The sequence below is a fragment of the Drosophila virilis genome, chromosome 6 (genome assembly GCF_030788295.1).
Source record: "Drosophila virilis strain 15010-1051.87 chromosome 6, Dvir_AGI_RSII-ME, whole genome shotgun sequence".
NCBI lineage: Eukaryota > Metazoa > Arthropoda > Insecta > Diptera > Drosophilidae > Drosophila > Drosophila virilis.
In genome coordinates, this window is record NC_091548.1 from 791377 (window position 1) to 904186 (window position 112810).

Sequence of the window (112810 nt, forward strand, 5' to 3'; positions counted from 1 at the left end):
CGGTTTTTTGGTCTTGGGCGTATTTACCTAAGCTAAATTTTACACCCCAGCTTTTTCTTCTTTTTGTAGCCCCTCTCGCAGGCTCGGTCTATTGCATTTTCTTTTCTTTCTATTTGTATTTTTTTTTTGTATTTTTAATAAGCCTGTGACTGACGTTGACTGCAACTGCGGCAAAGTCTGCGGCTTATTACTCAGCCTGGGCCAGCAGAGACTTCTGTATCTATCTGTGTTGCGAACTGTTGGAGAGTAAAAAAGCTAGTTTTAGATGATTTTCAATTCTAGAGGGTCATTTTAGGGGCAGCCAACTGTTTATTAATAAGCATAACTATCTTCCTAGCTTGCAATTCTCAACAAATCAAGTCTATGAAAAGGAGACAAGACAAGACAAGACAAAGTCTGCTAACCTGCTAATTGTTTTCTATGTTGATAACTTGTTTTTCGTTAAGTAATATAATTTTATATAAAAGAAGCAACTCCGAATCGAGTATAAGAGTATGTGTCACGTTGTGTGCCAACATTTTACCGAAATTTAATTATTGCCCCAAAAGGGGGGCAAATTTTAAACACAAATAACAATGTTAATAAAAAATAAAATTCAATGATTTTTTATACCCTTACATGACTAGATCGACTCGGCTATTGATGCTGTTCAGGAATATATATACTTTATAGGGTCGGAAATGCATCCTTCGCCTGTTACATACATTTGGATTTCGCACAAATACAATATACCCTTATACCCATTTTTAATGGGTTCAGGGTATAAACTTTTATTAGTTTATATGAAAACAAAAACGCATTAAACATAACTGGTTACGTTTTAATTTATTTTTCGAATTAAAATCGAGTTTAAAAACCCGCCAGATTCGACGGGTAAACAGCCAAATGTTCAACACTGGCATCAGGATCGGGATGGTTTGGTTTGATTTTGGCCAATGTTACGCATATTACCTTTTGTTTGTTCCCTTCCGAGGCACAATGAAAAGAAAAGAGCGCGGTGTTGTTTAAGACATCAACCTATCTGTCCGTCCGCACCTCTGGATCGTCAGGGATTTGTTGACAGAAGCAATCAATAGGCCAGCCCTCAAAACTCAAGCCTCAGCCAATGCCCTTGCCCTTGCTCGTGCCGCGGCGCACGCCCACTGGCCTGCCTTTTCTTTTGATTGTGTTTAAAATATGTATAGACTAGCATATTCAAAAATTTTTTAAATATGCATACACTCAAACATGTCTTCAATAAAAATAAATAAATATTTTTAAGCTAGAATAAACTGGCACATGTCTTCATAAAGAAAATAATATAATAAATTGAATAAATCAGCCATAAAATGAAAAAATAAAACAAGTAAGAGGTTCTAGTCGGGAGCTCCCGAATAGGGGATACCCTGAACCCTCTTCTTCCAACATCAAATGCATATATATATTCTATTTTAGAAGCTATATGTCAAGTTTGGTGACTCCAGCTCTTATTACTTACCAAAATTGCCCAAAAACAGGATATCGATATCGATTTTTATCGATTGCTAGGAAACGGAGTAATTTATCGATTATCGGAAACAAACTCGATCTGTGCGGGAACTAGGAGCATCTACATCTAAAATTTTTCTGAGATCCTTGCGTTCATACATACGGACGGACGGACAAACAGACGGACATGGCTAGATCGACTCGGCTATTGATGCTGATCAAGAATATATATACTTTATGGGGTCGAAGATGCTTACTTCTGCCTGTTACATACATTTGAATTTGCACAGATACAATATACCCATATACCCATTCTTAATGGGTTCAGGGTATTGAACAAAATCTATGTAACAGGCGACGGACACATTTACGTCGTAACGTAACTACAAGGACGATTTGGATGTCCTTTGGTCAAATTGTTGTCTAAGTCAAGACAATTTGTTTGACTCAGGATTCGCCAGGATACGCTAAGATATGGCCGAGCTATTTGCTTATTTATGTGTAAAGCAGGACCTCAGCTCCTTTCTCAACTGTTTTGATTGCTTTTATCCTTCCTATATTTTATTTTCAATTTGGACTATGAGCACTATCAGTTCACCAAAGGACATCGGAATCAACTTTCTAGTTGCCGAGATATGCTTATTTTTCGCAACAGGAATTATATTTACGGCTATTGCTTGGCTGTATCCCCCCGAAGGATATCTGAAAATTAAACCCTTTTTGATACAACTTCTTGAATGGGCTACACTCTTCAAGGATATTTGACTTTTCGAACACAAAAATAAAAATTCACATCTTATGAAGTTTCAAAGCCATTTCCCCTAAGGGGAAAAGTGAGGCAGCAGCTTTCTAGAGTATATCTATAAATATTTCAAAATATATGTTTGTTCCGGATTGTAGTACATTTTATTACCAAATTGGTCCGCCTCGATTAGATCTCTTTCTCTCCCTCTCTCTCTCTCTCTCTCTCTCTCTCTCTCTCTCACACACTCTCTCTCTCTCTCTCTCTCTCTCTCTCTCTCACTCAATATTGCAAATATGTTGCCCCATAAAGAAACTAAACAAAACAATCTTTTAAGTTCTAAGGGCAAGCCATTGAATAAATACCATATAATATTTGTAAGTATATAGTAATATAGAAAATCAGCCTTTACATTGTCTGATCTTATTCATTCATACACCCGCTGTACGTTGCCTCAAGAATGTAATATAAAACAAATTAACATTTTTCACACATTTCAGGAAAAAATCTGATTCGTCACCTTCACAATGTTCCATGAAATTTCTACGAACATTTAAAGGGCTCAGCCAGGAATTTCGCTTTGAAGAAATGCTTTTTTGTCGGCCGAGGGTGAGGGTGTACGCCCGTTGATGCGTGTGACTTCAAAAATCCCAAAAACGTGTCGGGCAGCATGTTGAAATTGACGTACTCTTCTCCCGTGCAGACTCTGCCTAAAGAGAATGGGTATTGCCAATGCTTCACAAACTAAGATGGGCACAGAGTTGGGGTGTTGCGGGCTGCGGATTGTGCGAGTTGTGCGGTGTGCATGCTTGCGCAATCATCATTTCGGGGTGGAAACCGTGGACTGTGATAGGCACAATTTTAAGTTCTTTGCCCGTTTGATTGTTTGTAGTGTTCTGCAAATGATGTCTTCATTTTGCTTGAATTTAGCAACCATTCGAAAATGTTTTACAATATTTTTTTCAGTTTCAATTTTTGTTTATATTCCATCTTGCGATAATAAGTAAATTAAATGGTTTACATTTTTGGCCTGTTTGATTCTTTACATGAAAATATCAACCATTCGAAAATGTTATATGTATAATTTTAACATTTTTTCCAGTCTTAATTTTTCTTTACAATCTATCTAGGATAATTAGTAAATTATCTCTACATATAAAACTGTTTGTCCTGACTGACTGACTGACTGATTGATGATCAACGCACAGCCCAAACCGTAAGAGCTAGAAAGCTGAAATTTTCACTGTAGTAACCTTATGTGATAAACGTGAACTTTAAGATGGGGTTTCGGAAAATTCCACCCGCAAGTATGGAAAGACCGCGAAAAACGTTTGTATGAACCTTTTTTTTTTCTTCGGTGGAAAGTGCATTTTAAAGTAATGTTTTGAGAATTTTAAGCTGTGTCCGATTTGTATCAAACTTATTTTCAAAGCTGTATATAAGAATATAATAAATACGTGTTTCAGGTATTAGGGAAATTCCACTCGAAACAGTGGTAAAATGACGAAAAACGTTTGTATGAGAGTAGTATGTTTACTGTCCGCTCAGTTTCAAAATCATTTTCCAAGCTATTCGAGAACATTGATTTTATAACATAAGTGCCACGGGCAAGACCGGGCTATACCCGATAGTATGTTATAAATATAAATATTTGGCCCGTTCATTTATTTGCAGTCTTCTGCAACTGATGTCTTTATGATTCCTAAAAAAATATCAACCATTCGGAATTTTTTTATAATTGACTATATTATATATTGTCCATATAGTCTATGTTCTGGCTTTTCTATGTACTTGTTTATCTGGCTACTAAATATACAAATGTAATTTGACCAAGTTTTCACGAGATATCTATAGAAATATATCATATTATGATGATCCTAAAGATTTAAACGTAATATTATACGAAAATACATTCAAATCAAATCGTCTAGCCTTTGTTAACTTTGTTTCGATTACTTTATATGCAATTATTTTTGTTTATTTATCAGGAAGTAAATCTGCTGATATGTTATACACTTAATTAATTAATTTAGTTATTTAATTAATGCTATTTAGATAGACATAGATCGAATGAAAGATAGAAAGATAGAATGTTTAATTGTTTCAGATGCACCTTTGTAATTTATTCATCAAGTACCTTCTTATTTTCAAAGAAATTATGTAAGTATATTTATTTATATATTTAATATATTTTAGGGTAATGTACCTAACATTTTTGATATCTTTCTCCTCCGGTTTCTACCCGTGAAACATTTAAATTTTCCCGCACCATCAAAACTACGCTTCATACAAAATAAAGATATCTTAGTTGGATCTAATGGATTGAAGCTTTGTTTTAAAGCTTTTACCTGCTTTTTCCATCCAAGAGAATTGGATATTGCGATAGCGTACTATATACATTTTTACAAATAAATGTAACAAATATCTAAAACATTAAGTTCTTAAGAAGGAGTTTGCAAACGCAGGAATTGAAAAAAAAAATTGAGCTTAGTCGGACAGAACTTTAAACATCGCCCAAAAAAATCGATGGTTCGCATTCCCGCCGAAGAGTTTGGATTCTGCAAAATGAGTGAAACACGTCTCAAATGATTTGTCGTGAAGATTGGGAATTTAGGAATTAGGAATAAATACAAAGGCGAAACTTCGCCCAACCAAAACTTCGGGCTCCATTTCCATTGAGGAGGGATAGATTTTTCAAATGAATTAAAAAAAAAAGATCTTAGATATCTGTCACATAAGGTATATACGTTCCGGCTTTCTAGCTCTTACGGTCCAATCAGTCAGTCATGATTCATTGGTGAAAGAGCGGAAAATATTTTCTTAAACTTATTTTCGAATGCCAACACAAGAACTTGACGAATACGTATTTTCGCGATTTGGAAAATTCCACCTGTAACTGTGGTTAAGAGCTATCTGAAAGATTCCTTTCTTTAATTCGCTGTAAAAAACTTATCTGATAATGCGGATCAAATGTTAAATGGACGAAGTTCTGTTGCATGCTTATTCGCAAAGATTTCGCATTTTTCGGACAATCCTCGGTGGAAAATCCCGGTCAAACATTTATTGGGCAATGTTTCAACCCAATCAGCCTCCAACTTTTATTCAAAATCAATTTATTGAACATGTTTTTCATCAATTTTGAATTCTACTCGCATCAGTGGAAAATTGCGAATTAAAATGAAGTGAAAAGGTGAATAAACGAAAGTTTATTTTATTACTACAATATTTTCAGCACAAGAGAACACATAAAGTTATAACTTAAATTTTAAGAACAAAATTTGCTACGGGCAAGGCCGGGTAATGCCCGTTATTGTATATATATATATGTATAACAGACTGTATGTACAAACATACATACATATAATGAATCCCTTATACGCATACAAATATAACCGTACCAGAGGAACCCTCCACCGTGCAGAATTTGCATTCGCTGCCTATACTTGTGTGTGTGTGTGTGTGTGTGTGTATGTTTTGTACATGTGTGTGTGTACACATGTATGCTTTCTATTTTCCAACAGTCTTATAAAACGTTGCTCGCGGTTTTTATTTTGTAAATGGTTGCAAGACCTGGGATGATTCCGCATCCTGTTATACCAAAGCAGCGCACGCAAAACACTAGTGCCATCCCGCTCTCGCCCCATTCGCGACACTATCGACATTTCGTGCGACGACAGCAGCAGCGAGTGGGCAACCATCCCGCTCGCACTTGTGCAGAGACTTACGCAAAATGGCCGCGATACGTCATTCGCTGTTGCCTTTTAATATGCTAGCTAGCCTGTCTGGGCAGGTCTGGTCTTTCGCTTGAGAGCTCATTATCGTTTCGCTTGGCTAACCAGTTAGTCATACACAACTTTGTTCAGGGCACACACCAACACCGCCGCCGCAGTTTGATTATTTTGCTATTTGAAGCAAACAAATTGTTAGAGAAGTGACGGGCTCGCAATCCGTGGCGTTGCCGCCGGGTCGCTGGTCGCTGGTCGCTGGCTGCCTATGGCAGATCGGCACCGATGTGTTATACTCCTTGAATGTAGGAGCTGTCTACCACACATATGATAAACGAAATCGCAGCCAAAAACCGCAATCGCAATCGAAATCAAAGTTAAAGTTCATTCAAAAAAAAAAAAAAAGAGCGTATACGAATTGGAGACAATAAGTACAAAAAATTGGAATTAATAATAATCTACGATAATAGCATAACGAAATTCCATAACAACCCCGCCGAAATCTGATGATGCCTCCAACTCGGAAACACAATTGTAACGTAGTGTAATCTAGATTTAAAGTGGAACAAGAAAATCAATATGCACAAGTACAAAAAATCCAACAACGAAATAAATAACAAACCATAGATAATACACAAGTTTATGACAGTAAATAAATAACATAATAATACTAATTTTTCAGTGCTTTCTCGGTTTTATTTATCCAATGAGAATACGGTATATGAGCGCTATAATCGGAGCAGCCAAAATCTGAATACGCTTTGCCAATAATCATTACGATAATTATACAAAATGATGCTAACAACGGAACACATTATGCATGGACATCCCCATTCGTCCGTCGGCGTGGGGGTGGGCCAAAGTGCACTGTTCGGCTGCTCGACAGCGGGACACAGCGGAATTAACCAGCTGGGAGGCGTCTATGTGAACGGCAGACCCCTGCCCGATTCCACACGCCAGAAGATTGTCGAGCTGGCACATTCCGGCGCTCGGCCATGTGATATTTCTCGAATACTTCAAGTTTCCAATGGCTGCGTAAGCAAAATCTTGGGCAGGTGAGACAAATGCCAATTGACAAAGACAGAGAGAGAGAGAGAGAGAGAGAGAGAGAGAGAGAGAGTGAGAGGGAGAGAGAGAGAGAGAGATGCTAGAGAATAGCTGCTGTATTTAATATTTTAAATTAACTTTGTAAATTATTGTAATTAAACTCTCAACTCTCAAACTCAAAAACCTTTCCGTCGGGCCAAGCAATCGTTCTACACTATTTCGTCGGAGAGGGACTCACAAAACCTAATTTTGCTCTCTAAAATAGATATAAAACAGACAGATATATTTGTATATATATATTTTTACATAACAGTAAAATGTGTATATACTCATATACATTGTCTACACAGTAGCATTTTTAACAAAAGCAAATTTCAATTTGTAGACAAGGTATAAAACAGAAAGATATAAGTATATACAATCTTTTGATATCTTGTGAAAATTGGTTTTGTGAGTCTACTTCTATTTATATATATATATACTGCCGCTATATACCTCTATATATACTATATACTATCAGAAAAAGAACTTTGAAACTGTTATTTCCCAGGCGGCAGCTTTGCACTCTCAATAGCGTTTTCTTATACATTTTTTATACACTGAAGCCATTAAAAATGGGTTTTGCTGAAAGCACATGAACATCATTTTGGATTCTTTAAATTATTTGATTTAAACATTTAATTTTTAATCTAGCGGTGATGTACACTTAATCGTAGACATAGTCTGTCTGTCCGCTTGAATAAATGACCGGATATTCGCTTGATACAAAGCTTGGTTTTTTATACCCTGAAAAGGGTATATTGCATATGTGCAAAATCCAAATGTATGTAACAGGCAGAAGGAAGCATCTCCGACCCCATAAAGTATATATATTCTTGATCAGCCCCAATAGCCGAGTCGATGTAGCCATGTCCGTCTGCCTGTACGACCGTCCGTCCGTCCGTCCGTATGAATGAACGCAAGGACCTCAGAACCTTTAAGAGCTAAAGAAATTTTAGATGTAGGTGCTCCTAGTTCCTGCGCAGATCGAGTTTGTTTCCGATAATCGATAAGTTACTCCGTTTCCAAGCAATCGATAAAAATCGATAGCAATACCCTGCTTTTTGGGCAATTTTGGTAAATAATAAGAGCTAGAGTCACCAAACTTGACATATAGCTTCTAAAATAGAATATATATATATATGCATTTGATGTTAGAAGAAGAGGGTTCAGGGTATCCCCTAGTCGGGATCTCCCGACATGAACGTCTTACTTGTTTTATTTTTGGTTTTAATCAACGATAACTCTATTTCTACGATATCAATAGGGCTTTTGATCATATTTAACAGCTTTTCAGAGCAACAAACACCTTATTTTGGATGTATGTTCTCGGAGGTATCAAGGCTATACCACAAATATTATAAGAACTATTTTTATTTATATTGTATTTGCTTGGGCTATTATAAATAATAATTGACAATTGCATTCAGTTGGGACATTAAACAGCCCAGTTAATCAAGAATGTATTGCCTATTTGTAAGGCAAGGTCCAGAAGAAAGAACGAAAGGAATGCATAGCCGTAGGAGCATTGTTACATGTTTGGGTTTTAATATGTTTATCGTGAAACCGATGCATGATTCGATACGTACTTCATTTAGCCTCAAAAATTTAAATTATTCAACGCTATTGGTCGAAAATATTGCGATGTATATTTACTATCTCCAATGCAATCACACACAAAGACCTAGGAATTCCTTATGTAAAATAAGTAAGAAAAATTAAATTATTGCAAAATATATGGATAGTCCTCACAACCACCAAAATATCCCAGCCCTAAATCTATCAGATAACAGACTAGCAGTACGACGACTTAAAAGAATGCATATTCTCGATCTCCCAGATAAATAAAATAAATATGGCTTCACTTGAAACTTTCTGTTCCTGTTAAAGTTAATTGATAAATAAATGAAAATTAAAAAAAAAAGTACATTTATCTTGTTTGATGCTCTATTTAATTAAGATCATACTGGGTATTAAATAATACAATAATAACCCATTTTGTTACAACAATTTGATAATTCCTGAGTTATTTTATCGGAAAATCCCAAGCACAGTATTGTCAAACAAAAGTCGAGAGCTCCCGCCTAAGAAATACCCTGAACCCTCTTATTCCAACACCAAATAAATTAATAAAACAAGTAAGAGGTTCTAGTCGGGAGCTCCCGACTAGGGGATAGCCTGAACCCTCTTCTTCCAACATAAAATGCATGTATATATTCTATTTTAGAAGCTATAGGTCCAGTTTGGTGACTCTAGCTCTTATTATTTACCAAAATTGCCCAAAAAACTGGGTATCGATATCGATTTTCATCGATTGCTTGGAAACGGAGTAAGTTATCGATTATCGGAAACAAACTCGATCTGCGAAGGCACTAGGATCACCTACATCCAAAATTTCCAGTCTCTAGCTCTTATAGGTTCTGAGATCCTTGCGTTCATACATCTGGACGGACAGAAGGACGGACCGACAGACAAACGGACATGGCTAGATCGACTCGGCTGTTGATGCAGATCAAGAATACATATACTTTATGGGGTCGGAGATGCTTCCTTCTGCCTGTTACATACAATTGGATTTTGCACAAATACAATATATCCTTATACCCATTTTTTGTTTCCGATAATCGATAACTTACTCCGTTTCCAAGCAATCAATCGATAAGAATCGATATCGATATACTGTTTTTTGGGCAATTTTGATAAATAAAAAGAGCTAGAGTCACCAAACTTGACATATAGCTTCTAAAATATAATATATATATGCATTTGATGTTGGAAGAAGAGGGTTCAGGGTGTCCCCTAGTCGGGAGGTCCCGGCTGGAACCTCTTACTTGTTTTCTTATTAAAAAAGGCAAGACTAGGCATTGGTTCGTAATCTAAACGGAAAGACCAACAATTATATTGAACGGAGTTTTCAATGATAATGTCAATTCTGAAATGATCGCAAATGTCCTATTATTAATGGATATGTGTGGAAATATGTCAAAAGACAGCTATACTTTCCAAGGACAACGAACTGAGTCTGTCTACAAAAAATGAGACAATAATATTAGCATACCATACCACATATAGATCAAGTTTATATGACTTCCATTCCACAAATTCTTTCAGGGTTTTAAGAATAAACACACTTGTTATTCATTAAGGAATTTATGAATGTTTTCGTAAAATGTATTCCATTAGTTTAGCACGACAAAATACTACTTTGTAGCACTTTGTAGCACTTTCACGTTTTTCTACGCATATTATTTCTTCCAATCTATGATTTTTATTTCTACTTTTAGATATTATGAAACTGGATCTATCAAACCCCGAGCGATAGGTGGTTCAAAGCCGCGAGTGGCTACGACGCCCGTCGTTCAAAAAATTGCCGATTACAAAAGAGAATGTCCGAGCATATTTGCGTGGGAAATTCGTGATCGGCTGCTATCGGAGCAAGTATGCAATAGTGATAATATTCCAAGCGTAAGTGTTATATAAGTGTTATATACTAAAATCCACCCATACCACATTGAACTTACATTTATACCCGGGCTTAAAGGGTATAAGCCTTTTGTACAGGCAGTCCTTGTCCGTCTGGCCGTCTGTTGAGAACTTTGATCTCGGAAACTTTAAGAACTAGAGACTTGAAAGACTATAAATTTAAGACTATAAATTTTACTACTGCTTCTATACTCCTATACAAAACGTGTATACACTCTTTTTATACCCTGAACCCATTAAAAATGGGTATAAGGGTATATTGTATTTGTGCAAAATCCAAATGTATGTAACTGGCAGAAGGAAGCATCTCCGACCCCATAAAGTGTATATATTCTTGATCAGCCCCAATAGCCGAGTCGATGTAGCCATGTCCGTCTGTCTGTCTGTCCGTCTGTCCGTCCTTCCGTCTGTCCGTCTTCCCGTCTGTCCGTATGTATGAAGGGAAGGATCTCAGAACCTATAAGAGCTAGAGACTTGAAATTTTAAGTGTAGGTGCTCCTAGTGCCTGCGCAAATCGAGTTTGTTTCCGATAATATATATCTGAATTTGATGTTGGAAGACGAGGGTTCAGGGTATCCCTTAGTCGGGAGTTCCCGACTAAAACCTCTTATTTGTTTATAGATATCTCTCGCAATTTCCAAAATATCGATAAAACTGCATTTACAATAATTATCTTATGGTTTACTCGAAAATTGTATATAATTATACTATAACTGTTTAGATTAGAAATATTGTTCCCCACAAAATGAAGCAAATGAGGCTTTGAGGCTACAGAGTATTTTTTAGTGGAGTACTTAGTATGTAAGCTTCTTGTGCTTCGGACCGCCATTTAGTCAGGACGAAATGTTTTCTTAGCGAGCGAAGTATAAATATGGATACTATTAAAATTGGAGTGAACACCAAGAATTTCGTTAACCTTAAAGATGTATTCAAAACAGAGCACCGAATCGAGCAGTTCGAATCTTAATCTTGCGTGACCAACATGTTCAAACTTTTGGAACGCATTTCAAAGCGAATCAAAAATTGTTTAAGAATGGAATTCTACTTCAAGCACAAGCTAATGCATATAACCACTATTGAGTTAGTATTAAGATAAACTACGATTTTGCCTTCCTTTTCTGCACTCCCTTATTAACCTTTTGATGCGTACAGGATGCAAAGTAACAGTTGAAAATCTTTTGAGGAACGCACTGATTTCATGAAGTACGGAGGGTTGATGTTGTGTGCTGCATACACATACAAAAAGAGGGAAGAGAGCCGGGCTCGAGACCACAACATTGTTGCAAAATAGAGCCGAGCGCAAGGCGGCTGTAGAGGCTGAGCCATTCAGAATGGATTAAGTAATTTCAAAACAATGCCTTCGCAACGTTTTTCAAATGGATTAAGATTTAGATATTGCTCATCCGAAAAAAGATACTCTCATTATTCGACCAGGTAAACAAATTGATCTAGTTCACCTAATTCCATTTGTTGTACTCAATGGAAATTCGGCGGTTGGCGGTTCTCTCTGAGCATAAAAAATGTGAAGCCGCAGATTAAAGTCCAAGCAATGGTATTCAATATGTACATATATATACATAGAATCTATCTATTGAAGCTTCCATATTAGTTGGGAAACTGGAAAATTTGCAAAGAATTCATTTAACAGAGCCCCAAGTTGAAGGATGCACGTTCGATTTTTTCGAAAGTACCCAAAAACAAATGAAGTTTAAAGAATAAATAGGATAAGAAATAATTATTAACCTATCAACCTATAAGAACTTTCCTCTGGATCATATACAGTAAAACACCCATTTATAATATATATTTGTGTATATTACGTTTTTGTTAGCTTTTGTTGACAATATTGAGCCTTGAATTTTTACGCATCGACAATTTCATTTTCAATTTCAAACTTCTCCTACATAGATCTATTTTTTAACTAAGCAAAAAACTTATTTTCTATCATATAGCTTCAATTGAAACAATCTCTCGTAAATTAAACTTTTGCATTAAAGAGATATTAAAATATGAATAATTATTAGTTGGTTATTTGTCTTTGAAAATAATTATGGGACCTTTAGTATAGTGGGTTCAACTAAAACAAGTAAGAGTTTCTAGTCGGGAGCTCCCGACTAGGGGATACCCTGAACCCTCTTCTTCTAACATCAAATGTATATATATATATATATTTTATTTAAGAAACTATATATCAAGTTTGGTGACTCTAGCTCTTATTTACCAAAATTGCGCAAAAAACGGGATATCGATATCGATAGATTTATCGATTGCTTGGAAACGGAGTAACTTATCGATTATCGGATATATAAACTCGATCTGCGCGGGAACTAGGAGCACCTACATCTAAAATTTCAAGTCTCTAGCTCTTATAGGTTTTGAGATCCTTGCGTTCATACATACGGACGGATGGACGGACGGACAGACAGACGGACATGGCTAGATCGACTCGGCTATTGATGCTCATCAAGAATATATATACTTTATGGGGTCGGAGATGCTTCCTTCTGCCTGTTACATACATTTGGATATCGCACAAATACAATATAGCCCTGTATCCATTTTTAATGGGATTGGGGTATAAAAAAAGGTAAAAATATACTTTGGATTATAGCAGCACGCTGTGAATTCTTCAAATCATAAAATGCAGCCCAACTATTTGGATGTTTTTTATATATTTTTTGGCAATGTAACGAATTATCGACAAAAATAATAAACTCATTTTGATAGTGCAGGTTGTCAATAAAAATAGATAGTTATAATGGCCCTCACCAAATGTATGTAAGAGGCAGAAGGAAGCATCTCACAGGTCCTCCTCGAGTACTCGAGTAGTATCGATAATAATCGATACCGAAATCCTGTTTTTTCATTGTATCTCTTAGAAGTTAGAATCACCAAATTTGACACGTAGCTTCTTGTAAATTATATGCAGATCACGAATATATCTTTGCTTCAGATTTAGTAGAAGAAGGTTCAGAATATTTCCGGGTCGGGCACTCCCGAATAGAACACTCTTGATTGTTTTTATACACTCACCCATTTAAAATGGGTATATATCAGCCTGCACTCCCGGCCGTCTGTCCCCATGTATATCAGAACAAATAAGAGTTTAAGTACGAGCTTATTTGCGACGGTCGATAACTGGCTGCGTTTTCAAGCAATCGGTAAGAATCGATATCGAAATCGTATGCTTGAGCAAATCTTATTAAATTATTAGAAGTCATTAAAGAAGAACTGTGCTTATATTGGTAGGCCACGTGTCTGCAAGCGCAAAGCCCAAGGATTTCTGTATACATGTGCCCACATACATTCATATGCGAGCCTATTTTGAAGTCTATAAAGAAAATTGCAATTGTGATTGTATTATATTCGGTGTTGTTTAGTTTTCTTTTTCTTTGAAACTAAATACATGGTACGGGTGTGAAGTATGTTATGAGGCGATGGCAAGTAGTTCGGTCTGTTGAAGGATGTTTCGAGTTCCACTGTGGCAGAGGCAATTTCATTTTTCTCAAGTCAGAACCATAAAGTAAGGAAGTGCGAACTTGATAAGATTTCGCTTACACAAAAGCCACATAAGTAAGCAAATAAATGCCGGGCTTGGGCAATATACCTCTAAAAACCCAAGAACTTAATTTTCGAACGATCATTCCTAAATGAGCAAGGAGTAAGGAATATAATGCCGATCTTGATTCACATGTCTTGACAAAAAATGGCTTATGCTTATGCAGCAGAAAGACGCGCCTTAGTAAAGTTTCAAGACGATTTCAAACTGAAAGACTAGTTTCAATAGAAACAGACAGAAAATGGGTAAAAAGGGTATATTGTATTTGTGCAAAATCCAAATGAATGTACCAGGCAGAAGAAAGCATCTCCGACCCTATAAAGTGTATATATTCTTGATCAGCATCAATAGCCGAGTCGATCTAGCCATGTCCGTCCGTATGTATGAACGCAAGGATCTCAGAACCTATAAGAGCTAGAGAAATTTTGGATGTACGTGATCTTAGTGCCTGCGCAGATCGAGTTTGTTTCCGATAATCGATAACTTACTCCGTTTCCAAGCAATCGATATCGATATCCAGTTTTTTGGGCAATTTCGGTAAATAATAAGAGCTAGAGTCACCAAACTTGACATATAGCTTCTAAAATAGAATATATATATGTGTATTTGATGTTGGAAAAAGACCAGCTTTGCTGAAGGCAGGCTGGCGACTAACTTCGTAGCTCGTGTCAGCATCAGCAAGCCGCGACTTCGGCATTCGTTCGTCTGGTCTTTGGAGAACGAACTAACAGTCGGCAGGCATGTGGTACGAAGCCTCAAAGGCCAGATGAAAGGCCAGGCCAGACATTTTGCGTTGCATTCAAATGTATGGACGTTACTCATTTTAGTGTTTATATTGTCTTTGGTTTAGGGTATCCCCAAGTCGGGAGCTCCCGAATAGAGCCTCTTACTTATTTTTTCTTAGCCGTTTTAAACTTTACCGGAGCAAGTTTGATTTCAAGGCAATTAATGAAATGAAGCAATCACTAATACCTATATATATATATGCATATAATATATAAACTGGTTTGTCCTGACTGACTGACTGAGTAGTTGATTAATTGACGGACTGACTGACTGACGGACTTGCTGAACAGCCGTCGGAGCTGGGAAGTTGATATTTTTACTTTGGGTCGAAAGTGAGCACCAAGATATGGCTTTCGAAAACAAATACTGAAACCCATGAAAAACAATGGAAACCCAAAGTTGAGCTTTGTAAACGTAACGTAATGATATTACGACAAGCGAAAGTTCGCTATTTAACATTGTAATCAATATGTGTTTATTTTATTTATTATTAATAACAAGGAAAAAAGCAATCGACGCTTAGAAAGAGACTTTATATCTGTCTGAAGCAAACTATTTTTGGCATAGTTGGATACTCACAATTATTTATTTGATACAGTAATATAATCTAGTTGTTCTTAAAATATATAATATGCACAGCTTAGACAGAAACTGCGTCGGACAATGCCCAAGAACAATATACTAACTTTCAATTTATGAGCAGACAGCTTAAACTTTCTCTTTTTATTCCCTTGCTGAAAGATATTCAAATTTTGTAGTGAAATGTGTTACGCATAGAAGAAGACATTTTCGAACTCTGCAAACTATTCTCTCAGTTTTAAAGCTATCTTAATGAAGCTTTGCAGTTTCTGTTACACACAGTACATATGTCAGCCATAGGAACGATAGATCGAAAATTAAGTTTTTGTATGACAAACTTTTTTGTTTATTAAGATATATTGACAAAACTCGGCATTTATTGCTTTGTTACTATGCTCCTCATATATATGAAAAATCCCAACAACATCGGACCACTATGTCATATAGTTGCCATAGGAACGATTGGTCCAAAATTAAGTTGTATAAAAAGCATTTTTGTTTATCAAGATATCTTGACCAAACTCGGCATTTATGAAGCATATATATTCTTGATAAGTATAAAGTATATATATATTATTGATCAGTATCAACAGCCGAGTCGATTTAGCCATGTCCGTCTGTTCATCTTTCTGCTTCTATGCGAACTAGTCTCTCAGTTTGAAAGCAATCTTTATGAAACTTTGCAGAAGTCCCTCTTTCTGTTGCAGTACTTGTAATTTGTCACAGCATTGAAATCATCTGTATTTATTTTCGGAGTCTTGTAAATATGTATAATTGGATATGCAAATATGTATTCTAGTATTCATGGGTAAATTGAGGGTGGCGAAATTGAATTTATCCCATCCCCTTGCCACTCTTAGTCAAAGGGTAGATTTTCTATACAAAATTTGGTATGTGCGTGTCTTACATATGTATGTACAAATGTAATCGCCTACTATTTTACATAGACACAATTATTTGTTTACATTTGCATAACGAGAAAGAATGGCTATTTAATACCCTTGCAGACCTAACCTTATCAGAATGCGCGTTGTCCTTTGCCCGTATCTAAGAAGCACAGGGAAACTGGTTAATGCCAAGTATGTTTAACCTGAAGATCGGACAACAAACACCGAAGAAATCATATTCAATTGAATTAATTGAATTACATGATTTATAAATGATATACATACATTTATAAGCATTTGGGAGTTCATTTTGAGCTATATTTAATAATTTAAAGAATTGAAGAAGGCACAAAAAAGTAGTTAGAGGCACGATAAAATCACGGTTTGCACCCAGCTCCAGTCTTTGCGTGGAGGAGGTCTTGCGTTATTGAAGGACGTGCATTTGAAAATGTCCTTTGACGCTGTTTTGCAGCCATTAATACGAACATGAAAAACAGCACTTTGGGCCTTAAGTGTTGGCACGTGTCCAGCGCATTGGAGTTGACATTTCTTTGCATTCGCGTGCTCGTGCTTGTTCTTGTGCCCGTGCTCGTGTCCGTTTTTGTCGTTGACGTTGGTTCTACTGTTGCGATTATAATGAATTGCGGGCCGTTTTGTATTGCCACATAATGACATCAAAGGACATCAAAGGTTTTCAGTGCCAATCCTAGATGCGAGTCTCATATGGGGTCAATGCATGGAATATGTATTAGGAATAATATAAGGAACATGCTTCTTATTATGCACGATAGAATTTATTTTTAAAATATTCACTGACTTTTTGACCTTTATATATGATGATGGAATGTAAGAACCTCTCTTATAATTCATCATCATTTAATTATTATATACATTGCATTTGCGTTAATTGGAGTATTTAACAAGCAAGCCACGTGATCACTCTAGAGTCAGCGAATAGGAGATACAATGTAAATATATGGATAAATACATATTAAGGACAAATAGGTACACAAAAACAATCCTAGTCAGGGATTGGTCCGTCGGGAAATGCCCTGCAATGGGTTTTCTATGTCGGGTTGACATTGGACGCTGCCAATCAAGATGCACTATTTCCACAATTTTAATCGATATCATTGACATTTTGAGGTGCATGAAAGATGCTTTTTATATTCAGTTGGAATTAAGGAAAGAAGGTCTGCCTTGTGGCTACCTCCAGGCATTGTAGCTGGTATCCATTTGTTATCTGCACCCGGCAAGTGACATTAAATTCTCCAATGCCTTTCCTTTCGCTGTCTTACTGCGTCTGCATCTGAGCTTCGAGCGATGCCCAGCTTTTGGGCCAATATCTTCTTTAATATCTTTAGTACCCTTTTGACTAGCATCTCTTTTTTCTGCATTAAGAGGCAGGCAGTTGTCGTGTTTGGCCATTTTTGATTTTGGTAAGCGGTTCGCTATTCCGGTTTGTTGAATCTGATTCCTCCCGGCTTTTCCATTACCTTTGATATCTTCGATGTGAAGAGCGCCTTTTTGAGTGCATCCCAAACCCCACTCGACAGTCCATGTAGAAGGAAGCCTCACGAGTATTGACTAACATATTCCTCTTCAATGCCTCCCTAGACAGAACATGGGATTGGTATATTTCCATTCGGATCACAGATCTAGGCTCTTGTTGTCTGTCTGTTTTTGTTTTTTTCTATCTTATTGTTGGGCTGTAAAGATATTTAATTGCCTATTTGCTTCCAGACGCAGCCGGCTCTTTATCTAAGGTCGATCGGGTGTAAGAACAGAAGTCTGTTTAAAGCTAATCTCAGAACATGATCCCAGTACACCTGAAGTAACTTTTTGTTCGGTTCTTCCTATAGAGCTATATTATATATTAATCTGGCAAGTATAAAGGAAAAGCAATGGCGAATATCTTGATAGGTCGAGACATTCATTTGTTCCATGGTGATTCTTCGATCCGATTTCAGGCTTCATCTCTTGCTTTTGGTGGAGCAATAAGATGAGTCGAATCGAGTTTTCTTAGCTGTTAAGCTGTTGATAAGATGATAAGCAGAGTATGAGAGCAGTTGTGAAATGTCTTGATTTGTATGTATTTACATAGTTCGATTCAAATGCATGTTTAGACTAAAGATTGGCGTGGCAAAGAATTTTCGCTTCAATCTCGCACAACCCGAAATCGACTTTATCTCAGTCGGACGTTTTTCAAAATATATCACGAACCCACCGAAAATACAGAAATATGTGGGAGGACAACAATTAGTATATATGGGACTAACAGGAATCCCAGAGGATTCGCGGTCCGATGCAATCTCTAACTAGACATGGTAACTGCTAGTCAGGAACTCCTGATTGGACCACTCCTGTTAAAAGCAATCCCTTTAATGCAAATACACTCACAGGCATATATTTATCTAAGAGTGTTCTTAATTATGTTTATGTATATATGCAGACTTAAATATATATATATATGCATATGTACATGTATATGTAGGTACATTTGTACCATGCAAGCTATTATGGCCAAGTTGACAAATGTGTGTAAGGATGTAAGCCTTATTTGTAAAAGTGCTTTAACATGCGTGTGTACGCTAAAATGAAATGCTCGACAGAGTCGTGTATTGCTGTCCTGCTCGTGGGCAGCAGCTCATGATTGGCTGTAACGCATAGCCAATGGCACTGCATTAGTATTTGGGGGTAGAAATAGCGACATGCCTCTGCAAACACACACACACCCATACAAACACTCGACTCGCACACACATGCTCGCGCACTGCTTTATTCAGCATACTTGAATTTATAATGTGAGGAAATATGCACTGCTTTATGCTTTCGCTTTAATTGCAGGTTTCATCTATTAATCGGGTGCTGCGCAATTTAGCGTCACAGAAGGAGCAGCAGGCGCAGCAGCAGAACGAGTCCGTGTATGAGAAGTTGCGAATGTTTAATGGACAATCCGGCGGATGGGCCTGGTACCCGGGCAATACGACGACGGCGCACTTGGCACTGCCACCCACGCCAACGGCAGTGCCAACGAATTTATCTGGCCAGATAAATCGAGATGAGGTGCAAAAGCGTGGTAAGTTAACCAAAATTTAAATACTCATTTCTTTTTGCCTTTGTTTCAATATGTACAAAAGGAAAAGCTCCAATGAACTGTTAACAGAAACAAATAACTGATTAAGAAGAATAATTACTTAAATATTTGAACAGACAAATATTAAATAGGATCATTTTTTGTATCGTGAACCCATCGAAATTGGGTAAAAATTATATAAAAGTTGCCTAACAGGCACATGGAGAGGACGTATATGATCGACATCAAAGCTGTGGGAATTTGGAGTGGGAATTTCTTGTTCAATTTCTGGTCATAGTTCACTCGTTCAGTTATGCAGTCGGTCATAAAATATTCGTTTAGCTCAGATATGCACTTATTATTGAACGATTCGATTTGGTCAGCTATCAAGTAGCACGCGGACTACATTTTCTCTTCATATTTTTTTTTTCATGTTTTCCAGTTTCCAAACAATTTTCAATTTTATACATCTTATACTGTACCATTGATTTCAGATACTTACGACGCAACATATCAAAAGTGAACTTAAAATCCCACTATTTGTGTTGTTCATGAACAAATAAATATCTCTACCGACTTACCGAATTAGTTCACTAATCCCAGAATAAGTTCAGTAGTTTATTTTAATGAACCGTTCGTATGAACTTGGTCCGAACTGAACGTCATAAATCTAGTGAACAGGTTTTATATACTTTCGTCTTACCTAAATAGGGAATTTCAGCAGATAAGAGCTTCGTTCTGAGTGTAATTCGACTTATATTATCTTATAATATCCGAAGCATATTTTGGTTAAACTGCGTAATTAAACCTATGGCCATAAATTGTTAAGTCTGGTCGTTATTTCAATTGAGACCAACATCTAGTTAACTTATCTAAAGCAAAACGAGTGAAGATTTTAATCAAGCATCCCAAAATCATTTCGATACAGTTTTGGAGCTACTTTAAATGACGTACTATGTGTTGAAGGGGGAGTTACTTGTCATCAGAGGAGAGAAAGAAAGAAAAACAACCCCTAGGGAAAACATTTGGTCACAGATGATCAAACATCAGGGCAACAACAAACAGTTAATTTGTTGGTCATTTGTTATTTGCCATTAAATCTAATTGAGAAGCGTAATTTCGCCCATGTATTTGGTTTGCCTGTCCTTCAATTGTTTATGTTTATTCTGCGATCAATAAATAAGGCTGACATATGTCCCATTGCCAATAAGTAGCAGCCCATCCCCTCCCCACCCCTGGCCAGCCCGTCTGTTACGGTTACAAAAATATGCTTCCATGTGAGAGGGAAATGTTTTGTACTTGCGCGGCAATGTTCCGTTCAAAGATAAGGAAAGGCAATCAGGGAATTAATTTTACAAATGCCACTGCACTAGGCATGGCTTAATCAGAGCCAAGACAAATTACTGGGAACGGTTTGAATAAAGAATTCGATTTGGTGTTGGGTCTTTATAGCAGGCATACAGCAGGCTTACAACTGGTTTAACGTACCCTAGCTCTATACATAAAACTGTACTGACTGACTGACTGACTGACTGACTGACTGATTGACTAACTGTGTGACTGATTGACAGACTACTAAGTATCTTATTTAATATCTGTGTCGCACTTTTCGCAAACTACACCTCTCTTGAAGGTAGGTTTGGGTTCAAGTTTATTCAAAATATCCTTTAATATTCCTTTGAGAGGTGTTTCACAATTGCCAGCTGCAGGCTCCTCCGTGAAGATGCTGGATCAAAGATTTTAAGTTTAATAAAAACTTAACTTACCCAATATTTCACGCAACTGTGAAAATTTACCGAAGTATTGGCCAAGTTAGTTTCACACTATTGTCTGACAATTTTCCACAATTCTTACACAACACCGACTAAGCCTGCACTTACCTCACCCAAAAAGGGGCAGATTATCGGACGAACTTGAATAGTTTTCCTCGCATTTATAGTTCTGAGTGTTCTAGTGTCACCAAACTTGACATATAGCTTCTAAAATAAAATATATATATGCATTTGATGTTGGTAGAACAGGGTTCAGAGTATCCCCTAGTCGGGAGCTCCCGACTAGAAACTTTTACTTGTTACACCCTGAACCCATTAAAACTGCGTATAAGGGTATATTGTATTTGTGCAAAATCCAAAGTATATATATTCTTGATCAGCACCAATAGCCGAGTCGATCTAGCTAAGTTATCGATCATCGGAAACAAACTCGATCTGCGCGGGAACTAGGAGCATCTACATCTAAAATTTCAAGTCTCTAGCTCTTATAGGTTCTGAGATCCTTGCGTTTGTATGCGTGTGAATATACATACGTAACAGCATATTTGAATGTGTTGGGCTGGCAAGGAAACAATTTTCTTAGTTTTTTATCGCAGATCACGACCTACCCAAAATTTCTGTTGTTATATGAATGCATTTTGTGTACTGAGGTCGGCTGCGTACAAAAAAAATTGTATTTTTAGGTCGATGCAAATATTTATGTAATTTTTTATATTTGAAATTATTAATTAAATCACTATTTTTTCAAAGATACATTTAATTAATTTTTTTTTTTATTTTATTATTTTTGTTGTTCGAATTATAAAGAACAAAGTACGCAAGGAACACCGCGAGGAGGCCATTATAATTATAATGGGGTCATAACTAAATATGACCTTCGGGTATTTTCTGCGGAGCCAACCTCAGTACACAAAATGCATTCATACATCAACATTAATTTGGGATAGGTCATGATCTGCGCTAGAAAACTAACAAAATTAATTTCTTGCCAGCTAAAGCCAGAGCAGTGAATAACAACACATCCATACATACTTTAAAGTTCTTATGCATGTGTAATTCACGCATACAACGCTATTGGCTGAGACGAGAACTTGTCTCGAGCATACACTGTCCAAAAAGAAAAGTGAAATCAATCTATGTGTGCTATTTTCTTAACATAGTTATTGCGCAAGAAGCGCCTTGTGTAAAAATTATATAAGCTCTTAAATTTTCCTGTAAAATTAATCGTTAATATCAAGGGTAATATATGCATGCATTTCATGGATAAAGCACAAGCACACACTTTCGTCGATCGTAAGTGCTAAACTTTTTCGCTCAATGTACTTCGAAAACGAAGCAACGCAAAGTAGCATCGACCAGCTTTGCTGAAGGCAGGCTGGCGACTAACTTCGTAGCTCGTGTCAGCATCAGCAAGCCGCGACTTCGGCATTCGTTCGTCTGGTCTTTGGAGAACGAACTAACAGTCGGCAAATGTATGGGCGTTACTCATCTTAGTGTTTATATTGTCTTTGGTTCAGGGTATAAGAATGCATGTCATAAAATGTTGCATACTTTTGAGCACATTCTTAGATGGTGAAAAAGTCGTGTCAAGGGGCAAAAGCACGCACGGCTAATGCCCATTTCTAGCTGCAAGCTTATGTTCATTGAGATCACAATTGACAGAAATTACAATTTTTCAATTATTTTTAAAGCAGATGTTATATGTATATGTCACAATAAATGCAAATATTATTACAATAAACGTGGCTAAAATATTCACTATATTCACGTGGTCAAATCTAATCCCTTGTTTCCTTTCAGACCTCTATCCAGGTGATCTGTCGCATCCCAATTCGCATGAGAGCACATCGGATGGCAATTCGGATCACAATTCTTCCGGGGACGAGGACTCGCAGATGCGGCTGAGACTGAAGCGGAAACTGCAGCGAAATCGGACTTCATTCACAAACGAGCAAATCGACAGCTTGGAAAAAGGTTAATAATACAATACTAAATAGCATAACTCTCTTTAACTTATAGACACACATTTAACTTTTACACCTGGCATATTTACGTTAGAATTCGAACGGACGCATTACCCGGATGTTTTCGCACGGGAGAGGCTTGCAGAAAAAATTGGTTTGCCAGAGGCACGTATTCAGGTTTGTCTTTCCGTTTTGTTTAATTATTTTCCGTTTTAAATCTATTTTCTATTATTTTCACTTTTATTTTTCTATTTTCTATTGCCCCACGTGCCTTAGTCTCATATTTTTTTCATTCTTTTTCGAGGCCACGCGAACTTTGAGTAGTGCTGGGCATCTAGAGTAATAATATAGACTTCTTCACTAAGCGGTTAAAAAAATCATTTTAAATAAATTTCACATATTTATTTATCATTCATGTTTGGTATCTAGAGAAATAATATTGAATTCTTCACTGGAGATTACAGAGCACTTTAAATAGTGCTGGGCATCTAGAGAAATAATGCTATATTGAATTCTTTCCCGGGGGGTGGGGTTTCAGAAATCAATTTAACTCTCGCATCCTTTGGGGTTGATGAATTTTGTAACCGATTGTTCAAAGTGATTGCCATGCCTTTTAGGCACGCGAGTCAGAATCGGCGGAAGCCAAATGTCAACCCTCAACATGCAACGTGCACACCCTTGTAATATTTGTTATTAATGCTTTTTTTTTATTAATACTTGTTTCGTTCGGCTTACGATTATTTGTATAAGTGAATAAAAACAGTTTGACTGTAAAAACACTTGAAACTACTTGCGATTTTCACATTGAGTCGAGCGTTGAAGTGTTTTGTCAAGCACACCAACAACTGATGGGTAGTCGCGGTAAAATAATAATAAATGTCATCATGAAAATATGAAGGCACAACAAATATTGTAATCCCCAGATTCACCCCTTCAAACATAAATAAGCTCAGCCAGAGAGCCAAAGGGTCTCTTCACTGATGTGATAAGCTTCGACTTCATTACACGTCCAAAATGGGTACGAGTGAGTATAAAACTCATACCCTTGCAAAAGGAGGATTATGATTTTGCCAACAAGTAGGCGACGTTCTGCAATGTCACTTAACCCAATTGGGTCTATCTTTATTCACGAGTGAATAGTGGAGTGTGTGCACTTCTAGTTCAATTTTGGGAATTAAATTTTAAAGTACATATATACAATAATAACCAAGTAAGAGGCTCCATTCGAGAGCTCCCGACAAGGGGATACCCTGAACCCTCTTCTTCAAACATCAAATGCATATATATATTCTATTTTAGAAGCTATATGTCAAGTTTGGTGACTCTAGCTCTTATTATTTACCAAAATTGCCAAAAAAAAAACAGGATATCGATATCGATTTTTATCGATTGCTTGGAAACGGAATAAGTTATCGATTATCGGAAACAAACTCGATCTGCGCAGGCACTAAGATCACGTACATCCAAAATTTCTCTAGCTCTTATAGGTTCAGAGATCCTTGCGTTCATACATACGGACAATAAAATAATAAATAAAAAATATATAAAAAACAAAAAAAAACGGCCATTTTACTTGATAAGTATTCTTGAATAATGGAAATAAATAAATGTCGAACTTTCTAGTTAAAAATTTTACAAATACATAAGTTAAAAGAGAAAAAAACGACGAATGTGCAATTGAAATATGAAATGAAAAAACCAATAATTATCATATTTGATTAAATCCAACTGAATAGATAAATAATAAATAATATTTTTATCCTTCAGCCAAATATCTGAAGAATCTACTATTTTATATAACAAGAGACTGAACAAGTGGGAAATTGCTGAATAAATGAATGATAAAAACAATCCTATCCTGAATTAAGGCTACCCATAGAACCTTTGTACAAAATGAAAGTACTCTTATGCATAAAATAATCGACTTTCAGAAAATCTTAAAATCGTTTTTATATAGCTAAGTGTATGAAAATGTATTCAATACAAGAGGGTATTAAATTGTCGTCCTACATCTATTTGTGTTGTTATTGTTTTATTGTTTTATTGCCAAGTCGTTGAGGCCAATGGAACGAATTTGGGTCTGAAGCATTTGTAAATGTCATCACGTTCATGTGACAATGAGAATCAGCAACTGTTTTCCAGCAGGACCTTAATCCCAATATTCCCAACAATAAAATCAATTGTGTGAGTTTAGGATTCAGTTTGACTTCCGGTTCTAAAGTTCGGCAACAAATCTTGCATTGCCTTATTTTTTTTTAACATTTTCCGGATCTAATACTAGAAATATTGCATGTCGTACACATTTTCAAACTTGATACCCACCTTAAGTTGGCACCCGCCAAATATGTTAAGACTAATTACGCTTTGGGGCTTTTTTTTTGAAGATAACCGATTATTTTTGCATTCTTATGCCATTACAGAAAGTATCTTATTGATTCTTATGTTATTGCAGAAGGTATTTTTATTTTGCCGCGAAGTCTGTTAATTTAACTAAAGTTGGTCTGACTTTCTGTCTATTTATTCGCCTTTAATGTAACGGAGAGTATATCAATAAAGTAAAGTATCTTATAGATATTTTTTTACTTATGATCAAAAATAAAATATAGTACATACATAGATATTAGCAACATGGTCGCTATCATCATCAGCATATGAATTTAGGAATTTATTCATATACATTTGACTTGTTTCTACTCATAAGCTGTTTTTTTTTTTTTGTTTTATCTGTTCTAAATTGTGCGCTTTATTTGGTAAATACGTTTTCAAGTTCTACTCTTAGACACCGACAAATAATATGTATAATAATAATTTACAAACTTTTAATTAGGTTTGGTTTTCAAACCGTCGCGCCAAATGGCGTCGAGAGGAAAAGCTACGCACCCAAAGACGCTCCGTCGATAATGTCGGAGGCGGCGGCAACAGTGGCCGTACAAGCACAAATAATCCCGCCGGAGCCACCGGTCCGGCCAATGGTACCACGGCGAACAGTTCGACGCCCGGAATCGCAGGCTCCGCCGTTTCAGAGGGAGCATCAGCAGCTCACGCTGGCAACAACAACAACAACCTGGCTGAATCCTCCAATGGACCGACAGTAATACATACCATATATAAAAAACAATATATGGGGTATGCTCAACATTTCCCCCACTTCCAGATACACGGCGGCGATACTGGCAATGCCCATACCAACTCCGAGAGCCCACCTTTGCAGGCCGTAGCACCCCGCCTACCCCTTAACTCTGGTTTCAACACAATGTACTCATCCATCCCGCAACCGATCGCAACAATGGCCGAAAGCTACAAGTAAGTCCTCTATTTAAATAACTGTTTGCCTGACTGTTTCTCGACTGGTCTAGGCGGCTACCCAAAAGACTAGAGAGAAAATTGTATCTAGAAAAATTCAGTATCCGAACGTTCTAATACTCATTTCCAAAGATCGTTGCTTATATGTATATTTAAATTCCTACATAGGAATCTATTGATTACGTGATACAACGTTTAACGATTAAAGAAAAGATTCAGCTTTAAACTCATTTTCATATGTCTTTGGGAACATTCATTTGGGACGTGCTTCACCCCTACTTGGTGAAAAGCGCGTGCCCAAAGGTAGAATGGGCGTAGAGGTCGAGTGTGACAAAGCTAGTGGAGCCCCACGAAGTTTCCAACTACATTTTAAAGCCCTACATAAGAACTAAGTGGAAACGATTTTCAGCGATTATCGAAACTCCACTCGCATCTGTGGAAATTTGGCGGCAAATTGGAAAAACTTGTATTTGTATTGTATGCATTTGAGATGTGTTTTACATTTTTCGGCAAAACCAGTTCTTCTGGTCGAAAGTGGAGCCTTAGTAACTTTTCGGTTTCGCCAGCAAACTTATTTTCAAAGAACCTAATGAAAAAGTTTTTTTCCGCTCGCATCTGTGAAAATTTCCGGAAAATAAAAAACGAATCGGCTTCATACTAATTTTTTTAGAGATCTTTGTGAAAATGTATTTCAGATATATGTATTTTACACTTTTTGGCCACTCCACCCCTCTTGGGCGATAACAAAGATCAAGAAATGTGACAAGTATTAATTTGTCATTATTAATATCCTATATTTGATCTTTATTTAATTTTGTGCTTCTACCTTGAACAGCTCGATGACGTCATCATTGAGTTCAATGACGCCCACGTGCTTGCAACAAAGGGATAGCTATCCATATATGTTTCACGATCCTCTGTCCCTGGGATCTCCCTATGCTTCCCACCCTCGGAACACAGCCTGCAACCCGGCAGCAGCTCATCAGCAGCCACCACAGCATGGGGTCTATGGCAACAGTTCAGCAGTAAGCACAGCCAATACAGGTGAGCACAGATGTTAAAAAAAATCTGTTTTCACAGATAATTAACGAACGGTTGTTTTTTTTTTTTAATTGCAGGTGTAATATCTGCTGGCGTTTCGGTACCTGTACAAATATCGACTCAGAATGTATCCGATTTGACAGGCAGCAATTATTGGCCGCGACTTCAGTGATCCTCGATCTTTAATTTGCCCACGGAGCTGCTCTCGAAGGCCGCAGCGGCAGCTGCCGTGGCCGTGGCGCATGTTGTCGAAGAACAAGCCCAAACAGTTTCCGGCAGTAAACCGTCTATAGACAACCCACCAATGCTATTGCCGCAAATGGCACCCAGCTCATCCCTCTACTTCAATCTAACCGAATCGACTATGTGCCAGAACCTAACGCCACCTACCACACCGTCCGTCACATCCCCAGCCCCAATGATTGCCGGAACGGGATCGGGAACGGGTTCCACTTTTCATCCCAATGCCCATTCTCAAGTATTTCAGCATCCCTTTCATTCGTCCGCCTACAGTCATCCACTTTTTTAGCCAGACAACGAATCGATGCAAGAATTAGTCATCTCCAAGAGAGTTTTCTTAAGTTAAATATATTTTGTGAATTGATTAAAGTAATAAAATAAAAACTTTAACAACCTTAATATTCATTTCTTACATAGAGCATTATTTGAACGAAATGCTAGCGAATAAAGCGGTTAAATGTAATTGAGAACAACCCAAATGATCTGATATAAGCTCGGGCAGGTAGACCTAAAATTATTATAGGATATTAATAAATATTTATGAAAAATGTAAATAGCACGCTTTAAATTTTGTTTTTCTCGAAAAGTACGTGCTTTAAGTTGTTCATAAAGTTCTAATTAAAGTTAGTTTAAATTAAAGTCTTGCGTTTAATTTTCCCAATTTCCGATTTCCAATTTTATATGATATTAAGAGGCCACAGATTAATGAGATAATTTTTCTGAGGAGTTTAAAAAAAAAGGTAGCCCAACTTGATTTTTTGTAAATGTATGTAGGTTAAAATAATGATAAACGTGAGAATAGCACAGATTCATATTTTCCGAGCTCGACTTCATTTTTGTACATAGGCTAAAATAAGAACTTATACTTGTGTGGTACTTCAAAAGTTAAGAATTTCCAGTTCATCTCTCAAATATGATTAAGCCAAAAAATACCATAGATTATCGCTCGCCAGAGGGGAGAAGAACAACATACAAATACGAAAATATAATCGAAAATAATTGCAACGAAACTAATTATTATTCAATTCTACAAATTATAATTATGGCAACCATTCATTTCGAACACCTCCCTAGCATAAGACTTAAGTTAAATAAAATGAAAAAAATATATGTGCTGATTGTATTTAACGTATGGTTCGAATTTATATGTAGAAACAACAATCGATGTAACATTTTAGTGTTAGTCTGATAAATTCAAAGAGAATAATAAATTCATATATCGACTAGTCACATGTATCTTATTTCCATATTTGTTGGGCAACTACACTCTTAAGTGTGGAATGTTTTTTTCATTTTCAGAGTTCTTTGTTTAAATTCAATCCTTTACTCCTTTTGAAAGTGAAATTCAACGATTCGATGGCTGAAGTTTCGTTTTGTTAAAATTGCGTTATAAATTTATACAATTTTGAAGATTAATTGCTCAAAGTTTAAGCTTTAACTCCGATTGGCCTCAAACTTATTTTCATTATAAAAACTTTGGGAATACTTGTTTCAGCTATTTTGTATATCCCAACCGCAAATAAAATGGTAAGGTGTTATTTTACTTTAGATTACCTTCAAAATCATTTCCAAAGACCTTACTTTTCACAAGGTGCATCTCTCTTAAATGAAAATGCAGACGATAAACTCTAAACTCCTTTTAAAATATCTGTGTAGAATATTACTTTGAACGTGGAGCTCCACAAACTTGGCATTTACTGGTTGTACTACGTTTCCCACAAATGAGAAAATTCGCTTTTGAGGCCTAGCCCGTCTTTAATCCCAAATTCCAAGTATCTAACTGCCATAGCGCCGAAAATAATTACTTTACAACCAATGTGTTCTAATCTGTTGCTAACTTTACAAGTAATGGGCTTTGCCATGGAATACTAACCATTCAACATATTTGACCTTAGGACAGTTAGAGTTGATGGGTAATCATATTCTGTAGATCAAGTCCACCGTCGACTTCGTGAGCGAGCTTTGGACCCGAACGAAAACGAAGAAGTCGAAGGTGGACCTGATCGACGGAATTATTTAATGGGTATCAATATTTTTTCTGACTGTTCCATCTATACGATGAATGGCTAAGTCAATCCACCAAAGAGCGGAGATGAAGGATAACCGATATATTATATTTAATCTTCATACAGATTGTAGACTCCAAGCAATGTAAAATAAACTCATATTGACGCCTAAATAAGTAAATGGCAAAATAAATGGAAACGTTTCAAATCGAAGTCCAACTAGAGAATAAACAATTCTTGAATGTTCTTCACAAATTTTATTCATATATTTTAAAATATTTTACACGCACACACACACATAGATGCAAATACATTAATCATATTCTGATACATGTTACATACGTATTGAGTTTGAGACTGATTCAGTCGACTTAGGTAAATTACATTTTGTATAATATGGCGATGTAACCAGATGAATTAAGTAAAACATATATCAATGTCTGACTTACTTAGTCCATTCAAACGGATCGATCGCATGGGAACACACACAAATCAGTATAATTTCAGATGAATTGAAGCTGACCATAGAAATTGGGGTCTGTTTATATTATTGTTGGATACTCAGTTATAAAACTTTGCTTAACATAAAACTAATTGGATTGTATACAAAATGTGTACATTGAATAAAGAGACATAAATATTTTTACAGATATGTTAATAATAGCGGAAGCTTCATATTATTTATTCATTTATTGTTTCTTGACTTTTTTGTTCTTGTATAAAGCTACACAATCCCAAGTCCATTTTCCGTCTTCTTTTTTTAAGTACTTGTTTTAAGATTATGCGTGGTAATTTATTCAGTTATGCTTTAGTTATTTTATATTATTCGATTGCTAGAGTAATTAGACATAAATGTACATCGTTTTATGGACTATCATTATATTTTTTACGCACAACCACAATATATTTTTGGCTAATGTCTCTTGCGAGTTGTCAAGCAAATAAATATATATTTATATATACTTTACTTTATGTAAATTGATTTGCTTAACAACCTTTAAGGGACATCACCTAAAGAACAAAAAAAGGTTAAGGAATCTCAATTTGAATTACCATAATATGTACAAACCTAGTTTGATTTGCTTAGGCCTTACGTTCTATCCATTCGCAAGGTATATATATTTTTTTGAATTATTTCTTAAGCATTGGCGAAAATTAAATTTGAAAAAATATTACAAGAATATTTGCCGTTTAGTCGGTAGTTGATACATTTATGCTATGTATGCAGGTCCTGTATCGGTGGTTCTATACTGCACACAGATGTGCACTATAGATTTAGCTTACTTTAGACTATATAGACATGTGCACACGTGCGAATTAAACAATATTCATGTATTTTCCTAAAGATGCACGTACGTGCTGACATCGGGTTCTGGACTGTATCATATTCGTATTCAGTCTTCGGAATACAGTGCATAGCCCCCATGTTAAAGCAGCAAGAAATCAAAATAAATAATTTAAAACAAACTACATTTTTCATGTATGTACTCGAATTCTAGTTGTTGGTGGGTTATTTAATATAATCTAATAATTTCTTGTTAAGTGCTTTAATATTAATTTGATTTCTTGTTATTTAGACAACTTGGATTTAATTTAAGTTCGAGAAAAAATGCTTGCATCAATTTAGTTATCTTGTTTGCAACATTTACGGATCTATGCATTATTTTCGTAAATTTTTGAAATCAGATTTTGTTGAGAATGCTTTAAAATAATTTCACACTATTTTGCTATTCAAAATCAAACAACACGGACAAGATCTTGTATATATCTATAAGTAGCAATGTGTATGCAACTATAGTTGATCTGTAATTCTTATATAGCAGCTTATTTTTTACAAACATACATAATGGCATACACACATATACATTTAAGACATTTACTTACTATAGACTTTTATAACCAATAGCGAATACATTCTTGTGCATGTATTTCACGTCCTTATCATATATATATATATATATATATATATATGTATATATACGTTTAGTGATATAAAATTGACCAGATAAACCTTTTAATTAAACTCTAAAGAACATATAAATGCATAAGCACGCATAAGCCGGTTCCCCCTCGTTGTATATCATGGAAGGAAAAATTACGCATTCTCAGAAAGCACAAACGAACATATTTTCAATATAGTATAGGATATTCATTATCCGGAATAGGTATATCCGCAGATTTACTACAAGAAAAGAAATCACAAATAAAGGATTAAAAAACGAAAAAAATTTGCATGATAAAATTTATTCCATCATTGCACTTATTGTGCCACAATAGTTGTCTAAAATATCTAAAATATATAACTCGAAGGTAAAAATAATAAATAATTTACACATAAATGTTATGAAATACGTACATGCATAAATCGAAAATTAATCAAAATTGCGCAGATACATTAACATCTGTAATTACAAACTTATAACAGTAATAATGCACACACATATATGTATATCTTTAATTTTATAAACTGAAAGTATGTCACGTTGTGGTTGCTATTTCATTGAATGCTTTAATATGTATGTGGCTATCCAAGTAGTCTGCTGATGAATTATATTTATATTTTCATTGACGAGTTGAGTTGCCTTTGTCGAAATTAAATGCGGATGCCATACAAATAACTGCAAAGCTGCTTCGCCCCGATATACCTTTCGTCGGCAAAAAATAGTATTGTTACGTTAAGTTTCCGCAGGGCTACAGGTAACATAGTATGCTTTGATAGAAGAACTAATGTAATACAAAATTTCGTCTGTTTTACTACACGTGACATTGTAGTTGTGTATCTTTCATCAGATTTGATGCAGATTTATGTTTACAAATTACATTTTACATTGATACATACATATATATTTTAAATTAAATTATCAATTAGTTTTAATGTATATTAAAATCAGTCGATTTTTCCTTTTACGTTTGGATTATTTTATATATATATATTGAATATCGATTCTTAGACATTAATATTACTGACATGCATTATAGTGTAATAATCATACAAAAATTTTACATAAATATCAATGAGCAAATTCCACACATGCCCACAAAAAAAAAAACATATTTGTTTTATCCTTTCCTCGACAAGTAGCATAGTCAATGGAATGATATTAGTGTAAGTGTTTGAATGTGCTAAGTTTATGGCAGTACGACTTTACGGCTGTAAAAGTTTATGGCTGCATCACATACATTAATTAGATGAGGGACTTAAACAAACTATGTACGAGAAAGAATTTGGGCTTACACACACTCACATTTATATATTTTTGCATAGGTGGTATATGTACGAGTATATAAAGAAATGGACTTCCTGTTCCATCATTATTGGGTAATACACAAGCACTTTCATACTAACATATTTTAGATGCATAAAATCGTAGTTTCCAGTTTTTTTTTTTTTTTTTGAGAATGGTGACGCGAGGCTTATTCAGCTGACATGATATTGTGAACCTGCTCCAATTTAAATGCAAGTCGTTGTTTTTGTGAAAATTCGTCCTCCTCCAGTGTAACCGTCAACTGCTCATTATATTTAACAGCGTAAGTGTAGAGCTCATGTAGAGCACAATTCGTATTAAACTCAGTTGTATGCAGCTGAAAGCATAGGAATAGCATCATTAGGTTCACATTGACTTACAACTCAAAAAAGGAGAAGAAAACTACATTTTTGAATAGAATATTAGATGAGGTCATTCCAACTATTGCAAATTTAGCTTTAATATCTCAAAACATCAAAATATTAACGTTTGAATACCTCCAATACAAGTTTACTATATAGAATTAACCGGACTTTTTTTGGGCCAAGTAACTTTTTTTATCCCAAAACAAAGTGAGGGATTTGCAAAGTGTGAATTGTCACACAACACCCTTACAAAAAAATCCAGTTATCTCAAAAATACTTATAACATAACAATACTTATTAAATTTGAACAAAATTAACCACTCTGAAGGCAGAACATGGGCACATAGCTCGAACGACGAACCAAAGCACAACATTAATTTTTACTTGTAATCATGATTTAAAAGAAGATTTGATTGCCATTTAATAGCTTTAAAACTTACCCTAGATTCTTCAGCGAGCATTGCATTCATGTCCTGATCAGAAATGGATGACATATCCCGAATATCCCTGTAATACCGGTCAACCCACTTGCGATACTCGGGTATATCCTTGGCGTATAATAGTTTTGAGCTTGGCGAATCTTTGCCTGCAATAATAAACACATTGACATTTAGTTTTTTGTGTCACCAATTGGAATAATTGGATTTATTTTATCCTACCCAATCGATGATCTGACGTTGAGCAGGAATCCATAAATGTTTGAGCTACAACTGACAGACAGGAGTCCACAATATTCGATTTATGTATATCAAATACAAAATTTGGGTTCTTTATTAAATTCACCCAGAAACTAGAAATTAAACGAAAATTAATAAATCACTTGTCGAAATTATATCAAGTTGTGAAAATACGAACCGCAAAGGTAAACTGTTGCTTTTCCAAGTGTGCACGACTTCGGGATCTGTTATTCCGTGCAAAAGGGCTTGATCATCCAAAAAGTCAAACATGTATTTAATTGCCAAAGGCAAGGCGGACCCACGATGAGCGGTGCTGAATATTGTCTCAAAGAGGTCATCTACGAACTTCTGCAAAGTACCCTTAGTCGCCAGCAGTCTTGTTAGGTATATTTCAGAGACCAATTTATTGACACGTTCGCCTTCCTTTTGAATATCGCTGTCATGATGTTTGACCAAATGCCAATATTTCATTCCATTCTCGTGCATATCATTGTTCAAGGGGCTTCCGGCGCGGCTGAATGTCGGTGAGGAGGAGGTGTACTTCGATATATTCAGTGTTTCATATCTAAATGGCAGAAAAATAAATTGTTTTGCTACAAATTAAGTAAAGAACATCACACTTTTTTCAATAACCTTTCAGATAGTAGTCGAAAACCACGAAATACTAGAAAAAAACCAACTTCGTCGTATATATATATACATATATCTATATAAAACTAGGCATGAATCAATATTGTTCGCAGGAGCTCCTAACTATATTCTACTACGAGATCGAAGCATTCGTACAAACGGACATGACTATATCGACTTGGATTGAAAATATTGGACAATCCCACGAGGAACAAAAATAGAAATTAGTTGTCATATGTCTGCTAGTTTTGGCATCCAAAGATAGTTGTTCTTTCCTTTTTGTTACTTACTTGTGAGATTTCTCGTTTTTATCAGATAATATACTAAAGTTATAGATGGAACTTTGCTTTGGTACAAGGCTTAGACCGGCTCCATCTGGCACATTGTAATGCTGCAATGTGTTTAGCTTTTTCCAATCGTTCTCCGTTTTCGATGTAGCATCCTCATCATATAGGATCACACGACCCGTTGCTCCAGTTCGCCATTCTAATTAGGTAGAATGAGAAAAAAAAAAAGTAAGTACAAATTGATTTATGCAAATCCAAATGAACTGACGATAAATCACATACCCAGATCCAAATCATCTTTGCGAGGTCTTTGGCTGGATGGTATATTTCTATAAATCGTTTCCAAACATTTCTCCTTCACCTGACCAATCGTATCGCAGTCGAGCACCTTAACGGATACGTTCTCGGTGTGTGACGGCAACATGTCCAAATTGTTGCAAAAAATTGGCTGTTGTATAATGCTGGCATTCACGGTCATGGGTCGAAAATCAATAGACTGCCGGATAAGCTTCTCCTCGCTCAAAGAGTAGCGAGCCTCGTGGGTGCACGCATCAACCGGACCCTTGTCTACTTGACCCTTAACCGCACGAAACAGCATGTATAGAGGCTCTCCGGCACACTCCTTTAGGAATTTATAGAGAAGAAACGTAAACCAAGCACTCAACATTTTCTCGGCCACACTCTCGGTACGTCGAAGCAATAATTTTGGATGACTCTTGCCCTCAATGCATTTTTCAATGAGATCGCCTAATAATGTTTTCAATATGTCCGTACAATATTCCAGTTTTGACTGCAGCGTGACCATTATTAATGAGGCGACATTAACACGTTCTCGCATCGAGAAATAACGATTCGACTCTAAAGTTCTTATGAAAAGCAGCAGGAATGTTTTGTTCATAATGAGCTGGGCAAATAGCCGCAATCCCTTTTCTTTGCGCAACAATTCCGGTCGCTCCCATTGCAAGACGACGTGATCTTCATGATTGGGAAATAAGATTTTCATAGCATACGAGCGATAATCCAAAAATGGTATGCCACCCGACGTTAGATCGCCCGTCAAGTCCGTCATTTCCGTTTGAAGTTCGGCGAATGCTTCCTTACACTCGGCAGCCACACGCAATTCCAAAATATCCATTTGCTCCTGCATGTTTCGGAGCTCACGGTGAGATTCGGCGGTCTTTTTTCTATACGCCACAAGCAGGGCACAAAAGATAAGAAAGAATATAACGCAGCCGGCAATTACAACAAAGACGACGTTATCCCCCCAATCCATAATCAGGTTCGATGACTCGTAACTGAGTATGCCAATGCGATACTCCAATGATGATCCAATACGTACAATCACCTCCGGACCATTCGGACTGTTACTGGCAGCGACTGCTTCCGTGGGCGGCCGGCAAGTCAGCTGCTGACGCGACAGAGACGTTATATTGCAGTAGCCGTTGCCAATTTTCACTTCGACATCCGTTTCCTTGCACGCGCGATCGAGATTTCGACCATTTATGGTGAGGTACTCGCTTTTGAAGTATTTGACACGTTCCTCGAACGTAAAGTATTCCGGATTGGGGTAAAGCTCAAAATGATTGTTGTGCTTTTTCGACAAGTTCTGCACCTTGAGCACATTGTCCATGAGAAATCCGTATTCGAGCAACGTGGGATTCTCCGGATCCAAAATTTGGCTATCTGCCTCAATAGTCGGCGACGGGCATTCCATTTCATTATCGGATTGAACCCGGCACTGGCTCGCGTACATTTGACCCTTGTAAAAGACATAGATGCTCGGTGCTTGTATGCTGGTAAATTGTGTTCCCGTAACTATAATCCGAATACCGCCAGCAGGAATACCCTTTGGTACTTTAATTTGGCCACTGGGTCCGGAGCTAACTTGCTCAACAGTTGGGTCGAGTACATATTTAAAATTATAGTCATTAAATTCACGCGGCCCATTGTCGAAAGACATTTTTAGACGTCCTTCAATAATACCCGGAGACGGCGATGTCTGACATATCGCTTGCGAGGAGTCCGTACTAATGATTTTACAAGGTAGATGATCATTTATAAAGGCCTGTATTCGTGATCCAGCATTCAAATGTTTGCCAATTATCCGTATTTGGGTACCTCCTGATGACGGGCCGAACCGCGGATAAAAATTCGATATTTTCGGATCGACAAACTCATAATCTTCCTTTGATTCGCCACGATAGTCCCCGATTTGAACCACGATTCGCCCATTTCGATACATCTGCTCGCCGGGACTATCCACAGTACAAACAATTTGTTTTGTGTCAATGTAAAACTGTTGAAATGGCATGCAATTAATTCCAGCAATTCGAACGCCGGAATATATGTCATTATAATTTTTTCCTAGATTTATGCCCTTTATAGTTATATTGGTGCCGCCCTCCCATGGTCCAGTTTTGGGACCAAAGGAATGAATCTCTGGATTTGGACAAATCTCGCTCCGATTCAGCCAATCCGTTTTGCCTTCATTATTTTTGTTACATTGTTCAACCACCTCGCATGTGTTCGTCGACGAACACCATCCGCAATTGTACTTCTCGGCTAGCGCAAGACATATCCCACAACTATCTGCCATCACGCGACAACGATAAATCACAACTGTAATCAAAAAAAAGATTGGTTAAAACTGCAACTGCAACCGCCGTCTCTACTCAACAGCCACACCAGTATATCTTATTATCTATATCTAAATTGTGGCTTAAATTGGTAAATTGGTAATACAAGATGGCTTATTAACTCGATTTATAGCTCTGGGGTGGTAGCGGGGAGGTGGCGGACTGGTAAAAAATGAAAGATACTTGACATATAAATAATACTAGCGGGTATAGCCCGGCCTTGCCCGTGACACTTATGTTATCAAAGCAATGTTCTCGAAGAGCATTGAAAATGATTTTGAAACTGAGCAGAAACAGTAAACAAAGTACTGTCATACAAACGTTTCGAGTGGAATTTCCCAAATTGCTAAAACATGTATTCATTATATTCTTATACAGAGCTTTGAAAATAAATTTGATGCAAATCGGACACAGCTTATAATTCTCAAAACATTACTTTGAAATGCACTTTCCATCGAAAGAGCTTAGATTTTGAAAAAAAAAAAGTGAAACACGTCTCAAATGATTTTTTAGATCCATGCAAATGAATTTGAAGGCAAAAGGCCACCCACCAAATCTTTGACTCCCATTTCCACCAAGGAGGAATGGATTTTTCGAAAAGTGTGAAGCACCCCTCAAATGAATTTGAACACAGAACTTTGAAATTGAGTTTGAGGACGATCCGATGGTTAACAAAAAAGTTTCATACCAACGTTTTTCGCGATTTTTCCATGCTTGCGGGTGGAATTTCCGGAAACCCCTTCCTTAAGTGCACGTTCATCACAAAAGGTGAAAATTTCAGCTTCCTAGCTCTTACGGTATGGGCTGCGCGTTGATCACCAATCAGTTAGTCAGTCAGTCAGGACAAACAGTTTTATATATAGAGATTCTAGAAGCAACATATCATGGTTGGTGACACTTGCTATTATTATTTACCCAATTTGCTCAAAAACGGGATGTCGGTATTGATGTTTATCGATTGCTTGGAAACGGCGTAAGTTATCGATAATCGGAAACAAACTCGATTTGCGCAGGCACAAGGAGGACCTACATTTTCAATGCAATTTCGAGTCTCTAGCTTTTATAGGTTCTGAGATCCTTGCGTTCATACATACGGACGGACGGACAGACAGACGGACGGACGGACAGACAAAGGACATGGACTCGGTTATTGATGCTGATCAATGATATATATACTTTATGGGGTCGGAGATGCTACTTTTTGCCTGTTACATACAATTACATTTTGCACAAATACAACATACCCTTTTTATCCATTTTTAATGGGTTTGAAAATGGGTTAAGAGTGGGTTTAAAAATCTTTAGGCAAAAATATATATATATATTCATAGAACAATTTCATGAAATTAACTAATAAAAAGGAAATAGGAAATAGAAAGGAAATAATATGTGAGAATAGTGCAGCTCGTAAATGCTGACTGAACAAAATATCAGGAAAAATATAATATTAAACTATACAAAAATGTATCGATCGGTTCTTCCTATCCAGGTTGATTAATATATAGTCATATAACTTATAAGTTGAGATATTTTGATAAACAGAAAAGCTTTTAATACGAGAACTTATGATGGTCCGAAGTTGATAAAAAATTTGTCATATGTAGTGAAACTTATAAATGCTGAGTTTGGCGAAAAGAGATCTTAATAAACAAATTGTTATTCATGCAAACTTCACGATGATGGCTTAAAAATTGAGGGACTAGTTGGATATGGAACAGACAGAAAGAGACATCAGCTCGCCTGTTGTGAAGCTGATCTAGAATTGTTAATTATTTATTTCGTTGAATATTACTTAAGGGGGTCGGAGATGTCTCATATGTGTGTTACGCATTTTTGAAGGGAAGGGAAGACAAAGGGAAGACTTACCGTGAATATTATGAGGATTGTCGAGAGGCTTCGATCCGCCCCATATAACTGCAAAAGTTGCGGTTAGGTTCGGTGATCGTGATGTGTACTGAAATTCCATGCTGTCGCAGTAGATTGTATCGCCAAGCAATTGGGCGTTTAGGCTGGTCACGCGACCTTCAATATTGAACTGGCAAACGAAACGTGTCTGCACAATAAACTGGCCAATGATGTGAACCTTAACCTTGATGGATTTGCTGGTGCCAGCAGCAACAAGAACCTCACTGCCATCGCCGGTGGCGTTAATGGTCGGGCAGAAACCAGGGCCGGACCGATAGCTCGGACCAATTCGGCTGACGCCGGTCACCAGGATATCGTTGCGGCAATTCTCGGCCGTATCATGGGTGCAGCGATGCGCCTCCACACACCAGTCGCACGGAAACTCAGATGATACACAGCGCGTACACGATGAGTGCGTGCTGCAGTCGAAGAACGTGAAGTCGGTTGAGACAAGATCAGGACCGTTCCGCGTGCGCACCGATAACTTCGCTGTGAAATGATGTTTGCCCTGTTCAATTTGCGGCAACATGTCCGTGCGGGGCGTGGTACAGTTGACGCCGTTTCGCTTCTTTGTGGCATTTGTAAATAGGGCTTTGTCCTCGGTTGTGAAAGCGCAAATCAGATTCTCTTTTAGCTGCGGCAAATGATCAATGATCAGCTCCAAGGTGCGAGCGGTCGTACGCTGTAATTGATGTGGCACCACGCTCGTAATTGTCGTACATTTGCCCGTCTTGTAGCTAACCCAGTAAAGTGGATCATTGGCGTCATCCTGACAATTTGAGCGTGGGCTGCACTTATTTTCCAGCGAGCACCAACCACAGTATGGATCTTTTGCACCCAGACATTCGCCACAAGTCCTAAAATCAGCACAATCATAAACCTTAACTTTGGATACTTTGCGCTCGGACATAGCGTAAACATAAAGGTTCTGATTATCAAACTGCATGTCCTGATTAATGGCAGATCCCAAATCAACGGCCAAGCTTGCATATTCATTTGCAACGGTCGCCGATTCAACGACTACTTTCTTAATATATCCGTCAACGGTTCCAATGAATACGACCGTATAACCGCTGGTGCTGGTCGCAGCCACAGATGTGACCCTCGTGTTAAACATTGCCACTGGGACAGCTGTGATTGGCTGCTCTCCGCCGAGAGGTGAATTAACATCCAGTCCGCAAAAGTCTTCCCCAATGGTTTGCAGTTTCTACAAAATCAGTAATATTTTTTAGATATATATATTATTATTTATTAAGTTTTGTCAGCAACAACTTTGGCCAAACCAACTGCCCCACGAGCCGCAGAATCTAAACCCATATATTTTTCAAAAATAGCTTGGCTTAAAATTAACAACTGTTGACCTTTTCAAGAGGCAGCCCACTGAAAAAAACTTGTGCATTAACCGTTGCATTTGTTTTAGCATATTCAGTAGATGCCAATTTTAAGATACAGATCAAACTACGGATTTCACTATTATCAGTCGAATTCTATTTTCAAAAAACATTTGAAAATGGGTTTTGGATACTATGTTCGAACCATACGCCGAACAACTAACTCCTTTGGGTTTGCAGCCCCGGTTTGTAACAAATCTCTGATCTACTTCGAATCTCCTCATCGTTTTGCTATATCCCGGGGCCTGGCGCAGTTCAAGATTTTTGCTCAAATGTTTAGATTAATTTTACAGTCATTTCGCACCCGTGAAATATTTAACTTTACCAAGTTCTCGTCAGTTATATTTTACAGTTATATGTAAGTGAAGTCTAAAAATAAAAACTCAAGACCTTTGACCCACCCACATTTTTACCCAAGTATTAAATTAATTTTCACAAAGGGCTTTGAATTTTCTGCCAATTTTCCACAGTTGCGTGTGGAATTTCCAAACTGGGAAAGGTGAATATCCGTTAATATATGAAACGAGTCTCAAATAAATTATCAATAGGATCTCTGTCAACTAACTAACTTATTAAGGAAATGAATTTTCACACAGATTGAAAATGGATTTAAAGAGGTTCGTAAAACCGTTTTACTCGATTTTTCCACAATTGTCGGGGGAATGTGAAACGCGACTTCAATAAATTTTCATAATAATATTTGTTAATTCGATACTTTGCCCATTTAATCTTTGAGAGTCTGATTGGAAGGAAATGGTATTTTAAGATGTTCCGCGATTTTTCCACACTTGCGATTGGAATTTTTCAAATACCCTATATACATACCGTTAAGACACAAGGCATGCTGGGTGATATAAAGTCGAGTCCACGCATTCCATTTCCATTGAAGCAGAATTTGATGTTCTGCATAAATTTGCGACGAATTGATTTCAATGAGTAGATGCAAAGGGCCGAGTTGTTGGTTGGAGTGTTGCTTTCACCCTTCGAAAAGACCGCAAAGAGAACGTCATCCTGTATCGAGATTCCCAAGCTTTGCGCCAAATCCGAGCTAGGTTTGCCCAAAAAGCCGGCCTGGACCAAATTGAATTTAGTTCCGCCCTGAGCCTCACTAATGCACTCCACCGGAATTTCAGTGTACGAGTAATAGTTGGAGTCCTCTTGGCATATTCGGACCAGTTTAGTTATATACTCTTTGGGCGACGAGTGATGACTATGCTTCAACTGAGTGGTTAGGAAATATGAAAACCGTTCTGAGCTGAACCCGTACACATAGTTCACCAGATATGTTTCGCGGGCATACGAATTTATAAAGGTTCGCGTGCCAGTCGTAACAGCCGATGATGCTATCTGAAACATTTTGGTTTTTTCCAAAGATCGGGACGCTACGGCTGGGATCTCGCTACGGTACGGCGAGTTGTTGGTATAGGTAACGCCCACGTACATAACATTCGTCACCGGATGCTGGGGGGGTCCAGGCGCAATAAAAGCAACCGTTGAGGAGTTGGCATCATTCGCAACAACGGCGTCCGGCACCTCGTGCTCAACTATGCTAACATTTTGCAGATTACGGACCGTACAGGTGCCCTGGAACAAGGATCCACATGCGATAAGACGCGAGGTGGCGCGATCTATAAGAAGCACCTTATTATAGTTATCTGTTGGCTTGCGCACGGCATTAAGCGGGCAGTCTAGTATGGTGCACTCGACTGAATCATTTTGTGGTCCTGTCTTCACGGTTTCGTGCAGCTCCAGGTCCGGCGATAGCTGATACAACCGATTCACACCGCCAACAAACACTCTGCCCGTAACTGTGTCCACCAACAGATGGTTGAGTCTTGTGTCAAATTTGGCTACATTTGTAATTATATTCGTGCTGAAGTTCCCAGCATTACGGGTCAGCACATTTGGGTCCGTTTCCGTTATATTAACCCTAAGGGCTTCAGCACTTCGTCCAATCCTATCAGCTCGAACATCCAATACAGACGGCTGCGCGTACGTAAATCCAGAATTTAGCTGCTCATTACTTTTCTTATATAGGTGCAATATTTGTCCGTGGGCTGAACGTGATGGTAGATTTCCCAAAATTGTGATTGATAGTAAACAGAGTATACAGAGCATATTCATTTCCACAGTCGCTGGCTAATCGCCACAATGGCGATCAGATCGAAATATGAATAATCCTTTGCTTAGGATTCGCAATTCTCTATTGGCTTCCAAATATTTCCAGCTTTTTTATTTTATTTAAAACAAAAAGAACGTTGCAGCGTGTGCGTTTAAATGTCTTGCAAGCAGCCGCAGTTAATGCCACTTTTCAAACATTTATCCATATTCATTTGATCTATAGAGATTTTATCTACAACTTGTGTCGACTCCCAGTTGATGCTACATTATTATTATCTCAGCACCTACAAAAGAAAGGAAAATATGCCAAGAAAATACTTAAAATCTCATCACTTAATTATATATAAAATATTATAAAATGATAAAAGACCGCAAAAGTTCATTTGTGCATCAGTTAAATGCACTTTAAGTGATCGTCCAGCAAAAACCCTGCACCTGTACATCAAAAACGCAGACATAAACATGGGAGCTGAACTTTTATTTTTTCGAAACGGACACGGACAGACGGATAACCAAGAATATACATATTTTATATATATGTATACATATTGTACTGTGAATTTTGTTTCTGTCTGTCGCACACATTTACACAAAACTATTATACCCATTACCCTCTGCCCACACCACCCCTTTAGTGAGGTTCAGGGTGAAAAATGGAGATATCAACAAATTTATCATTACTAGTTGCTTTGTTAATAATAAGTATTCTTTTTCCATATTATGACTGCCTGACAATGTAGCTCTCTCGTTTGGCAAATTTTGTGATTTTCTTAATGTACTTCTCTGGTTATATTACACAGTACGAGTACATATATTAGATATACATATATTAATATCCGGGCTTCGGAGTACTTTTTTTATACATACATATGTGTGTATGTGTGTACATATGTTGATACATGCACCGTCTGCAGTGAAATGTATTTCTTGCTATCAGTTAATTTTCATTCAAACACATACAAATGTGTACTTATGTCTCTGTAGAACTGATTGCAAACGATGTGACTATATGTACATATATGGATATGGATGCATATGTCCATTAAATATATGTAAAACATAACCAACACAAATCACTGAACTTAACACATCATCCACAAGCTAGGGCTTATTTTGAACGCCGTTTTTTCATGATTTCGTAAGCATCGGTAATATTTTGTATGCATTCAGGATCATGTCGGTTCAAAAATTTGATAGCAAATACCAGGCCCACGCCCACCGCACATAAAAGGCTTTATATGTGTTGATGGAGCTAATTAAATGTATCCACAGTTTGGGGAAATAGGCTTTATGTTTTGATAACGTCGGTTCATTACACTGGCTTGTTAATTATCGTACGAAATCGTTATTCTATTGTTTCGTTAAACACAGTAATATACATCTGACGGATGTACACACATAGTGTATGTATGTATGCGCTCATGCATGCGCACTTTTCATTTGCAGTTTTTGTTTTTTTCTTTTTTTATTCAACAAAAAATACCCACTTACACTCGTAATAATGTCTTATGTTCATATTGTAAGAGATATATACAAAAAAGTCGCAAGCATACGCACAAAGCTGTAATTCTAAAAATACTTATTTCTGACGATTTAACAATATTCACAAATGTTTTTACTGCATTTATATGTTAACGGATGTATTAACTGGTGAATAAAATGAAAGTACAAAGAAAATTGAACGTTATAAATACAAAATAAGACTTTATAAATTAATTAATTTAATACTTGGATTCCTGCAAAATATATGTACACTTTTTGCCACCGAACGACACACACACGGATGCACTAAACAAACATACACCGACATACCAGATACAACTCTACCACATTCAAGATGTCGGATACCATAAAATATCGATAATTTGATAGTCGCATTGACCACCATTCAATGTTGTACAGTGGTTTAAGATCGCAATGCAACACGCTGCAACGCCCAAATACATCGATATTTAAAAAAAAACAGCGCTGCTTCGATATTTTTTCATCACTATAGTGTGACCAATATTTCAGTTTCCTTTTCTTCGCAGCGTGCCGCGTGTAAGTTTTTAATAGAAAAAGTTTTGTCAAAATGTCGGATTCTGAACAGCATGAATTCGGCGGCGACTCGGGTGCATCTGCAACTTACCCGATGCAATGTTCAGCGCTGCGCAAAAATGGCTATGTGATGCTTAAGGGACGCCCTTGCAAGATAGTGGATATGTCTACCTCCAAGACAGGCAAGCATGGCCACGCCAAAGTCCATCTTGTTGGCATCGACATATTTACACAGAAAAAGTACGAGGATATCTGTCCCTCCACCCACAATATGGATGTGCCGCATGTGAAACGAGAGGACTTCCAGCTCACCGATATTAGTGATGATGGCTACCTATGTCTGATGAACGACAACGGCGACTTACGCGAAGATCTCAAGATTCCCGACAGTGCATTGGGTACATCTTTGCGCGCCGATCACGTTGCCGGAAAGGAGCTTTTGTGCACCGTGATGAAAGCCTGTGGAGAGGAGTGCGTTATTGCCGTCAAAAACAATACTGCTTTGGATAAATAAGCTTATCGGGGTAGTTTCAACCACTGACCTGATACTGGAAAAGTGTAATGATATAATGAAGTAATATCAATTAAAAGATTCAAAAATACAAACTGCTGCGTTTTTTTGTTTTTAGTATTTATTTGCATATGTACATATGTATTGAGGATTATTTCAGCTTGATAACATTTCCATTGCCATTTTTGTTAAAACATTAGAACGAACATTAATCAATTTGTGAGCTATACAATGACTGAATGTCCGATTACTGACGCGTTAGCGTAGTTTTTAAAACCAAATACTGGTTTAAAAAATTCGCAAACACGTGGATCTTGCCAATTTTTTTTTTTTTAGTGCTGAGCATTTAACTTGATAATAAAAAGCACTGAGGTTAGAGCGAGAGCGCACTATATCCATAATGCAAATGTGAGAACATTTCGCACGTAGTACATGTATGTATGTATTTGAAATGTATGTATGGAATGTATGTATATATATATATTCATATGTATATATGTTTGTTTCAATGAATCCTGATCAGAGTTAAATATAAGATACTTTTGCATGCCATTTTATGAATTGGCTATACATACATGTACATATATAAAATGACATGGGCTTAAATTTTTTTACGACGGCCGATCTGCAGCGCATTTCAATAATGAATTTTCTAAGCTGTGTTATTTTAGTATTTTGTTAAAATATTGAAAAGGGGATTAATGGCTGCTTGCATTTTCATCGTTCCCTTTGTGTTTACACATTTACAGGAATGTTTGTGGATATTCCTTGCAAATTGCCAACTTTTTGGTTACCCTAGCTAGAGACGGACAAGCCTTGTCTCATACTTGCAGACATTACTGAAAATCAATACCTCCCATATTCTAAGGCTACAATTGGTGATGAGTCTCATTTAGAGAATTAATTGTTAGAATCGGCTTGCTATAAAAGCAATAATAATCTTAACATGATAATTGAACGTGTTGAGAGAGACTATATGAGAATATTGATAAGAGTGTATTTGTTTCAATAATACAACAGGGCTGCCAACTGGTGCTATAGAAACTATTAAGTTAAGAATTGCTCAAAATGTTTGATTGACCTTTCTGATGACAGTGTTTTATCACTAAAAAAAAGTGTAATTCAACTAGAAATTAGCTGAATTGGCAACATTGCACCCGGATGAGAAGGCCTGCAAGAAACGAAAATATCTAGAAATTTCAGTAACACCCTTGATACAAAAAAAAACCATGACTATCGATACATCACTTTAATGTCACTGTGACTATCGACAAATTTCAATACGACCGTAAATTATGTATTCATATTGCGACGGTACCGTAGTACTTCTACAAACCTCCGTCAGTTGGTCAAAAATGTTCGCGTTACGTGCTGCCGCTAAAGCTGATAAAAATTTGCTGCCATTTTTGGGGCAATTGTGTAAGTATAGATATGTAATTTTAGTTAATTACAAATATTAACAAGGAAAAAATGATTTTCACGCATAAACTCGTTCTTTAACTTGGTCCCTTAACCGGACGAAGGTGGCTTGACAAAAAGCGAACATAACCTTATATGTGGTTGAAAAGAACTGATTGCATAATATTGAAAATACAAAGTGTTTAACTCGAATTAATTTTATAACGGTTAATTTACTATTTCGGATGCAATAGGTACTATAAACGAAAGTGCAAATCTTTTTTGTATAGGCATACACATATTTTTAATGACCAGCAGAAATATGTACATATGTATGTATGGACTTCGTGCATATGTATTTTGGAAACTTTTGGTGTTTCAATGAAAAAAGAAACAATCGAATCTGCATTTGTCATATCGGTCTCCTATTATTTTCCTGTTGTGATATTCAAAATCCTCACTAAATTATAGTATGTAGTATCATTGTGACGTAATATAGGTTGGTATGCATATTCATATATATATAACATATGCATATATATGTATATATGTAATTCATGTAACCGCATGCATTAGAAGCAAAGAATTTTATAAACATTCATACACATATTTGAACCGATTATGTTTGCAGCTCGCGGTCATGCTGCCAAGGCAGCCGCTAAGGCGGCCGCTGTAGCAAATGGCAAAATTGTAGCCGTAATTGGTGCCGTCGTGGACGTGCAATTTGATGATAACTTGCCGCCAATTCTGAATGCATTGGAGGTTGACAACCGCTCGCCCCGTTTGGTGCTGGAAGTGGCCCAACATTTGGGCGAGAACACCGTACGCACCATTGCTATGGACGGTACTGAGGGTTTGGTTCGTGGACAGAAGGTTCTCGATACTGGCTCCCCAATTCGAATTCCAGTCGGAGCGGAGACTCTGGGACGCATTATGAATGTCATTGGTGAGCAACAATTTATGAATATATTAAAACTGTTATGTTATCTATATATATGAAATGTTTACCATGTTTAAAGGCGAACCAATTGATGAGCGTGGTCCCATTCCGTCTGCGAAGACCTCGCCTATTCATGCTGAAGCTCCCGAATTCGTGGACATGTCCGTCGAACAGGAAATTCTGGTTACCGGAATTAAAGTCGTCGATCTTCTGGCACCCTATTGTAAGGGTGGTAAAATCGGTCTGTTTGGCGGTGCCGGTGTCGGCAAAACTGTGCTAATTATGGAGCTAATTAACAATGTGGCCAAGGCACATGGTGGTTACTCTGTGTTCGCCGGCGTTGGCGAACGTACTCGTGAGGGCAATGATCTGTACAACGAGATGATTGAATCTGGTGTTATTTCGCTGAAGGATAAGACCTCGAAGGTGGCTCTCGTCTACGGTCAAATGAATGAACCTCCAGGCGCACGTGCTCGTGTAGCCTTGACTGGTCTCACCGTTGCCGAATATTTCCGTGACGAGGAGGGACAGGATGTGCTGCTTTTCATTGACAACATATTCCGTTTTACTCAGGCCGGTTCCGAAGTGTCCGCTCTTTTGGGTCGTATTCCATCGGCTGTCGGTTACCAGCCGACTTTGGCAACTGACATGGGTACTATGCAAGAGCGTATTACCACAACCAAGAAGGGCTCCATCACTTCGGTCCAGGCTATTTATGTGCCAGCTGACGATTTGACCGATCCTGCTCCAGCCACAACTTTCGCCCATTTGGACGCCACCACTGTCTTGTCGCGTGCCATTGCCGAATTGGGTATCTACCCGGCTGTCGATCCTTTGGATTCCACTTCACGTATCATGGATCCCAACATCATTGGCCAGGAACACTACAATGTCGCTCGCGGTGTGCAAAAAATCTTGCAAGATTACAAATCTCTCCAAGATATCATTGCCATTTTGGGTATGGATGAGTTGTCCGAGGAGGACAAACTGACTGTCGCACGCGCACGTAAGATCCAGCGTTTCTTGTCACAGCCATTCCAAGTCGCTGAGGTCTTCACTGGACATGCCGGTAAACTAGTCCCATTGGAGCAAACAATTAAGGGCTTCTCACAGATTTTGGCTGGTGAATACGATCATCTGCCAGAGATTGCGTTCTACATGGTTGGCCCAATCGAAGAAGTTGTTGAGAAGGCCGACCGTCTAGCCAAGGAAGCAGCCTAAAATGCATATTACAAAAATGGTTTTTGCAAATTAATATTCAATTGTATTAAGCATAAAGATGTCAGAGACAAATGAAAAAAATAAAACATAATTAAACAACACGGGTCTTTAATATTTCATTATTTTTGCAGGCAAGGACACTATCAAACACAACACGGTCATGGCTAGATCGATGCCCTCCTGTTATATTGAATTCTACCACTAACCAAACAACATATAGACTGGACATCACATACAAACAGCGTTGCCACAAAAAGTATCGGAGGCATCTGGTCCAAACTCGCGAGTAAGGGAGTAAGATATATATATGATGTATTTTTGAACCGCTTACTCTACAGGAAAGTGCTTGGCGCACTCTCTTCCATATGATTTGTGCGATAGAACGGCAACGCTGTTAACTCTAATATCGCTCGCACTTATCCTCAGCTCTCAATGCTCTCTCTATGTTTAGCGATCGTTTCAATGTGTGTGTGTGCATTTGTCCGACGAGCAAAACTGCGCACAAATTCAATTTTTCTCAAATGCTGAGGCATTTCTACCCTTTTGAAGGCACAGCTAATATGAAATAGAGAAAGGGTTTGCCACGTCGATGCGAAATTCTTCCATTTTAGTTCGCTATCGTTGGTAAGGGTACCCAAGCGTTGCCTTGTGTGCATTTAAAATATTTTGGACTCGCTATTCACGCATACTTGCACACTTTGTATATGAATATAAGCATTTATGCGCTTGTTTGCCTGTTGCTTGCCTGCCTGCCTGTCCCCGATGCAAATTTACCAAGATTTAGGATTTCTGACTTTAGACCTCTACACACAGACCCACATATACAAATGTCTGTGAATGGGCTGATCATGGGCGCAAAGAAAATATCATTATTGGCACGCCTATAATAACTGTTTTTGTCCAATTGTATGTAGCACCAAAAAAAGAAGCCCGACCCCATAATACATATACACATAGAAATATATATATATATATTTATATATATATAGTGCTATATATATATAGTGCTGGAACTAAGCGTGAACTAAAAATTAAAATACTTGAGCAGCATTCGAATGTGCTGCAAAGAAACAAGTTATTATCAAATTAACAATTAATGTAATATATCAAAAAACGGTGGCAGTGGCAGATGGCAGATGACAAAATGCGGCTGAATGTAGGTAAATTTGACAACAATAATAATTGCAGCTGATGTATATCTTCATACTTCTATTCGGTGCATCTGACTGTCATTTCCAGTCGTATCGCGAAACTGGTCACATTGCACGACGACAAATGGACTCAATTGGATTGCTACGATGATGGATGAAGAGTACTGGCAGGTACTGCTGCTCGCCAGTAGCAGTGTCTTAAGCAGGTTAAGCGGTACACGCCCGCAGCCCAGGCGTGGAAGCAATGGCGTGCCCGACTGTGCGAAAGGTGTGCCAGAAGTATGGCGGCGAATACTTCAGAAGGCATAGTGCGAGCAATCTTTATTATCATTCACCTAAAGATAAGACTTTATTTTAATGCATATCAAATAATGTCCACACTTAAGAGTCACTCGGTTACTTCGTTCCCAAAAAAAAAAAACCCGATTCCAAGAGTTGGTTAGGGTCAGCTTGAAGCACCGTTGCTGTCGCGCAAGTGCAGAAAATCTTCGCACAATGGTTTTGTCCAGTGTGTGGGATGCGTCTGCAGCTCGATTATGATCACGTCTAGCATAGCAACCATTATCTCCCATCTGTAGTCGTCCAACACATTATAACAATGCATTGGGCATTGGGAATTAGCTCATTAATTAAAAGGATAAAAGTGTGCGCCTTACAATATTTGGAAATATCCTGGCGATAGCAACGAAAACATTCCACATCATCAGAGTTCCACTTGCCAATGGAGCTCACGCTGAGCTGCTCGGATTTACGAACCACAACAATTTTATTTGGTATGCTCCCAGCGCTTGCGCTTTGGCTTGCATCTCTCTCAATATGTTTATTGAGTAATAAAGCGAATGAGCTGAACTGGCACTCTGAGCTTTTTTTTACCGTTTTAAAAACCACGAGACAGAACGGGTTGGTCCGCAAACGCAAAATCAAAGCCCAAAAAAAGCTCATTTACCATAGAGTAGAGTAGACTAATAAAAAGACACTTTTCGAGATATATGATATTTGTAATAATTTTTATTAGGTATGTATTTGTAGTTAAAAAATCATAAATATATAATAATGAATATTGATTTTTAAGAGATATTACCGATATTTTTTAAATATGTAATTTTATATAGTATTTTAAGGACATCAACTACAGCAAGTTTGTTTGTAATTCGAATAGGCATTTGTAATTTGTGGTTTGTTTTTTTTTTTTTTTTTTTTTTTAATTACCGTTTCGTTTTGTTTTTGTTTTTGTTTTATTTTTGAGACACTTGGTAAACAATTTGTTACATTCTATCTCTTACTGTGCTTACGGTTTTTTTCTTTTAACAACTTTTTGATCGAGTTATAAATTTGAGTTTGTATTTGTAATAATATTATAATAATAATATTATAATACTATCATATTATAAGTATTTTATTTAGATAATTTAAGAAAACATTTTAAATACTAGAAAATTTGTAATAATCATTTTATTCCTGTTCCTTTTGGATTAATTGAACATGCATACACGACACTAACAACAGTAATTTTCTCTTCTTATTTAAAGATTAAAATTTGTCCGTGAACCGTGATTATTGCATTTAAATTAAGAAATTAATGCCCCATATGGGATTCCAAAAATGTATGTACATATTTTTATGTGTAAGTATGCATATATGTCATATATGTGTAATCATGTATTTAGGTAAATGTGACATATTTTATAATCATTTACTCATTCTTTATATATCCTTGCGTAGGTACACACATCTACATATATATATTACCTGACGAGCTGGGCTGAAATAAATGATATGACGGTCCTGTTGGCTTATGTAGGTTATATTATAGAGGAACATTTTTCAATACTTTTTTACTTTGCATTTAACAATTTATATCCAATTAGACAATAAAGAGAATGTTATATCAACTATAAAGCATATAGCTCCCATAGGAATAATCCTTGTTAAATTAAACAATTGATTTTTTCCGTATTTCAAGAGACTGCGTAAGATCGGACTACTTTTTCATATAGCTCGCATAGGAAAAATCGGTTGAAACGTTTAGGTATTATAATTTGGATGTGTAGAAATAAATTGCACCTTTGCAAGGGTATATAATCTTCGGCTAACCGACGATAGCTGCATGGATTATTTAATTTATGCCTTTGTGTAACAGTATTTGTGCACAAATATTACATATTCATTGAATTTGTCGTTAAAGAGCGGAGTTTAGTTTGGATTATATAAATTAAAAATGTTCTTTTTGTGATTCGACATTTTTGGTTTTATATAGTACAATTAACATATGCGTATATACTGTATGGATTAATATAAACAATTTATTTTATGTCGAAATGTCTGTGAAGCATGTTTCATAAAATGTTCTTGTTCTTTTCTTTTACGGATGCACAGTACATGCTTTGCATTTTTAATAATCTTAGTCTCTGTTAGTTCACACAAACACTTTTTATGATACTATTATAAGAATTTAATAATCTTTCTATTAGATTTATTCGCAAACATCCAAGGAAAACTTGTCAATTACTGATAACTCACGAATTTAAAATTGAAATTTATAGTTGAAAGTCAATAAAATTATGCAGACATGTATTGAAAAAATGTTGTATTCCAAAATTATGTACATTTATATTTAAATAAGATTTCTCCTTTAATAAATGAACATTATAAACATTTATTTATTAATATGTATATATGCATATATACGCATATGCATACATACATATTTACAAAAGCCCCACAAAATATACAATAAGTTTTACACATATACATACATATGTATAGGTATATAGCTTAGCCTAGGACACTTGCTTCAGAAATCGACAAGAACTTCTTATTAAGGATCATAATGATCAATTTGATTTGGTTTTCTACTCAAAATGTTTTTAGTTGTTTTAGTTAAATATTTGTTTACTAGTGTACTCGTATAAAAATCGAATAAATTATTTAAATACACAAGAATTATTATCAGAATAGAAATAATAATTTGATGACCCTTAGCTGCGTGTAGTTGTTGTCACTGCATGGTATCCACATTATTTTACAATAACTTAAGTATCTGCATTAAGGATCTAAATTAGGATGAGTAGAAATTGAAGAGGCCATCCCAAACTATCCGATTAGAGAAGGATCGAACCTTTAGCGTTTGGACAGTTTCCTAATTCCTAATTCGATACTTATTTTAGATTTGAATCCAATAATTCAGATACCAATCAATTGTAGCTCAATTTTTTAACAACAATTAGCTAATTGTTATTATTGTATTTTTGGTTCGGTTGTAATTTTTTTGGTGTAGTTAAATTTGTAAATGCTTAGTGTATATATTTATTAACTAATGCTTTGCAATATTATAATAGTTTCCTAGCTTCGATATCTTTTATAATTTCACACTTGTAGTATCCCAAAATGAATGGTAATATGATAATAAGTTGTAGGTATGCATTGAAAAGTACATAAACATATATGCACATAAATGCACACACAATTAAACATTATACAATTACAATTGAATAATCTGCTTAAACTTTACATGAAGGTACGTACAATTATGTGAATAGTATGCTAAAACTTAATATGCTGACGATGTGTCGATGTGTGTGTGAGTGTGTGTGTGCTGATAGAGATCTTTTTTTAAACAGAGCCTTTCTCTAGATACATTTATATCTGTTCGATAGCAAAGAAGAACTAACTATTTATATGTATATGAATGTATTAGTACATCCGGCTTATGCGTTTTGAATTGAAATATTTTATGTTCTTTTCTTTTTAAGTGTCTTGAAAGGTTGTTATCCTTTCGATATCTGGGGACAATTTGTAATCCATTTCCTTTGATTTTTTTATGTTTTTCTCTTGTTTACAATTAAAAATAGTTATAGCTTTTAGATCAAATAGTTGCGGATACGTTTCTGAATATTTACTGGACACATCGTGATTACATTAATTTTGTATAATACATATTTATAGATATTACTCTTTCATAAAGCTTTTTACTCTTTCGTTTGCATATTCAACATAGTAATTCAATAGATTGTAAATTATAAAAGATCAAAGAAACACACATTTTGAATATTCTTTTCTTTTTTTTTTCTCCCATATCTTCGATTCGCTTAGAAGTGCACACAAGTTGAGTTGAACTATTGTTGTTTCAGCTGTTTATTATAAAGATTCATATACACATAGATCATATTAGGCTATCGGAGCGAATTAATTATGCTATCTTTGAATTTCTGCGGATACCGCCTACTTCTGTGGCATAAAATCGAAAGTCGTTGCCCCGCTGATCTTGCCAGATGCACTTCGATGGAAGTGAACGTTTTGCCATTTGTTGTCGCGTCTGTGCCAAACGCGAGTCTCCTCCGATTGATGAGTATGTGCGTGTCCTTGTCTAGTGCGATTTTTAAAATGCGTTATTTAAATATATAACCAATAAGACAGCATTATTTTATAAGCATAACGAGATCAATCCAATAGTTGACCACTCAATAAAAAAAAAAAACAAGAGGTTGCCTCTACCCAGAAGCCCACCAATAATTAAGTACTTACGATAAAAAAAAGGAACTAAAATAGCATTACCATGCTGTTAGAATGCGAAGCAGAAGCGCATGAATGTGTGTGTGCATGTATACAGAAATTCTTAAATCTTCTGCCCCATTCAATTGCGCAGTTGGATATAACTTTGGATTTTTCTTAACGGATCTCTATGAAATTTTCTACAGTATATCTTATTATACCATAGAACATTTGTATATTTTGCAAAAGTCAATTGCATTTAAATTGTGGCTTAAATTGACTGGCAATAAGAGTTGGGTTATTAATTTAATTTTTGAGCTCTTTGGTGGTAGCGGGATGGTGGCGATAGGTATAAAATGAAAGATACTTGACATATATATAATATATATTATAGAAGCAACATATCTATTTGGTAACTCTAGCTCTTATTATTTACCCGATTTGTTTAATAAACTGGATGTCGATATCGATTTTTATCGATTACTTGGAAAGAAGTAAGTTATCGATTATCGAAAACAAGCTCAATCTGCGCAGGCACTAGGAGCAACTACATCTAAAATTTCAAGTCTCTAGCTCTTATAGGCTCTGAGATCCTTGCGTTCATACATACGGACGGACGGACAGACAGACGGACATGGCTAGATCAACTCGGCTTTTAATGCTGATCAAGAATATATATACTTTATGGGATCAGAAATGCTTCCTTCTGCCTGTTACATACATTTGCATTTTGCACAAATACAATATACCTTTTTACCCATTTTTAATGGGTTCAGGGTATGAAAAGGCTCTAGTCGGAATTGCGTCCAGTTCAGCTTAAACATGTGCATATCCTAAGCCCATCCAGAAAAACATTATGGTTTCCTTCCGTGCTTCGTATTCCCTCAGCATTCTGTAATAGCTTCGGTTCTTAAAGTCTGATCTCTATGACATTTTCATGGCTCCAAAAAAACCAGTGCCTTGTTTCATTTTGAGGAATAATGTGGCTAGGGTTTCAAAAACTGAAGCAGTTTTAAGCTTATCAAATATGGGACAAGATCTCGACAAAAAGTGATAAGCTAGTTCTCTGTGTATTGAAAACGACAAAGTACATTAAAAATCTAGTCTAAAGTCTCTAATTTCAGTTTCCATGAACTTAAATAGATGAAAATAAATTGCACTAGATCGATTGTATTTTGCCGGCTGGCATATAATGTAATAAGTCGTAATGGGATTCTTAGATGGTTTGTGAAATATATTTGCTAGTAAAAAATCAAAACTTACTTGTCGATGTACTGTGTAAGTCTTACATAGGCGATACAAGCGGCTTCTTCTCCCAGTAAGTGCACGTGGGGATTCAATATTGTTGTGTTAATGGCTTTACAATTTTTGCCAAGTACTAAATTAAAATAAACGAAATGCGTACATTAAATTCTAGTGAAATTTAAATTTAGACAGCTCATTTAACATATTTACCATTTTCGAAATAAAATTTGTGAAAATCAATTCCTTCGACCAAGTTTCCCAATGCCTCCGGCTCAAAAGCAGTTAGATGTGGATCACATATTTTACTGTAGCCAGGAGGATTAACGAAAAATTAGCTTGAACACTTTGCCTAACAGATAAGATTAACTCACGTATATCCGTCGAAGTCGCCACTGTTGATGGCTTCAATCAACTGCTCTGTGATCTTGATTATTTCCTGTCGTCTAGCTGCTTTTTGTTATAAGTTGTTATAAATTAAATTAAAGCAGATAGTGCTCCAAATCAGATTATATTTAATAGTGTATTTCGTTAAAAGTCAGAGACTACAACCACGGATGAATTTCGATTATAACGATAGTATGATGAGAATTACAATTGAACAATCCAACCAACCAACGTACTAGGGAAATCAAAAACCAGAAACTAAATGCATGTGATGGTATATTTTTTTGGTAAACTCTTCAAAAAATAAAGTGTGGCGATATGTCAATCGTATACATATGTATGGACATTTTATGTTTATTTTTTGCCTTTGTTGAAGGGAATATAAATTAGATATATCCTAGATCAGCTTTAACAGTCGAGCTGATAAAGCCACATCGGTCTGTCGGTTTCTATGCGAACAATATGAACGATCGGTCGAAAAGTAGGTTTTTATTTGGTTTACTTCTTGGTTTATCATGATATCTTGACCAAACTCAGCATTTTTTAGTTTTACTATGCTCCTCACATATTTGCTAACACCCAATAACATCGGACCACAATATCATATAGCTGCCATAGGATTATCGGTCGAACATAAAGAAGTTGTACAGTAAACTTTTTGTTTTTCTTAAAATCTTTACCAAGCCCGACATTTATATGTTTCACCATGCTCCCTACAGTTAAGCAAAATCTTTGAAAAGAAGAGATTAAAAAAAGGGACCATTATAAATTAACTTCTTGTATGAACAACTTATTGGTTTATCAAGACATCTTGACCAATATCTTAAGTTTAAGTTAAGTTTAAAACATTTAATGCTGAAGTGAGCACCCAATTACCGAGTTATCTATTGAATTTAACGGACTATTTAAATAAAATTGATTAAATTTGTTCTTCACGTACTCATAAAAAACGTCATAAAATATTGACTCATTAAACTACAAACACATCCCTAAGACAAATAAGCCAAGCTATTAACATATTGATATTACCAGAAAATGAACGAGTGAACTTATTCAGCAAATTAAACTAAAAATCGCCACTAATAAATGCCACTCGCAAAACGAGTATTTTTGTCGGTATCTCTAATATATATTGGTATTTCAAAATATCGATAAACATCGATTTTAAGGCTTGTAAATTTACCGTCATTTTTCATATTCAGTGTTAAATAATTGCAAATATATATAATATATGAATATATATAATGATGACTTCGTTTAGTATTGTGACATATTTAAAAACTGAGGCTGGTAGCTGGTTTTATTTCAAAATTATTCTGAAAAAGTGTTGCTTTTAAGGTGGATATAAATATCACTTTTCTTATTTAAATTATCAAGCTGGAGTGGAAAACAGTTATTATATTGCCACATTTACTTTCGTTTTCGATATTGTTTTCAATGTAGAACACTGTGGAGTGTACAATTTTTAATTTATTTGAGACATGATTTACCGTTGAGCAAATATTCAATAAGTGCACAATTTTTGGGTACAACTTATTTGAAAACGAAATTGTGTTAAGAATGTGGATTGGTAAAATATTCCTAATCAGAAAGCGGCTCACTTATACTTTTCTATTCTATATAATATCTATATAATATATAATATAAATATAAATATATTACATAATATAGACGTATCGGTCAAGACAACGTAGTATTCGACATTTTTATTTGATTATTATTTTTATCTTATTTTTTTTAGTTTACCATCCCATTAAAGATGGCAGTTTATTCTTCGACATTCTTACCAAGAAAAAGAAAACTACTTCAGACGTGGAGTTTAAATTTTACGTTTAAAACTTGAAACTTGAAAAAATTGGACCGGGAGAGCCCGGGCATACCCAACTAGTCTGTTCTAAGACTTTGTCATCCAATGAAAACTGAAATTATTTGGCAACAATGTGGATTGCATTATACTTATTATTATTAGTTGAAAGAATTACAAAAAAAAGAAACCAGCCGTAAAGAATCTCCCTGTGTTATATAATGTCTGAGGTGCCACAAAATATACATCAAATAATAATAATAATTGAAATGTGATAGCATGCACGTGATTCTGATTGATAAGGTGATTGATAGAGTAGCAAACTGTTTCGAAAATTCTAAATCAAAATGCAGAATTTCTTACGATAAGACACATTCAATCATTCATAAAAGAAGAAATACATAGTATATATACACACATATATATATGTGAGAAGGCTGCTTATGACTGATTAAAAAAGGATTGAGAGCTAAGGAGTAAAGCCCTAGTACATACCTGAAGAGCATTGTGAGGTTCCTGATATTTGCTGGCAAGTTTTTGCAGGACACACAATCCTTATTTCTAAAACGCACACATTTCATCATTTATAAATATATATACATTATTTAATATAACGTATATATGTATATGTGTATATAAAATCAAAAGACTAAACAAATAATTAAGGATTCGTGTTTTCAGATAATTATGCATGTAAGTTTTCTTCAAATTAGATGACATTGAGATGTTTTCAAATGCTTTTGCTAGACCAAACGGGGAAAGGAATCCGGGAATACGGAAATCAATCTACTCAAGACCAGTGTTGGAAACTGCTGAAAACTAAATAAATAATTGAGGATTCGTGTTTATCAGATAATTATCCATTTAAGTTAATATGTCAACAGAGATACGGGAACTGCTTTCAAATGCTTTGCTAGACCAAAGGAGAGAGTAATCCGGGTATCTGGGAACCGACCTACTTAACACCAGTGTTGGAAACTGGACAACTGGAAAGTGACCTCAGAAAAAAGTCGAATTTGGCTGGAAACTATCGAAATTTGATTATCTGATCAGTTTTCGTCCAGAATTAACACAAGCACAACATATTTTTGCGATAAATTTTTATTCATATATCATTCGTGTTAATTCTTGTAAAAAACACAGAAAGATGCAACAGTTTTGAGTACAGGCTCTTTACATACTGGGAACATACTATATATAAGTATGTGAGGTTTCTAATGCCGAGCGCCAAGCTTTTTTTAAAGAACAACTGAGACATCAGCTAGCTTCAACAAATACAAATATTATAAACAGCATAATACGATGCCTATGTCTTATATGAAGCTACGAAAGTTGATGGAATAATACAATACGATACATACGTAAGATATGCTTGCATTTGCAGCTGAACTTAGTTGTTGCCTTTTTTGGATATACAGCAAAAATTGAGCATGCGATCTGCAATAGATCAGAAAAAATATAATTCACGTATGTATAAAAAATAGACGCCTTTATTTACAGAATTCATTTGCTTTTGCATCCAGAAACTGGGCTATAGAACTCTATAGAAAAATGCCTAGCATTAATTTTGAAGCATACTCACCTCTAAGGCGGGACTTTGAATGCATTTGACTTTGGGCATCAATGCGTTTACAATTCTCATTAGTAATAATTTTGCTACTGGCATTCGTATTGTCGATGACATTGGCCTTGACTCTGCTGGTGTACCCAACACCGAATGGCACGCTCGTCGACTTTGATTGGAGCTGGGTCAGTTGGCCGACTGTTAAAATGCGATGTGTACAGTCAGGCAAATATATTAATATATATATATATCATATATATATCATATATATTATTGTTAGTAAAAGTCTCTTTACAGCATGCAGTAGCTGGTCTGGTCAACATCGCGAATATCATTTAGCATAATTATTGTCTTTGTTATCACGAATGATTCTTTAAAGAGCGAGTACTATTTGAATATGCATTGATTACAGTTTCCATACTCATACGACTTGAAGTTGATATGTCGTTCAGTTTCATTAAGAGTAATCAAATAACTTTGGATGTTTTTTTATATCTATACATTCATTTTCATATTACAAATCTTTGTCAATTTAAGAAGCTACCAACTATGACAAAAAAAATAAATTAACAGCAAACTGATCTTCGAAGAAATCCTAAACGATATTGTTCGAAAATGTATGTATAAATCTGGGGGGAATAGGGCGATTTGATAAAAAGGGCTGTTGTTCCCAAGTTAATGCAAGGAGAGCAGCTCGAGCGCTGAATTTAAAACAAACCAATGAAGACGGCGCCTTCAAACCAGGTACATAAACTCGATAATATCAGCTCGAAAAAGTAGGGGCCGACAAAACCTTAGAGAGAATGACTTTTCAGAACTACCCTTAGTTCGTTTATTGGGTTCGTTAGTCAAATCAAATGATATCACAAAGTCGATCTGCTTTAAATGAATGCCTAAACGATTAAGGACTTTAGTATGTGGTGCTTGTCTCGATGAGGTAACATAAGAAACAACAAAAACAATAATATTAATAATGAAAAGAAGGCAATCAAAAACTAAAAATAAAATTCAAAAGAAAATTTACCTTCTGGGTCTTTTGATATGACTGTGGTACTGCGATCAACGATCCCTTTTTTATCTTCTAAAAAAAAAAATAAACAAATTTCATAATTGAAAATGCAACCGTTTTTATTGCTTTTAATTGTTAAGTATTGTTGTATATTTGCGCACATACAGAAAATATTTTTTCAAATACCCCTCGAATCCACCCAAGCACCCAAAAATATAATATATAAAAATATGTATACTGGGTATTATAGTTTTGTCACAGATCGATGCACATCTCCGATACCATAAAGTCTATATATATTCTTGAACAGGCGAGTTAATATAGCCATGTCCGTCTGTCCGTCTGTCTGTCTGTTTCTATGCAAACTTGAAACCTTGCAATAATCCGTCTTTCTGTTGCAGGCTGGATCGGACCACATGTACATATATAGGAAAATTAAGTGCTTGTATGAAAAACTTTCTTGTCTAGCATGTAGAAGTTAAACGATGCTGCTCATATTTGATCCAAACCTAATGAAGATTGTATTATATGGCTGTATAGGAAGTCTCGGTCGAAAAATTATTTCTGTCTTTCTTTCTCCCCCAGATATTTTCTTTAATCTCAGCTTTTGCGAGCTTCACTATTCTTACATCTCTCTGTCTGCAAGGTTATTGGGTTTTCGGCGTGCCGAAGATATCCGTACTTCCGCGCTTGTGAATTATTTTGTAATAATTTTGCCTGAAAAGTTTAAAAGTGTGCAAAGAAATTTCTATTTTACAAGTACGTGTACTTCAAAGCTAATCACGACGCAAATAAAGCAAAGATGAATTCATCAATTGACTACATAAAAACATTATTCAATCGAGGCAATTGTTTAATGCAGTTAAAGATCTTTTAGGAAAAAAAAATATAAAAAAACTGTGCACCTAATTTGTATGATTTTGAGTGATAAAACAGACAAGGTTTCGGATATACCCGACATTAACACATTCTGCCTATAATAATCTATAATTTAAATTGAAAATTTTTCTAGACTTTTGCTGCATTCCAAATCTACAAATGGACCATCAGATCGCCATTAAAAATTTTCAATGGGTTGTATTAAAGGAAAGGTCTGTCTGTCTGTTTACCTTCTCGTCTACTTGTATGTCTCTCTCTCTCTCTCTCTGTCTGACTTTGAGTCTTTCGGTCTGTCAATCTGTCTGTCTGTCTACCAGAGTGTCAGTCTTTATGTCTGTCTGTCTGCCTAGCCATCTATTTTTCTGTCTTTCTGTATGTCTGCCTGTTTGAAGTCGCAGATGACTTTCCCTCCACGTTGCATATTGCTACGAAATTGGATTGAGGCTCAAATCGAATTACTTTTATTCTTTAAGATGTTTTAAGATGAGCCTAAATTGTTTAAACAAACCTTATTTCTTACAATTATTTAAGCCATCTGCAATGTGAAAACAATAGTTGTGTATTCATGTTTAACAAGTTGATTTTTCTAAAAGTTAATATTAACCATGCCAATGTACAAAATGTATGGTATAAAAAAATAATACACAGGCAGATTACAACGAGAATTATACACGTGCAGATTATATGAAAATAAATTGCCAGCATAAATTGATAACTTAAAAATGAACCAATTCTATTTAAAATGCACTATTTAATGCGACACTTAATGGTCAACTGTTATATACATATATAAATTATATAATTTATAAATGTTTTATATTATTTCACTATATAATTTAAATATATATGTTTTATATGTTAATTTTTTTAAAGGTATATCCTTAGCATTACTGTCTATTTTGTTGGCTAGAAACTCATTCAATTGTAAAATGTAACCTAACGAGCTGAACTCATCTATTCCCCACTTCATTCAAAATAGGTTTTAGCGACAAAGATCATAAACAATTATAGACTCCAACTATTGGCCCAATTTACATAAATATTTACCTTTGACGTCATCATCCTCTAGTGTTGTGCTAGAGGAATCGGTTGATTCCTTCACCTGAGATCCATCTCCCTTTTTGGTGATCATGCTTCTGCCTTTAAACGAAAATGAAACACGATTTTCTTTTTTCTTTTCATTACAATATTAAATCTATTTACTGGAGAAATTCCTAGTTGCCAGCATTGTGGTGAGTATAGCTCCCTTAAGCTTGCGTCGAGCATTGAATTTCTTGAGACAGTCCACGGTTTCCTGGCGATGTACTACAGAAGCCACTCGCTCTCGTTGCTATTTGAAAAATATGGAGAGCCTTGGTTAGTCCGGAATGTATACCGCAAATATATGCCAATTACTTACACAAATCCATGGATGCTTAAGGGCTTCAGCTGCAGTTATTCGCTTATTTGGGTTTACAGTGAGCATTTGATTGATCAGATTTTTTGCCTCTGGCGTAACCGTGTCCCATTCTGGCGAAGGATACTAAAAAAGAAGTTGCAAGAATTTGATAAAAGATATACCAAAGATAATTTAGAAAATCTTATGCAGATAAATCTACTGTCTGCATTTCAATATTGAAATTATTGCATCTTTATGTTTAAATAACGAAATATTATCAATATAGTAATTTTTCATCGACATCATGCAGTGTAAATACTGAATCAGCGTACAAATTTTGTACGTTTTGTAATTTTGGGTGGATTGAAAGAGATTCTTACATCGTAGGCCCCGGCCTTGATTTGTGAATACAAGCGGTGTTGATCCTCGTCCCAGAACGGTGGATATCCGACCAGCAGTATGTAGAGTATGACTCCTGTATATAAACAATTTATATGCTTAAAGTTGTTCATAAGCTATTTACAAATTGGGTTAACATAATCGGAGTGTGTATTGAGTAGTGACAAAAATAACATCTTACATATAAAATAAATAATAATAATAGATGAGAAATGCTCGTGCTTACCACATGCCCATATATCTACCGATTTGCCATATGGTTCCTTTTTCAATACTTCGGGCGATAGATACCCAGGGGTACCGGCAAATCCGAACCAGGCCTGGTGATCACCTTGTACTTCAATGGCTAGACCAAAGTCCGCGAGTTTCACAGCTGCACCCTTTGCCTTACTTGCTAATAGTAAATTCTCTGGCTTGAGATCTCGATGCACCACACCGTTCTGGTGGCAGTGATTGACAGATTCCAATATTTGCTGAATACAATGTGATGCATCAGCCTCTGAATAAAATTCACGTGCAACAATATCTTCGAAAAGTTCACCACCAGTTACACTGCAAAATGCATTTAGTATTCAGTAGGTCAATTTTGTTTCAAGTTCTAGTTTTAAGATTGCTTTCGTTCAGAAAATTGTTAATTCCATTTCGTATTTATACTATGTATTTATACAAAGGTAGTTAGAGTGCAGATATAAGAGCGAGCTATAGTTAGTAAGTAAATAGGAACTCGGTGGGGAAAGGATGAACTATGAATCTCAATAAACAATAGTCAAGTCCATTGCCTTATTCACAAAGGAACCCGAAAGCTTTTGTTTACAATCAAAATATAATTAGTTATTCTTTCTACAAGCAACCTATATACATAACATTGTATTAGTACACATATGAAACTCTACGGTGCGCGAGTCGTTACTTACAGATCAAAAACAAGATAGTGATAGTTTTCCTCCTGTATGCTGTCATGCAATCGAACTGAAAGTCAAACAAATCGAATAAAAACCTTTAACGTTTAATTATGATTAACATTATTATTCTATCGTTAAAGATATCCAATTGTCGCATTCATTTTATAACATATACTTAAGCCAAAAGAGAACTAAGTCGAGTTTTATAGATAGAATAAGTATTTTGTTCACATAGTAAAAAAATAAAATAGCGTTCCGGGAATTGATCCAAACCAGCTTTTGCAAATCTTTTCTTCGGGCCGAAAAAGTACATTTTTATCGCGTTAGACATCTGTAGAACAAAGGGCTATAAAAAACTCCTCTTTAATCGATTGTGTTTGGCTGATTTAAATGTAATCCGTGCCAAATTTTATAATTTATTTTATACAGAAGACTTCGCTTGGCTTGGATAATAAAACTAGACTTAGCATTGTCTACATGGACAATTTATATAGATATCATACCAATATTAGGGTGGTGCAATTTCCTACAAATCCTAGCTTCTCGTTCTAGCTTTTGAAAATCTGAAAGAACGCAATACAGTTTGTCATAAAGAAATAAAAATATTTATTAAAAAAAAAACACAAATAATAGATTCTTACCTCTTGCTGTTAGTTTCTTGGTGTTTATAATTTTAGCCGCAAACTCAAATCCAGTTGATTTTTGGACACATCTTTTTACTATTGAAAAGGCACCCCTGTAAAAAACATAAATTATTGTAAATAAACTGGTTTTTCCTAAGGGCAAGAATAGTAGAAGAAGGATCATGATCTAAGTCGAGTTAGCCATATTCTTCTGTGGATTGCGGACACTCGGAAGCTGAATGCTTTTCATTTGAAAAATATATTCGAAATATCATCAATTTTGATGTTTATGTTAGACTATAAAGCATACAAATTGGACATATTTAACATTTTATATACCTGTTCCGTCCCTGACCTTTTGTCCTTATATGAATCGGACAACAAACACAAATGCCAATCAGAACAGCCTGAAGGTTTGTAATGGCAACTCGGCGCAGGGTCACACTTGATCAGGGGGAGAGTGGGGTGGGGTCGCTGTTTGCACTTACTTGCCGAGCTCTTCCTTGATATCGTAATTGTCCGAAAAACGCGTACAGGCTGCTGGAGCAGCCATCGCGATGGCACACTTGAGAAAATCTATTGTGTGTGTGTCAATTAGAGTCTGTATCAGTTAACAAGTTTGTAGCCGTAAATTTGCAAACAAACTTTACTAATCCTTGTTGTTCGTATTCAATTCAAGCTGTCTTGCAGTACGCTTCCGTTGTTCCTTGGTTTTTGTTAAAGGAGATATTTTCCGATTCCTGCGAGAAATACTTGTGCTCTTATTAGAAGAAATATATAAGCACATACATAGAACCATATGTTTGTTCAAATATGTAATTACCCACAGATGCCGAGTCTTTAATATACTATATAACACACATATGTTTTAAGAAATTAACTCGATACACGTTCACACTGAATGATCATGCATATAAAAATACTTTAAATACTATACAATAATAATCATGTTGCCAAATGCATTCTGAAAGTAATTATTTTAAATTTACTTAATCACATTTTTAAATTTTAAATCAAATATTTTCCACATTAGCTCCTAAAGTCGTATAATCACTAATCTTTGGTAAGTTTTACACCATGATCGATTTTTCCCTTAAAATATGAGGAAAACTTACTTATCTAGTTACGGTCACACAGCGTGCAGTTGACCATGACCACGTTTGTCACTTGAAATGGGTGTCTTGTGATGACAATACATAGAAACGTACAAAGTTAGACAAAAAATTAAAATTGTTAAATAAGAATAGGACCCACGTTTTTATTATCTTCTACATTGTAAAAAATACGAAACTGTTGACATGTTTTGCACAACTGGATAATAGAGAATAAAATATTTCAAGAAGCAAACCATTTTATAGCTTAAAAGTCCGTTAAATGAGTAAAATATTAGTTTAGGTTTAGGTAAATATAGGTAAAGTAATCTTCTTTAATGAAAATGCAGAGTATATCTACATATGTTTATGACGAAAAATTAATATAAACTGATTGTTTTTATTCGAATATAAAGGTTGCACCGTGAAACAGTGCTATAAAAATGTATAAATAAAAAAATATATATGTATGTATATGCTATAAATATATGAAATCATAGATACATACATATATTCGTAACATATGCATATGCATTGTATGCACACTCACTGCAGTTAGCTATACATACATACATTTATACATATATACATATGTGTATGTAAATTGACAAGTTATCCAACATATTCCAGCAAAGGGTTCGACTGGAAGGCAACCGAGCCAATGTGCACCAACTAATGTCAGTAAATACATCGCCTTTCTTATGAACGAATAACTACACTTTACAGAAAATAACACTATTCTGTTGTTCTTAGTTAATAAAATATATATGTGTATATACATATGCTTGTATGGTACAAATGCATAGTATGTAATAATAATATGACAACTATTAACTGTAAAAATTGCAACAAGTTCTTGTAAATACTTATACGTATGCATATAGTATATATATGTATGTATGTGCATGCTCGTCTAACTGTTACATTTGCAAGTGTATTTGCTTATACATACGTTTGTATGTAAACTCATAGTTGACATTGTACATGCGAATGCAAGGTTTGGTGTATATGTATGTGTATACTCACATACATACATATATGTATGTATATATTTATACATGCAAGTATTTTTTACGGCTTTCACATATGTACTAGTATGTACGTACATATGTATGTCTCTATAGATTTATATATGAACATGTTGCGCTTGTTCCCATATTCCATTATAGCTGCGCATGGATTTTCCACCGTTCTTCCAATTGCTAGTAATGCAGGGAGTGTATCAGAATACATACAAATTTATTTTGTGCACATACATACACATACAGTCTACACATTTGTGCTGAAATAACATTTTTGTATATAAAGTTAACTTTTTACGTATGTACATATGTGTATGTACAAAGTGTATGATGTACAGCTACAATCCATTTTTTTAACATGTGTGTAGAAAACATATGTATGTTTGCTTCTAAGAATCTGTACATACATACATCTGTTGGTATATATATGCCTAGTTAATTATAATTATTTTGTTAGATTGCTTTTACACATGCGTACATACATACACATGCACAAAGTATATAATCGAACTTATTGAATGTATACACATATGTATGTACATATGTACATACGTGCTTAAGTGTAACGATGTCCTTACAAAATCGGACGACACGAAAAAAATGATACCTATACATGCACATGTACATACACGCACATGGGTATTTCGGAAAAATACTTGTTATAGTAGTATATTCAAATTTTCAAAAATGTTATTTTATTTTAATAAATATATGTAAATATGTTATTTATATAATCGGTATATCAAGGTATAAGTGTACATACATATATAAATATAAATATAAATATATATAAATATGCAATCTAAATAAAAAAAGTTTAATATTTTCTGTCACCATATTATATACACACATACATACATGCATACATGCATACATACATATGCATGTACTTAAGCAGCGTATACACGTTATGCTCACGCTATATATAATGAAGAATATATATGGTTATTCGTATATGTAAAGAGAGATGCATATATATAAATAAATTTGTATATAAATATATTTATAAGAATGTGTGTACATCCATATGTACATACATAAATTTGTATGTACACCTTAGCAATAATACATCGTGTGGGTACATATATATACATATATATGAACATTTGAATGCTCGGATAGTTTTTTCAGCTATCCAAAAAATATAATTTTCTGCGCACATATGTATGTACATATATGCATATGCGTATCTGCCTGTGTATATTATACGTAAGCGTTTTAACGTTAACATATGTATCTACTTTTAATTGTTTTATGCTTGAAAAGTATGTATCTGTCAAATGAATAGTAATGTATATAGATACATACAATGTATATTAAACGTATTCCACTATTGAATGTACATATTTATGTTAATGGGTAACGGGACCAGAGGCAGCACGCGACTTATGGGTATATGTATATATGTATGTACACCACGAATTGTGTTTTGTTAAACGTCCGTTGGTTAGCAAAGCAAATTCAATACTGATGGCTTCAGATATAAAAAAGCAGCATCAGGAGTAGCTATAGGAACGCATATCTATATGTGTTCCACACATTTCTGTATCCCAGGTCGCCTCTTTATACTGAGAATGTTTTGGACATTCACTCTCTCGGTCTCTCTGAAGCTCGGAGAGAAAGTCTCCACCTTTTGGACGCATGACCGGCAAAAGCTTTTCTTCCTTTAGCCTAGTTTGAGCTTTTGCATTTATCTTCTTGACTATCGATAACAGGTCATTAACTAAATCAATTAATGCCCGTAAACTATGTACACACATGTATGTCCATAGTTTCAATATAAATGAACTTTTTATTTTACATTTTTCATTTGCATTTCCAACCCTACAAAATTGAGAAGTACAAAATCTATATCTCTATGTCGTAAAATAGTTTCTCATTAGTTGTCCACTCTTGCTATACCCTAAAAATATTTATATACTACAATATATGTATGTTACATTAATAATGAATATTAATAAATAAATGGGGATCCCATGGAAATGTCGATTCTGGTTCTGGTTTTATTGACGTGCTGGCTACTTTATTTTTAACATATTCAGATATAATATCTGCTATATTCTGTTATAATGGACTCTCCTGCTCCTGCAGTCTGCAACTAGAAAATGCACTATTAATAAATGTATTTCAGGGGAACTTCTTATCGATCGGGGGTGTTAGCACAGGAACCGCTCGCAGGACAATTTATATTAAATTATATTTTGTATTTCCTAAAGACTTTTCTCTGCAAAAATAAGAAATGCATGTAAACTCGAGATATTTAAATACATAACACGACAAACCAGTATCAGATATAAAACAAATCATGCGGATATTATAAAATGTTAGAGACTAGTCCTATATTAAGGATGATTCTTATATTATCCTCAATCAGGAAGTAAATAATAAATAAATAAATAATATTATTTAATTAATAAATTTGGGTATCGATTTTTAGATTACGTTCGTTGACTTTTTCTCGGGCTTAATAAGAGCTAGAGATATCGAATTTAGGATGATTCACGAAAATATTTCACTTTTGGGATTAACCCGAACTTTTTGTCAGCACGTACTTTACTTCTTAATATAATCGAGGAGGAGACTGAGACAGAAACAGCAACTGCTTTCTGCCTCTCTGTATCTCCTACTTGGGTGAGGGCGGAAAAGTCATCTCCTTTATATATATACTATTTAATAATAAGTTCAGTATTTAATAAAAATATGTGCAATTAATAATTATATGTGTATTTCCTGCTTAATTTCGCATTCAAATTCGAGAAATGTGATCGATTACACGGAACTCTATTGACGGATATTTACCTCCATTATCTGTATTACATTTTTCCTTCTCATACAACACATTTTTAAAGATTCACCAAATAATTCATTGGAAACGCTTCGCACTCTACGGAAAGAAACTATATTAATTATTTATCGAACCTTTTTTGTTAAATTTATTATTTAGTTTATTTATTTTTATTAAAACCGTGTTTTGTTTTTTTATGATATTGGTTTATTTCATAAATTATGGAATGCAACTTTCGATCAGCACAACTAACATAAATAAGTTTTTAGTCTGAATGCAAGTACTTAGCTCAATAAATATATTAAATTAATTATTCTGTCGAATTTAGAGTTCCGACGTCATGCGATTTGTTAAAACCTGAACGCGTCGAGCATTACAGCTTTTACATAGCACATGATCATCCAAGGGATAACAGCCCCGACCATCAGCCTCAGAGGACAATAGGAGGGAACAGTCCTGGTAAAACGAAATAGAGAAAATATAAGCGCAGATCTTATTTACACAGTCAATATTATTATAAATAATAGTAGTAAATAATATATAAGACAAAAATAATCGAGCAGTTGAAGGTGATTCAGGGAATATTTTAAGAATCGGAGTTGGTTTTAATAAAAATAAAAAAAAAAACGCTGTTACGGATTATTACTATATTAAAGTTTTAAAAATAAAGCAAGAGGGTCTAGTCGGAAGTTTCCGTTATACGTTAAACCCTCTTCTAATAACACCAAATGCAACTCGCGGCACGACCTCGTTTGCATTAACAGTAATATATATAATTAAAAAAAGTCTTCTTATAAGAGCTCGAACAGCCGAAAACTATTCTCCCAATACGAATTCGAATTCGTAACAGCCGTAACCTGTCATCCCAATACAAATTGGAACTCGTAACAGCCAACCATACATCAAATTTAGGAAACTAAATGCTAAGCGGATAGACACGGACATGGCTAGATAGCCTTAGCTATTGATGCTGCTCAAGAACATATACATATATGTATATCGGGCATTGAGTTGGCCTACCTCATCTATATAGTCTAGGTTATGCTTTGCAGGCGAATCACAATAATTGGAAAAGCAAAGGTAGACGAAAGAATGATCCGCCGAAATAAAAGAAACATCCAAAATACGAATACATCTTGTCTAAGGACCTAATGTGAATTTAAAGTTTAGATGGGAACCATCTATATTCGTAGGACGAATTTCCTCACATAGTGCTGTTGTATAAGTTAATAATACACTTTCTATAAAAAACAACAAAAAAATTGGAACTAGGTACAGGTACATATATCAGCTTGATTATATGATATGAGATTTCTGTGTTTGATTGTATTTGAACTTTAAGTAAAATAATTTTAGTTTCGTTTTAAGCTTACCTCGCATTTATAGCATTCCAGGTGAAAACTACGATCTAGAGCGACAACGCGCACAGTTTCCTCTTGGCCCGCTTCCGGCATAATTGGTTCTTGGCAGACACAGCACCGAGGCGCAAATTTCCTAAAATCAAATACGTTTTATTACATTTTACATTGATACTTTTGAACAATATGGCTTAACCAAAGACAATAAAAACACTAAGGTGAGTAACGCAATACAACAAAATGTTTCTATACAGATTGATTTTTTCGAAAATTGACAATTGACAAAAACGAAATAAGTTTCAATGCTAAAAATAGAATTCACTCTCAGCTTTAGCATCGGCTCATCAACAAGCCGCAACTTTCGCAATCGTTCGTCTGGCTTTTGGAGAGCGTACAGCCAGTCGCAAAGTGAGAAAAGCCAAATGAAAAGCCAGGCTAGATAAATTGCTCTCACTCTTCTTAATGTTTATATTGTCTTTGTCTCTAACGCACTTATGAAAATCGGCAATGCAGTAATTTTGATTGGTGGCATCAACTGTGAACGGAATGGCTGAAAATCGAAGAACAAAATAATTAAACATTAATAAAATACTTAAAATTAGAAATAAACATTTCCCACCATCCAAACTATTTCCGCACACAACACAAGTGAAGCATTGGGGATGATAGGGCTTGCCGGTTGCCCTCAGAATGCGCTCCAAAATAGGTTTCAAGCAAACCGAACATTTTTCCAGCGTCTGCAGGTAATCGTGTTCGCAAAACGGTTGCCCTTCCAGAGCATAAAATGGTTTGCCCTGCAAATTGATTTGGCATTCGGTGCAAGTGAAACACGAAATGTGATAAATCTGATCCATGGCCGTGCAGCCGCTGCTCTCGCCCAGGACGCGTTCGCCGCATTTGAAGCAACGTCCTGTCGAACACACAAAAAAGCAAATGGTATTACTCTTAATTAATATTAGTCTTAATTAAATAATTTACTAACCGTAGCTCTCTACCTCACTTGTAGTTTCAATCGAGGGCAAATGATATTGCTTCATGTTCTCGTCCATACTACTTAGATTATGTTCAGCTCTCGCCTCGCCATTGGAGTACAGATAAGTGTTTGATTCACTCGCTATCAACATGCTATTGCTTCCGCCGAAACCGATGGGCGTGTTGCTTTGATTTACGTATGTGGCATAAGTATTGCAATTGGCACGTGACGACATGTCGCTGGGTGGGCGTGGGTTAATGGGCTCATATATCGAATCATATGTAGAAGAGCTCTACAAAAAAATAAACAATGAAACAAATTTTTAATCCATTAAACAACATATATACTAATTTTTTAAAGCTTTCAAGCCCGTTAACTAATTAAAGTGCAATTGAAAAATGTTTGAATATAGTTTGCTGCGTCCTCGATTTTCCACTCGAACAATTCCTTTGCCATTGAAAAATAATTATATAGACCTTTCCAAAAATCATTTCAAGTAGTTCACGGAACAGTTTCGAGTCTCCTTAGCCAAAACTAAGAGTCAAACGAATATCCTGCTGATTCGTGTAGTTGATTTTCGCACCAGCATCCTCGCTCGTCCGCCGAAAACATCCTTAAAATATTTGCTTTTGACAGGATGTGCAAAATAGCTATTGAGCCGCATCGATTCTCCTTACATTACTCGAGTGAGCATCTCGTTTCGTGGATAATCTTTGCTAGATTCACTCAAGCTAACAATTAAAGCACCAAGAGGCATTTATTTTGGATCGCCGCAAGTAATGCTATTATTATGGCTGTTTCCTGATTGTCTTCCTTTTAACGAAATTGGAGCCTATTTTTGACTAATTTTCGCTCGTGTTTTCTGGCTGTTGTTACTTATCAAGGATATACAAGGTATATGGCGTATGGTACCCTATAAGGATAGAGTATGGGTACGCTTCCGCGTAGCTACCTGGGATAATGCACCATAGCCAAAATAGTCCGCACATGTTTTGTTTTGATAGCCCTAAAATATACAAAAAACACTTTGCTTAATTATTATATTCTCTAAATTTTAAGCGATGATAGTTTACCTTGAGATTTGCGTTCTGTGTAGCATAATGATTGGTATAATTTGCGCGAGAAATTGTTGGAGCGGCCTTTTTAATTGGATTTTCTTGGAAATTCGCCGCTTTGCTGAAGACATCGCTTGCTCGTCGGAGCTCGCTATAGGAAGAGCTTACCGGACTTGGGGGTGGTGGTAGGTCTTCTTCTGGCTCCTTGTCTAACATTGAGTTTGTCCAAACGGAGAGCATTTTGGCCAAAGACGCATTCGGCGAAGCAATATCAACCATACTTGAATCTGCAAGAATAATTTGCTTAATAATTTGTTTATTTTTAATCAGTATCAATAGCTAAGTCCATGTAACTGTCGGCAATATCTATTAATCTCGTATAAAATGGCTTCAAAATCATTTTCACACTTTCAGCAAAATTCACCCCTCTTAGATCGAGAATTCGGCCCAAAGGTTGAATGAGCGAAGACTAATCTGAGTTGTGTTTCTCAAATTTTTATAAAATAGCCTGATGGGAAATGAAGGTCACAAATTGTATATGCTATACCTATTTTAAACTCTATACAAAAACTTAATTTATACATATTTCAGCGATCTTTGTTATATCGCCAGAAACTATGAAAATCGTATGAAAATTTGGTTATATCAATATCAAATATCTTTAAAAAAAAACTTAAGAAGTTGAACTCGAATGCATTTATTTATTGGCAAACGGATAACGTGAACTTAAACTCTTATTTTACTTAAGCCTGGATGTAAAATTAAACGCGAGGCGAATAATTGGGAAATTTATAGAGAAAATTTGAAGCGAAAAACACGGGAAATACTTGTTGCAAATAAACGAGAACATGATTAGGAAAATTTTACCAGATGAAAGATGGATGTTTAATGGGTTCTGGAAAAAGGTTAAATTACAGATAAATTTAAATAAGTGCATAAAACTTGATGTAATTTGTAGATTGAAACTTGATAACCATCCGTTCTACTTGAGGGTAATTTTTAAAAATTAATGTACTAACTCACCTTTTTGTGGACATTTTTCTAGTTGCGTAGATACATGCATGATTGCCGGTTTTTTCTCGTTGGTTGGACTCTCGCGAGCTGCTGACAAATTGCTATAAATTGCAGCAATTGGGCTTCCGAAATGATGGCCACTCAATGATGTGGAAGAAAGTTTCGGAATGCTTCGAATGGGATCTGTGACCTGTGTCTGCGATCCCAACAGTCCCTTTCTTTCCATTTGCTGTTTGTGATACGCCAAAGCTTCCAGTTGCTGCTCCAATACGGCCGGGTTATCCAAAGTTGTTTGGCTGTTGCCAGGTTTATCGCCGCCGCGTCCTGAATATATGGGTGGCTGCCTGCGCAAAAGGTTGCCGTCGCCTTCGGTTCCTTTGGTGTTGGACAATTCTAAGCTGAGCAAAGGCTGGGAAAAAAGAGGTTCTCGGGCATCCATAACTTGTTTGCTGAGGGGTACCTAAAAAAAATATGTTCAATTAGAATAAACAACATAAATGAGTTGGGCTTGGCCGTGTATGTCTTTACCTGAGGCATTTCATTTGTTTTCTTGAACGGCTTTGGTGGAATGGATGGTGCCGTCTTCGATTTGCTGAGAGTGGCATTCTGTGCAAACCCAGCTTTCTGTTGTAAGTTGTCAACTAAAGCTGCTACTTTTCCGGTCCTTACATGTCCATCGTCACACCTCCTGTTCAATATTGTTAGCTGCTTTAATTGCTCTTCCATGGAATTCATTGTGTCGTTTCCTCGCCCTGCCAATTGCAAACTGACGGATATTTTGCTATTTTATGAAGACACACTAATTTGTTAAACGACTCTCCATCGCACAGTCAATAGTTCATCTTCAGTGATTGCGGAAAATTAAAATTGATTCATAAATACACAATATAATTAGGGATGTGTGAACGTCGATAGCAATTATCATTGCATTATTTTCGGATAATGCATGTAAGGATTATCGCTATGATTTTTGTCCGACTGTCGATGACAAGTCACAAATAATATCACTAACCATACAATCACTAATCAAAGAACATATGTTGTTTGGTTAGTGATACCACTAACCATAGAATGTATAGACATACCAAATGGCAGTTTTAATCGAAACAAGAGAAATCGAAACGAGCCGACTCCAATGGTACCTGCAACCATTTTAGTGTGCCCAGCACTGCTGAGACTGCTGAGAGTGGCAGCCAAACGCCGGCCTCAAAAGCCGAACGTTCAGTATAAAGCCGCATCTCGCTCAGCGAAGGACGTCGCGGCTGATGATGCGTTTTTTTAATATATGTATGTATGCTATTTTTAATCCTTACAGCCCAAAAACATATGAGTGTATGCATGTGCCTGGCTCATTGCTTTGCGCACTTGGGTCCATCTCTTTCTCCCTGCATAGCTTCCAACAAAACCCCGAGATCTACAAACAGTCATACGTTTGTGTTGTGTGGATGTGCGCACAAGTAGATCGCGGCGTTTGTCGCGAGTCAGAGGTTATTTCTTCAATTGTGTGCCTGTGGTAGCAATAGACACTCACATTTAAATGCTCTATCATGTATTTCTCCGTCCAGTCAGGCATGATGAGAATAATTTGATAAAATTTTATTTAATACACAATTAATTGACCTAAATAAAATATTTATATTTATTTTCCGTTTACTGTAGGGACCTATTTTGTTTAAAATACAAAAATATCTAAGTCGTATTTCTGCAAGGGTAATTCATCGTCGGCTTGTCGAAGAATTTAAGAAAAGACCAAAAACTGACGCACACTCTTTCAAGTAAGCCGCTCGTTTGCACTTTGATATGGAACAAATGCAAGTAATCTTTTATTGGCATTATTATAATCTTAGGTTAAAGGGTTTTATGACAGGCAATTAACGATCAGAATGTATAGCATGCGTCTGGATCCATACCATTTTCATTGTTCTTTTATTACATTTGTGCCTTTTGCGGCTGCAAGCCCACGGCAGGCATGCCAAAAAAACAAAGACCGTGCCAGTCGCCCAAATTTACGCACCCATTGATCAAAATATCAAACCCTTGATCAGCTCATTCACAAATGCCAAAAACTTCAAATTTTGTCAAATTTGCATCGGGCAGGCAGGCAGGCAACCAACACGCACACAAACGCATTAATGCTTCCATCCATATAGAAAAGTGTGTTAGTGTGCGTGGTTGCCCGACCCAAAAAGTTATGCACACATGCCAGCGATCAGGTACCCTTACCCCTACAACCAGCATGGAAAATAGCAATTTTGCACATGAACAGGCCAAACCCTTTAATAATTTCACACAACTGCTTACTTGAAAGAGTGTGCGTCAATTTTTGGTCTTTTCTTAAATTCTTCGACAAGCCGACGATGAATTACCCTTGCAGAAATACGACTTAGATATTTTTGTATTTTAAACAAAATAGGTCCCTACAGTAAACGGAAAATAAATATAAATATTTTATTTAGGTCAATTAATTGTGTATTAAATAAAATTTTATCAAATTATTCTCATCATGCCTGACTGGACGGAGAAATACATGATAGAGCATTTAAATGTGAGTGTCTATTGCTACCACAGGCACACAATTGAAGAAATAACCTCTGACTCGCGACAAACGCCGCGATCTACTTGTGCGCACATCCACACAACACAAACGTATGACTGTTTGTAGATCTCGGGGTTTTGTTGGAAGCTATGCAGGGAGAAAGAGATGGACCCAAGTGCGCAAAGCAATGAGCCAGGCACATGCATACACTCATATGTTTTTGGGCTGTAAGGATTAAAAATAGCATACATACATATATTAAAAAAACGCATCATCAGCCGCGACGTCCTTCGCTGAGCGAGATGCGGCTTTATACTGAACGTTCGGCTTTTGAGGCCGGCGTTTGGCTGCCACTCTCAGCAGTCTCAGCAGTGCTGGGCACACTAAAATGGTTGCAGGTACCATTGGAGTCGGCTCGTTTCGATTTTTCTTGTTTCGATTAAAAGTGCCATTTGGTATGTCTATACATTGTATGGTTCGTGCCATAAGTAATTGATAAGGCGGCAACTTTAAATTGTAATTTAAAATGTTACTAATTGCAAAGTTTATGTACCATGAGCTCATTAAATATGCGTCAAAATGTATATGCTTTTGCCTCGCAATAAGGTAAACATATTCATGAATAACTTCTGTATTTATTCTAAGGTTATAAAAGGCAGTATACAAAAATGCATTTCGTTTAACACAAACTTGTTTTAATGACTTATTTGAGAAGTTCTTGTTTTTCTTTTATAATCTAAACATATGGTCAAAATTGCAGTTAAGAAATAATATTGAATAATTTCCATATATAGCTTTATGCGGCTTTAGGCTTTTTATTCGGCACAAAGCTAGACGACTTTATGATACACTTATGCTGACCGTGCAATCCATGCACGGGCAAACAGCGACAGTCGCTGACCGTTTCGGTTTTAAATAGGGTGTCTGCAATGGAGGATGTGACCTGGTTGAGCACCTTCTTTTGGTCTGCAGCTTTGAGCTTATCGAAGTTTTGTGTATCGAATGCCCAGCCGCCGTTGTTGAGCACAAAATCAATGCCCATGTCGTTTTCGAATTGCAATTTGGTGCGTTTCTTGTTATCCTTGCCATCTAAGGTGGCCACCAATCGTGCATTAAAACCTAGATTGTGGACGAGTATGTTAATGTATGTATTTTCAACTTCTAATCTCATTAACTAATCTTACCAACTAGCTTTTCCGATGGAACACCCTCCAGTGCGAGCCCCTTTATAGGCGCTATTAAGTGAAGAAGAGCCCCATCGAATTTGGTCACGGTTCCTGTTATTTGGGCTCGAACGAACTTCAACTGCAAGAATACGAATTAATTCATAATTGTTATGTGTTGGAAAGGAAAAAAGATTAGCCTAATGTTTATATTAGAGCTGCCAAAGCAACGGCTAATAGAATCCCTAAAATAAACGTCACGTATCGGAAAATGTAGACGATTTTTTAAAACTGATATGGTGATCGTGAGAGCAAACATAAATCAGTTGACATGGCAACCCCTTTTGCGCCTTTTGAACAGTCACACAGTCTGGGCACACTGAACATTTACTGTGGAAGTTTCCAAGTCAGTTTCAGGAATAAAAATACATATAAGCAACGCTTTTGCTTCTCGAAGATACCTGGACCAAATCGCCATTAACTAGTTTCGCAATGTACAGAGTTTTATCACAATCGGAGTATAAATATCAAATAGCTGCCATAGTAAAGATAAGCAAATAGCCAGCTAGCTAAATTAAAATTTGTTGCTTTAACCAAACTTGGTATTTACGAATTCTTGTATGCGATTTAACTAAAATTGTTTGTTTAACTATCGATAGTTTGGCAGGCTTAAGAGTATATATAAGTATAAACGCACATCAAAAGAGCTTACCCAGTTGTTGTACTGAAGGGAATTGCTGCGAACGCCAACAATGCTTTTGGCTGCGCCGGCACGGAAAGGATAATCTAGAGCCAACTGGAATGCCTTTTCATCTGATTGCGGAACAATGGTCTTAACAAAACGCTCGAGCGTATTGTAGATGTCCAGTAGTCGCTTTTCCGTGATAATTTGCTCGACACAATTTTCGCAGAAGTTCTTTGGCCCATTCAGTTGAACATTGGCCACGTTTCCTTTGTAGTTGATTTTACCGTTGTCACTCGTCAACAGGGCCGGATAACGCTTGTTCTCGTCAAATGCAATAACACCCACTTGAACATCGGAGAATCCACGCGTCTTGAGTGATTCGCGTATTTCGGTTATTGCGGGCGCAACCAAATTGGCCAAAACACTGGGCGTTACATTAATATCGACTACAAAGACAACGTCTGCCTTGTTGGTTGGCGTCTTCACGGTGAACTCCTCGCCGAAGTCACGCTGGCCTGGCGCACCGGAACACTTGAGACAGCGCGTTGGCAAGAATACCCACTTGTGTTGTGACTTTAGCGCCGAGCCATATGCCAAGCCAAAGGTGCAGGCAACCGATTCCTTATCCTTTTCGGGTACATTCAGCACGGCAATATCACACGCAAGGCGATAGGGCCTGGAGTCCAATGCCAAGTAATGAAGGGCCAGCGGTGATTCGATGCCAAAGATCTCGGTGCATACCTCATTGCGCGTCGGGCTCTCCAGCTGGGCTTTATCGAATCCCACGGGATTGCATTTACCCACACCATATTCGTTGCCCAAGGCCGCGGAGTCGCTGGCTAGCGTTCCATCGATCAGCAGATAGTCGTCGTAGGGCTCGGCATTACCATTTCCGAGGAGGCCGCGAGTTTTGCTTGTGTAAAATCCGTTGACATTGACATGGCAAACCTTGAGGTCTGTCGTGCAAACGATCTGCACGCCGTACTCCGAGTGCAGGTAGACCGTGTAGAAGCGTCGCCAGCCATGGATGCCAGGCAAATGTTGCGGATACTCGGCGGGCTTGCCGTTCACCTTAAGTGCAGTCGTATCGCTGACCTCCATATAGTTGCCGTCGCGATCAATCAGTGTTATGCCCTTCAGTTTGCCATTGTTGAGCTGCGCGATGACTGTGAAGTTTTTGTCGACGCTGTCCTGGGCCAGAATATATTTGCAATTGCCGGGATAGACGTACATCTGCCCATCGAAACTGAACACATGCTGGCCATCCACAATGTGGCCGTGCAGCTCGAAGTCGTGGAAGAAGAGCCAAGATTGGAACCAATTCTTCCTGAATATGACCTCCCAGTTCTCGTTCAACAAAAAGTTGATCGCACTCGATCGGAACGATAGCGCCACCGGCAACCTGGCCAAGGCATCCAACGAGCTGGGCCAGAAGCTTAGCCAATCCTGCGAATCGGCGAATGGAACATGGCCAACGGGCGTATTGCTCTTGACGGCCGCCCAAACTGAACGTACAGCCTTCCACAACAGTTTCGAGAGCTCGTCCAGTGACTTCTCCTCATTGACGGGCAACTGTTTAAGCTTGTTCTCGAGATATTCGTGCAGCTTTTGCAACAGCTCGGTAACCTCAGGTGTTTGCGGTAAAATATTTAATTGCTCGAATACATTGTTGATCAGCTCCAAGGTACGCTCAACAAGCTTAAGCTGTTTGACTTTGGTTGTCAGCGTGTTGCGTAGGCTTTCAAATGTTGGCAGATTGGCGACGTATTCCTTTACTTCGTTGATAATTTCTTCAGCCGCATTCACGACGACCTTTATCAATTCCTGGGCCGCTTCTTGCAAGGGTTTCAGCGCCTCGTTTATCGCCTTTCCGTAGTTCTTCAATGCGGGGCCGTATTTCTCCAGCCAAGCAATCAGTTCGTTGAATGCCTTTGCCCAGATATTGAGAAGCTCGACACGCAGCTGTCCAAGCACCTTTGTAGTGGCTACGACCAACTGTTCCCACGCCTTTAGCACTGAGTTCTCCCACAGATCCTTCAACTTTTCACCGAGCTCAACAAATGCCTTGTGCAGTTTCTCATATTTTTCGGATGTCGTCTTTATAACTTCGTCGATTACTTTGGTTATTTTCTCAATGAGGGTTCGTCTAAAAAAGAAATAACACTTTTATTCTTCATACTATTCGAAGTATAAGATCAGACTCTTCTAATCAGGGTAAAGGATATCATTTTATCAGGGACTCGCCTAGGCTCTCTTTTTAACTTCTCGATAAAAACTCATTCGAAATTCGAATTATATTAGGCACGAGCTATTGACAAGATATGTATATACAATATATATACATAATATAAAATCAGACCCTCATACTAATCAGGGTATAAGATATCATTTAACCAGGGACTAGACTAGGCTCTCTTTTTGAGAGCTATTGACAAGATATATACAATATATATACATAATATAAAATCAGACCCTTATACTAATCAGGGTATAAGATATCATTTAACCAGGGACTAGACTAGGCTCTCTTTTTGACACCTGGACAAAACTCATTTTAAATTCGAATCATCTTTCGATTATCTTCGATCATCAATTATCAACTAAATTTATTAAATACAGTTCATCTCGTATACGTACGCAGCATCGATAATTGGTTTTAAAGTTGGATCGCTTTCGAGTTCTTTGATTATTGCTTTCGCTTGATCTTCGTAGGCGTTCTTCAGTTTTGTAAAATCTGGGCTACTTTCAGAGGCCAATTTAAGAATCTCCTTAAGATCCTGATTAGAGAAACGCTTTTTCAAATTTTCGGTTACCGAGTCCGTTTCTTTCTTTAGTTCCGTCTCAACAGTGCTCTGTAATAAATCAAATAGATGCTAAATAGAGGTTCATAGATAGGTTCATTTAATAAGGTGCCTACCAGGAACGCTGAGACGTCGGCTTCATTTGTTTTGTAGTTGGTTTGCAGGAAGTTGGCGGCATCGAGAGCTATGCGTCCATTGTATATGGGTTTGCCGGCGCCTATCACATCAAACTTAAACTCTTTGCCCAGCTTGACCTCGGCACTGGCATCAATAAGGTTTTGTCGCTTAACTGTGACCTTGGCCCACGTTGGCTGAATCTCGCTATAGACTTCCAAGGGTTTCTGTTCGAAAAATTGCAGTTTCGAGTTGATTTTCGCAGTACGCTTTTGCAGATTAAAGTCGCCGGTCACATAAAGTACTTGATCATTTAGCGCGTTCACTGAAATCTCGACACGATTCTTGTTGCCAAACAGATAGGCGCCAGCCTTCTGGTCATCTGTGCTGCCCTGCAGCTCAGTACTGACACTGAAGTCCGTTGTCTCCGTGTTCACAGCCGCATGCGTGTTCAGTTCGTATTGAATGCGTAAGCCGGAGGAACGGATTTGCTGGTTCGATGTAATATTGAAACCGTTTGCCGCTTGAATATTGCGAATTTGACTCTTTGCAATCAGCTTGTGCTCGGAACTGCGGAATATATCGAATACCAACTCGCTGTTGACAATGCGCTGATCACGGTTGCCGTCCAGGCTGCCCGTAATGCTCAGAGGTCGTATCGTTGGATGTTCAACCTTCAGTTGACCCTTGGCATTGAGGGCGACCTGTTCCACGCCCGATAATTCCAGCACGGCCGATACGCGTGCCACATCATTCGGACGCTGCAGCTTGTCGATATAGAAGGCCGCGGACTGTTCGTAATGTCCAAAGAACTGCCCATCCTTGGGCACTTGCTGAACGGTTTCGAACACAATTTGCCGCTTTGGCAGCGAAAGTTGAACGTTTGAACCGGCGGGCAGCAAATTGGCCGTGAGCTGATACTTGAGATTGTTGCTCGATATGATATGACCGTCCAGATTGTATTGGTACTTGAAGCCCTGACGTGTGTGCTTGGACTTCAATTCCAACTCGTAGGGGTAGCCGAGCTCGCGTAGGTCGACCAAGAGGAGCACATTATGCTGGACGGCGTCATCGTTTGTGCTCACTGTGGACTGCAGCTGGATGTTGACACATTGCTTCTTCTCCTCACAGATGGACAGCTTGTTGTTGAATTCCTTGTTGGTTACTTTAATCGTTGCGACGCCGTTCTTGGGTCCAACATTGCCATTGATTGTGTACGCAAAGCCGACTTCCTTGTCGGTGTTCAGGTCAAACGTTTGACGGACAAGTTTGAAATTGCCGTTATGCGTTTTACCCTGGTACTGCACCTGTCCTTGGCCCTCAATTATCGCCTTGTTCTGCTCCTTCTTCAAACTGTATGTGGCTGTGCCCGCAATTATCGTACTTTGTGCACTCTTGAGGTTGACCTTAATGGTCTTGCCCTGGCCCTTAACATCCAGAGCATAGTTGTCTAGCTTCAATTTCTTGGAATTCCAGTTGCCAACAATGTAGAAATCATCAATACTAGTATACGAGGCCTCAGCGCTCAATTTGATATCCAAGTCCAACACATTATCTAGGTCGACCGTGAGTTTAGCCTTACGCTCGCCCAGGACCTCCACAATGGCAACCACAACTATGGGCTGATGCGTGGGCAGCGTGACGCGCAGATCCAGTCCTTTCTTATGCGTTGACCTATACAATTTGGTATCCAGGCCGTAGGACTTGTCCGCCTGCTTCAACTGAGCGCTTAGCGAGCTGCTACCCTCGACAGCCTTGTGCTGGCGTACAGATATCTCGATATTCTTGGCAGACTCGTAGCTGGTGTCCAGTGTGTAATGGATGGCAGCTGTGTCGGCTCCGCCGTAATTAATATTCGCATTTGTTTTAATATATTTCTCGGCATATTGTGCCTGGAAAGCGTACTTTTGTGAGCCGTTAGCATTTCCTTCCGTCAAACTGCCTGACTTCTCGTTCTGATAACTGCCATTGAATTTGATGGGAGCTTCTAAATTATTGTTCTGTGCATCAAAGTTGTAAGTGCCCTGTTTCGCTGTACCCTTAAATGCGGTATTGATCTTGGTGAATTGCCCATTTCCCGATTTGGCATTCAGTGCAAATTCCACATCAAAGGCACCTTGGCTATCCGTTTGCTTCAACCATTTGCCCTGGCTGCTAGCCTCCCAGTTTTTGAACTCAGACTTGGGCGCTTGCAGCTTGACTTGCAGCTCATAGCTGGCAGGCACAGTTGCCTCACCCGCATCGTATTTACCATTCGCGTTGACTGTTAACCTATCACTCAATTTGACGGATATCTGAACCGCTTCCTGCTTGCTAGACTCATCGCTCGTGAAGGATAACTCAAAGGGCTGACTCCACAGGGGACTCTGTGCGGAAACGACAAGTTCGACTGCATTGTTTTTGCCTTTCAGCAGATATTGTCCACGATAGTTGAGCTCGGTCTTTTGTCCATTGTCGGGTGTATAGATTATTTGACCGTTAACCGAAAGTTCCCTCGTTTTGACATTCCAACGATCCAGTTTGCCCTTAAAAGCTAGCGAACGCTTCTTGCCCGACTCCTGATAGTTAATGAGCACATCCATATTGCCCTGAGTTAGATGGGTTTTAGGATTTGCCGTGACATGGCGATTGATGCTGCCATCGAGAATGTGTCCCTCCGGACAGGTGAACGTGAACGTGCCCTGGACATCGCCATTTGTCCGCCATTCGCCTTTTAGAGCTCCGCTTGCATCGAATGCGTACTTTTTGTCATTAGTCTCGAATACATTTTTGGTGCTAAACTTCAGTTTATCGAGGGTGTTTTCCGTTTTCAGATGCACTTTCTTATTGCCATCCAGTGTTAGACTCGCGTCCAGATCATATTTTGGCGCTTGTACATGGAATTTGGCGTCAAGTTCTAGTTTATGCTTTGGCTCAGTCTTTTGGGTCTCAACGGTGGCCGTTAGCTCACCTTTGCCATTCTTGGCTATCTTAAAATCACCTTTGGCCGTTAGCAAATTCTTGACAATTACATTCACCTTGGCTGCGGCGATCTTATCCTGCGGATGTTGCGACTCGCTGGTCAGCTTAAATAATTCAGCATTGTCGCGACTGAAGCGCAGCTCGCTGTTGGTCTTCTCCGGCGTGCCAAGCACCTTGAGTATCCATTGTATGGGCTTCTCCTTGGCCGTTAGCTGTGCACTGCCCTGCAGATCGATGTGCACATCCTGTGCCGAGTAGCGCTGTCCCAGCTCACCCTTGGCCGTCAACGAGCTGCCCCAGCTGGTTGTTAGGACATTGTCTATGATGAATATATTACCACTGACATCGCACTTGGAGACGAGGTCAATAGAATGCTTGTTCAGTTTCGCATTTGCCTTCAGTTCGTAGTCGTGCACGGAACGCTGATTGGATTGATATTTAACATTGAACGTAGCGGAATTTTGGTCGCGTTTAGCCTCAACATCGAATTGGAATTTGTTCACATCGAACGTGGACTTGACTGTCACCGAGCTAACCGGCTTGTTTTTGTGCTCAACACTCAGATCCTGCGAAAATTTACCCGAACGCAGTGTATTGGAATTCTCGGTATTCACGTACTCCAGCTCTGTGTTACTTTTGATGGACCAGGCCACAGCCTTGCCGGTCAGCTGCAGGGCATACACCTTTTCGCCAAGCGTTAGCTGTGCCGAGCCACCGTAGACATTCTCCGGAGCACGTTCGTCATTGACAAACACACCGGCCGCATACTGGCCATTGTCCAGTTTAAAGTTGCTCTTCACCAGGAACGATTCCTGATTGGGCGCAATACGCAGCTCGGTGCTGAGCGAGGTCGGTCCGATATCGATCCAACCGTTGATCACAAAACGATCGTTGTTGCGGTTCGAGATTTGGAAATTCTGGAAATTGTAGCGCGCCTGTTTCTCCCCCGTTTTTTGTAACACGATTTTGCCGTCGACCTGGTAGCCGTTGATGTTATTCGAGACACCGTTTTTATCCTGGATCTCAATAATCGGACTGTACTCATTACCATTTTTGGCAAAACCAATTTTGCTCTTCTTAATTGTTTTATCCTGTTCATATTGACCGTATAGGACCAACTCGTGAGCGTCATTGGTAATGCCAGCCTCGACGCCCAGATGATACTGGGGACTATCCAGTGTTAGGCGACCGTATGTTTTGGGTTTGGTACCGAGCTCAAGGGCCAGGCTGGTGTCATGGGAAACCTTGGAGCCTGGCGTACTATACTGAAGTTTCCACTGATTGCTACCCGATGGCAGGGTTAAGCGCGTACCCTTGAGGTTAAATTTACGCTCGGTTGTCAGGTAGACAGCAAATGTGAATGGACGGGAAAGATGAACCTCATCAACGAGTGAATTTCCCTTCCCGCCGCTAGCTCCAATATCGCTCAGACTTGTTGAACTGACCAAGCAGACGTTTAAGCCAATCACATCCAGCTGATTAAAGCATAGCTCGGTTGGTTTGGCACTCTTCTGTTTCTTGCCGGCCTTTAGGGGAATGGTTTTGATGGGCTTGTCCTGTTCCGCAACGAAAAACTCCGTGTTCAATTGTACATCAATAAGCTCCAGCTTTTCGCGTGGCAGCTCCACGTTGACATTGAAGCCATCGCCATCCTTGATCAAAGAAACAGACACATCGCTGCCAGTTGCTGAATGTGCGCTCGACACAACCCGAAGGCCCGTGGCAAGCACCTGGGTATTGAAGCCAACTTGTACATTCACATTAACATCAACGCTTGGGACAAATTTCATACGGTATTTGGCTCTTTGCCAATTCTGTTCCAAAATTGCGTTGACATCAATGTTAACCGCAAAATCAATTTTGTTAGCCGCAAAGCCCTGGGTTGCCAGCTCCAGTGGCACGCCCAAGCCGGTTGGATAGGTAAGCTCTGAGTCGAGGAAGAGATGATGGCTGGAGAACTGTTTCTCGAATGAGGTCAATTCCTTTTTAGCCTTGTCAAATGCTTCCGAGAAGTGCTTTATGATGTCGTCCAATGTGGTTGGAATATTGTCGCCCAGACTCAAAAATGCCAGCTCGGAACCAAACAGTTTCAACGACAAATCCAAGTTCAGGTCTTGATCGTTTTTACTGCCATAGGTTTTGTACTTTTTGGCCGTCTTGGCGGCATCGTCGACAATGGAGCGTCTGGCGCGGCCGCCAGCTCCATTTCCGGCACCGTTGCCCACCTCAATGAGTTTGACAATCTCATCAAAATCTTTGTTCAGCAAGCCCTTGGGTCCCAAATAATATTCCAGAAGATTCTCAAGGTTCTCTTGCCGTACGTTTGCCTCAAATACATTGAAATTATGGCCAAAGATTTCCGTTGTCAAATTAAGACGCGCCGAGCGTGGCAAAAATCCATGCTGCGAATAGATGAGCTTGTAATCAGAGCTGGCGCTCAAGCCCAATGCGTCCAGTTTATAGGAGAGCTCGTTGTTAAAGCTATATCTTCTATAGTCTTTCGGGAACTGCTTGGTCACGCGAATGTTGCCCAAGTAATATCTTTGCTGCTCACGTGTCGCGTCCGTTGAATCGCGTATGGCTCTCAGATTGGATTCAATAAAGCCACCAACCTGATAAACCTTCTCCGAGCTAACAATTTCGGAAATCTGGTTGGCTAAATCGGCAGTTGGACAGCTAATGGCTGCCAGGTAGGCTTCAATGCGCAACTCAGAATCTTCATTGTGATCCTTGAGCAGGTCGACTGCCTTAGACACTAAGGCTCCATTGCAGCCGATGGTTGAGACTGCCTGCAGACCAGCGACACGTATGCGATTAGAGCGGCCGGGAGAGACACACTCGCTCAGTGCTTGTGGAACATTATTAGCCAAATATTTCGCATTGCCAATGCCCTTTAGAATGTACACAATACGTTCCTCTTCCTTCTTGGAATTGGGCTTACAGCTCTTGAGCCCATCGACAAACTTTTTAGAGATCGCCTCAATATCGCTCGATTGGCAGCCATTTTTGTTGCAATACTTCGCCACGAGGCTGCCTACAGCCAAATATATCTCCTTTGGTGCACTGGGCGACAGTTGGGCAGACGCTTGATTGAGTGTGTCCTTGTCCACCGACTCGACTAGATTGAGCGACAATATGGCAAGGATTTTCTCCTTTTCGTCGAATTTATTGAGCTGCTTTAGTATAGCTCTGGCCGATTCAGCTGTATTTGTGCGAAAGAGTGCGTCCAGGTAGACCTTGCGAGCCAACACCTTGTTGGGATGCGGAATGGCCGACAGTTCCAGCAAGGTTTCCGCATCAGATTGTCGCAAAAGGCGTATTAACTCAACGAATTTCTTGGCGCTATCCTTTTTGACATAATCATCGGTTAAGTCGACAAGTTCGGCGAGTGCCGACTTGAGAGCAGCAATATTTTTCGAAGCATAGGTTTCGGACTTTTGAAAAACAATGCTGGCTGGACTCGAACCAGTAGCCGGCGCACTCGCTGCTGTACCGGCAGGATTTTGTAGTTTCAGTGTGGTGACAACCTTGGCAGTGATATCCGTGACACCCTTTGTTGTTCCCGCGAATTTATACAGCTCCACTAACTGAACATTTTGGACAACACCACGTTCAATTTTCGATTCCTTGTTATAGTCGGACTGAAAGATTGCGGTCGACTTAACGCCAGCCTTCTCATTGACAATGCCGGACAACAAGCCGCTGGTGAGTTGCTCTCGATGAGCGCAGCTGTTCAAGTCGCGCACCTTGGTCACAGTCTCCACATTGCCAGACTTTGAGGTTGAGGTGTGCGTTGGACACTGGCCAAATACATCCACCTCATTCGTCACATCGGTTCCGGTTTCCGACTGCAAAAGCGATATAATGCCACGCTTAATGTTAAGCGAGTACTCGGTATCGCTGGCATCGGTGCAAATTTGTGGGTCCACCTGGCCATTGGCCACTGTGAAGTGGACCGGCTTCTGGATGTTGGTCAGTAACTTTTTCTCAATCGATTCTTTGGTGTTGATAACCTTAACGGCGCCGACCTGCAGTGTGTAGCCGCAGTTGCCATTGGCAAAGATCTTGGCCGAGCCAGTTACCTTCAGGCTGGTGTCATCCGCTTCGTTGACAACGCCCGAACTCAATCCAACTGTTAAGATGCTGTCAAATGCGTACTCATAAAAGTTACCAGGCTCATATTTCAGTGGACCATTGTCAGCTGTTAAGTTAAAAATTAACATTGTTATTGCCCGAAAAAAGACTGCTTCCGATAAATTTACTTACGTCGAGAACATCCTTTATTGCAACTACCATCTGCAATTAATAAATAAAAAATATTAATTTACAGCCTGCGCCCAGCGAGAAATAATCAAATTTCAAAGAATTTCTATTAGAATATACCCCCAACCAAGTGCCGAGCTGCCTTCATCTTCCTTTGGCCCAACATGGGAAATACCTTCAAGATTAGCTTCGAATTCCCAGGAATTTTAGATACTACATTTCCACGTCCGTGGAATCATCTATTTATTTAAATTTTTTCTTATTAGCGCATTGAATAAAGAATCAAATGTTGGAATCAACGGCCTCCGCTCGTGTGTGGAGAATCTTGAAACCGAAAGCAAAACTTTCCTTTGACCCACACTTTTCATCCAAGAGCAGTAAACTTAGCGAAAAATGTATCAAATAAATTCATTCAACAGATATTTGAAAATTAGTTTCAAACTGGTAGTTTATTTTTTCCGCCCAATTTCCACTGTTGCGAGGTTAATTTTACAATTCGTTAAAGCACATATTCATTAGGTTCTTATGTAGAGATTTGAAAATAGGTTTGAAGCAAAGCGAATAAAACATAAAACTAAGCGCAAAAAAATTATTTTTCTTATAGGTAGTTGACGGAATGTATTTTTCGAAAAGTCTAAAAAAAATACACACCTCATGAATGAATTTGAACAAAGATCTTTGAAAATGATTCCCTTCGGATGGTAAACAAAGTTGTTTCACACAAACGTTTTTCGTTTTTTTTTTTTCACGTATGCGGAATTTCCCAGATGAACATGGATCGATAGATAGACTGTGAAAAGTGTAGAATTGTTTTGATACCCTTGCCGAGGGTAATATAATTTTGTCTCGAAAATAGGCCCTTTTCAAGTTTTCACTAGAACTTTCTTAATTCGACTTTAGGCGAAATGGTGATAATATGTGCTCTGAATAAATTTGCACATTTAAATCAAATAACATTTTGCATGTGCATGTTCATATATACATAAATGTTTTTTTCTTATATATATCTTGCCGGAAAAAATGTGATTCCTGCAGGCGGATAACGGTCACTTCAATTAATTTCAATAAAAGCGATTATTTCAATACAATATCTGTATACTCTACAATAATTGATACAATAATACAATTGTGTTTCTGGGTTATGCTTATGCTTAATTTATCCACATCACATAGCACATCGTATAAGTAGCTCGCATAGGGACAATTGCTCGAAAATTAACTGATTGCATAAGTACTCCATTGTGTGGATAAGTACATCTACATAACGCACATCTAGTGTATCCATTCAAAATGTGTTAAATGTGCCTGCCCATTTAAATGTACGCGTCGATATCGGAAGATACTCGTACAATGTACTCTGACCGAAATTAAAGTTTTCTTTTGATATTTATTTATTTAAAAAATAAAATGTAGCATTTTTCTTGTACACTATCTCCGATTGTCACTTACCTCATATTTACAAATTTATAGTTTTCGAGCCTTTACATATTTTTTTTAAATAAATGTAGCATATATATTCTTCAATAGTATCTTGTCATTTTTTAGATGTTACCTATCTTTCCTCTCAGAATTAAATACAACGCACTATTAAAGTTTAAGTCTTGCCATTTATAATTTTCTTCATAGTTTTCTAAAAACTCATTTAAAAGTCAAGTTTTGCCCCTTGGCAAACGAACTTTTGTATCCCACTTTTCAGTTCTAGAAATTCCATATAGACCGAACTGTCAACAGCGTAGTTTTGTCAAGAATGGCTGTTTGAATGACAGATACACGGTATTCCACAGTCGGGCATACATAATTAGAGCACCCGAAATATGTTTGCGTGTGTACATACCAGAGTTAACTGTAGTCGCCAATAGCAGAAGAATCAGGATACCACAAGTGTTAACAGGAATAGCCATCCTTTTAACTGTACCGGCCCCCTTTGGGTAAGCCTACAGAAAATGAATGGATCATTGCACATTGCATTAGTAATATATTCGTATATATATGTATGTGTTTTTTTTTTTGATTAAATGTGTAATATTTTGGTATAATATCATCCGTATATACATTATGTTGCACTTATGTACTTATTTTTTTCTTTTTTTTTTGTTTTATTATTGCATTGTTGATCACGAAATAGAAAGGATTCTGTACCTTATATACACAGAAATTTATACTGCAATTCCCTTTGCTGAACTAAGTTCAGAGAAACACGCACACAACTCGACAACCAACCGAATCGATATGGACCCGACGACAACTGACTTCGAATTAAGCCGCATTTTCCGCTAGAACACAATTTAAATACATCGCCTTGCCTCTGCGTAGAAATACGTATCTGTTTATAGTATAATATCTATGTACATAGAACTGTAGAAGTGTTCGTGCTTGTGCTTGCTTGTGTTTGTATGCATGTATTAGTTGTTAAACGATATTCTTGATGAGCGTGTCCCCACTTGGGTGTCATTCTTGCCTGTGCTCTCACGGTCAGGTTGCTCTCATGCATTGAAATATCAATTTGAAGCATTGAAGGGTGCGCTGCCTTCTGAGCATTTTCCATTATCAGAAGAGGATTTAACGCATTCGACCCCTGCTCAGCCAGTTTATCTCCACGGTATGTGTGTGTGTGTGTGTGTGTGTGTGTGTAAGTAAATATATACATATGTGTGAGTGTGTGTGTGGGCATGGCAAGTAAGAGTGGCCGACTGGGAGATACCATGTAGCCTATTATAAATTTCTACACATGCATACATAAACACACATACACACACACACACATATATACCAAGGCCTTCGCGTCGCAAGCTGACCTTCCTCGCCAATTGCAGTGACTTTCTTATATCCTAAACGGTAAAAAGGTTTTGTGCAAATTTTTATAGCGCAAACTGCGCATCAAGCGGGTTTGTGAGTGTGTGTGTGTGTGTGTATATATGTATGTGAATGTGTATTTTGTATACATATACAAGGGATGCTAGAATTAAGTAAAGCTGGCTGGGCGCTGTGCTCAGGGTATATCCTAGTCGAGCACCCCCGGACTGGAACAATTTTACTTGTTTCCCCCCTGCCCGACGCTTTTGAAAATGAATTTTCTGACTTATTTTTGTGTGTATTGACTGCAATGAATGATAGCATTATCCAAAGCTAAAATCGAAAATAATTTCATTTTATGTCCAGTTGAGGGAGGTAGTCGAAAATTTCCTACGAACATCTATGCTTGCATGTTCGTGTGTGTGTGTACACACACATACATATGTGTCTATGTATTTGTGTATGAATTGCAGCTTACGCCTGATAAGAAACTTTAATCGTTAATTAAAAGTTGCTTGAAAGCAAAACGCGGCTCGATAAGCGCACAAATTCTCGCTGCTCATACCTGACAGAAAAAATTACAGTTCGTAAGATTATCGCTTAAATATTATTGGTATAAGTCTGTGCATAGCGAATTTCTTGTATCTATCTCTATATATAAAGCGGTTTATCATGACTGACAGACTGACTGAGTGACTGACTAACCGACTCACTGATTGTTGATCAGCTTTAAGCTTTAATTTTAACTCTAGTATGGAGGACAAGGAGGCTCACGGCAAGACGAGCTTTCGGAAATTTCATCCGTAAATATTTAACAAGTAAGAGGTTCTAGGCGGGAGCTCCCGACTAGGGGATACCCTGAATCCTCTTCTTCCAACATCAAATGCATATATATATATTCCATTTTAGAAGCTATATGTCAAGTTTGGTGACTCTAGCTCTTATTATTTACCAAAATTGCCCAAAAAAACAGAATATCGATATCGATTTTTATCGATTGCTTGGAAACGGAGTAAGTTATCGATTATCGGATACAAACTCGATCTGCGCACGCACTAGGAGCACCTACATCTAAAATTTCAGTGAACCCATTAAAAATGGGTATAAGGGTATATTGTATTTGTGCGAAATCCAAATGTATGTAACAGGCAGAAGGAAGCATCTCCGACCCCATAAATTATATATATTCCTGAACAGCATCAATAGCCGAGTCGATCTAGCCATGTCCGTCTGTCTGTGCGTCTGGCCGTCCGTCCGTCCGTATGTATGAACGCAAGGATCTCAGAACCTATAAGAGCTAGAGACTAGTTCCGGCGCAGATCGAGTTTATTTCCGATAATCGATCACTTATTCCGTTTCCAAGCAATCGATAAAAATCGATATCAATATCCTGTTTTTTGGGCAATTTTGGTAAATAATAAGAGCTAGAGTCACCAAACTTGACATATAGCTTCTAAAATAGAATATATATGCATTTGACGTTGGAAGAAGAGGGTTCAGGGTATCCCCTAGTCGGGAGCTCCCGACTAGAACCTTTTACTTGTTTTTTTTTTGCTTAGTGTCAGATTGACTGCTCCATGTAAATTTAATTACATATTTTGGCTTCGAAGAAGTAAAGATATTTTCTTAAATAAGAAAAGAAACAACCCCTAGTCCACAGTGAGTTATGAATTTTAAGATATATTGTAACTTAAAGACTGATGATCTCTCATCTTGTTACTTCAATATTATTTCTAATCTAATCAATGCAATTTACGAAGCATTTATTTAACCTTTGTACTCACGATTGATTTTGCAGCTTAGGCAAAATTATTCGTTTAATAAAATTTATTTTCAATACTAGATCGATTTCTTTGTTAGCAAAGCAATAAAACTACGAAAGTAATTCGCATAGAAACAGACAGACAACTGTTGATGCGGATCATGAATATATATATACACATTTCATGACAAAATTATAATACCCTCTACAAAGTGAATATGAGTTTGAAGCTGCTCGGATAGTATAGTTTTAGGACTCACCGAAAAAAGTATCAAATAAATTCTCTAATAGATCTATGAAAATGAGTTTCAAACTGACATTAAAAAAATCGATGAATCCCATTTTCCACCGAGAAAACATGGTTTCTGCGAAAAGTGTGGAACACGTTTCAAATGGTTTTATTGTTATTGATCTTTGTAGGAATGTATTTATTCAAAAAGCCTGAAACACTCTTCAAAGAATTTTCGAACACTAACAGTCGGGGTGAACAGTTTTGTATATAGAGATTATTCTAGCAAGTATCCAAACGAAGGGATTTCTATTTATTTTAGCTATAACTTATTCAATTATTCAATTGTTGTTATCAATCTGTTCCTTAATCAATGAAACACGTCATTATGCGCGGCAAGCGCTAGGAACATGATATTAATAAATTATATTCTCGTTATATTTAATTATTTATAATCAAAATATCGGTAAGTAAGCAAAGCATATCTTAAAGATTTCAAAAACTACCGAGGCGTTAGTCCTTGAAACCTATTCACAAAATTACCAATTACCAAGGTTATTCTAGACCGCACATTAGTTATAGACTTGTGATAACCGTGGCCTACCTCTACTATCCGTAAACGTACTCTTACTAAGAGTAAAGCACGGTAAACGCAGACGTATAAAAACTTACAGAATAAGATGTCGAAATTCATAAGATTTTTTATAAAGCAGATATGATATCTAATCTGATCTCTTTAAGTCGGGAACTTCACGTATAATCGAGGTTTAATTGTATTTTTACCCAATGCGAAAACACGCTAAAATTATTATGGCTCAATTGTCGTTTAAAGCTTAAAAATATTGTTTTATTGTTATTAATTATTATATGTTATGTTAATCACAAATTAACAAATTTTAGTGTTTACGGTTTATTTAACGGCTTGGTTCTGAGCAACAGTAATGTTAATATGATTTTTATTTTTATTTGTATTTTTATTTTGTTATATTGTAATTTCATAAATGTAAGTTTGTATTCAACTGTCGAGAATAATAAAAGAAATTATGTGTGTGGATCTGTTTCATTCAGTGGGTAATGTACAGTATAAACACAGCCACACACACACATTTTGTGGCCCGTGTAAATGGCCTATATAATATCTATATATACTCACACATACACATGCCTTCATATATTATATATATTTTATCGTTCGATTTGATGAAAGTTTAACTTTGTTGTTTCTTGTGTTTTTCGAATTTATTTAATAAATTTACCATGACTTTAAAAATCGGCTCAGAATGAAAAATTTATAAGGCCATGAAAACCTTTATTCTAACTATTAAATTTTACTATCCGGCTGACCGAAAATGTTGTGCCTATTCCAGAACTTTCTTAAATTGGACACACAGAAGTACAGAAAATGAGAAACGCAGCTCAGAAACAGAATTAAGAAAGATTTTAATTTAAATTGATGTACAATTTTGTTTAAATCAAATGGCAAACAAATAGGAAAGGCAACCGGGGTAAAAAACTATTAATTTAACGACAATTCGGCTTCGACTTTTAGATTGTGGCTTCAATAAAACCAAAAAAAAAAAAACAAGTAAGAGTTTCTAGTCGGGAGCACCCGACTAGGGGATACCCTGAACCCTCTTCTTCCAACATCAAATGCATATATATTCTATTTAGAAGCTATATGTCAAGTTTGGTGACTCTAGCTCTTATTATTTACCAAAACGATAACGATTTTTATCGATTGCTTGGAAACGGAGTAAGTTATCGATTATCGGAAATAAACTCGATCTGCGCGGGAACTAGGAGCACCTACATCTAAAATCAAGTCTCTAGCTCTTATAGGTTTTGAGATCCTTGTGTTCATACATACGCCCAAGCGGACGGACGGACAGTCAGACGGACATGTCTAGATCGACTCGGCTATTGATGCTGATCAAGAATATATATACTTTATGGGGTCGGAGATGCTTCCTTCTGCCTGTTACATACATTTCAATTTCGCACAAATACAATATACCCTTAACCCATTTTTAATGGGTTCAGGGTATAAAAAGATGAGAAAAAAAAGAGGAGTTAGATAATTAAACTAATAATTGGTGAGATTAATGTTAATCTTGAAAATAAAAACTAACTTTTAGTAAGAAAGAGTTGGATTCTGTTTAGCTCAACCAGCTGACACATAAAACAGATAGACAGATACGCGGATGCAGGAGAACAAGCTAAATAATAACAAAGTATGTTGATAATGTGGTTAAATTTGCTTTGCCAATCAAAGTTGGAATAGGCATATTCTGAATATATGAAACCCTATCTGACATTCTGGCTACGCTACAGCACAGCTCTACGCTAATTGTCGCCTAAGAGTACTCGTAATAAGTATTTGGTAAAGACACTTGTTGTATGGTTGGAATTATTACTTAATGTTATTCGCATTTGTTAATGTTTAGGTATGCATTTAGTATTTTCTTCTCGCTGATTTAGGCACTTTGAAACTTTAATAAGAGATATATAGATATACATAAATAAATAAATACTCGTCCCCCACTTTAAAATTTTAAATACGCCAATATTACCCAAAGGTAACGTTTACATATAAAATTAATTTGATTTAATTCGAGGGCATTTGTTTGGAGTTCATTGGAATGAACCAGCAACCCTTAAGTATTTAGGAATGGCCCATTTAGAAAGTAGGGAGCTATTATCTTATGATTTCAAAGGACGGAAGATAGTTTAGCTTAGTAATTCCAGTCCACTTTATCATTGCTTTTCACAAAAGATACATTTTACGGCTGCAAAGAAAGGGGAAAATAAAATTAGTTTATCATTTGTTAATCTTTTATTGTTTACTCGCTTGCTTTATTTGCAAATAATAACTGAATGAATGCCAAACTTTAAGCTCGCTTCTATATGTTATGTAGAATGTCTGTCCACCTGCCCGTAGATTACAAATATATAAAATATACTTTTCGCAAAATATTATTCTAATAGATTACAAGGTGTAAGAAATTGATCTGTTTGCCTATAGTTTAATTTCCGTAATTCAATAGGTGGTAAAACATCCAAGCCCACAAACTCTAAAAAAAAAAATATCAATTCAATTTTAAATTTTCGAATACCAAATATATTTATATATTATTTTTTTTTGTTGTCCTTTCGTCATTACGAATAAGTTCAGTCACAATCTTCCCGAACAAATATCAAAGTGAAAGTTTTTCCTTTCAAACTTAGCAAAATTAATAAATTGATTATTTTATTTACTTTTATTATTTATTAATTATTTATAATAATTTATTTTTTTATACCCTGAACCCAATAAAAATGGGTATAAGGGTATATTGTATTTGTGCAAAATCCAAATGTATGTAACAGGCAGAAGGAAGCATCTCCGACCCCATAAAGTATATATATTCTTGATCAGCATCAATAGCCGAGTCGATCTAGGCATGTCCGTCTGTCTGTCCATCCGTCCGTATGTATGAACGCAAAGATCTAGAAAGCTTGAAATTTTAGATGTAGGTGCTCCTAGTGCCCGCGCAAATCGAGATCATTTCCGATAATCGATAATTTACTCCGTTTCCAAGCAATCGATAAAATTCGATATCGATATCTTGTTTTTTTTTTTGGTAAGTTTAGTAAATAATAAGAGCTAGAGTCACCAAACATGATATGGTGCTTCTAGACATTACATTACATATATGTCAAGTATCTTTCATTTTATACCTATCGCTTCCTCCCCGCTACCACCAAAGAGCAATAAATCAAGTTAATAACCCAACTTTTATTGCCAACCAATTTAAGCCTCAATTTAAATGCACTTGACTTTTTCAAAATACACAAATATTCTATGGTACAATAAGATATACTGTAGAATTTCATAAAGATCGGTTAAGAAAAAGCCAAAGTTATATGCAACTGCGCAATTGAATGGGGCAGCAGCTTTAAGAATTTCTGTATACGTGTACACACACGCATTCATGCGCGTCTGCTTCGCATTATAACAGCATAGTTATTGCGACTTTTTTGCTGTAATGCTATTTAACTTCCTTCTTTTATTTAATTAATGGTGTGGCTGCTGAGTAGAGTCGACAGCATGTACTGCTGACAGTTGCGAGTTCGAACCCCGTCAAGGGAACATTTTTTTTTTTAATTTATTTGTTAAGGGTATTCCCTAGTCGGGAGCTCCCGACTAGAACCTCTTACGAGTTATTAATATAATCATCGTGATTATTATCATTGTTATTATTATTATTATAATTATAATAATAATTATAATATTATCATTATAATTATCATTATCATTATAATTATAATTATTATTATCATTATCATTATCATTATCATTATCATTATCATTATCATTATCATTATCATTATCATTCCCATTATCATGAATCTTCACCCACTAAAACTTTGCGACTGTTTTTTCCGGTTGGTCCATTCAATGGGACCCATTTGTAATGGGTTCAGGATATGAAAATAATATTGGAAATGATTTTGCAACGCTTTAAATAAGCACAAATGAACAGTAATATAGATGCTGTAAATGATGATGACTTACATTAAGGACAGCCGCATTCATCAACGACCATCTTGGGCAAATCACGTTTAATGATACCGTCGTCGCCGTAGTATATGAGGGACATGCTTGAGAATTTAATTGGAGCACAACAGGGACGCATGCCATTCAGCAGGCCCATTTTGCGATATTCCTCAATAAAGTGCGCATGAAATGTTTGAAATGTGTCCGGCGTTCGAAACGGTCCAGTACACTCGCCTCGGCAATAATTGGCAAAATATCCCCTTGGCGCAATAATCCAATCGTCCCAGCCGAGTGCCTTAAACGACACGTAAAACGATTCCTTGCAGCATTGTCCACTCAACGCGCCGCCACAGTCGACCGCCCGTCTTCGAACCCGCCGCGGCCTGGTCGATTCGGTGTGGAGCACGAGAAATGGGCGGTTTGGATTCACGTGACCCGAGCCAGTCTTCATCTTTGTGTAGGCATTCGGTGCCGACCACGGAAAGAGATGCAGCGAGTATTGGCTACCGCAGCCAGTGCAGTCGATCAATAGACGCAGATTTTCAACGGCCGTGTCGCTGTACCATTCGCGAATCGTTTCGGTTAGGTCGAACTTTTGCCAACCCAAGTGATCGGTGTCCACTTCAAATGATGCCCGAAACAAAAAGGCCTGATCTATTGCCTGCCAATATATGAAGCAGAAATTTAGTTACCGATTACCACTTGATCGCAAGTAAATTACCTTTTCTGTTATATTTATGCCCTCGGTCATGCGAAATACCCAAATTTTGATCCTTTGGCGGGGTGCATTTGCGTGGTTTTTCCGTTTACCCTTCATTGTTGTCTGTTGTATTTGATGTTGGGTTTCGGCCCTTGCGTCCCATTCATTCGGCTGCTTTTCGATGCGAATGTGCATTTGCGCACTCCTTATGGATATCTTTTGGCTTGGAACACGCGACTTTTGAGGAGCAAACTCGAGTATACGGTACTGGCGATATTGTGTTCCTAAAAAGACGAGCGATCAGTTGATTTTATTAGAAGGAAAACCTAGAAAACCTTTTAAGAGTGCTTTAGTCGAATTAGGCTGTGGGGTTAGAGTATCTCCAAGTCGGGCACTCCCGACTATAGCACTGTATTGATTAATTACACTTAACTTAGATATTGATATTTAACGACTCTTCGGAAACCGGTGAACAAAAATTTTAAGTCTCTAGTTCTTATAGGTTCCGAGATTGACAAAGCTACATATATCTAATATATATACATAATGGGGTCGGACGCTGCGGCTGTAATAATTCTTTCCTTAGCCCCTTGTTATGGGATATTCAATCATCGGTTTTAATATCCCGATCTTTTTCAAGGCTTAATTATGACACACAAAGGCACAAGGCTCAAGCTTTAAAATTGATTTATTTTCCATTTTGGGGGGGGGGGGAATGGGATGAGGTATATGTATAGAATTTAGGTGTTTTTATTTGATTATTATTATTATCTAGTTATGATATATATATATATACATATGTATATATATACATATATGTATATATATACATATGTATATATATATATATATATATATATATATATATATATAAGGGCGGAGATTCTTCTGTCTGCCTTCAGTCTGTTACATAAATTTACACACGCATTATACCCTTTCTACCCTGTCAAAGGCTAAACACCAACTAGAGTACTTTTGGTTTTTTTCGTTTTGCATTTTTAATTGTTTACTCTGTCTGTTGCTCTTGTTTCACACCTAAGAACAATAGTGAAAGTACTTCACCGCACCTCAGTCTGCAATATCCACTCAGACGACAGCACATTACTTCCAAACGTCTGTCTGTGCGTGTGTGTGTGTGTGTGTGTGTGTGTGTGTGTGTGTGTGTGTGTATGTGTACAGGTAGTCTGGTCGGGGCCAGACAAAAACATACATACGTACATGCTCGTCTATATGTACGGGTCCCTGTATGGCTGTAGGAGATACTTAAGTGCGCCTATGCTTCTAGTTGAGGACTGACATATCAGTATTGTACTAACGGCAACATAAAGTTGTCTGTCTATGCAAACATACATATGTACAGGTGTCTGCCAGCGGCGGGCAGCTCTTTTTCAACCCACCACTCAGGGCCGTCATTGACTTGCTTGGTTTACGTATTATTTGTCTATCTATCCGTTCTCTGTAACGTTGTATGAACACACACACACATATTCACGTGTGTGTGCAAACTTACGTTACTAATGAAAACCCTGCAAAGAAAGCATACGTTTGGTATTGTTTTCTTGTTTTGCAGAACAATGTGACCACCCCCTCCCAATCGAGCAAGTAGACAGGCGCGGCACAGACGGGTCACTCTGGTTACATACAGAGCTTCGATTCAGGATTTTCAGTGGCCCATTGTCGCTTTGAAAAACGTAGCCGAATCTAAATTTAAGCACAATTTGACGCTCTTTTTTTTTTGCTTTAGTACTAATAATGAAAAGTAAACAAGATGTTCTAGTCGGGAGCTCCCGACTAGGGGATACCCTTAACCCTCTTCTTTCAACATCAAATGCATATATATATTCTATTTTAGAAGCTATATGTCAAGTTGGTGACTCTAGCTCTTATTATTTACCAAAATTGCCCAAAAAACAGTTTATCGAAATTGATTTTTATCGATTGCTTGGAAACGGAATAATTTATCGATTATCGGAAACAAACTCGATCTGCGCATGGACTAGGGGGACCTACAGCTAATGTCTAGCTCGTATAGGTTCTGAGATCCTTACGTTCATACATACGGACAGACGGACGGATATGGCTAGATCGACTCGGCTATTGGTGCTGATCAAGAATATATATACTTAACGGGGTCCGAGATGCTTCCTTTTGCCTGCTACATACATTTGCACAAATACTTTATACCATTTTTAACCATTTTCAATGGGTTCAGGGTATAAAAAGGTGAAAAAGCTTACATGGATCATGTGGGATTTTGGCAAAGAAGGGTGTGACCACATCAAAACTAATATTAAAATACCAACTGCATATTGAAAACTGACAATAGTTTTGTCCCTATTATCACTAACCACTAACCAAACAACATATAGACTGGACATCCCATACAAACAGCGTCGTCACAAAAAGTATCGTCCAAACTCGCGAGTAAGGGAGTAAGATATACATGTGATGTATTTTTGAATCGCTTACTCTACAGGAAAGTGCTTGGCGCACTCTCTTTCATATGATTTGTGCGATAGAACTTTTATCTCGCTCGCACTTACTCTCAGCTCTCAATGCTCTCTCTATGTTTAGGGATCGTTTCAATGTGTGTGTGTGTGTGTATTTGTCCGACGAGCAAAACTGCGCACAAATTCAATTTTTCTCAAATGCTGAGGCATTTCTACCCTTTTGAAGGCACAGCTAATATGAAATAGAGAAAGGGTTTGCCACGTCGATGCGAAATTGTTGCATTTTAGTTCGCTATCGTTGGTAAGGGTACCCAAGCGTTGCCATGTGTGCATTTAGAATATTTGGACTCGCTATTCACGCATACTTGCATACTTTGTATATGAATATAAGCATTTATGCGCTTGTGTGTCTGTTGCTTGCCTGCCTGCCTGTCCCCGATGCAAATTTAACAAGATTTTAGGATTTCTGATTTTGCACCTCTACACACAGACACACACATACAAATGTCTGTGAATGGGCAGATCATGGGCGCAAAAGAAATATCATTATTGGCACGCGTCTGACGCGCGCCCTTCTTTTTAATGATTTTGATGAAGCGGTTCAAAAATACATCATATGTATATCTTACTCCCTTACTCGCGAGTTTGGACCAGATGCCTTCGATACTTTTTGTGACAACGTTGTTTGTCCAGTCTATATGTTGTTTGGTTAGTGCTATTATATAACGGTTGCAAGCATGCTGATTATAGAAATGGAAGGTCCCGGAAATAGCTATGTAGACATCCCGTCGACTCTTGGGGTTTATGCTTCAATATAGAAATTCTGGTACTTACCCTCCTCGGCAAAAGTTATAATCTCTTGTGTACTGCCAAAGAAGTCTTCGCGCTCGAGACCGACGACATCGTGATCCTGCATGGGCATGGTTGTGTGTTGTGTCAAAGCCTCTTTCTTTTTGCCTCGAGCATTATGGAGCTGAAGTTTTGGTTTATGGTCTTTGGCATGGTTCTGGACGCTGTAACCATTAAAATAAATATTATCATTGCGCTCGAAACCACCACCGGTTATGTCGTTATTGTTATTGGTGCTATCACTATCACTACTACGATTTATATCAATAAGATATGTTGATTTTCTATAAGCATTTGACTTGGATTTCCTGTTAACACCATCCTCTTTCTCCTCTTTTCTGGCGACTCGCAAAGGTGAACTGTCCGCGGCCCGTGCCGGACCGTTTCCCGTGGTCCTTGTGCCCTTTGTTTGAATCGAATCGTTCCACTGCCACGTGGCTGTGTTTCTCCTTTCGGCTGTTCGATTTCTTAATAGATTTGCCTTCTGGCTGCTTTTGGTGTTCCTGCTAATCGCGTATGACACATTTTTACTGGCGGAATTGGGAGTATGGTAGTCATTGATCTCGGCCACGGTCTGGAGCCTGTCGCTGTCAAAGACATTGTTGGTAACCATTTGGCCGCCGTCTGCCCGATAAATCGTTTCCCAGATGAACTGTTTGGGTAGCGGATGGGATACATTTGGTTTATGGGTGAGTCCAAGTTTCGTTAGAATTTGTCGCTTTATCGACTCCAAACGAACCCGGTCGCTGAGCCCAATATTGTTATGGTTACGATTAGTTTTCTTATAGATGTAATTGTTGTTGTTGTGGTTATTGTACTTGTCATTGTTGTTGTTGTTGTTGTTGTTGTTGTAGTCTGTGTGTGGGTTATCTGTGTAAATGTGGACAATTGTAAAGTGTTTTGTAAGTATCAAAGTTGTTTGGATTCGTGTTGTAAATTTTGTGTACAGATAAGAGATGGGCGCGTGCCTACTTTTCGGTTTTGGCGCAAAGCGTGCACTTGAAAATAAGCCGAGGTCTGCACTGACAATATTTTTTAAATTCCCGGCCTGGCAAAAAAACATATAAAACATACTTAATTTTTATATATATTTTTTGTACACTCTGCAAAACCTTCTCGAAGGAGTTTTTTGTTAATAATTTGACACGATAGTTGAAGATTGGCTGGTATATTCAGATGTCGTGCCTTAAGGAAGAACGGCCCGTGCCCATCTCTATTGCGAATACAGTGTTGTGTATTGTGCTTATTTTAAATGCATACATCCGACTTTAAACATACTGCGCAATTAGTTTGACTTCATATTGACAGAAGAAAGTCAGTAACGTACCTGGAGATTCTTATAAAAAGGTATGGATGCTTTATGCTAAATGTAACGTTCAGACGGACTGTTCAGGGCTTTTCAGCTTTCTCTCGTGTACCCTACTTACAAATCTTTACTGACCTATTAATTAAACAAACTATGGATAATGTACGAAATGGTAGAAAAAATATAACTGCAGAAATTATATTTTCTTCATTAAGGGTCCCCACAAAGGTTAAAGGATAGTTTTTTTGATAGTGCTTTTATATTTTAATAAAGTTAATTAATATTATTATGAATTAGACCTGAGAATTCTTTATCTCGACTATTTTTTGCATTTTAGCTACATATGTTCATATTCTTATGAAGTCATTGACAAAATTTGCTATGAATAGGGGCGTAGCTGGGCACACTCGTTCTATAGCCCATTGATAAATAAAGAAAAATAAAAACATTCAGGTTTTAATAAGGCCAATTTATTGAAATATGGAATTCGATTTGTAGCATGTAAATACGATGGGATTTAAAATGGGAGACTCACGCTTATCGCTGTAAAAGTTGCCCTCCTCAAGTTGGCACAAAGTGCAGCCCTTCTGTGTGACCAGACTTGAAACATATCCGCCGCTGCTCGCAATCGCATTGCAATTGATCAGCTTAACCTCAAGCCAAAACAGACAAATAAGCAGCCACACTAGATTCGCACGGTTGCGTTTGGCTTTAGAGAAATGGCGCATTGTGCCGTAATTGCCTCCCGATGGCCATGACGAAACGAAAGTCTTTAAAGACGACGTCGAATTGCGCGTACGTATTTTTGCTGTTGCCAGTATTTTAGCGCTGTCTCCTTCTCGTTCTCTCAATACTTCCAGACTTGGCAGAAATATGCTGCTATCCTGATATTGCTGCTGCTTGCTGCTGCCCGTCTGCTGTCTGCTCCCGTTGTTGTTGCTGTTGTTGTGCCTGCGCCGTCGTCGACGGCGACGCCGACGTCGTCTTCGCTGCCTCTTGCGATTATTGCAAAACATTTTGCACAGGTTGTTCGTCTTCAGCTGCTGGTCATTTGCGATGTCATAGGAAGCATGACCGTGCCCATACTGTTCCTTCAATTTACTCTCTCCATTGATGGTCGGCGCGCTGTTAGGCGCTGGCATGGAGCTGGGCGCAGCTATTTGGTGGCCCATCTTATACAGCGTTATGTATCTGGTCATCAGCGCCAGGAGCGCAACCATCCATTGACGAGCAAGTGTGACGAGCACGCCGAGCACCATTATGGCCGCCACCCGGATGCAGGCATTGGCCTTGATCAGCGGCGTCGACGCACAGAGGCTGCCGCTGCTGCTGCCGCTGCTGCTGCTGCTGCATGTTGTGCAGCATATCAGGCTAAGGTTAGTGCAGCTGCAGCAGCATACTAGAACGCAGCAGCCCTGTCGGCAGCAGAAGCATGGGCAATTGTAGATGCATTTTATATCCTTGGCCCCTGTTGCTGCTGCTGATACAATCGGCTCCTGTTGCTCAAATTCGAGTCTCATTGTCATTTTTGCAGCGCCTACTCCATGATAATGCATATTACGGCATCCACTTTCTCAATGGAAAAATCCGTTTACTGCATTGAATAAAGAAATACCAGAATAAATTATAATTATATTTATAAGCGACATGTATCTTTGTATTGGGCTGCTCAACCTGATTCTGATCGATCGCGCCAAAATCAATTTGTTTCTTCAACACGGAATGTTTGAATTGCAGAAGCAAAAAACAGTCGGTCGAACGAATCAGGTTCGCTTCAAACTCGACACAAGTTGCGTCACCGTTTAGCTTGAACATGCTGCAGATTCGAAAATGTCGCACTTCAATTGTATAATTGTCTGCGGAATTGGCTAAATCGTTTATTCTAACATTCCTCATCTCAATAATCGGAAGCTCGAGTCTGTCGGTAACCGGTTAAATCAATTTGATTAAGGTCGTATGTTTCACATTGTTTTTATTATTGTTAAGAAATAGAGTTGAGTTGTTAAGTAAAATATATTCTTAATCTTGAATGCCATAGCATTGCCTTAAAATTGTTTTGACAAATTACATTATCAAAAAACAGACCAACGTTTAAAATGTTATATTCATAGCTCTTATAGGTAAATACGGACGGGAGGAGAGACAAACAGACGGAGATTGTTATATGGACTCGACTATTAATGCTGGCGAAGGATATGCGTACTTTATGCGTACTCTATGGATTGATGGGTATTCAAAATAAATTGTCTTCTGCCAGTTTTAAACACCTAATAACTTCATTTAAAATTGAAAACATTCAAAAAAAAATATTTTTAATTAGATGAGAAACTTTTATCCAACGAGAAACCAGTGGCAATTTATGATGAAAATCAAGAGGATGAAGAAGCCGAAAGCGTGGTAAAGAAACCAAAATGTAATCCTGATCTACCCAAAAATGCAATAAATGCTGTTGTAATGGAGATTTTTGACCCAAATGCAATGTAAACATATTTAAGGGGATTTTTCAGCAAAAGCTTAACGGCCATTATTCGAAAACCCAAAAAAAAATTTTTTGGTTTTTGTGAGCTTGGAAACAATTGTGATTTTGTTTCTCCAGCCAAATAAAAATAATTCTGCGAGCCCAAGAGGGGTTAACTACCTCTGTACTCAATCGTTACAATATTTCTCGCTTACTTCGTCCTTCACGCTGCGGCATGCTTCTTTCCTCAGTCGTTTCTTTTGATTTACTTCGGTATTTGTTGTCCGAGCTTTGCAAAAATTCTCCAATAAATGTTAATTTATGGATGTACCCAAAATGTGAAATTTGCTGTACCCCTCAGTCAAATTGTGTTCGGATTACAAAGGCCCCACACAGGTACTTATAGATGCACTTATATGGAATAACCTATATGTTAGTTTTTAAGGGTAAAAATATGGCATTCAATAATGAGGTAGTTGCTAAGTTTTGGGAGAAGTGGAGAAGGCATCCAAAAAGTGAAATATATTTCATATAAGTATGCTGCATACTAAATTTGATGCAAATATATTTCATAGTTATTGAGTTAAGCTTAAAAATTTCTGATGATTGAGCAGGATAATTTCCCTGTTAAAAGTGAACTTATTTTTATAGTTAAATAAACACCCTTTTCCATTACTCTTTTGAAGGAACAAGTTACTAGCACGAGCACCCCTTCAAGTCAAAGACGTTAAGGTAAGGACTTCTATTTACACTCTATTTTGAATGCCGCCAATCTCTGCAATTGGTTGATATTCGACACTCTCCCCCTATGCTCAGCCTCACGTACCGTTATGGGGTGAAGTGCTTGCCTAGAATAGCGGGTTCTTGTAATAAAGTAATTGCTAAATGCTAAAACCAAGCATAACGAGCACGTTAATGTAAATAATAATAAAAAATAATCAAATTAAAATTTATTAGTAATATTAAAATAAGTGGATCAAAAATATAAAATGATGAAATATTGGACAAAACTGACAATAAAATGAGATAAACTAAATTGCCAATACTTTTCTCCGTGACTGTATGTGTATGTACTTGTGTATTTTTATAAGTACACGAACAAACATACGCACATACACACATATGCACATACATACGTATAGATTATGTTCATATAGTAGAAACCATTTGTAACGACTGACAGACAAAAGGATGCGACGAGACGACGCCAACAGCGACCAATATAAAAGCCAGATGGGGCTGTGGGTTATGGAAAGACACAGCGAGGAGGTCCACAGCCAAAGCGGCAATCAAATGAATTGGAGAGTTTCTATGCTTTAAGCTATGATGACACAATCTATTTGGCTGACAATTTTTCAAGTTTTTCAATAGAGAACTATTTAAATTTGCAGTATAAGAGTTGCCGCTTGTATTTAATTATATTTTTATTTCCTCTACTAGTTTTCTTCATTTAAACATTTCGCAAACACACATGAAAATTGCGGGAAATATTTAATTTTACAACCCAGCCTAACGATTAACAATCTATGTATGTATGTACGTATGCATGTACATATGTCATGCATGCACGAGTAAGTCTTACATTTACAGTTAGTTAGTGGCAGATAAACTAATATTGGAGCTTTAATAGTTGCGCCAAGCTAGTATTAGACAATCGTGTAATAGCGACTAATATTATGATTAGTTAAATCCAAAAACCCTAAAAGTTCTTTATTTACGAATATGTCTACATACATATGTACATACTTATTCAGACTCACTCACCCAGGCACACACACACACACACACACACACACACAGTGCTTAAGCATTGGAGACACTTCGTCTGGGGCACATTTATTGGAGATGGAGTGAAATTCGATTGTCAGCCAAAACTGGCAAATTCGCCAAGCTCACATACATGTATACATTCAAATACATAGTTGTGTATTTGTGTGTTAAAAAATACATAAGAGAATGTGCATGTGTATCTACACATATGAATACATACATATCCATGTTGTGTGTTCTCTCCTTCATATGCATGTACATATTTACTTCATTTAATTGTGCTTCGTAGGTTTTCTAAGTCTTTTAACTCATTAGTGTTATTTATTTAATGTATTATGATCTATATGTAATAAGAATTTCGATTTCTTTTTAATGTGCTATAATAATATATAATATATATATATATATATATATATATATAATAATATATATACATATATATAAAAGTATATATAAAGTATATATATATTATAATTTGTAGTGTTAAATATATTATATATTTTGGATATTTTTTCTGTTTTGTTACTTGAACCGATCGAAGCCGTTTACTTTAACACAATAAGCACACTTTTAATTTTTTATTAAATTCATAAAATAAAATGGCGAATTTATTTGATTTATGTTAATTGGCACTTTAAAAAACGTTAGCTTTTTATCTGGCACCAAATCGTGACATGACAGTTGCCGAGCAAGCTGCTTTGCGAAATAAAAATAACGTTTATTCCGCTCGGTGTTAACGGACTAAATGAAAATTGAAAAACAACAAAACACGCTTACGAGTGAAAAGGCAATAGTATTTCATCAGCTGGTACAGTGTTCACTCGATATGAATACTCCATAACTTTTACTTTAAGCAAGCAATAAGAATATTTGTTTTGAAGCTACTATTTTTTGATTGGAAATCTAATTTGAATGTTTTTTAAATATCATTTGAAGCTTAATAATTGCAAAATGTAATATTTACATACATATATATATATATTTGATATTTTCTGTGTTTAATAAATCCATTCTACTCGCCAATTATTTATGTCAACGTGTGTATCAGAATACACCAATACCAATTTATTAAATAAAGTTTGTTTTTTACAGCGGTTTTTTACAGCGAGCTATGCCTGTGTATAAAATGTACTCTTTCAGGTTAACGGAAAACGAGTCGAACGAAATTACATTGGCCACTTATCAGCTGGTCGCATATATTAAGGGCAAGTGCTACTCGACAAGAGCTCACTGCTATGAATCTACGAAAACTCTAGCCAGTATACAAAAACTGACAAAGAATAGAGCTTCAAAGAATATGATTCATTAAAATTGTCTATGATATACAAAAACCGAAAGCACATATTGTTTTGATTTTACTTTCCTTGAGGTTTTTTTAGGTTAGCAAACATATTTTGTATACTTAAAATGTGTCAACGCTGAGAATATATAGAATGTCTACATATTAATATATCTATATATCCATGGTTTTGGCAGGTATCTTATTGCTACTCAATTCAAACTTTGTTGTTATCCATTTTATTTATTAAGGCCACACTGTTCATCAGGGAAATTGCATAATCAAATGCATACTCTGTTGTGCAGCCCTGGTTATATCGATATAAACCACATACGATAATTTGACTTTGTTCGTGACCCTTTTGCTATGTGCTTTAAATAATTTAAATTCGTACTTTATGTTGTTCTCGCACACAGGAATGTCAGCAAGTGCTGCGATGATTGCAAGTCACAGATTTCGGTCAATTAATATAGTCCAAATATTGACGTTGTGGGCTTCGGCCCTCGTAGCAGGAAAATTCCCAGATGATAGACATACTTGGCCACAGCCAATCGAAGATGGCGACCCCAACTAATAGAATGTGTGCAATCGCAGTAATGCTGAGAAGATTAACATAACGCTATCGCCATTCGGAATGTTTGTTATTTCATCAAAGCGCTGCAATCAATCCGTCTACAGGGAAAATGTCTCAAATGCTGATCCCCCGCACAATGCTGCAGTTGTTCGATTTGTTCGGAGAACGGGTATAAAAATCTGGGACGCAGCTAAGAATGAACGAAAAACCGAAAAAAAAATATTACAATTTAGTTACGTTATAACATCGTAAGGTAGCGTAAGGTCTCGACCTCTTGAAGTTTTAGAAGCTGACAATTGAAGATTTCTTCGCAGAAGATGATATTTATACCGTCAAAAAACATTCTTTGGATTTGGCGGTAGTTCCTATTAGAGATGAGCGATATTTACTTAAACACTTTGAAGTATTAATTTAATACCAAAATTATTCATCACTGATTCCAGGCAGTGATTCAGTTCACGTAGGAACTAGCAGTTCGATAGACTTTATAAATGGACTATATAAGATTACAATTAATTTATTTTCTCGAAATCTGTACCGTCCATTTACTTAAATTAGTGCCTAAAGCTTCATAAAATATGTATCTACAAGAGGGTGTAGCGTGCACTGAGGACCATTGTCTCTGAGTTAAGAAATAAGGGCTAGAAAACAAGGTTGATTTATGCTGTCATTTTATATGGGGCTGACATGGGGGTTGTTGACTTATTTCCCAAATATCTTAAAAATGGTACCAACGATTTTAATCAAATTTTCACAGTTGGCTAGGTGAAACTATAGTCTTTAATCGTGCATATGCGGTTTTCGGGGCCATTTTCCCTAAATTAAGATATTTAAGGAATGGTGGAAACCTAATCTTTCAACCGCTCGGTTTACCCATATTAAAAAATAAAATTCAAAAACAAATGAATGTAGACAGTAAATAATTTAATTGTTTGGATTTCTGCATTTAAAATTGATTAGGGTCTGTGCTTAAAAACATAAGTAAATACATTTAAGAGTGACCAACTCCTTTTCCGATACCAAATGCCAAAAATCGACGCTAAGTCACCGCCGCTAATATGACACACATGCGATTGCCGAGTGTAATCACTAACCACGATACTAATTAACGATGAATTTCCGATTTTTATTAACACGAACTGGCGCTTATCGACGACATATCATCACAATTATCAAATTTTGATTTGGCGCCAATTGTTTTTATATTGCATGCAATATATTGCTTTTGCTCGCGTTTGCTATTTAAATTGGTTTTTGTAATAAAATATTAATTAAATCGTCTGTCAAAATTGACGTGTTCGTTAGATGAAAATAGCAACAGAGCATAAATTTATCTACATACTTGCTAAATGGTTTATAAATAAGATTTAATAAGAGATAAAGAATTCCCTGCACAGATATTCCTTTTGGAATAAGAACTGAACCTTTCATGTAAGTTAGTTGGACCAAATTTGAGAGATAAAGGTTTATAATTTGTATTATTCTAAAGGGGGGATTTTAATTATCGGGAATCTTCTGGAGTTTAATCGTACGCAAACTTTAGAATCCTAATTTATTCCACGGACAGCAAGGGATAAGTTTGTTAAATTTGAAAAAGATTAATTACGAAAAAAAAAAACATAAGAAGTTTGTCGTTTACCTGTTTGTAGGAAGACTTAAAGAAAAAACTTTAAAAGCAGAATATGTTCTCGTACTTATCTGTAAATATGCAAACATTTATAAGTATACAAAATATTTTGGCGCTTAAGAAGTAACTTTAATTTCTTGACCAGAATTCTCTTATTTTTTTTTTATCAAAACTTTATAACACTTCTTTGTGAATTCAATTTAAAACCTTGTCTATTTGACAAAGTGTGGCGTCACCGACTCTACTTGCCCTGTTACGGCCAATATTGAACCTCTTACTTGTTTATACTCTTTTTTCGGTATGTGCAGAAGGAATCTATTCTAAAATAAATTTTCCCGACAAGAGTATTTGCCCTTTTACCAAAAATATTGTCGTCTATTTGTAAATACTGGTTCAGCTCATATGGGAGAGTCGGTGTAGTTTTGATTGTATTAGCGGCTCGAGGAATTACGGTTCGCTGCTTTATTTCCTATAAACATAAGCACACGCGTAGGTATTTTCTATATGTTTGTACATTTGAGTACAACTGTAATTGTGAATGGGCTTTCCACCAAGAAGTTAAATTTTTAGTTTAGAAATTTAACAAAATACAAATTTATGCTTTTGAAAGATTCTCAGAGAAGTTTTCCTGGCATCTCAGCAGAATCCAATGGAACGTCTCGATTTTTATCTACGATTTAGTCAAAAATGTCGATTTCCTTATTTATTAAAATATGTCGTTGGACATGAATAACTAGAACAACAACAAAAGAGATCAAGTTGAGCCTGACTATGATATACCCTGTACTCAACCTGTACTATCCATAATAAACACGCATAAGAGCAGAACGGAATCTGGACTCAAATAAACCAAATACATAGTTTGATCTTTATTTAATGATGTATGTGTTAAAAAATTTAATTTTAATGTAAAGGTGTTTTTACTATTATTAATACTATACTATAATTTGAATACCGTTAAAGTCTAGGAAAAATTAAGAATCGAAACAAATTAGAAATGAAAAAATATACTGACTTAAAAGTATATTTATTTTCAATTATTTTTCGTTACTAAAAACACTTAATTGACATACATACATATATGTAATATATATATATAAAAGCTGGCAAATGTTACATATACATACCCCTGTTAATCCATTTTTTAAAGTTACAGGGTATAAGAGGAGGCCTAACACAATTAGAATACAAGTAGACGCAAAAAATAGCTTGCTGGTGCTGAAGATTTAATACCCTAGAAAATCTACAATAGATGTACGGTATCCATATTTCTGATACCCTAACTTAAATATATCGTTCGATTTGTTACATATTTCATGAATAGCTCTTAGCATCCTCTTCGGCAAGGGTATAAAATAATGACGACGATAACAGCAACAACAGCAACAACAGCAACAACAACAACAACAACAACAACAACAACAACAACAACCACAACAACAGTCGTCGCACATAATAGCAACTACAGCGGTAGCCAAAGCAAAATCAACATTAACAGAAAAAGCAACAGTCAAAGACCAAAAGAAACGGCAGAAAAGCAGTTTCGGTTGACTTGCAGACCGTGAAAAGCCACGAGCCACGATTGAAATACCGAATTTCATACCGAAAACATATGAATACTGATTGTTTAAATAAAGAGCAAGCGGTATAGATGACTCTTCATACACACACACGCACACACACACACACACACACACACACACACACACACACACACATACCTATGCACAAGCTGATGATTGCACA

At 37.0% G+C, this 112810-nt stretch overlaps 8 protein-coding genes and 1 long non-coding RNA gene across 22 annotated transcripts; 4 read left to right on the forward strand and 5 right to left on the reverse strand.

Moving 5' to 3' along the window:
- The first annotated feature begins 6040 nt into the window (after positions 1-6040).
- On the forward strand, positions 6041-28109 carry toy (twin of eyeless). 2 transcript variants are annotated; one of them, XM_002059654.4, is made up of 9 exons: positions 6041-6989; positions 10305-10485; positions 19162-19393; positions 22963-23136; positions 23221-23303; positions 25954-26217; positions 26281-26429; positions 27265-27473; positions 27548-28109. In XM_002059654.4, the coding sequence occupies exons 1-9, from the start codon at positions 6727-6729 to the stop codon at positions 27640-27642; spliced, it is 1650 nt and encodes a 549-aa protein (XP_002059690.1). In that variant the 5' UTR covers positions 6041-6726; the 3' UTR covers positions 27643-28109. The 2 variants fall into 2 exon arrangements, with proteins under 2 accessions (XP_002059690.1, XP_015023994.1); XM_015168508.3 differs by having other exon boundaries at positions 23221-23291.
- A 3835-nt stretch (positions 28110-31944) lies between these two features.
- On the reverse strand, positions 31945-44890 carry PlexA (plexin A). Of its 3 annotated transcripts, XM_002059656.4 has the most exons (10): positions 44702-44890; positions 44465-44620; positions 41678-43257; positions 39423-40668; positions 35203-37539; positions 34924-35119; positions 34182-34568; positions 33986-34116; positions 33767-33912; positions 31945-33298 (listed from the first exon to the last, which is right to left on the reverse strand). In XM_002059656.4, exons 3-10 carry the CDS (start codon positions 42974-42976, stop codon positions 33131-33133), a joined length of 5910 nt encoding a protein of 1969 aa, XP_002059692.2. In that variant the 5' UTR covers positions 42977-43257; positions 44465-44620; positions 44702-44890; the 3' UTR covers positions 31945-33130. The 3 variants fall into 3 exon arrangements, with proteins under 3 accessions (XP_002059692.2, XP_070066797.1, XP_015024130.1); XM_070210696.1 differs by lacking the exon at positions 44465-44620; XM_015168644.3 differs by having other exon boundaries at positions 34182-34517; positions 44465-44890.
- Positions 44891-44984: 94 nt separating this feature from the next.
- On the forward strand, positions 44985-45616 carry LOC6636203 (eukaryotic translation initiation factor 5A). Its single transcript, XM_002059657.4, has one exon. The coding sequence runs from the start codon at positions 45045-45047 to the stop codon at positions 45522-45524; it is 480 nt and encodes a 159-aa protein (XP_002059693.1). The 5' UTR covers positions 44985-45044; the 3' UTR covers positions 45525-45616.
- A 1177-nt stretch (positions 45617-46793) lies between these two features.
- On the forward strand, positions 46794-49179 carry ATPsynbeta (ATP synthase, beta subunit). The gene is made up of 3 exons (XM_002059658.3): positions 46794-46940; positions 47551-47865; positions 47939-49179. Exons 1-3 carry the CDS (start codon positions 46817-46819, stop codon positions 49078-49080), a joined length of 1581 nt encoding a protein of 526 aa, XP_002059694.2. The 5' UTR covers positions 46794-46816; the 3' UTR covers positions 49081-49179.
- Positions 49180-51400: 2221 nt separating this feature from the next.
- On the reverse strand, positions 51401-68486 carry CaMKII (Calcium/calmodulin-dependent protein kinase II). Of its 9 annotated transcripts, none has more exons than XM_070210698.1 (16): positions 68331-68484; positions 65398-65649; positions 64928-65022; positions 64790-64849; positions 64299-64353; positions 63611-63936; positions 63366-63460; positions 63007-63129; positions 62811-62937; positions 62655-62747; positions 60744-60800; positions 58651-58716; positions 56339-56414; positions 56178-56272; positions 55986-56100; positions 51401-54597 (listed from the first exon to the last, which is right to left on the reverse strand). In XM_070210698.1, exons 2-16 carry the CDS (start codon positions 65460-65462, stop codon positions 54453-54455), a joined length of 1593 nt encoding a protein of 530 aa, XP_070066799.1. In that variant the 5' UTR covers positions 65463-65649; positions 68331-68484; the 3' UTR covers positions 51401-54452. The 9 variants fall into 9 exon arrangements, with proteins under 9 accessions (XP_070066799.1, XP_070066798.1, XP_070066801.1 ...); XM_070210697.1 differs by having other exon boundaries at positions 56339-56417; XM_070210700.1 differs by lacking the exon at positions 58651-58716.
- A 1506-nt stretch (positions 68487-69992) lies between these two features.
- On the reverse strand, positions 69993-75137 carry Zyx (lipoma-preferred partner zyxin). Its single transcript, XM_002059660.4, has 9 exons — positions 74736-75137; positions 74217-74667; positions 73212-73480; positions 73091-73144; positions 72148-72430; positions 71785-72075; positions 71658-71715; positions 71181-71301; positions 69993-70263 (listed from the first exon to the last, which is right to left on the reverse strand). Exons 1-9 carry the CDS (start codon positions 74940-74942, stop codon positions 70132-70134), a joined length of 1866 nt encoding a protein of 621 aa, XP_002059696.2. The 5' UTR covers positions 74943-75137; the 3' UTR covers positions 69993-70131.
- LOC116650485 (uncharacterized) lies at positions 73405-74141 on the forward strand. Its single transcript, XR_004303453.2, has 3 exons — positions 73405-73542; positions 73608-73727; positions 73785-74141. It is a non-coding gene; the product is annotated as an uncharacterized lncRNA (long non-coding RNA).
- A 2279-nt stretch (positions 75138-77416) lies between the features above and the next one.
- Positions 77417-91012, reverse strand: apolpp (retinoid- and fatty-acid binding glycoprotein apolipophorin). The gene is made up of 8 exons (XM_002059661.4): positions 90870-91012; positions 90565-90664; positions 88734-88763; positions 81509-88668; positions 81229-81443; positions 78619-80737; positions 77928-78048; positions 77417-77862 (listed from the first exon to the last, which is right to left on the reverse strand). The coding sequence occupies exons 2-8, from the start codon at positions 90629-90631 to the stop codon at positions 77540-77542; spliced, it is 10035 nt and encodes a 3344-aa protein (XP_002059697.1). The 5' UTR covers positions 90632-90664; positions 90870-91012; the 3' UTR covers positions 77417-77539.
- Positions 91013-96104: 5092 nt separating this feature from the next.
- Actbeta (inhibin subunit beta) lies at positions 96105-108311 on the reverse strand. 3 transcript variants are annotated; one of them, XM_015168635.3, is made up of 7 exons: positions 108111-108311; positions 107805-107924; positions 103892-104950; positions 102036-102920; positions 98773-99035; positions 98070-98712; positions 96105-96300 (listed from the first exon to the last, which is right to left on the reverse strand). In XM_015168635.3, exons 3-6 carry the CDS (start codon positions 104910-104912, stop codon positions 98071-98073), a joined length of 2811 nt encoding a protein of 936 aa, XP_015024121.1. In that variant the 5' UTR covers positions 104913-104950; positions 107805-107924; positions 108111-108311; the 3' UTR covers positions 96105-96300; position 98070. The 3 variants fall into 3 exon arrangements, with proteins under 3 accessions (XP_015024121.1, XP_002059698.2, XP_015024122.1); XM_015168636.3 differs by lacking the exon at positions 96105-96300 and adding an exon at positions 97909-97927; XM_002059662.4 differs by lacking the exon at positions 108111-108311 and having other exon boundaries at positions 107805-107942.
- Between the last annotated feature and the right edge of the window lie 4499 nt (positions 108312-112810).

Excerpts from the sequence above, each read along its gene's own strand:
- toy (XM_002059654.4), top strand. The coding sequence starts at position 6,727 with ATGATGCTAACAACGGAACACATTATGCATGGACATCCCCATTCGTCC. Across the intron at positions 10,486-19,161 it reads ATAGTGATAATATTCCAAGC|GTTTCATCTATTAATCGGGT; the intron begins GTAAGTGTTATA and ends CTTTAATTGCAG. Across the intron at positions 27,474-27,547 it reads AGTAAGCACAGCCAATACAG|GTGTAATATCTGCTGGCGTT; the intron begins GTGAGCACAGAT and ends TTTTAATTGCAG.
- PlexA (XM_070210696.1), bottom strand. The coding sequence starts at position 42,976 with ATGAATATGCTCTGTATACTCTGTTTACTATCAATCACAATTTTGGGA. Across the intron at positions 35,120-35,202 it reads CAAAGATGATTTGGATCTGG|AATGGCGAACTGGAGCAACG; the intron begins GTATGTGATTTA and ends CTACCTAATTAG. Across the intron at positions 33,913-33,985 it reads AACGTCAGATCATCGATTGG|GCAAAGATTCGCCAAGCTCA; the intron begins GTAGGATAAAAT and ends TTATTATTGCAG.
- LOC6636203 (XM_002059657.4), top strand. The coding sequence starts at position 45,045 with ATGTCGGATTCTGAACAGCATGAATTCGGCGGCGACTCGGGTGCATCT.
- ATPsynbeta (XM_002059658.3), top strand. The coding sequence starts at position 46,817 with ATGTATTCATATTGCGACGGTACCGTAGTACTTCTACAAACCTCCGTC. Across the intron at positions 46,941-47,550 it reads GCCATTTTTGGGGCAATTGT|CTCGCGGTCATGCTGCCAAG; the intron begins GTAAGTATAGAT and ends TTATGTTTGCAG. Across the intron at positions 47,866-47,938 it reads ACGCATTATGAATGTCATTG|GCGAACCAATTGATGAGCGT; the intron begins GTGAGCAACAAT and ends CCATGTTTAAAG.
- CaMKII (XM_070210697.1), bottom strand. The coding sequence starts at position 65,462 with ATGGCTGCTCCAGCAGCCTGTACGCGTTTTTCGGACAATTACGATATC. Across the intron at positions 62,938-63,006 it reads TTAAGCATCCATGGATTTGT|CAACGAGAGCGAGTGGCTTC; the intron begins GTAAGTAATTGG and ends TTTTTCAAATAG. Across the intron at positions 56,101-56,177 it reads CAAATTTTATTTCGAAAATG|TACTTGGCAAAAATTGTAAA; the intron begins GTAAATATGTTA and ends ATTTTAATTTAG.
- Zyx (XM_002059660.4), bottom strand. The coding sequence starts at position 74,942 with ATGAATTCCATGGAAGAGCAATTAAAGCAGCTAACAATATTGAACAGG. Across the intron at positions 74,668-74,735 it reads AAACAAATGAAATGCCTCAG|GTACCCCTCAGCAAACAAGT; the intron begins GTAAAGACATAC and ends TATTTTTTTTAG. Across the intron at positions 71,716-71,784 it reads GTGCGGAAATAGTTTGGATG|CCATTCCGTTCACAGTTGAT; the intron begins GTGGGAAATGTT and ends TTCGATTTTCAG.
- apolpp (XM_002059661.4), bottom strand. The coding sequence starts at position 90,631 with ATGGCTATTCCTGTTAACACTTGTGGTATCCTGATTCTTCTGCTATTG. Across the intron at positions 88,669-88,733 it reads CAATAAAGGATGTTCTCGAC|CTGACAATGGTCCACTGAAA; the intron begins GTAAGTAAATTT and ends TTAACTTAACAG. Across the intron at positions 80,738-81,228 it reads AAACCAATTATCGATGCTGC|ACGAACCCTCATTGAGAAAA; the intron begins GTACGTATACGA and ends TTTCTTTTTTAG.
- Actbeta (XM_015168635.3), bottom strand. The coding sequence starts at position 104,912 with ATGCATTATCATGGAGTAGGCGCTGCAAAAATGACAATGAGACTCGAA. Across the intron at positions 102,921-103,891 it reads CAACTTTTACAGCGATAAGC|ATAACCCACACACAGACTAC; the intron begins GTGAGTCTCCCA and ends ACATTTACACAG. Across the intron at positions 98,713-98,772 it reads GCATAAATATAACAGAAAAG|GCAATAGATCAGGCCTTTTT; the intron begins GTAATTTACTTG and ends ATATATTGGCAG.